General features: G+C 41.6%; 11 protein-coding genes and 1 non-coding gene across 26 annotated transcripts; 5 read left to right on the top strand and 7 right to left on the bottom strand.

The window, feature by feature from the left end:
- The first annotated feature begins 3,395 nt into the window (after nt 1-3,395).
- Nucleotides 3,396-9,188, top strand: LOC115671426 (sucrose-phosphatase 1). Of its 3 annotated transcripts, none has more exons than XM_030592987.2 (9): nt 3,397-3,553; nt 4,714-4,791; nt 4,873-5,172; nt 5,351-5,452; nt 5,566-5,760; nt 5,849-6,139; nt 6,697-6,883; nt 8,439-8,485; nt 8,573-9,188. In XM_030592987.2, the coding sequence occupies exons 2-9, from the start codon at nt 4,732-4,734 to the stop codon at nt 8,666-8,668; spliced, it is 1,278 nt and encodes a 425-aa protein (XP_030448847.1). In that variant the 5' UTR covers nt 3,397-3,553; nt 4,714-4,731; the 3' UTR covers nt 8,669-9,188. The 3 variants fall into 3 exon arrangements, with proteins under 3 accessions (XP_056158895.1, XP_030448847.1, XP_030448846.1); XM_030592986.2 differs by having other exon boundaries at nt 3,399-3,553; nt 4,717-4,791; XM_056302920.1 differs by lacking the exon at nt 8,573-9,188 and having other exon boundaries at nt 3,396-3,553; nt 8,102-8,484.
- Nucleotides 9,189-9,735: 547 nt separating this feature from the next.
- Nucleotides 9,736-9,807, bottom strand: TRNAC-GCA (transfer RNA cysteine (anticodon GCA)). The gene has a single exon. It is a non-coding gene; the product is annotated as a tRNA-Cys (tRNA).
- A 13,796-nt stretch (nt 9,808-23,603) lies between these two features.
- Nucleotides 23,604-24,767, top strand: LOC115671577 (uncharacterized). The gene is made up of 2 exons (XM_030593209.2): nt 23,604-24,144; nt 24,279-24,767. The coding sequence occupies exons 1-2, from the start codon at nt 24,015-24,017 to the stop codon at nt 24,482-24,484; spliced, it is 336 nt and encodes a 111-aa protein (XP_030449069.1). The 5' UTR covers nt 23,604-24,014; the 3' UTR covers nt 24,485-24,767.
- A 4,505-nt stretch (nt 24,768-29,272) lies between these two features.
- Nucleotides 29,273-30,684, top strand: LOC115667274 (uncharacterized). Its single transcript, XM_030588876.2, has one exon. The coding sequence runs from the start codon at nt 29,868-29,870 to the stop codon at nt 30,486-30,488; it is 621 nt and encodes a 206-aa protein (XP_030444736.1). The 5' UTR covers nt 29,273-29,867; the 3' UTR covers nt 30,489-30,684.
- Nucleotides 30,685-38,091: 7,407 nt separating this feature from the next.
- On the top strand, nt 38,092-41,709 carry LOC115671541 (fasciclin-like arabinogalactan protein 17). 2 transcript variants are annotated; one of them, XM_030593160.2, is made up of 3 exons: nt 38,092-39,424; nt 41,183-41,337; nt 41,435-41,709. In XM_030593160.2, the coding sequence occupies exons 1-2, from the start codon at nt 38,107-38,109 to the stop codon at nt 41,254-41,256; spliced, it is 1,392 nt and encodes a 463-aa protein (XP_030449020.2). In that variant the 5' UTR covers nt 38,092-38,106; the 3' UTR covers nt 41,257-41,337; nt 41,435-41,709. The 2 variants fall into 2 exon arrangements, with proteins under 2 accessions (XP_030449020.2, XP_030449019.2); XM_030593159.2 differs by having other exon boundaries at nt 41,441-41,709.
- Nucleotides 41,710-43,957: 2,248 nt separating this feature from the next.
- Nucleotides 43,958-48,175, bottom strand: LOC115671372 (protein WVD2-like 4). 3 transcript variants are annotated; one of them, XM_030592915.2, is made up of 9 exons: nt 47,853-48,175; nt 46,386-46,522; nt 45,964-46,293; nt 45,823-45,881; nt 45,576-45,653; nt 45,385-45,466; nt 45,215-45,286; nt 45,000-45,107; nt 43,958-44,653 (listed from the first exon to the last, which is right to left on the bottom strand). In XM_030592915.2, exons 2-9 carry the CDS (start codon nt 46,509-46,511, stop codon nt 44,234-44,236), a joined length of 1,275 nt encoding a protein of 424 aa, XP_030448775.1. In that variant the 5' UTR covers nt 46,512-46,522; nt 47,853-48,175; the 3' UTR covers nt 43,958-44,233. The 3 variants fall into 3 exon arrangements, with proteins under 3 accessions (XP_030448775.1, XP_030448770.1, XP_056158887.1); XM_030592910.2 differs by having other exon boundaries at nt 45,576-45,659; nt 47,853-48,174; XM_056302912.1 differs by lacking the exon at nt 47,853-48,175 and having other exon boundaries at nt 45,576-45,659; nt 46,386-46,544.
- Nucleotides 48,176-53,802: 5,627 nt separating this feature from the next.
- Nucleotides 53,803-58,966, bottom strand: LOC115671369 (calcium-dependent protein kinase 1-like). The gene is made up of 7 exons (XM_030592908.2): nt 57,418-58,966; nt 56,621-56,764; nt 56,366-56,518; nt 55,507-55,622; nt 55,129-55,296; nt 54,773-54,997; nt 53,803-54,189 (listed from the first exon to the last, which is right to left on the bottom strand). Exons 1-7 carry the CDS (start codon nt 58,313-58,315, stop codon nt 54,064-54,066), a joined length of 1,830 nt encoding a protein of 609 aa, XP_030448768.1. The 5' UTR covers nt 58,316-58,966; the 3' UTR covers nt 53,803-54,063.
- Nucleotides 58,967-62,317: 3,351 nt separating this feature from the next.
- Nucleotides 62,318-64,239, top strand: LOC115671371 (putative pentatricopeptide repeat-containing protein At5g06400, mitochondrial). Its single transcript, XM_030592909.2, has one exon. The coding sequence runs from the start codon at nt 62,619-62,621 to the stop codon at nt 64,224-64,226; it is 1,608 nt and encodes a 535-aa protein (XP_030448769.1). The 5' UTR covers nt 62,318-62,618; the 3' UTR covers nt 64,227-64,239.
- A 273-nt stretch (nt 64,240-64,512) lies between these two features.
- On the bottom strand, nt 64,513-77,364 carry LOC115671631 (calcium-dependent protein kinase 1-like). Its single transcript, XM_030593257.2, has 6 exons — nt 77,232-77,364; nt 74,202-75,106; nt 72,624-72,767; nt 72,371-72,523; nt 65,513-65,538; nt 64,513-65,012 (listed from the first exon to the last, which is right to left on the bottom strand). Exons 2-6 carry the CDS (start codon nt 74,977-74,979, stop codon nt 64,842-64,844), a joined length of 1,272 nt encoding a protein of 423 aa, XP_030449117.2. The 5' UTR covers nt 74,980-75,106; nt 77,232-77,364; the 3' UTR covers nt 64,513-64,841.
- LOC115671373 (iron-sulfur cluster co-chaperone protein HscB homolog) lies at nt 77,108-81,333 on the bottom strand. 7 transcript variants are annotated; one of them, XR_008814470.1, is made up of 7 exons: nt 80,862-81,333; nt 80,198-80,294; nt 80,028-80,117; nt 79,216-79,281; nt 78,761-78,829; nt 78,199-78,341; nt 77,108-77,429 (listed from the first exon to the last, which is right to left on the bottom strand). XR_008814470.1 is itself a non-coding variant. In XM_056303082.1 (7 exons), the coding sequence occupies exons 1-6, from the start codon at nt 81,230-81,232 to the stop codon at nt 78,245-78,247; spliced, it is 831 nt and encodes a 276-aa protein (XP_056159057.1). In that variant the 5' UTR covers nt 81,233-81,333; the 3' UTR covers nt 77,108-77,429; nt 78,199-78,244. The 7 variants fall into 7 exon arrangements, 5 of the variants coding, with proteins under 5 accessions (XP_056159057.1, XP_030448777.1, XP_056159058.1 ...); XR_008814469.1 differs by having other exon boundaries at nt 77,108-77,491; XM_056303082.1 differs by having other exon boundaries at nt 78,199-78,382.
- A 1,869-nt stretch (nt 81,334-83,202) lies between these two features.
- Nucleotides 83,203-89,232, bottom strand: LOC115671385 (uncharacterized). 4 transcript variants are annotated; one of them, XM_030592931.2, is made up of 11 exons: nt 88,728-89,232; nt 87,926-88,159; nt 87,658-87,782; nt 87,020-87,128; nt 86,892-86,931; nt 86,135-86,224; nt 85,945-86,044; nt 85,685-85,824; nt 85,055-85,157; nt 84,154-84,797; nt 83,203-83,777 (listed from the first exon to the last, which is right to left on the bottom strand). In XM_030592931.2, the coding sequence occupies exons 2-11, from the start codon at nt 88,062-88,064 to the stop codon at nt 83,486-83,488; spliced, it is 1,782 nt and encodes a 593-aa protein (XP_030448791.1). In that variant the 5' UTR covers nt 88,065-88,159; nt 88,728-89,232; the 3' UTR covers nt 83,203-83,485. The 4 variants fall into 4 exon arrangements, with proteins under 4 accessions (XP_030448791.1, XP_056158822.1, XP_056158824.1 ...); XM_056302847.1 differs by having other exon boundaries at nt 87,926-88,154; nt 88,709-89,232; XM_056302849.1 differs by lacking the exon at nt 88,728-89,232 and adding an exon at nt 88,565-88,583 and having other exon boundaries at nt 87,926-88,154.
- Nucleotides 89,233-95,084: 5,852 nt separating this feature from the next.
- LOC115671384 (ubiquitin carboxyl-terminal hydrolase 8-like) lies at nt 95,085-109,182 on the bottom strand. Its single transcript, XM_030592928.2, has 13 exons — nt 108,783-109,182; nt 107,439-107,639; nt 105,921-106,059; nt 103,749-103,808; nt 103,565-103,660; nt 100,866-101,216; nt 100,629-100,769; nt 100,298-100,468; nt 99,812-100,069; nt 98,913-99,061; nt 98,141-98,659; nt 97,444-97,717; nt 95,085-95,502 (listed from the first exon to the last, which is right to left on the bottom strand). Exons 1-13 carry the CDS (start codon nt 109,130-109,132, stop codon nt 95,386-95,388), a joined length of 2,826 nt encoding a protein of 941 aa, XP_030448788.2. The 5' UTR covers nt 109,133-109,182; the 3' UTR covers nt 95,085-95,385.
- Between the last annotated feature and the right edge of the window lie 11,308 nt (nt 109,183-120,490).

Genomic DNA, 120,490 nt, shown 5'->3' on the forward strand with positions numbered 1-120,490 from the left:
GTATTTCCCGATTCTGGTGAATTAACTCTTGGTGACAACGAGCGCAAAGTTGCTTGTTATTGTCACCTGTCATATCTCGTATGTTAACCATACTAATCATATTCGGGAAAGGGTCTGTATCCACTTCCATTGGGGCCTTGCCTTTGTCTTCAACAAACTTAATTTTGCCTTGGCGAATTGCTTCTTGAATAGTCTTCCTAAATACAATGCAATTCACCGTATCATGGGTTGTAGAGTGATGCCACTTGCAATACCTCTTATCTGTCATTTCCTCCTTTGGCGGAATTATTTGCCCTTCAGATAACTTGATCACTCCATCCTTCAATAACAGATCAAATATCTCATCCAACTTGTAGATGTCGAAGGAATAGTTATTTGTCTCCTTAGTCTTGAACTTGGATGCATCTCTCATCCTGGTGGCTTTAGTCTTGGGCACACATACGGTTTTTCAAGCACCATAGTTGCTACGGCTATTTCATTCTCCTCTTCGGCTATATCACCTTGTTCGGTATTTTCAGCAAATGCCACTGTATGCCGATTATCCTTGTTCGGCTTCTTATCTTTCTCCTTCAACAAGTATTCGTACTTGGAAACCCGTGCGTTCAACTGAAAGAGATCATCAAATGTTTGTCCTTCAAATCTTTCTTTAAGGTTGAACCTCAAGCCATTAAAAGCCAAATCCGTGAACTCCTTTTCGGTAAGTGACGTTAAACATCGGTTTCTGGATTTCTTGAAACGTGCAATAAACTGATCTACCGTTTCGGTACCATATTGATACATCCTGGCCAAATCGGCTACCGTTACTTCGTGCTTGTTCGGTAAAATTGAGAATGGAACCGCCTTTCCATCTCCGTCCATGTCTCGAATAGAATTCGCATGCAGATTCGTATACCAAGTAAACGCTGTTTTTGACAAAGACAGTGGGAACAATCTTAACCTTAAATACTCATTAGTTCCGGCTTCTCCACATTGTGCTAAGAATCGACCCACATGTTCCACAGTTGACTGATCTTCTTCTCCTGTAAATACAGCAAAATCTGGCATCTTGAAATCCCTCGGATATGGTATATTGTCAACCCAATCGGGATGTGGTTTCCTATACACTGGCCTTGGCATTCCTCTTTCTGCTCCCAATTGTTGCATTACCAATTCTGCAACTCTATCTGGGTTCCATGGCCTTAAATTTTGCTGGCCTACCCAAGGATCTTGACCTCTAGGATCGAACTATTGCGGTCGATTCACCCCTTGCTGTTCTACGTTGAAATTAACAGGCAGTGGTGGTCTATAAAGAGGATTTTCTATCACATGAGGATATGGTTGAGGCGCAGGTGGTCTGATATGGTCAATATTAGGCATATTCACTGGTAGAGGTACATTCGTCCCTGATGGTGCATTAGTGGTCATAGGATTAATCAAATTAACCTCATTTGAGGCATTTTGAGGGAAATTATTAGCACTCACACCATTCACAAGGTTTATAGGGGTAGGATTCTCTGGCCTTGGTATAATTCTAACAGGAGGTTGAGAATTTGATCCCCCACTACCATTATATCCAACATGAAGAGGTCCCGATGTTGGTGGGAATGATGTTGTCGCCGGAGGATTTACATAAAAGGGTGGAATTTGAGAAGATGAAGTGGGACGCGATATTACCTCATTTATAGCATTGATCACCATGGGCTTTATCACATCAGTTACATGTCGCACCATATGATTGGTAAGATCGTTCTGCTGCTCCTCAAACATCCTTCTTATCGTGGCTACCAAGGTGTTATCTGGTGCCAACACACGGGCTTGTTCTTCAGTTAATTGTCGAGGAATGTCGGCATTCTCCTCTACTTGATTTGCTGCAGAATGTTCAGAACGTGCTTCATCAACTGGATTGTTGATGTTGCCGACCGGTATTCCTTCGATTGCCTAGTTCTCACCATTTCTCCAAATCTTACCACGCAGTCCCAGCGTGCCAAAAGATGTTCGCTCGTTTTGCGACGAGGAATATCCTTCACCGAAACTGTGATTTTCGGTTTTTATTAAAGTAGGTTCTGTGGCTTGATTACTAGGAATATCGTGGCGAAAAAACAGAGTGTAGTCTTTGGGTTATGTGGAAGCGGGTAGAAATTGAGTGGATTGAAAATGGATCGGGATCAACGAGTTCCAAGCTACGTTACAATACTCCTACGAAAGCGGTAAAGGGCTTGAAGGTTAACTAAGGCTACAGGAAGCTGTAAACGCAGGAAGTAAAAGTGCAAATGAAACTAAAGTGCATATAAACTTGAGTGTTTTTGCATTCTTGTGTGTGTTTTCTCTTCTTCTTTCCTCTGAGTACGTATATCTCCTCCTACCCTGTAACTGCTTGTCGGTTACTTCTTTATTTTCGAACTTTGAATTTTGGCGCTTTCAATAACTGCCTTATCTACCCACGTTTTCCAATTTCATTGTCCACCAAAACTTGATCTCAACTGCTGGGATAACTTCCAATTTGAATAAATGATCTCCCACGATCTGCTCGTGTTTACTATCTCCACTTCTTGCTCATAACTTCCTGTTGTCACGATTCACGTGGCTGGGTTGTGATCTTGCCGATTTTCGGTAGCTTCAACATTTCCCGAAATGTAAACTTTTCATGTTTCGGTAAAATTACCGATTCTCTCCAGTCACAGAGTTCGGGACATGGTGCCACTCACGCTTACTACATTCCCGAATTTTATCCAAACGTACTACGACTGAGCTCCATTGTCCATCGGATTTTGACATTAAACCGACGTGACATCCATGCCGATTTTGTTGTAAACACAAGGCCAACTTAGAATCAAAGGTTTATATACTCGGATAACCATCCAATGTCTCTAATTCATGTGCGCACGAGCGGCAATGCTGCTTCGATCCCACTTTCAGGTGCCGAGCTGGATTTGCCTCGCGTAGGATTTGAGTGCAGTGTATGGCCGTTGTTGTTGCGCTACCAGGGGGATTGTTGCCCGCCGCGAGGGAGAACAACGTGGGTTGTTCATATGGTCTTCAAAAGGTTGATTTAAGGGATGAGGTAGCTCGATATCGAAACAATAACCGCGTTCAATCAACTTGGTGAAAATAAATACCCGATTTTTGGCTTGTTAATCATGTATAATCGCATTATAAATTTTGAAAAATACACAAAATACGTCTTAATCAATGATTGCGATTAATTCGGTGTACTACTCGTACGCCGCGAAAGTGTTACCCAGGCGGTGGGGGGACCCTCACGCAAGCGCGCGACAACCGCAGTCGAGTTGAACAAGTGTCCAAAAAGAACCCGTTTTGGCCCCATTTGGCCCATATCCGTGCCCGGTCCCGTCGCTTCGCTTCGCTTCGCGAACAAGCGCCAACGAATTTGCATCCGATCCTCCTCCTCCTCTTCCTCCTCCTCCGTCTTCTTCTCCCTTTTATCACTTCGCCCGATCGCTGGTCCACAAATCCCTCTCTCTCTCTCTCGCTCTCTCCCGAGCACGTCCGTCAGCAGCGAGCGCGACTCCATTCCCGAGCTTCCATCGGCTCACTGGCAATCGCATTCCCCCAGGTACTCTCCCTCTCTAGCGCGAGAAAACGTGATCGGATCGTGACGTTTCTGTTTTACGAGCTCGGGTCGAGGAAGAGATCCGTAGGAATTTTGATTTGGAGGATTCCTGAATCCGTTATTTCTGTCGTTCGCTTCGATTTGGTTCCCGGAAGACGACGACCTGATCGGGAAATCTCTTGCAACGTTCCCGATCTTCTTTCCGGGTGAATGTCGCTGGTGCGCGAGCGCACGAGGCTTGTCTGCGCTTGAGAATTGCGCTTCTTCGCCTTTTCCTTTTCGGAACGTCTCTCCCTTTTCCTCTCCCCATCCCGTCGGAGCTGTCTAGCTTCGCTAGGATAAGCAATTAGAGCTGAATAGAATGATGGCGCTCGATGGCAGAAACATGCACTTGTTCGTGATATGTTCGCTCATAAGGATGAGAGAGAGAGAGGGGGGGGAGAATTTCTCGCATAATGGGAGTAACTTAAAGGAGAATGGCTCTATGATGACTTTGGTGAGCTATGACTGCTCATCAGGTTCCTTTACCATTCGTTTCCGCGTTCTTATATGTGAGCTTGGTGCTTATTTTGGCTTGCAGCATCACTTTGCTGAATTAGTAACGAGTTTACCTTATTAGCTTGCTCAAAATGCTGCGACAACTCTTACCGAGATGCCTCCTCCTGGAAAATTGCGCATTTATGTAGACTTTTTTGTTTTGCTCTGCGGTGCATGTCCATGGTTAGGGCCATATAGAACCGGGGTTCTTGATGAGACCAATTGTCATTTAGGGTCCTGAGTTTCACTCTTTTTCTACAAATATCTTCTGGTGAATTGAAGGTTCCTCGTATTCAAAGTATCATTTTGCAAGATTCTGCGCGATCCGGTTTCCCTATTTGTGTGCGATCTGGTCTGTCTTTCTAATTCGCGTCAAGAACTTGTGGTGCTTTTGAAGCAGCAAATGACAACCGAGAAACCTATTAACTTCTCTCCCCTTAAAGAAGGATAGGCCTTGTTACAATCACAACATATAGCGCGTAGTCATGTGATTGATTGTTCTTTATATCCTCACTTCTCTATTTTACAATCTAGAGAAACAAGTCAATGATAAGAACTTGCGCTGAATCTGTACTACTTTTTGTTATTTACTCATTGGATGCTAAAACTTTGCTCTATTTCACTAGAAGGTTGAACCAAGCACTATGGAGCGGCTCACTTCTTCAGCGAAGCTCATGATCGTTTCGGATCTTGATCATACAATGGTAAGTTGTGTAATGGGAACTTTAGATTTACATCAGCCCAGTTACTTTATGTAGTTTATCTCTGAACAAGAGGCCCTGCAGGTTGACCACCATGACCCTGAGAACATCTCCCTGCTCCGATTCAATGCTCTATGGGAATCCAGCTACCGTCGTGATTCCCTCTTAGTTTTCTCAACTGGAAGGTCGCCAACCCTATATAAACAGCTGAGAAAAGAGAAGCCCATGTTAACTCCAGACATCACCATAATGTCTGTTGGGACTGAGATAACCTATGGTAACTTGATGGTTCCAGATGGTGGTTGGGAAGAAGTTTTAAATCAGAAATGGGACCGAAAAATTGTACAAGAGGAAACAAGCAAGTTTCCTGAACTTTCTCTTCAGGTGTGTCTCATGCATAAAAGCTTCTTTCCAAGGAGTCCTCTCTGTTTAGACATGCAAAAAAAATTTATTGCTCCATTTTCTGTTTATGCGCCCCCCAGAAATTTTTTTCTTTTGTGTCATATAGACAATGATACGTGTCACATTAAGAAGACTAACTGACTTTTGCTTGTCAATGTAGTCAGAAACAGAACAAAGACCACACAAGGTTAGCTTCAACGTTGACAAAAGCAAGGCTCAGGATGTGACGAAGAAGCTTTCAGAGCTTTTGACAAATCGAGGGGTAACAATTTATTAATCTCCTAGGAACTTGTTGTTTAGTCAATTTCCTCTCTCTTCCTCCTTAATGTATGCTTATGTCACTGGCAACTTATAGGTCTCTTCTTTCCCTCTCAGTTGGATGTCAAAATTATCTACAGTGGAGGAATGGATTTGGACATATTACCACAAGGTGCTGGGAAAGGACAAGCTCTTGCATACTTGTTAAACAAGTTTAAGGCGGAAGGAAAGCTTCCTAATAATACCCTTGTTTGTGGCGATTCTGGAAATGACGCTGAACTATTCTGCATTCCAGATGTATATGGTGTCATGGTCGGTAGTTTTGTATTGCATTAATTTGTATTGAACTTGTTTTGCCTCTGCTAATCATATTTATTTCATGGACGTTTTGGATGTGTAGGTGAGCAATGCTCAAGAAGAATTGTTGCTGTGGCATGCTGAAAATGCCAAAGACAACCCCAAAGTCATTCATGCCACAGAAAGGTGTGCTTCTGGGATCATTCAGGCCATTGGTCATTTTGGACTGGGTCCAAATACATCTCCGAGGGATGAGGCCGACCTTTTAGGCTCTAAAATGGAAAATCTCAGTCCTGGTGGTGAAGTAGTGAGATTTTACTTACTGCATGAAAAATGGAGACGCGGGGAGATTGAGAACTCTGAGAGTTACATCACAACTCTGGAAGCAGTTTGTGTGCGTCTCATTCCTTTCTACTGTACTTATTTCATTAAGAATAGGTATAACCTTTCAATGTATGCAAAAGAATCCATTTCACATGCTCTGACAAGTACTTGCCAGTTGCTACGTACATTCAGAGCAATCGATCTGTCGGTACCTAATTAAATTGTATCTAGCATGTATTCTGGTTAGGCAGACTAGCGGCTTAGGGATGTCCGAGCCAGAGGCGATGGCCTTTGTCCTGTATTCTTTCTTCTGGTTCTAGGTCTTAGAGGCTAACGGATGTTGAAGACAATTGCATCATCATAATGGGCTCGTTAGAACCCAAGTTGCATTTGTTGACGATGGACTGCTAATATATACTGCAACGGTTTTAGGTGGGCCTTTACTTTTTCCCATCGCTGTGTCCTTGGCATTCTTCTATGTTCTTTCACAAATATGAGAACAGCTATTGTGACCCGGGGAGTATAAAGGGGAGAGATGAGAAGGGTCATATGCACACAAGCATTTTTTCCGAGCACGACATGTGAAATGATTAATAATCATCTTCTCTCTTTGTCGCCTTTGAACAGCAACCACCTGGGATTTTTGTCCATCCATCTGGTGTTGAGCAGTCTTTTCGTGAATGCATAAGTGCATTGAAGGGGAACCATGGAGACCAACAGGGGAAACGATATCGAGTTTGGGTAGATCAAGTATTTCCTACGAAGATTGGTTCGGACACCTGGCTAGTGAAGTTTCAAAAGTGGGAGATGCATGGTGAGACCCTTTTCTTAATTCCATTCCTCTTTGAGTGAGGTGGTACAGATTTTTTTGGGTCCATTATAGTTCCCATCTTTCAAATTTCTTATATATCATTCTCTTTTTCCAGCTCTCCAGTTGTCTTAAACTTTTTATTTTGGTTTTGCATCATTGTTGGTTTCTTGATATTGATGAGAGAACTACTGTATGATGTCCTTCAAAGCTTTCTGCAAGTTTGTATTATATACAAATTCACACCTGCCCATCATAATTTTGCTCTCTCCAGAAATTACTGGCATCGTTTAGTACATCATAAATTGCATTCCTTCAATACTGCAAGATTACAACCTTTGCTGGTTTAACAAGAGATTGGGCATTGGTGTCAGCATAATTCCTGTGATTTATTTGAAGGCATAGAATACCTACTATTGACTGATCAGGGAGATGGAGCTGGTACTCAGTCATTCAAAAATCGTATTTTAAGATGTGTCTGGAGATGGTTTGAAATTGTCATGTCCATGTGATATTTAGGACGAGGTAAATTAAAGAGGATAATATAAGTCTGATAAATGGGTTATGAATGCCCATTTGACTTAGGTCTGGGTTGTTTTCCGCTGCTCATTGCATGGTTCTTGTGGAGAACAAAATCATTGTGAGTTGCAGTCCTGCTGTGTGCAAGAATTCATTTCATAGAGAGAAACATAAAAACTTACATTAGGTTTACTGCCAGTGTAAGAAATAATTTACACACTCATCCATTGGATTGTTGACATGTTGAAGGATTCGGTTATAAGACTAACTCCAAATACATATGTCACCAATGCAATGGTGAATGTGTAAGGAATTCTTTTACACTATCGTGACCTAACAATTATCCTTTTCTTTATTAGTTTTACCGTGAGAACTTAATCAACTCGGATGAAAGCCTTGAAATTTTGTTATTTAGTAGTTCCAGGAAAGACCGTCAATCAATGATAAACCATCTCACATGTTTGATTATCTTATATAAAATAAAGTCCATCTCATTCATGATGATGCAGCAATTTCAGGAGATTAAATGCTTCATTGCTTATATCTGTTTTCTTAGTGATTTTATCTCATGCCTATTTAGCGTGAGGTTCACATTGGGAGATATCTCAAATGTTGCGATGTTTTAATAAGTGTGAAGAACCATCTGAACTGAAAGGTTGAGATCTGGCATGATCCATAATCTACAAGTTTGGTAATTCTGCACAGTTGAAAATTTGACCTGATGATGTAAGGCTGGCAATGCCATTCTGATGGGCAAGTTGGTCGTTTTTGTCTTTCCATTTTGCAAAGTGATTTCTTATGATAATTACCCTTATTTGGCAACCTTAGAAGGAATTTTACTTTGATGGATATAACTTGCTTTCCTTGTTTGAGATCGCTTCTGCATTGAGCTCATTCTCAAAGTTTTCCCATCTATTAGAGCCTAAAAAGATGATGGCATACAATGAAACTAAGTTGGTGACCAATTTGTGGCTTTTCTACATATGTGTTGCTCTAATCTTGACATCTCATTGGCCTTATTTTTGCTTTCTGAATTTTTAAGGTGAGGAGCAGCAGAGTTGCTTGTGCTCTGCTGTATTGGTTACAAAGGTAAGGTTTTGCAACACATCTTGACACGTGAAATTCTTGCTTAAATGCGTTCGAGATCATTCAGGGACGACAATATTTTCATTTCAGGATGCTGACGGTTTGGATGGATGGACATGGCTACATTTGCATCAGACATGGTCATCGGTAGCAGGAGCGAAAGATCATCTGACCTGGCTTCTGTGAAGGCTTCAAATACTTAACAAGTTTATAGTATGACGATCGACTGAAGATATATTACCGTGCTTTAATAATTTATGTATGATACCACAATGAAGATGGCTAAATACATGATTTCATCTGCGAGGAAATCTCATTTAGAGAGGCAAAAATGCTATTGAATAAGAATTGCATGGTATCCATTCAGTCAGGACCACGAGCCTGTGAATGAAGGTGAATAGAGATAAGAGATCTCCTTCAAACAAACAAAACTGTAGGAGCTAGAGCCGAGAGCGAGAAGCTCGTACTGGAGCTTCTGGACCAGTTTGAGGAAGCTGGAAAGAGATTCTAAATACCGGTAACAAATGATGAAAGTATTCGCAGAATTAACTGAACTGACGAAGCTTTAGCAGGCAAAAACCACTCTCTTCCTTGACATTTTGGTTTGTGCCATTGTGCTTTTGAGTTTTGAACGACGACGACATGAGATCAGTGTCGAGATCCCCCTAATAACTTGTATTCTTTTTATATGTTAAGTTCTGTCGAAGCCCCCCGTCTTTGCTTCTCTGGTCCCCAGTGTCCGTCGACTGTCATCAGCTTAGCGACCTTCCCGCTCAAGTTCATCTGTCCATAACATGGCCAACGATAACGATTATCTGCGTTAGGAGCGAGCTCAATCCTCAAGCCGTGAGGTTAGGCATTATCGGAGAGAGAGAGAGTGCGGTAATCCTAAACAAAGAGGAAAGACCAACTAAGTTAAAATGGAGTGAGCGAATAAAGGAGCCGGTGACAGGGAGTGAGGATGAATCGTTAAATTAAAGAGCAAATGGAGCTTCTCCGATCTGCATTGTTTCTTCTTTTTCCCCTTTTCGTGTAAAGAATCGGGTCAAAGGACATTTATTGATCATACTTAATAAGAAAAGAATTATTAATTATCGCAAATCATAAGCAAGAAAATACTCATGGGAAATTTCAAACATTTTTTTGTGCAACTGTCTTAATAAGTGCTTCGAGGAGATTATTTATGTTTAGTTTAAAGTTCCACATCGGTTGAAACAACAAAAGATTTCCCAAAATTATATGAAGGACAGGAGAGGGCCCAACCGGGATCGAACCGGTGACCTCTTGATCTGCAGTCAAATGCTCTACCACTGAGCTATGGACCCTCGCTTTGGCCCTTGTTTTTTCTGTTTTTATTTTTAAATATTTGACATGACCCATGTCTCAGCCTTTCATAACCTAACTTTCCCATGGATTAATCGATGACACGTGCACCTCCAAATTAAAAAAAAAAAAAATAGCTATAAGTTTACTCGACCCAATTCGAGGTAAAATTGAAGCAGTAATTTCGTTTGCAGACATCGATGTCATCTAATTCATGCTTGTGCTCCAAGTTAATCACGAATTATCCATACTAATTATCCAATAATCAACTAACATGGATTACCATGTCGATATGGTGCACTGAGTACTTTGTTTTTTTGGTCATAGGACTGAGTACTTAACACAATACGATCTTCTCCAACTCACAAGCTACTCGATCTCGACTTTGAAATTATTTCTTTTCGAAATTCGTGTCGCTCGAATATCTTTTTTTATAAAGATTAAACTAGAAAACGTTGTCTCGAACGCTTGTAATTGAGTATTTGATGTACGTTTTTGAAACTTCGGGCGCGTTTGTCTAAAAATAATCACTTGTATCGCTCACAAGAATGGATGAACGTAAAATTTTTTTATCATCAACGAAAATGTTTAAACATAAATTGTTGTCGATAAAGAAATATATTTCATTGACTAATTATTTTTTTGTCAGACATTGACTAATTATTTCAAGCGATCATTTTTAGAGAAATATTTTTTGAATCATTTATTTTCTACAAAATAAACGGAGTTTTAAGTTCAAGGTCGATTCAGAATTCGAGCTTGACTTAAGCTTAATTTGAAATTTCTCTTCTTACAATAAAGCCAAATTGGGAGGAGCTTGATCAAGATGAGTTTGGAATTCTAACTCCATAGAGACAGGGGACATCAAGTTGAATTGAGCTCACGCAAGGGACACTCCGCTCCACTAAATTTGATGCCACTAAATCATGATCACACAATTTCTGGAATTGACGTAGCTAGTCAGGACATTAAAGGATTTTCAACCTAGAAACTGAATGTCACCTGTTTAAATATCACCAATTGTGAGCTACTGTTATGAAAGGCTGGTTCATAGATTTTACAATTTATTCTATAGATCTCCAGATAATCGGGCCTTTGCTATTGCGCCCCTCGATTATAAAACGAAGAACAAGAAGAAGATAGCAAGGCCTTATTAATAACATAATCTAAGACAAATTAAAATTCCCTTCAAAAGATAATTTACTACATTTAGAGGACGTCACACCATAGAGAGCGAGATTATTTTTACATGGAGAGGATGTCCATGTCAATGCACACAAAAAAACATACATAAGGATTATGTAGATGAACATTTTGAAGTCACTATTTAACTATAGTAAGAAAGGGGGAGTATATTTTTAGAATATTGACAATGCAGACGTCTCATATTTTCAATTTGAACCCATGAAATTATCATTAAACAGATTACACGATACGATGCAATTAACACGATAAAAATATAACCTCTTATAGAAAGGTATAAAAAATAATTTGTTCAAGCATCTATCAATGTATCTAAACTTAATAACATCTTATTAACATGGGCAACGCGAACCCGCCTTGAGAAATGCATTAGAGGATGTCATTTAAAGATTTAAGGGGTTAATCCACAATTCTGCCTGCTCCATGCCAGGATCTTGACTAGACTTCGTCGAAGCATGTTTAACTATGTGTTGTGTTACCATATCTACGACAGGACGGAGTTCGACGATATAGATAAGAGGCTCTTCTACGGTTCATCTACAAGACTCACCTGTCGAGCAGGGACGAAAGTCGGCCTTAGTAATCCAACGGTGCTGAGAAGGACTGATTCACCTGATCGTAATCGACCGTAATCACTTGTGTTTCGTAGAAACCCTTATACAAAGTAGGGTAAAAGGTTCACGGTCGATGGGTGGCTGAGCAACCGGTCCTCGAGATCTATAGAAACCCGCCAGAGATAAGTAAAGACCGCATGTCACGGTCACTCATCTCTTCTTCAATACGAAAGAATGATGAAAGAAAGAGAGAACATATTGAATAACATATCTCTAGATCTAGATATGCGCTTTGCTTGGTCAAAAAAGCAAGAAGCATGCAGAGTTAACAGCCGAATGGAACTCCCCACACGTGTCGAGCGGAGGCCTCGAGGGGCTGACACGTCCGGCAGGGGGAACCTCATCATCCCATCGACAAATCATAAACACCTTATCCCACTCTCTCTCCGTCACCATCGCCTCGCACTTCTCAGCTTCATCTCTGTCTCTCTGTCTCTCTCAGACGCGCAGAGAAAATCGGAGAGAAAAGCGCGTTAGGGGATGGCTCTGAGGATGCTGTACGGGGTAGTGTTCCTGTCCCTGTCCTGCGCCTGCTTCAAGTTTCTCCACCTCATCCTCCATCCTGTCTTTTACCTCAATTCCTGATGAACGGACCCATCCATGTTCAGGACATGTTCGAGTCCTTCTTCACAGTCCAGACAGCACCCACCTAGAACAAGATGAAGAAGAAGAAGACTCTCCAAATGGGGTGGCTTGGTTTTATCATTTCTTTTACTTTTCCCGCTTCAGTTTGTGAATACATCAACTCATGAAGATGGTGCGAGTGCGCGGAGTCGGGGCTCTCTGGATTTTGATGCGCGGAGTGCGGCTCTCTCTGCATCTCTCTTCCGTTTCTTCTTCCCTTGTTCTTGTGCTTTCTTTTTTTCCCTTCCTTTCTTGGGGAGATGGGGGAGATTGTATGTAGAAAGTTATGATGGATTGAAGATTATGTTGTGTTCGACTTAGACCCTTTGCTTTACTTTCATGCTGATTTGGATCTTGGGTCTCGCGGGTGTCGGTCTAGCCTCCATGATTATTGTTCTTTGATTTAATTTTGCTGCTCTCGAATGTGAAAAGGTTAAAGGTGAAAAACTAGACATGAAGTTAAGCTCAAATGTGGGGAGGGGATGTGCTTAGTAATGATGTTTGAGCAGTAGGAGCAGCATCAATGGCTTCTGATATTTCAGGCAGTCCTACATTCACAATTTTTGGAAACATATAAAAAGTGATTTTCTGAAGTAGTTTTTACACGAACATTGATCTATATATAGAGCGGCAGGACCTGTGGTTTGCGCTTTTTAGAAACCAATTGCTTCAAGCTTCCCTTCAAAATTTAACAAAATTACTTCAATTTAAAAAAGAAATGAAGAAATTGTATAACCTTTCACTTGTCAATCCTAAAGGTTTAAGGCGTTTCGGGCTTAAAAGAAAAGTCGAAGTCCATTCGTTTTAAAATTTAAATTGTGTAAAAAGTAGATCCTAAATTGATATACAAATCTTTTTGTTCTTTTTCTAAATCTAAGCGTTTGTCATTTTCATCCAATAATACTATCTTAGTCTATATCTGCAAAATAATTCGGCCGACCAAATGCCAACATTGGGCCATGAAACTTGCAATTGCTAGCGTAAGCCAAGCCAACTAATATGCACCAATAATGGGTCAAACTGACCCATCTGATTGTCCCTTCTATGTGCATAATATATTTTAACTCAGTAAACTATCGCCAACTTAGCAAAATGGGCTTTAATAATAGGGGGCGATATGATGGGCGGTTTATGAACTTTTGTTTAATGTAGTTTTTTAAACTTTTTTTTTGTTCGATTTAGTTCTTGAACTTTTGAAATTTGGTTCGATGCCATCATTTCGTTAAATGGAGTAACGGGAAATGCTGATATAACACTTGACACAATCAACTTGTGATTAAATGTCCATGTTCGCACCGAATGTGTCCGAATGGATGGTCCAAATGCTTTCGCGTGTCTATGTTCATTCTTTTTCATTCTTCATTGCACAAAAAATTATTTTTTTCGCTTAAAAAAATCATCCAACACGAAGTAAAATGTGCATCTTTTGTGCCCACCATCCATCGCCACCATCGCTTGTCATGGTGGTTAACCCCATTACAAGCCAAGCTCAAAATCATCATACCAGCACGATGGCCGCCGGTCTGAGCGGCGACGATCCCACATCCAAGGCGTCCCGGCCTCTTGTATGGGTCTTTGACATTTTTCATTCTAGGGTACCGTAGCCTCTTGGCTTCGGATTCGAGGTCGGTAGAGAGAGGGTAAGGATGGACAAACAACGAGGTAGTGGTGATGCACGGCGGGTCGCGGTGGTCAATTGGCGGTGTAGGCCATGGAAGTGCAGTAAATAAGATGAGCCGGCGGTGGAGGACATGGAAGCAGAGGAGGCATAAGACCTGACAATCCAGATCATGTTATGGGGGGCCTCTTGACGCAGCGTTCCGCGAATAATTCAAGCAAAACCTTGCTTAAAGAGAAAAATCTCGAAATTCAATATTGATGATAATAATGTTCTGTCTTCAAAACAACCCTAAACACCCTTTTATAGGGGTTAAACCTAATTACAATAGGAAACCTAATCATAATAGGAAAGTTACCTAATCTAAATTGGAAACCTAATCATAATAGGAAAGTTACCTAATCATAATAGGAAAGTTACCTAATCTAAATTGAAAAGCGTAAAACATCAAAATTAGGAAACTGCCTTTTTAAATTAACTCATAAAAAAATCCAATGTCGTTGATCGGGTCCACCGGTTCTAGTCACATCACTGTTTCGCCTTCCGTTTGGACTTCTGCCTGTCCAATCGGTCCAGAAACGCATCACTAATAGATTCCGCATCATTCTCCTCCACTTGAAAAGAACTCGTCCTCGAGTTAAAATCAGGATTTGGATATAACGGCTCTGTGAACTCATGAAACAGTGACAAATCAGCAACATTAAAAGTGTTGGATATGCCCATGTTATGTGGAAGGTCTATAACATAAGCATTATCGTTGATTTTCTTGCTGACAGCGTAAGGTCCATACTTCTTTGGATGTAATTTACTGTAAGATCCAGCTGGTAATCGCTCTTTACGAAGAAAAACCATGACTTGATCACCTACCGTAAACACCTGCTTCCGCCTGTGCTTATCTGTTGCAACTTTATACTTCTGATTAGCTTCCTCCAGCTTCTGTTTGACTTCACGATGCACCTCCACAATTTGTTTAGCCATATGATCCGCTGTTACACTTTTATTCGCTTGCTTAGGCAACTGTACCAAATCCAGAGTATGCTGAGGCGCCTTTGTATAAACAACAGAAAAAGGCGACCTGCCAATAGAACTATGAACTACATTATTATAAGCAAACTCTGCTTGTGATAAAACAACATCCCATTGCTTCGGCTTATATCCACAAATGCTTCGAATCAAGTTTCCCAGAGTTCTATTAACCACCTCTGTTTGCCCATCAGTCTGCGGGTGAGCTGTGCTACTGAAATTCAAAGATGAATCAAACAGTTTCCATAAAGCCCGCCAAAATTGCCCTAGAAATTTACTATCCCTATCTAAGGTAATAGACTTGGGCACACCATGCAAACGAACAACTTCCTTAAAGAATAAATTGGCCACACTTACTGCATTAGAAGTTTTCCTACAAGGAAGTGCGCCATCTTGGAAAATCTGTCAACCACAACGAAAACAGAATCCACGCCTCTTTGTGTTCGTGGTAAACCAAGCACAAAATCCATGGACAGATCTTCCCATATATTGTTAGGAACAGGTAAAGGCATATACAGACCTGTATTCTTAGATTGACCCTTAGCAGTCTGGCAAACATAACACTTTTGTACGTACCTACTGACATCTCTATGCAACTGGGGCCAGTAAAATCGCTCCCGGACTGCAGCAATAGTTTTATCATGACCTAGATGTGCAGCTAATCCACCATCATGTAAATCGCGAATTACCTTCTCTCGTAATGATGTTCGAGGAAGGCAAAGCTAGTTGCTACGCATCAAATAGCCATCCTGCACATAAAATTCTTGTACATGTTGACCAGCAGCACATGACTCCCAAATTTTTCCAAAGTCATCATCATCTGCATAACAGTCTTTCAACTGCTCAAACCCCAAGATGTCTTGGCTTAATGTAATCAACAAGCCAGCTCTCCTACTCAATGCATCTGCTACGATATTATGCACACCTGACTTGTGCTGTAATCTGAAAGGAAATTTTTGCAAGAATTGACACCATCGCGCATGCATATCTTTGCTAATCCTTTTCTGACTATTTAGATACTTCAAAGCTTCATGATCAGAATAAAGGACGAATTCTTTCCCAATTAAATAATGCTCCCAGGTCTTCAAAGCCCTTACGACAGAATAGAATTCTTTATCATAAGTGCTCCACTTCTGCCTTGCGTCACTGAGCTTCTCACTAAAATAGCAAACTGGTCTGCGCTCTTGAGATAAAACAGCTCCTATACCCACTCCACTAGCATCACAGTCCACTTCAAACAGTTTATCAAAATCAGGTAAAGCAAGAACATGTGCAGTACATAACTTCTCCTTTAAAATAGCAAAACTATTCTCAGCTTCCTCTCCCCATAGAAATTTGCCTTTCTTCATACATTCAGTAATTGGGGCTGCGATAGTACTAAAATTCTTAATAAATCGCCGATAAAAAGTAGCCAACCCATGAAAACTCCTAACGTCAGAAACTGTTTTAGGAGTCGGCCACTCTCTTATTGCTCTTACCTTCGCCTCATCTACCTCTATTCCTTCAGCAGTAATAATAAATCCTAAGAATAATAGTTTATTAGTTAAAAAACTGCACTTCTTAAGATTAATATACAGCTTATTAATCTGCAAAGCTGTCAACACCTCCCTTAAGTGCAATAGATGATCCTCCTCGGTCTTACTATAAATCAGGATATCATCAAAATAAACTACAACAAATTTGCCAATAAAAGATTTCAGAACCTGATTCATAAGCCTCATGAAAGTGCTTGGAGCATTGGAAAGTCCGAAAGGCATCACCAACCATTCGTACAACCCCTCCTTTGTTTTGAAAGCTGTCTTCCACTCATCTCCAGGCCGAATTTGAATCTGATGGTATCCATTCTTCAAATCCAGCTTCGAGAACCACTTAGCACCGTGCAACCTATCCAGCATGTCATTCAATCTTGGAATTGGAAACTTGTAACCCACGGTTATTTTATTAATAGCTCTGCTATCTACACACATCCGCCAACTCCCATCTTTCTTAGGAGTCAACAAGGCCGGAACAGCACATGGGCTCATGCTATTCTGAATGTGTCCCTTTCGCAACAACTCCTCCACCTTCTCTTTTAGAATCTCGCTCTCTTTTGGACTCATCCCTGTAGTGCGGTAAATTTGGCAGACTAGCACCAGGAATTAAGTCTATATGGTGCTGAATATCACGCATAGGCGGCAACCCATCTGGAATCTCTTCAGGCATCAGTTCGCTAAATTCCTTCAATAAAGGTTTAACTGATTCGGGCTACTCCTCCACTTGTAATTCAGCCTTAGTCTCAATTGCTTGTTTTACGACCAGCACGTGAATCTGTCGGGTCTCCTTAACCTCAGCTTCAAATTTCCTCGTAAGGGTAAGGAAATTATTTTCAGCAGCTTGTTTTCCTTTGTTCTTTAGTGGCAGCAACGTATACTTCACTCCATCATTCACGAGGTTATACTGATTGCTTCTTCCCGAATTCTGAGCATCTACGTCAAATTGCCAAATAACACATAACATACATCCATGTCTACTACATCACAATACAGCTCATCATGATATTTACCGATGGAAAATGGAATTTTGCATCGTTCAATCACATGAATGCTTTCTGCTCCAGATTTAATCCATCCTAACGTATAGGAATTAGGATGCTTCTCCACGGGTATCCCCAGCTTCTTCACTGCCTCCTTCCCAATGATATTCTCCATACTTCCACTATCAATAACCACAGCAAAGATCTTTCCCAGAATGGTGCACCTGGTTCGGAATAACTGATGGCGCTGCGAATCATCTTCTTGTTTTGGGGCCAACATCATTCTACGCACCACACAGTTTACTTGCTCCTCTTCTTCATCTTCAAAATCATCGTCCTCACCATCTGGCGCACAGCAATATCCATCTTCCTCTTCTTCTCTCGCTTCTACGTTTACGGTCTTTCTCTGAGGGCATTCATTAGAACGGTGCCCAGGCTGATTACACCTGTAACACTTTATCGCGGCTGGTTTAGTATAAGGGTTAGGGTTCGCAGTTTTCTGTGCTTGCGTTCCCTTATCCCTCAGCTCGTTCATAGAGCGTTTTTCTACCGCCTTATCTTCTTGATTTCGCCCTGCGTTAAAGCGATTATTGAAACTGCTCTTTTCTATCGAACAGCTCGAGCTGCTACCTCGATAATTTTCGTAGCCTCTTCTTCCCCTATCTTGCTGCATCAATTCTGCCTTCATCGCCATATTCTTGGCTTCAGTTAAATTTCGCAGAAACTGCACTTCAATTTTATCTCGAATGAAGGGTTTCAAACCATCAAGATATCTGGCCACCTGCTGTCCCTCCGTCTTTGATAAATTATTCCGCTCCGCCAATCTCATAAATTCGGCCGTATACTCATGCATAGTCCGATTGCCCTGCTGGCAACGTTGGTATTGCTGGAACATAATCTGCTCATAGTCGGGTGGAAGGAATTCTTGCTTCAGCAGCCTTCTCATCCTAGTCCAAGTCCGAACTCTCTCTTTCCCTTCTCGTTCCCTTCTATTCTGTAATCTCTCCCACCATGCAGACGCACCGCCCTTTAATCTACAGGCTACTAATCGCACCCTTTTCTCACTAGGGGTCTCCATATAGTCGAAAAATCTATCTATATCAGTAAGCCAATCCAGAAATTCTTCTATGCCCAGACTACCATTAAAATAAGGGATATCGACTTTCAATTTAAAGTCGTTACCTTCACAATCGTCATAGCGTCGTCTTCCATCTCTCCAATCATATCCTCTTTGAAATCCTCCATGACGACGTCTGCCGCCATAATCAGCACGTTCCTCATCAAAATTTTCAGTTTCTTCTTCTTCCAAACTCTCTGAAAACAGAGGGTTATTCTGCCTGTGGACAGGAACAGGCCTATCAACAGGATCACCGCGAGCAAGATCTGCACCCGGCCTTCTGTCATTCCGTCGATTCCGGTTCACATCAACGCCGAGACCTTCGAATCGTTCTGTTAACTCGTCAAATCGTTCTTCGAAACGACAAAGACTTTGATCGAATCGTTGATCCAAGCGCTCCATTAAACGCCGCTCCAAACGTTGCAGCGCGTCGTCCCCAAGGGTTAGGGCTCCAGTCTCCTGAACATCGTCACGAAGACCACCGCCAGTCGCCATAGGCTTTGATACCACCTGACGCAGCGTTCCGCGAATAATTCAAGCAAAACCTCGCTTAGAGAGAAAACATCTTGAAATTCAATATTGATGATAATAATGTTCTGTCTTCAAAACAACCCTAAACACCCTTTTATAGGGGTTAAACCTAATTACAATAGGAAACCTAATCATAATAGGAAAGTTACCTAATCTAAATTGGAAACCTAATCATAATAGAAAAGTTACCTAATCTAAATTGGAAAGCGTAAAACATCAAAATTAGGAAACTGTCTTTTTAAATTAACTCATAAAAAATATCCGATGTCGTTGATCGGGTCCACCGGTTCCAGTCACATCACTGTTTTGCCTTCCGTTTGGACTTCTACCTGTCCAATCGGTCCAGAAACGCACCACTAATAGATTCAGCATCACCTCTAATGCTGATTTGGCAGCCACACCAGCAGAAAAACACATGATTAGCACTGCAATTAAAGAAAAGGAGAATTACCAAACAGTCTTAAAACTATTGTAATTGTGCCAATTCAGTTATAAATATTTGTTTTGTACCAATTGAGTTTTAAATATTTTGCTTTTATGCCAATTCAGTCCATCTGACCAATTTTGGTTAGTCAGAGCTTGCATGAATGTCAGCCGTCCTACGTGGCACGGCCAACGCTGATATGGATAATTTTTTAATAATTTTTCGATTTCTTTTCTTCTCTTTTTCCCATTTTTTCTTTCTTTCCTTTTCTTTTGTTTTTCTTCCCTTCATCTTCAACCTCTAGCCGATTAGGCCGAGGACCGGCGAGGTCGGCCCTACCCACCGCTAGCGAGGGCGAGCCTCGCTAATGGCTAGTGAGTTCAAGCATCGCCTAGTCATGGTGAGGTTGAGGCTAGCCCTCGCCAGCGGCTGGCGGGGCCGACCTCGCCAACCCCCACCTCTGGCCGGTTGCTGGAACTGGCAAGTGGCTAGAGGTTGAAGATGAAAAGAGGAAAGAAAAAGAAATGGAAAATTAAAATAAATAATAAATAATAATTTTAAAATTTTAAAATATTATTAAAAATTGTCCACGTTAGCGACGACCGTGTCACGTAGGACGGCCGACGACCGTGTCACGTAGGACGGCCGACGTCCATGTCAGCGTCGATTGGCCAAAATTGATCGGATGTATTGAATTGGCACAAAATCAATAGGTTTAGAATTCAATTGGCACAAAAAATGTTTATAACTGAATTGACATAATTGCAATAGGTTTATGACTGTTTTGGTAATTTTTCCTCAAAAGTACATGGACGAAATAGAACAAAAACAGAATGTAGGGATGATATTAAGCAAAGATTCAACGACTGCTTATGGCATTATCCCTTAGAAATAACCATTAGAGACCGTCGTCTCAAGGATGGCATCACAAATCAAGTGCACGCGCACACACAAAAGCACATGCAAGACAAATTCGCACATACTATGTAGAAGGAATATTTCACTTTCTACGGTCGCAAATCCTCACTTCTTCTCTTCTATTTTTCACCTTTTGGTTGTGACTTGGCATCCAAGTTTTTCACTGTCCCTTATGAAAAGTATGGATGCATTGAACTTGGATGGGATAGACGAGTCTTTGTTTATCTTCGGGGTCAATTTGCACAGATAGAATTTGCTACGCCACGTTTATGAAGACATTAAAATGTCCAAAACATGTGGTTGTTGGAAGGGTTCCTTCTAGATAATGGCCCGACAAAGTCTTGGTCTATACAAAAGCAAATTACTTGGGCTCTCTGATTGACTCAATTGCCCTTGCTCAATAGCTTGGTCATATCACTCTTTTCGAGGAAAACTGAAAATTCTACTGAGGCCAAACAGGCTCGATCAGATCAATTCCATGATCTCAGGATGCTGACACCTATGTTGCCTGCTCAATATTTGCTTGCTTAGGCTGCCTGAATGGACATAGCTTGAACTGGACTAAAGCACAATGTTGTTTGGCCAGAAAAGGAGGTGCAGTATTAGGTTTCGAAAGGAAATTGGAGTTTTTTTTTGGGTAGAAAAGCTCTTTCGACCGTTTATAGCTTCTGTGGTATGAAGTTTGTCATAGCTTCTTAGGCTGCTATTGATCCAAGGGAAAGATCGGGATTGTGATAGAATAGGATAAAAATGCGAGAGATTTGTTATATTCTATGCATTGTTCGGTATGAATACGTTAAAGGATGAAAAAAACTTATCATATTGTGTGTGCAAAAAGACCACCACCTGTGGTGATTGTTGGGAAAATGTGTTTGTAGAAAATGGAATCGGAAAGTAGTCGGACTTTGAGGCGTGTAATCACTCTCTTTTGGGATTAATTTGCCTCACGAAGTTGCTATAGGTTACTGGCAAATTTTCTTCATGATACAACAAAGTTACAATGAGAATACTAGATAGCAATTTCAGTATTTCTCCTAAAACTCTCTGCGAAACAATTGAGAAAATGGATGTCTCGTTTTTCTCTTAAGGAAGACGAAAATGAAAGGAGTTTTGTTATTTTTTCTATTGAACAGAATTGTCCAATATATATAAGCAAATAGAACACACCTCTTGCTGTCTAACTGCCAATACGGACACATCCATTCATGTTCAAAAAATTACAATTCGGACATAATCCTTCGTGTCTGAAAAATTGCCATTCGGACACAACCGTTCATGTTTGAAAAATTACAATTAAGAAAAATTACAATTCAAACACTACTCTTCAAGCATGAAAACTGTCAATTTTGGACATACCTTTTCGTGTCCTAAAACAGACAATTTTGACTGAACAGTCATTAGAAAAAAATAAAAATAAAAATAGATTGTTGATTAAGGCTTATTTTGGTCCGCGGCGTGCATGCGGGCCAAGTGCGCGTTAAAATCGCACACCTGCACGCAGGTATTGTGGGATCTAGCACATTCACCCATTTTCTCTATTTATAATAAAGGATAATACCTTAACTTATAAATAGACTAAAACTTTCCTTTCTTCCTATGTGGGACAAGGAAATAGCCTTTTTTTGTTTATTTTACAAACAAACACCAACGGTGATAATCGCCATTTTTTGACAACTTCCTCCATAGTGGGAATCACATGACCATGGCGATCGCCAGGGATGTTGCCCCTGTCACGGTGGCCACTTGAATAGATTTGGTTCACTAGAGGACTCGCAAGTGACGATAACATGTGGCGATTGACGTCGACTCAAGGTGCCACCACCGTTGGGCGGTTGCCAAAGCAAGGTGACCAGAACGATGGTTCACAGTGCCCAAATCTGACCATCATGCTTACGATTGTAGTGAGTGAAACTCTCGGGCGACTATCGTCCGATGACATGGACGCCTATTGAGTCCATCTGATCAATTTTGATCGGAAATCGCTGACGTGGACGTCGGCTGTCCTACCATACCAGTGCTGACGTTGACATTTTTGAAACAATATTTTGTTTTTTCATAATTTTTTTCTTTTTTATTTTTCTTTTCTTTTATTTAAATTTTTTCCCTTGACTTAGGCCGGCGAGGACGTCCTGGCCCCTACTAGCACTGGGTGAGGACGTCGCAGCCCTCACTGAGTCTGGGCGAGGGCCATAGCGCGCTTGCTTGGCCAAATCTGGTGAGGGCATTGCAACCCTCCCCAATGCCAAAAGTTAAAAAAAAAAAAAGCAAGAGAAGAAAAGAATAAAAAATTCAAAAAATAGTAAAATATTATTAAAAATGTCTACGTCATTGCCGGCCGTGCCACGTAGGATAACCGGTGTCCACGTCAGCGATTTCTAGCCAAAATTGGTCAGTTGGATTCAATTGACAAAACATGAAAAGATTTAGGACTCAATTGGTATTGTTAAAATGTTTATGACTGAATTGGCACAAGAGCAAAAAATTCATAACTTTTTTTGTAATTCTCCCCAAATAACCCAAGAAATCAGGAGCCATCCACTTGTTAGATTTTCCTTCAATGTACAAAACAAGAGAGAAAATTACAGAAAAAAAAATCCCTAACCTTGGTTATTTTTTCTTGCAATTATGTGGATTAACTCAAGAATACCACCCAAGTGATAGTCGAATGGCAATAACCTTTGCATGTCCGCCCATGAGGTCCGGACAAGTCCCTAAAACGAGACGAACATCTTCACGTAACATACACCTCAAGAGTATCCCTAAAATTAGCAAAAACACAAACAGTAAAAATTTCTCTCATCAAGAGGATCCCTAAAATTCAGAAGATGTGGAGGAGTCATAACTGAAATTGAAGGGACCCAATCAAATCAAAAACCAAACCAAATGAAAGTCAAAAGATATGAGAATCTCAATTTTCCATAAGAATGGTCAAATCACAATTACTGTGGATGGTGTCGACATGGTTTTGGCAGCAGCAGCCTTAGGCCTTTCCATACCATCGATAACAATTGACCAAGTGGAGTTTGTTTCGCATTTGTTATGATTCGTTTCCAAGAAAAAGAATGGTGCTCACTTGTTTTCTAGGGCACGCACGCCTTTGGACATACAAAAATAAAGATGGGTTGCTTACCGATTACATGAAAAACGAAAGGGTCCTTGGATAAAAAAACGATATTTTTCTTGGGAAAAAAATGCAAGAAAAATTAAAAAAATCAAGTCAATTTCAGGGGTCGCCAATCTCTAGGCATCGGTCAATCAAAGTTCTTTCTTTAATCTTAGTTTGTATCTTCTTCTCCTCTCCTCTCACTGGCTGATTGGGTAGATGGTCATGGTTGCTTCTTTGTGTGAACCGCCCATTTTTAAAACCCTTAAATGATCTTCTCCTTCTTCTCCATCTTCTTCGTTTCTCTCCCGGTCCCCACGCACCAACTATTGAAAACCGGAAACTTCTCATCTTCCTCGCATCTTCTCCCCAATATTAGAATGGAGAAAGTCATTCAGACCCCTCCCTTTCTTTTCTGTCTTTCCTTCATGAGTCTCAAGAGACATCTCTGATCCCATAAGTTTTGCTTAGAGATCAGAGAGAGAGAGAGAGAGAGAGAGAGAGACAGAGACAGAGAGAGAGATGGAGAATTCAATGGGAGCGGGGTTGTTGGCGGTCTGTGCAGTCTCAGGAAGCGTAGCCCTCATTGCCCTTCAAGTCCAGAAGCGCTTGCTCTCTGATTTCATGAAGAAGCTTGAGTTTGAACTTCAGGGTATGAATGAATTCTTCATTTTCTTCTCTCTTTTTTTCTCTAGGAAAAAGGGTCATGAACATGATTAGATCCCTTCCATTTCCTTTCCTGTAAGAAGAATTTATTTTGGAATATCGGTTCTTGTCTTGCGTTAGGATTAGGATCATCGGAGAAGTGCGAGACCAGAAAGAAGGTCCGGTTCGCGGAGGATGTGATCGAGCCGTTGTCGGACAACAGAGAGTACAGGCGATCGAAATGCCTAGCCAAGACTGCTCGGAGTTTCGACATGCCGATGAACCGGCAGGTTCTGTATAAAGGGCTCGCCCAGGATAGGATGCACAGGGGCTGCAATGCATTGTAACATACCTAGCTGTTCTTCTGCTTTAGTTTCGAGGATTTGGGGGTCTCTGTTCCTTTTCTCTTTCGGGTGTATAAACTGTAAATAGAATCTCGGGCTTTCTGTGGCCTGAAGCAAAACTGCTTCAGCATCTGTCAAGGAAAGAAAAAGTGTAGATTTCTGTAGTTCCTTGGCGATGGGGGTTTGTGCGTTGACTTGTTATGTCAAGAATGTGTTGCGCCTGATCTACATGGAAATGGAGGCAATTGAAAAAAGAATGCGACAAAAATTAAAAAAAAGAAGAAAGAATTGCAGGATAGTTTACTGCGTTTCTTGCTTGTGGGTCTCTCTCTTATTATTCTAACAATTACACGATGAAGTGTGGGAACAATAGACTTATTTAATTACATTATTCTTTGTATAATTCGTAAACTAACTCCGGCTAATCATATATATATCGCTAATTTTAAGGATTGGGTAACGTGCGAGACAAAATCGAGAGCTACTGGTGTAAAAGGTAGGATTAACTCCGTTTTGTAGTGCGAAACCAATCTTACGCTGTCAGTGTAACCTAGATACGTTTTTGCTCCTCTCTTCCTATGTCAATATTGTGGAAGTATATCTTTAGCTTTACTTAAGAGAAGTTAAGAGATCATCTCCGGTTAGGGATGTCACTCTAAATGATCAAAACGTACAGAAATTCAACCAAAAAGCTCAAACATATTCCCTTCATAGCACGACGCCCACGTCATCGGTCGCCATTGCCTCTGTAGCCGTTGCTCTCTTCTTTGTAGCCATTGCAGGTCGCCAACATTCTCTCTCTCTCTCTCTCTCTCTCTCTCTCTCTCTCTCTCTCTCTCTCTCTCTCTCTCTCTCTCTCTCTCTCTCAATGTCTTAGTGAAGAACAATGGGTTGGATTTGCACAATAGCCATTACAGGCCGCCAAATCCCAGCGAGGGCGACCCTCGCTAGTTGTCGCATGTGGCTGGTCGCTGGCCATCGCCAAGGCTGGTGGAGGAAGAAGGGAAAAAAAATAGAAAGAAATAGAAAAAATTAAATTAAATTAAAAAAAATGATTAAAAATTATAAAGATTGTCTACGCTAGCGCCGACCATGCCACGCTAGCGCTAATCGTGCCACGTAAAACGGCTGACGTTCACATCAGAGAATTCATTTATCTCGAAGATTTCGTTATACCATCTATGCACACATGATAAAATGACACAAATGATTCTTGAATTTTGATCCAATTTGCAATGTCATCCTTGAACTTTTAATTTATTTAATATGGTCCCTAAACTATTGGTAAATGTTCAATTTAGTTCATCTACTATGTGAAAATGACGCCAAACATAATGACTACATCGAATATTAGTTCGGGGACTAGATTGAACATTTATCAATAATTCATTAATTATTCAACAAATTAAAAATCCAGTGACGAGATGTACAATAGGCCGAAGTTCAGGGATCATATTACACAAATTAAAAGTTCATAGATGATATTACTTATTAAACCAAAATTCAAGGACTATTTATGTTATTATCCCTAATTATAACTTACTAAAGACTTCATGCTTTTGGTGGGCAGCTCTCTATGGGTCTACAAGAAAATCTTAGCCCGTGGACATATCTACACATGGGCTTTCGGCCTCTTTCATTTTAAGGATGTTGGTAGCTACGTAGAAGAATTGCATAAGCTAACCCTAGGATTTGTGCCATCGTACTTCCCCAAGAAAGAAACTAGTTGTGCTAGGAAAGATGAGGAGTGAAGAGACAAAACAGTGCCGATCTCGTGTTCGGAACGAGAAAAGCAATTTACATTTCGGGGATAGAGAAGGAAGGAAGATACGTGACGTAACTTGTCCTCATTCGATCAGGAATGAGCACTGGTTTCTGCTGTGGAAGTAACTCATTTCGTGAGGAACCATGTGATTGACCCCCTAGACAATGAGTTGAAAAACATCTCTTTTTTATGGCACCCAATTCGGATCTCTCTCTCTGTCTCTCTCTCGCATTATTATTATTATTTTATTTTGAAATGCAGTTTTTTTTTTATATATAACTCAAAGATACGAGTGCAAAAAACCGATTATATGGAGATGGATGGAAATACCCTATAAACCCCGTGAACCTGTTAAATTAAGACTTTTGGCCCGTTCAAGTAGATCCAATCCATTTGCAACGGTAGCTGGATTGAAGTGCGTGTTAGTGAAATAGATTAAAAGTCCTAAATCTATAGGAGTGCATTGTCCAAAAAGTTCTAAACATATTGTATTTTTGCCAATTCAATACTAAACCTTTTAATTGTGTTAATTAAGTCTTAAACCTTTTCACATTTTACGAATTGAGTCCATCCGATTAATTTTTGGCTAGAAATCGATGACATGTATGCTGGCCCATGGCACTCCTGGTGTCGACGTTGATTTTTATTACTATTTTAATAAATTTTCAATATTTTTATGAATTTTTTTTAGCTTTTCCTTCTTCACTTTTTTCTTTTTTTCTTTCTTTTTCCTTTCTCTTCTTTTTTCCCTACGGCAGCCATCACCTAGCCTCGTCGATGGCCGCCAGAGGAAAAAAAGACAAAAAAAAAGAACGGAAGAGTAAAGTAAAAAAAAGAAAAAAAATAAAGAAGGAAAAGAGAAGAAAACAAAAAAAATGAAAATTTATTAAAATATTCAAAAATTATTAAAATTGTACACGTCAACGCTAGTTGTCCACTGGCTGTGCCACGTAAAACGGCTAACGTTCACGTCAGCATTTTGGCTAGATGAACTCAAAAAGTAAAAAGGCTTATAACTCAATTGGTAAAATTAAAAGTTTATAACTAAATTAGTAAAAGTATAATAGGATTTAAGACTTTTTGGACAATTTTAAGTTTAGTTGGCAAGGGAACACGAAAATGCTTCTAACTAAATATTTCTCACTTTTGTGGTGCAAACCACGTCAATTCAATAAGAGAGGAGAGTAATTGCCAAGGGCAAATCAGTTCAAATAAGGTGTGACTCATATATATTGAAGCTTTTGAGATGGCAAGGAAGTATTAATGAATCAAATTATTTTTCGAGTAGGGATTGTGTTCGAATTATGTATTTGAAGTTGGAATAGACACATGTAATGACATAGTTTGGCACTAGCTTTCTAATGTCAAGCATGCCGAGGATATGGAATTATTAGGGGAAAAGTGCCAAAAAAGTCCTAAACCTTTTGCATTAGTGTCAATTTAGTCCTAAATATTTTTTTGGTGCCAATTCAGTCCTAAACCTTTTGCATTGATGTCGATTTAGTCCTAAACCTTTTTTTTATGCCAATTCAGTCCTAAACCTTTTGTTTTTGTGCCAATTTAGTCCTTCCAACCAATTTTGATCGGAATTTGCCGACGTGGACGCCTGCCAGCCGACGGCCGGTCACCGGCGCCAACGTGGAAAACTTTAGTAATATTTTAATTTTTTTTCCTTTTTTTTCCACTTTTTTTTTTGTCTCTCCTTCCTTCCTTTGGCCAGTCGCTGGTCCGGCGACCGGCCAGAGGCCAGAGGCTGGCGAGCTCGACCTCGCTGGAGGCTGCGGCGAGGGCCAGCCTCGCCATGGTCAGGCGAGGCCCAACCTCGCCGGAGACCGCGGCGAGGGCCAGCCTCGCCATGGTCGGGCGAGGCCCGACCTCGCCGGATCTGGCAAGGTCGAGCCTCGTCCAGCGACCTCGCCAGATTCGGAGAGGTCGGGCCTAGCCCGACCATGGCGAGGCTCGCCTTCGTCGCGGCCTCCGGCGAGGGCTTGAGCCTCGCCTTGGTCGGGCGAGGCTCGACCTCGCCAGATCTAGCGAGGTCGGGCCTCGCCCGACCATGGCGAGGCTCGAACCCTTGTCGGAGGCCGCGGCGAAGGCGAGGCCCGACCTCGCCGGATCTGGCGAGGTCGAGCCTCGCCCGACCAAGGCGAGGCTCGCCCTCGCCGGGCGAGGCCGCCCTTGCTAGTGGCCGGCGAGGTTGAGCTCGCCGGCCTTTGGCCGATCGCCGCACCGGCGACCAGCCAGAGAAAGGAGGGAAGACAAAAAAAAAAGAAGTGGAAAAAAATAGAAAAAAATAAAAATTCAAAAAAATATTAAAATATTACTAAAGTTTTCCACGTCAGCGCCGGTGACCGACCGCCGGCCGGCAGGGGTCCACGTCGGCAAATTCCGGTCAAAATTGACCGGAAGGACTAAATTGGCACAAAAACAAAGATTTAGGACTGAATTGGCACCAATTTAAAAGGTTTATGACTTAATTGGCACCAAAAAAAGGTTTAGGACTAAATTGGCACCAATGCAAAAGGTTTAGGACTGAATTGGCATCAAAAAAATATTTAGGACTAAATTGGCACTAATGCAAAAGATTTAGGACTTTTTTGGCACTTTTCCCGAATTATTAGAATGGCCGACTCATTAAAACCGTGCCTATATACAATAAATGATCAAATCTCGAGACTTGATATAAGATGGATCGAAACGCACAAAGTCTCGAGCAAGGGTCAGATAAATGTGTCAAATCTATCTCCCGTGTATTCTCTTTCGGATATCACTAGTGGAAAAAGTAATATTTTCCATAAATGATGTCATTTGAGTGATACGAATACATATACATACCAATCAGATGAATCATTTAACATTTGATGACCCATTACCAAACTTGGATCATTCACAGCAAGTTTTTGCAAAAAAAAGTTTGGGGGATAGACAATTTCTCTTGTGATAAGTACGAAGATTATAAATGCTAAGCATACTAAAAAAAGGAAATAGAAAGTCCATTCCCATCTCGTTATTTTTGCGAGATTTAAGCCATGTCTCTATCCATCTTTCCCATCCCACGGGGACAGCAAACCATCTCCCCCTATCTTTCTGTCCCTCTGCCCCAAATAAAGCGCGATTATTCAAAACACAACCGAAAAGAGATCAACCACATCACCTTCCTCGTTCACCTGAGTTCTCTTTCTTCTCCTCCTTTTTCTTTTTGGGGGAAGAGGGGTTCGATGGTGTCCACCATTTCGACGAGATAGCCCTTTCCTTCCTTCTCCTCCTGACGTTCCTCTTCGATTCCTTCGTGTTCTTTCGTCTCGCCCCAGCTTCCACCGGTCAAGGGAAGGGATGGAGGAACCCACCCTCGCATCTTGACATTCCATCTCCCCGAACTTTCCCGGGAAGAAACAAGAAGAAGAAGGAAGTATCTTTCTTTTTTTGCGTGAAACGTTTCAAGAATCACAAGGTCATCCGAGCGACTCCCTTGGATTGCCTTCTCAGAATTTACCATTCGGTGATCAGCTGATCTGCACGGATTGGAGAGAGAGAGAGAGAGAGAGAGAGAGAGAGAGAGAGAGAGAGAGAGAGAGAGATCTCGGTCGTCCTTGGTTCTCCCGGGAAAAAAACCAACTCCGAATGACCCGCCAGAAAGTCAAGAATCCATCGCCAACCACGACACGTCAGGTCGTGCGCCGGCCGGCGCCGGTCAACCGCCGGGAGTCGCTCCTGAGCACCCCATCGCCGACCCCCGCCGGTACCCGCCGTGCCCGGCTCGCCGAGGTGGCAGGCGCCTCCGCTGCTGAGTGCGCGGCCATCTGGTGCTGCTGCCCATGCGCCATCGCGGACTTCTTCCTGCTCGCAGTCTACCGGGTGCCGGCAGGGCTGTTCCGCCGTGCCCTGAGGAAGCGCCGCCGCCGGAGGCTGACGAGGCAGGTGGCGTTCGCGCCCAAGAGGGAAGTCAGGAGCAGCAAGAAGTGCACGTCGGGGCACAACAGGGACGGGAATGGCGCCGATGATGGGGAGGGCGCCGGCACGGAGAATGCCTGGCCAGCGGTGATAACACTGGAGGAGTTGCTGGAGATGAGGGGCGGCGTGGCGGCGGCGGCTGCCGGAGGTGTGGAGGAGGAGGAGGAGGCGGCGGAGATGGAGGAGGAGATGTGGAGGAGGTTCTCCAACATGGGGTTCTGGAGGAGCCCTTCTAGGCAGGAGGAGGAAAGATGTAATGCCATGCAAAGCTCGACTCTGCAAAAATTTTAGCTGAAGTCGACGAGAATTCCATCTTTTCCCTTCGCCTCGTTGTATACTATCATTGTTATCAAATACATACGTCTTCGTACATCTGCACTGGTTTGAGGTCGATGGAGGAAGATGAAATACTTACCACGAGTGAGAACTTTGGTCTTAAATAACAATTGTATATGAGGAATTCAATCAAAACCAGTTTTTCTTTTGTGTCTTCTGGTGCGCACGTTCATGGTGGAATGATGCGGCCAAGACTGAATTTTTTTCTCTCTGTTTCTATGTAAATTAAGCACACGATTAAAAATTTGATTATCACCCTGTTGAGTGCAGGCAATTATGCATTTGGATCGTGCACACTTATCAATTTCGACTTGTGTGTGACTTGTGTACAACTGATGTGATCGATGAGATTAATAAGATATTTCGTGGACCTAAATCTTATCTATGCATTTAGGTAGTCCCATAGCTAATAAAACAAAGAGAAAAGAGCTCTCTTTCGGCCACTACGGTTCATACATTCATGACCCGTTTAAAGTATATCTATTTTCTCTGTGGGTTAGTACGCACCCTATCATTTAGGGTTAAATTCGGTCTAGGCTGCACTAGAGTAATTCATTGCAGAGTTTCTTATTTCATTAATCACGGATTGCCTGCCTGCCTTTTATCAGATTCGGGAAGTAGACTTGATCTGGTGCCCGAAATCATTATTATCACTCGAACGTCAAGATTCCATCACTGCCGGTAATATCAAGTTCCTCATAGAAGATATCGAGGCATGTGAAGTTAATCGATGCGAATGAAGGATTAGTGATAGTATGTGGTGAGAACGAACGAACGAGGTTGTCTCCTTGTAAGGAGTGGCAAGAGTGGCTCGGCAGCATGCATTGCCACCCACAGGACTCAAAGGTCACGGACTCATTTGCTTGGCCATTTATTTGATTATATCTCCTTCAAAGTCTTTCTTTTTATTTAATTCGAGCATTGAATTTTTCTCACCGTCCTTTTATTGTGTGGCTTAAGTATTTGTAGCCTTTTCTTTTCCATCGCGATACTTCTATTGGCACTCCAATTGTACTTATAATTACATGGTACGTCGTCGCGATTAAATACAAGAGCGTCGTAACATGTTGCGATCTTATAAAATAATGGAAAAATGACACAAACAGTCCCTGAACTTTGGCCCGATATGCAATTTGATCCTTGAATTTTTAATTTGTTCAATATAGTCCCTGAACTTTAATATAATGTACAATGGAAAGGACTGCATTAAACAATTTCATATAGTTCGGGGACTGAATTGAACATGTACCAAAAGTTCAGGATGACATTGAACAAATTAAAAGTTCAGGGACCACATTGCACATTAGCCTAAAGTTTAGGGACTACATTGAACAAATTAAAAGTTCAGGGATCAAATTATACATTGGGTCAAAATTCAGAGATTGTTTATGTCATTATCCCTAAAATCATTTTACAGTGTGCTATCGTAAATAACGCCGTGGAAATTGTGCCTTAGATTTCCAGATTTTCTTTCCTTTTCGTTTTGCAATACATCGTTGTCGGTCAGAGCATTTCAGCATTTCGTTAGATCCAGATGTTTCTGGTTTGACCCTCCAACTGGGGGAACCCTTTCAACTACCGGATCCAAATTGATTTTTTTGCATTTCCTCCAAAATTTAAAATATCATTCAAATTTCAAAAAAATTACAAAAAATTGTGTACAGTAAATTTTTTTTTTTATAGCAATGTAAGTGTAAGTGTAAGTATAGATCAGACAATAAATATACTACAAAGGCGATCATTTCTTCCTTAACATTTAGAATTGTCATGTACATGGCGTGTATTAGGTTCTTCGAATACGAGGATTTTCACGGTTGACCCAATTCCTAGTTTCTTCTTTTGGATGTGTAAATTTGAAGAAAAACTTTAGTTTTCATTTCAAGCTCTTCTAAGCAAGTCCCAATATTTTTCATTGGAAAAAAGTACCAAAAAAATGCTAAACCTATTGTACGGATACCAAATTCGGTCATAAACTTTTCAATCTGGTTAATTTAGTCATAATTCTTTTAACGATCCATCAATGAAGTTCTTCCAATCAATTTTGGCCGGAAATCGCTGACGTGGATGCTGGCCGTCCCACGTGGCATGGTCGATGCTGACGTGGATAATTTTTGTAATTTTTTAATAATTTTTATGAATTCCTTTTCCTTTTCTTTTATTTTCTTTCCTTTTTCTTTTTTCTTTTTTCCCTTAGGTCTATCCGTTGGTCTGCGGCCTCAACGATGGTTGGCGAGGACTTTGTGTGAGGGCGTTGTGGCCCTCGCCCACAGCCGTCTTTCACATTAATAAAACAAAAAAGAAAGACAAAATAGAAGAGAAAAAATGGAAAAAATTCAGAAAAATTATTTAAAAATCGTAAAAATTGTCCACGTTAGCATCGGTCATATGCCACATAAGACGGCCGGCATCCACGTCAGTGATTTCATATCAAAATTGATCGGAAGGACTATGTTGGCAAATCGTTAAAAGATTCATGACTAAATTAGCCAAATTAAAAGGTTTATGACTGAATTAGCGTCCCGTATAATATATTTACGATTTTTTTGGGTAATTATCCCATTATTCATCTATTTAATTAAAATCCTTACTTTCATAAATTTTCTAATCAAGTTCTTACGACACCAAATCTGATCAAATTTAGCTGACATGGCCGTCGGACGATACCAAAATAGCAATTTGGAATGCAGTCCATAGCTTACGGCAAAGGGGATGGGAACGTTAATTGCTCTAGAAGAAAAACCCAAAAAGTTTATGATCGTTTCGATCCCACCCACCAAGATCTTTTGTTGGATTTCATGTCGACCGTCAATCTATTGACCAGCTAAGCACAGTCATAACCATTTCACGGTACAATTCTTTCTTCTTCTCCCCTTTTGTCTCCACTTCGTCAACACTTACAGTCTGTTTTTCTGTTAACCCGTTTGGTTCGGCTTTTGAAATGCTACTTGGGGGAATGCAAATACCTTTAGGTTAAAACTCCTTGGGGAAATGCAAGTGGCGTTTGATAAAAAATCACTTGTAAAGCTATTTTTGGTTAAGTAGTGTTTAGTAAAAAAAATTTTGCAAAAAGGCTTTGGGAATTATCTTTTTTATTTAAAAAAAAAACCTATTTTACCCTTCGCCGGAGCCGGCCTTCCGGCGAGCTAGATCTGGCGCCGGCGGCCGTTGCCCGAGGTCAGGCGACTGTCGGCGAGCCAGATCTGCCACCAGCGGCCGTCGCGCGAGGCCAGGCGACCCTCGGCGAGGGTTGTGCGACCCAGGTGGCCGTCGCCTGGTTCGTGCGACCTCGCTGGCCTGATCCAGTGCCGGCCGCCCTTGCCGGCCTCCCTTGCCAGCGGTCTCACGAAGAAGATGAATAGTAATAAGAGGGGCAAAACCGGAATAAACCAAAATAAGTGAGGGTAGTTTGGGAACAAAAAATTTGGCTTTAGCATTTGTGGAATGCAGAAAGCGCAAAGCTGATCCGGACCAACTTTGGGCTTTCAGCATTCCAAATGCTAGCATTTGGCCAATGCTAGGCCAAATGCTGAACCAAACGGTTTAGCATTTTGGGAAGGGGCTTTAGATGGCGAGACGGGACCGGAAAGAAGCAGAAAGTGGGTCAATGGTTCACGTCTACTTGTCGAGAGACCAGTAGGTTCAGCTTTGGGAAGGGGCACATCTTGGGCCCCATTTGGTTCAGCTTTGGGAAGGGGCTTTCGACCGAAAGCCCCTTCCCAAAGCTGAACCAAATGGGGCCCAAGATGTGCCCCTTCCCAAAGCTGAACCTACTGGTCTCTCGACAAGTAGACGTGAACCATTGACCCACTTTCTGCTTCTTTCCGGTCCCGTCTCGCCATCTAGGGTTTTTTTCCTTAGGAATGTTCCGTAGGTCGAGGACCAGAGGCATGTGTATATTGGAGATGTGTAGAGTATGAAAGTAATACCTTATAAGAAGATTAGACATACAACATGTGCCCTTCTCTTTGACATTTCTAAGGCGTGCTAACTCTAACTCGAGAAGGGTGGGTGGTGCACCGGCATCGGCATTGGCATTGGCATGAGCCCTTTCTTGCGGAACGACTCGGGAATTGAAACATGGGATGGTGCGAGGTGGTACTTGACCATCAAAGAGATATATTAATATAAAAAGTCTCGTGGATTTTCACGTTCGTTTCTAATTACCTTTCCAATACAGAGAGTAATGCTGTGGTAGGACAAGCACGCCGATACGATTATGCAAGCACGTTTAGGGCCACTGGATATAAAGGATTGTGTGCATACTTGTTGACAACCGGAATATCTCATCCGACCGGATGTTCTCGACCCGATCGTCCAAGCTCTTCTAAGTTCCCGTGCCGAGAAGATGCTCAAATCCATTGCGGAAAAATGAAGATATGTATACCATCGAAGTTCATCCCTCCCTCTTTCGATAAAAAGAAAAAAAAATCCATCCCTACCCTCGCATTCATCCGCTGCGAAACTAGAATTGAGCTTTACATAGTCCATGGGCCTCAGCATTTCGTGTTTGGAAGGTAATCGCAGGGCCCGCACCATCCGTTTACTTCTTCCCCTTCTCTCTCTCTCTCTCTCTCCAGAAAACAAGAATTGCCATCGAGGAAGGCCTATAGTTTATGTCGATATACGAGTTAACTGCATCGTGTTGTGTTACATTTGAGTTTTTCTTTTGCTATAATTCTTGTCCTTTTTCTCGTATAGTGTCGGCGGTGTATAAACGGGTCAGGTCCAACTATACCCGCCATAACCCGAGGAGATTTCAAATATGTGTGCTGCGAGCGTATTGCTTCGGGTACCTTTTAGTTGTGGATGGATGGAATCGGTAGGCATCGAATGTTTCGTTCTCTATACCCGGTGATGGAGATGCAATAGGACCTAGCCTAGCGGCCTGCTAGCCTGGACAATGTTTTGGGCCCGATGCAAGTTCACCCATTGACCACCTCTAATTAGGAGAGCATGTAATTTATTACTCCCTCCGGGGCCTCTTGGGAGGGCTTCCATTGTAACGTTTCTTACTTGAGTCTGGTTAGTTTTGGTGTTCTAGCTATTCGAAATGTGCTTGGTCGCAAGAGAAAAGTATCTTAGAAGTCCTAAATTTTATCTATCGAGTGTTTCAAGACTCCCTGCATGGCAATTTTCGCAATGTTATTAGTTTCATAGATCAAAGGACTCACGCATTTGACAAGAAGTAAAGGACTCGATTGCACGCGTCAAGAAAATTAGAAGACCTAATCAGGAACGAGTTCGAAGAATGTAAAACAAAAATTAGATGACCATTACTTAGCAAAATTAGACGACATCACTTGGGATATCGACCATAAAAGTGTTGACCGTTGATCTCTCGTGTATTTTGCAGATATTAACTTTTCCAAGTTTTAATTAAAAGGACCGGTGCAAGGAATATTAGCCTTGGGGGCGGTCAGGCCAACCGTCCTTTAATAATTTAACTGTACGGTCGAGCTTCTGTCGCTCATATATTACAATCCGCATAGTTTTAAGTGTTATTTCTTTGATCCGTCGAGTTGAAACAGTTCGCAAAGTTTTTGCATCTTGTAACTTCGATTTTCAAGGTTGTCGATCAATACCGCAAAGGAAAGAAAGGAATAATCAATGATTTGGTGGGATTCGATCGATGCTTTAAGAGGCCCGAACACTTGATGCCTTCGCATGGCTGATCCGGCATGTCCTGACATTGTATTTCTGCCCAATATTGCTCATTAATTTCGGTTAAACGCCACAAATGAGCGAGGGGGCCTGCCACGGTGGTGGTTACCGAGGTACCTCACTCCTGTAGGGGAAGCAAGCTTCCGATTGGAACCGTCCGGCCTGTCTAGGTGTATACACCTGACGAGCTGACATGACTGCATTCTTTATTTTAACATGTCGTGCCCACACGCCTAATTTCTTAAATTGATTGTATCTTTATCGAGCCTAACACGTGGCTCTGCTCTTTCTTTGTTTTAAGCACGAGGCCTAAACGAAGCAGTTTAAGGTCTTACTTAGGACCAAAGTCCGCGGATTCATATTTTAAACATCCGAGGAGGAGAGCGAAACGACGGTGCGACGTTTTGAGCGTGCGCCTTGCCTTTGCTCGCGAAAGTCAAGCGCGGGCGAGGGTGACGAGGCAGCTGCCGGCGGACGAGACGTCGCCGTTCTCGAGGATGCAGTAAAGCAACGCCTTCGCTGCATCGTGCGTTCACGCGTCCCCGTCGCGATTGAAGGGCGGGCGGGCGTGACGTCGTCGGCGGTACCTTGGCGTAGAATATTGAGAAGGGGGGGGCAGTTTTCTTTCCTTTTATTATTATTATTATTATTATTATTTTTCGGATTTTTTTTTTTATAAAAGTAAATTTATTTCATTTATAGACACCGACAATTTGCCTTGGAGCCGCAACGCGTGAGTTCCTCAGCCGAGCCTCGGCTCGGCTCGGCTCGGCTCGTCGGTTCTTGTTCCTGTAGCCCCCACGCTCACGTGTCTTAACTCTTTCTCTCTGTCATTTTACTTTTCCTGATTTTTTGCGTGAACCGTATATGGACTCTGAAATATCAATTTCCAGGCGAGCATCGAGTTTTGCCATCCTTTGCCAGCGAGGATCATTCGATATTTCGATTCTCTTTTACTCGTGCCCAAAAAAAAAAAAAATATTCTAGACAAAGAAAAGAATTGCCGGTTTTCCTTTACGTGAAAAAATAAAAAAATATATAATTTAAGCTGATTGTGGTTATGATGCCTGGATTAACGAGATACGATAGTCCGTAAGTGTTGCGAAACGCGAGATGTCTCTAGGGTGCTAAAAAGTTATGCCGATCTTAATTGATTCGACAGGTCCTCGTTAAATGAAGTTTTCGTGGCGTCGTGCACATTATGACGCTTATTACTGCTTTTGAACTTAACGACGCGAAGGACATTTGTTTAGGAGTGATGGACTACCCTTCAATCAACCTCCACGAAATATATCGAGATAGTGTCACGAATAGTCTCTAAATTTTGATTCGATATGTAATACGAATAGTCTCTAAACCGAGAAGGAATGCCAGATCACGTCGTCGTCGCCGCTTTGACCGAGGGGAGCCGCGACGAAGGAGCCGGCGCGCGCGAGCGCGAGAGAGAGAGAGACAGAGAGAGAGAGAGGGAGACAGCGGGAGACAGCGGGAGACAGAGGGAAGAGAGAGAGAGAGAGAGACGCGTGGACCCCACTTCCAGGCTGTCTGATGTCCCAAGCTCCACCTAAAAAAGCGCTGTCTCTCTTCTCTCTCTCTTAATGCAAGAGTGTTGAACAGTCTCTCTCTCTTCTCTTCTCTTCTCTTCTCTTCTCTCTCTGCTGGAGTAGTAGGAGTAGCAGTAGTAATAGCATTTTACTTTTACTCCCTCACAAGTCTCTTCCCACGCGTCCCCATCTCTCCCCTTCTCTACGCAAACCCCTCACCCTCCTCCTCCCCCTCACAAAGACCCGCTGTTGTCCCAAGTCCTCCATTTTTTAGAGAGGAGACGACGACGACGGAGCAGCATCAGCATCAGCATCATCATCAGCACAACACCACCCCCACTCCTCCTCCTCCTCCTCCTCCAATCGCCATGGACCGCCGCGCCCGTGGTGTCTCCGCCCTCCTCCTCCTCCTCCTCCTGCCTCTCTCCTCCGCATTGCCCCACCGCCCCCCCTCCAACTCCACCGCGGGGGGCGGCGGCGGCGGCCAGATCAACTCCAACTCCGTCCTCGTGGCCCTCCTCGACTCCCGCTACACCGAACTCGCCGAGCTCGTCGAGAAGGCCCTCCTCCTCCAGACCCTCGAGGACGCCGTCGGCCGCCACAACCTCACCATCTTCGCCCCCCGCAACGACGCCCTCGAGCGCGGCCTCGACCCCGAGTTCAAGCGCTTCCTCCTCGAGCCCCGCAACCTCAGGTCCCTCCAGTCCCTCCTCCTCTTCCACATTGTCCCCCGCCGCATCGGCTCCCACCAGTGGCCCGCCCCTGATTCCGGCCCCGCCCCTCACCCCACCCTCGGCTCCGACCCCGTCCACCTCGCCGTCGCCAGGGGCTCCGGGCTGAAGGCCGTCGACACGGCGGAGGTCGTGCGCCCCGACGACGTCGTCAGGCCCGACGGCGTCATCCACGGGATCCAGCAGCTGCTGATCCCCCGCGCCGTCCAGGAGGACTTCAACCGCCGGAGGAGCCTCCGTTCGATCGCCGCCGTCCTGCCGGAGGGCGCGCCGGAGGTCGACCCGCGCACCCACCGCCTCAAGAAGCCCGCCCCGCCGGCCCCCGCGGGGTCCCCTCCGGCGCTTCCCATCTACGACGCGATGGCCCCCGGCCCGTCCCTAGCCCCCGCGCCGGCGCCGGGCCCCGGTGGCCCGCGCGGGCACTTCCACGGCGAGGCCCTGGTGAAGGACTTCATCCACACGCTCCTCCACTACGGGGGCTACAACGAGATGGCCGACATCCTCGTCAACCTGACGTCGCTGGCGGTGGAGATGGGGCGGCTAGTGTCGGAGGGGTACGTGCTGACCGTGCTGGCCCCGAACGACGAGGCCATGGCGAAGCTGACCACCGACCAGCTGAGCGAGCCAGGCGCGCCCGAGCAGATCGTGTACTACCACATCATCCCGGAGTACCAGACCGAGGAGAGTATGTACAATGCGGTGCGTCGGTTCGGGAAGGTGCGGTACGACACGCTGCGGCTGCCGCACAAAATGGTGGCCCAGGAGGCCGACGGGTCAGTGAAGTTCGGCCAAGGGGACGGGTCGGCGTACCTGTTCGACCCTGACATTTACACGGACGGGAGGATCTCGGTGCAGGGGATCGATGGGGTTCTGTTCCCACCCGAGGAGACGGCGCCGGCGAGTACGACAGCGGCGGAGAAGAAAGTGGTCAAGGTTGTTGCCAAGCCCAGGAGAGGTATGTGTCAGTCGATTTTCAGTTTAATTGGACTGCGGTTAGTTGTTGCTAATATTGACATAGAAACTACTTCGAAATTGGACCTTATGTAGAGTTGAATTTGGAGCGAAATCTGCTAGAAATTGTCAATTGAGTGGCGTGAAATATCTGTGATATCGTCTTGCGTTCGATTTATTAGAATTCGACTCCATGTTCACTGGGCCAACATGTATGAAATTGTCGAGTGACATGTGATTCAGCGTGGCCACATGACCGAGCATAGAATTGGGAATATGTTGAGCCAGCCTTGGACATTGCTTGGTTCTAAAGCAAATTAGGATGTCCTAACACGCCAAATCCAAGGAAATGAAACCTGAGAGCCTTGCATTGGTCTCCAGTCCTGACTAGTTCTGTCCATATAGATATTAGGTCAGAGAGACGTAGAAAGAGCCTTAGATTGATGATAACTAAGTCGATGGGTGGGTTAAAAAAGTTCATTCCAATGTGTGAGGTGGGTCGGATGCTGCTTTGGTTGTGGGTGCCCATAATTGATGGTGAATGGTAGGGCACATAGGAATCGCACACACAACGCGTATTTTGTTCTTCTTTCTCTTTTGGTGTGTTTTTGATTGATGAGCTGTTGTGTAGAGTAACAAGCAAGATTAGGACACCTTCTCTGGGTTGGCAAGTAGACAGATGCCACACGTTAAAGTGGGCATATTACTTGCTTCCCCCAATCATTGGTCGGACCAAAGTTCGATCGTTTTTAATGATCGTTTCAGTGTCCGGGTTTAACGTGTTCTTTGTTACCAACTTTGAGTAGAATATGTTGTGACATTACCAGAACACAGCTTTCACGAGACAGGTGGATTACACTTTACGATCTTGGGGTTTTGTCGATGAGTTTGGCTTTGCTTTTCTTTCAAGTGTCTTGCGGGATTTGCAGAGAGGAAGACAGTTATTTTTTCTTAATGGTCTAGAGTTTGTGTACTTTTTGAATAATTAATTCAGAAGCAGCTCATTTAGAGTTTGTTGGGGACAGATTGTGATGATCTCACCTTCGCTCTTTTGACTAAAGTTGATTAGGATTCATTTTGAGTATAGCCTAGAGGAAGCGCACACAACTTAGGCGTTAAGGAAAAATCCACCCACCCACATGTGGTAATAAGTGCTTTTAATATGGCAATGCTTGCACCGCCGCATAACACGTCGGATTTAGTATTGCCAAGCCAGTCACATCGCGGGCTTAACTGGCTGACGTGGTGATGCGAATGCTCGATTGGTTAGTGATATTGAGCGAGGATCCGGTAAATTATACGGAGAAATAATTCGTAATTTGCCAATCTCCGCCAAATAAATTGATGGGCTTTTTGTCTTTGATTCAAAGGATACAACTGCCCAGCTGTGAGCCACATTCCCCTAACCCTACCACCAGTCTTGAATATCCACCAACAGCCTGTCTTTACTAATGTTTTGGCCATTATTCTTCTTCTTCTTATTATTATTATTTATTGTGTATGGTGCTTCTATATATAATTCCCAGCTCATCTTCAATGATTTGCATTGTCTCTTTCTCTAAATTTTCTGATGGCTGACTTTCCTTTTGGATACCAGTGACCAGTCAATTCGGGCACGTTCCATTGTTGCCGTGCATTAATTCTTGTCGGTCGATTTTTTTTGTCATTTTGATTTTTTTTTATTTATGCGTATGATTAATGTGACAAACAATAATGAGTTTACCCAAAAGCTAATACGGTTCTGTTCCATTTGACATGACAGGGAAGTTGATGGAAGTAGCATGCAGTATGCTTGGAGCTTTTGGGCAACATTCTCATTTTTCCTCATGTCAATAAAACAATAAAATAAATAAATTTCTTTCTTCCTTCAATTAAACTCTTCACGGAGGCAAGGCAAAAGCATGTATATGGAGCAAGGTGAAAAACCCATTCTTTATTTAAAGGACCAAAAAAAATTCTGATTCCGATGCTTTGTGAGCTGTTTCTGAGAACATCTGTGAATTTGATGCTGCAGGATCAGGATGACTCTGGTACAGTGGGATCCATAGATGAGGCTGGGACATAAATGGGGTTCAGGGATTTTCTCAAAACCATAAAAATAGAAGATGATGATGTTCTCAATCTTTCATTTACTGGAAATTTAATACTGTAATTACCAAAATCGATTTTTTTTTTGTATAATTATTCTTGTGTTGTCACACTGCCGCTGCAAATCCATGGGCACCATTCTTGTAAGACTGCGTGTTGCTTTGTATCTAAGTGGTGGTTCTTTTTTGCCTGTCAATTAAATGTACTAAACTTGTCGGTTTCATGAAAATCATATATAAAAAAAAAAATTTGCTTCCTATGGTTTTGTCTACTTATTGCATTTTTTTAATACTGGAAAAGGGTCTGCTTGATTGTGGTTGGCGGTATATTTAATAAGGAGAAGAATAAGGCTATGATAATGGGAAGGGTATGGAAGGTGTTTGATTAAATTACTAGTGGTGATGATGACAGGTAGGAGTAGCTGGTCCTTGCTTAGGTGTTGCCCTGTCCTCTTCATTGAATAAGCCCAAACGAACCAATGTGGCTGGCTAAGCGACTACAAAAGTTCATGAATGTGAAAGTGGAAGTAAGGGAGCAGAGACAGATTTGACATTGGGAAACAAATAAGTAATTGATATCTTTGGTTGAGATTTCCACTTTGGATGGAGTTGGCAGTTTCTGTACAGGTTATCATATATTTTTCTATTGGGTCATTAGGACATTATGCTAAAATTCTAGAAGCCAAGAAAACATCATGGAGTGGTAGAAATTGAGATGATGTTCTAACCACGGGGAGTTAGTGGGGATTGGCTATTTTTCTAGTAATTCTTCCTCAATTATTTTTAATTAATTATATCTAGGTCTAGCTAACTTTAACAAATGGCTTGAGATACCGGCTTAATAACCATTATTGCGATATTTAGTATATTGATTATCGATAATACGAGAAAAGCAGAGTCTTTGATTTGGGGGCCTTGTTTCTCCATCCTTTCCATAACATCCATAAATGCAATAACACAAAGTGAAAGGTACTTATTATCAAAGCTGTATTTTCGCCAAAGTACCAAAGACATTTAAGCTTCTCTCTTCTTTGTCCCCACTTTTGGTTAGATCTTCATTTTCTTGATTGTGCAGTTGAGATGGTCCAATCTCCTATAAACTAGAGGACAAGCAACTGAGCATTATGAGCCACGGCTCTAATCAAGACTCGCAACAACCCCTGATGTCCTCCTTGAACCTGATAAAGATTCTGAGCAATCGCTAAATGTAGGAAGATCAATCTAGAAATATTAAGTGACGCGACAGATTGGAAATAAGCCTCTAAAAGAATATGCCATATGCTATACATAACATAAGTTCTGCCCCTTCCATTAAACAATTTTGTAAACTTTCTCGGCATTTATGACATTATTAAAAAGATTCGATTGAGTTAAAAGGTTGTATTCTCTCACAGGTGCAGGGGCAATTTTTCTGTAGCATGCATCATCACCTACCTTAAACTGAAGGGCTTAAAACGTGGAAGGAAATATTACTTATAAACATCAAATTGCCAAAAGTCAGTCCCTCGCCATCAAAACTTTTTGCCAAGTGGCGACATCTCCTCTGAAGTGATATTTGACTCCAGGTGAGAGATTGCAAATCACTGGCAACCAAGTCTTGATGGTGAGATTGAGACACCCACCATAGAGGGTCTCGGCTTTTTGGTTTTTGATCACAAAATCTGACTTGCTTCTCAAGTAATCATGGGACTTTTCTGGGGGCTCGTGGGTCCCTGCCAATCGCTTCACAATTTCCTTGCAGTTTGGGTTATTCAGCTTCACGAGCTGACTTTGAAAGCAAGAATGTGAGACATGCCAAATATTGACGACCTGGAAATTATTCCCTTCTCTTTTCAGTAACCTACCATCTTTCAAAGTCAGCTCGTGAAGCTGAATAACCCTTCTCTTTTCAGTAACCTATCATCTTCTTTTGACAGATTGAGATGGAGGACATTTTACGTACTTTCACATCAGGCCCTGTCCTAGAATAGCTTGCTCGGGGTTCGGAGTGGCCCGTCTTTGAGAAGGGTTGGCGTAGCGCAGCGCACCACAGTATCATCTTGGACTTAGGATGAAAGGAGATGGGTTGTGAGGACAGTACTACCCCCTGCTAGCTCGAGCATTAGTTGTAAGAGAGCTCTGTGAGACGGCTAGTGACATGTGGCTGTCCGTGATGGATCGAAAGAGCCAAAGATAGGATGCCACGTGTCGAAAACCGATACCATGCACAGTATGAAAAGGTTAGGGCGACTGGCCCTTTGTATTAAGCTTACTTTGAGCTTACCGAAACAACATTTCCCGTTCCCGTAGTATCTCTTGAAATAGGAATGATCTGGAATCTTGCAACCGATCCCAAATTAATCAAACACTGACTCATACATCATCGAGTTGCGATTGACAAATAGAGGACCAAAATGCGCACATGATTAACGTCGAACTATGTACAGAAAACCTAGCGAGAACAACTTCAGTTAAAGAATATCAAGTATACTTTACGCACACGAACATGGACATACAAGTTTCAAGCTGTGGAATGGACTCTAGCATGTGACAGCAATGGAGTTCTTAGTTGGAGCGGCCTACGGTTTTCCAGGAACCAACACAAATGACAACCAAAAAAGAACACGAATATGTAAACTATAGTTACATATATAACTTTGACACATGACTGGAAACAAAAATATTAACACCACAAAGAATCATAAATTGCACAAGACCTATCATACACAGTTCTAGTGTCTTCATCGTCAGCCTCCGACAGCGACTTCTTGAGGCATTATCTCGGAAGCAGAAACCAAGGTGGCTTCATCCTTTTGTGCTTGATTCGACTGAACCAATGTGTCACCCATAGACCCGTGATCAACAAGATTTGCGTATTGGTCTTGGCATTCTGCGGTTTCTTCAGTGCCGGCATTGCGGCTCTCAACTTCTGTTTCTTTGGCAATGCTCTTCGGTCTCGCGGTCAGCCTAGATTTGGTCTTTTTAAGCGGCATCTTTGTAGCAACATCGTCCTTATTCTGTTTCACCTGAGATCCCTTGAACGATTTGCTTTCTTGGTTTAGACGTGGCATGGAACAAGATCCACCACCTTCAGAAGAGTTATTCATTGTAGTGACCGAGCTCTTCTTCCTCCCGAGTTTCGGAGATCTTGCCCTTGTGGTCGGTATCTATGGAAATATTCCAATTTCAAAGGATGATATCCCATAAGGTTTGTGCCCCAAAAGTTATATGATATCTCACAGTAATATGCATACAGTGAATAACTTACATGCAGCTGATCGAGTAAAAACATCTTAAATGAAAATGGGTTTCAAAACTCCCATGCATTGTTACCAACTGGTTAATCTTGAAGGAGTTTGCATGACATACTAAACATCCAAGTTATGTAAAGAGAAATCAAATTGTAATTATGATATACACTCCTTATTTGTCTATCCACACATGAAATTATAACTACTGCTTTCTTTGTACTGTTACAATATTCCCTCGAAAACAGAAGGAAAGATGACAGACCTTTTTAAGTTCAACTTTCGGAGGAGGTTCTTTGTAGAAGCTTGGCATTGGAGCTGCCTTAAATGTCATGCTCTTCCTCAGTTGCTTGATCTCTGCCTCCTGGTTTTCCTGCATCGAACCAGGAAACATTATTCAAGGACCAAATTGGAGTGGTAAGGAAATTTTGCATGGAAAAAAGAAACAACCAATGGAAATCAAAGTGCCAGTGGTAAGACCTTTGACTTCTCTTGCAAGCTGGTTTTTTCTGCTTCTTTTTCCTGAATCTTCTCTTCTAGTTTAGAAAAGAACTGGTGGGAAAGAGAGCAGTTAAGTCCTGACTAATTAACAATGAACTAGAGAGCTAGATCCAGCGATCGAAAATTTATGCTTAATTAAGTTGGCAAACCTCCTTCCTTTTCTCAGCACGCTCAGTCAACCTGGAGGCAAATCCGGAAATGCCACTCTTGCGACCACGAGGAGTAGCAGTTCTGACAAACAATTACATGGACTATGAAAAACTAGTTCTATGTGATATTGAAGACAATGTTACATGCTCATTAGCAGAAATAGCATGAATATCTAGGGGAAGAACAGTACGAGGTAGTGGAGTGGGTATCATCGATTTCAATGTCCTGGTTTGTTGATCTGTTGATTTTTCGGTCTTGACTGAGCGAGCTGCAACTACATGGAACAGAACGTGTTTACTTAGCAGGACTCCAAATGGGCACTATTTTGGATGTTTGATGCCAAACTCATATTCAATTGCGTCAAATGAAATGTAAACAAGGCCTAGTTTTACAAAAGACTTGGCAAGAGCTGTTATGGAATCTCTGACATGACTTACAGGGAAACCTCGGTTGGAGGAGCATTGGCCACTCCCTCTGCAGAGCCAGGTTTCTGAGCCTAACACAATCACATTCGGAGGGGACTTTAAGAAAAGGCAAGAACGATACAAAGAAAACAGCAAATCCCTACAAAGCCTTACCAATAAGCGTCGATTGCCCAAGTTAGACGCTTTCGAGCTCACTCCATTGGCCATGAGCCGGTCGCGTTGACCCGTGATGGCAACTGAACTGACAGATCCATTAGAAAGGCCAGACATGTTTGCTTTGGAATGCTTGGCATCGGCTTTTGTTGGGACCGCATCAACGCTCTTCCTCATGCCATTAGCACGGATTCCCTTTGCCGGGAATGACAAACTCTGGGACAGAACCGGCTTCCGGTTTTGAGCAGACGGAGCGGTCCCTTTCACATTCAATTTGTCCTTGGAGAGCTTCTTGAGTTTGGGTGGTCCAACACCTGCGCTCGATGTATCCTGAAGAGAAAAAGGAAATGTGCAAAATGAATCCCATTCCAAGTATGTACATGACACAGGAACAGAGTTTAGTTCGTCTAATTTCTCTATACCTGTTTAGAGCAGTCAATCTCAGGGGTCGCTTCCTCAGGCTTTGAAACCGGTATGATTGCTTCCGCAGAAGTTTCCTCTTTAACACCTTTCCTGTCCTCAGAAGCTATCCCGTCTTCAGGGTCCATTTATCAAATGCCTGGAGCACCAAAATAAGCATTTGAGAATTGCCAAAATCACTTCCAGTCGAATAACTGCCAGAGACCCTTAGAAATCAAGACCAAACGAATGCAAATGGGAGGTCCTAAGAGGAAGGATAAAAAATAAACAAAAGAAGATTAGCAGAAAATACGATCCTTGTGGAACTGACGTGATGCTCCCAGGTCCAGGTGAGAAAATGCATCTTAGACAACCTAAATGCCTGCCTTCATTACATAATAAAAAGTTGCGACTAATTATTTTCTGCACTAACTAAATGAAAACAGACCCTTTATGTGGGACATGATTCTGAATGTTTTATCTTTCAATATTCTGCATGCCACAATTTTACCATCCCAAGGATGCCAGCAGAAGTACCCCATTTCTGATGCCAAAACAATCTAAGCTCTACTGGTGAGTCAAGTCGTATAAAGTCAACAAAAAAAGTCGCAACGTAGATGGGAGAACATGGACACAAAACACCATAATCCTTAAACAATCGATAAGACAGTGAGCATCAATGCATGTATTAGTCATTCTTTTTTGCATAAAGTACGAATATGAAACCGCCCCTAGATCTTTTGAGAATGCAACACTATGAAACTGAGACAGAGTCCTCTGAAAGTGATCCATAAATTACATTATCCCTTACTTCCCATCACTTCAAACTCAGTAGGCTGAAAAATGAGGATCTCCCCTGAGGAGTATGTCATTAAGCCTACATTCTCTTTAGGACCTTTAGTCGAGTGTCGTCACGAATGCTAGTCCATCTTAATTGCCGCCGATAAAACAGCATCTCAAACAGAGAATAAATTAAAGTTTAACATGGAGAGAAAGAACAAATTTGAGAAGAAAATCTACCGGCAATTTCTCCAATTTTCACTCAAGACTCATAAATGAAGTAGAATACAACATTAAGACATTCATCAAACATATCAGAAACTCCTCAACATGCCGAACAACGGAGCAAGTTCCCCAAACTCCTTCGGCTGTCCACATTGCCCTCACTTAATATTACTTCTCACTTCAGATAGCAACTATCCACAGAACCAGAGAGATCATCTTAAAATTCTTAATACCATACATATTAGGAGTCAACCAGATAGCAGAATTGCCACCATCTCTCAAAGTCAATGTCACCCAGAGGCCAAAACACCATAAGGCTAACTGACGAAGAGAACCAAAGCACCAACAACTAGCGACAATCAACTGCAATTCCTAGATTTCACACACACTTGACACCCACTCACCCACAAAAGGAATGATTTTCAAGACGGGATCAGCATGAATTAAAGAAGAAAGATAAAGGGTAGTTCTGTGAGTACACGCACCTGGTGATTCTGGCTCTGGGTCTTTCTGATATGAACTTGAGATACTTATAGACTGGACCCAAGGAGGCAGAGAGTCCAAGGGAAACTCAGATATGGAGTTGAAGAGGTGTAAAATTCCAAAGTCGAGTTATGGAAGAAGAAGAAGAAGAAGAAGAAGAAGACCGATGGAATCGATGGTGGTAATGATGATAACTCTGGCTGCTTGCTGACTGCTTCTGCGTCTGTGATGGATAAGTGGAATTATGAGAAGGGAAGGAAGGATGTTGGTGATGCGAGAACACTCAGAGGAGAGAGAGAGAGAGAGAGACGGGTGGGCAGACAAAGCTAAAAAAAGTCGGACAAGTTTTTTCAATCGTTTCAATGGAGTGAAGTGGAACGGACTCATGAAAGCCGTCGCAATGACCAAAAACGCCCCCGCACGCATCGTCTCTGACTGTTCGACAGCAAAGCGAGTTTCCTGTTCTGGATTTTTTTAGCATATCCTCGGCGGCGTCAAAAAACACAGTTCAACCGAATTGCCCAACATGACATCCATCCAATGATCCAAAAATCTAACTCGAACTTCTCCCTCAGCAAACCACCCACAGCGCACGTACATTGATCTCGAGATCTCGTGCAAATGCCAAAGTCCCATTGCAAATATGTAGTACGGAAGTCATTTTTCGTCGTACCGAGAAGGGATTAGTCGAGGCTCTTCATGCACTCGTCGGACAATCCCGAACTCCATCCCAAACTTACCCGAACGCTTGCCAGAGCATAACACTCGGATGCATTTTTTTTAGTAGCGACATGTACAGAACTGGTAACGTGCATCTAGCCTTTTAGACGAACGAGAGAGGCGCACACGCTTCTCGTACGGGTAAAAAATTCACGGTAAAAAAGTCAGGGGTGGGGCTACCGGGGGAATTTAACCGAGGGGCAAAGAGGTAAAATCGGGAGAGGAATGATTGAGGGAAGAGATGAGGGTGGGGTGGGGGGCAACTGTTTGGAGAACGTGGGCGGGGGGCAAAACCGTAAAAAGGACCTCGAGCCGGAGCCGGAGTCGTCGGAGGCGCGGGCGGAGCGGCGAAGCGAGGGGACAGCTCCTCCGCAGCGCAGGCGGGCGGTTCCCGTCCCTCATCCCCGCTGACGTGGCGCGACCGCGGAACGTGATTGGCCTCACGTTCCGCCGGCCGTGCTGGCACGTAACCGCCGCCACCAACCGCGCGTGAGCTGTCACGACGTGGCGGCTTGTGCCCCCCGCGGCCCCCCCCGCGTCAACTTAGGGCCCAAAAAATCCGTCGATTTGAGAGAAAAAAAAAAGAAAACGAAAAAGAAAAAGAAAAAGGAGGAAAAAAGGGAACGGAAAATCCCCATAGCCCAATTTCACATGATTCAAATGTTACCGAGTTGACCCGTTCATCGGATCCTTCCACGGTCGTGATAATTCAGTTAAAAAAAAAAATACATTAATAAATTTTTTTATTTTGTTAATATCTTTAGAATATATATTCCCAATTTCCCGAATACGTCGAGAGACAAGAGTGATTTAAGACGGTTGGCCCACGTTTTGTGCCGACCCCTTTTGATTTTTGTTCGCGGCTTTGGGATTTTGCGGGTGATACGTTGCACTCAGCGTCATGGCTGGATCGAAGTGTCCCCCATTTTCGAGAAGGGTGGTGATGAATGATGTGATTTTGTCCCCATTTCCCATGATCGTCTTTCGGGACACTTTGTTTTGGGGAAGCTATTTTTTCCCCCTCGTCGTCGTCGTCTCGGGAGTAACTCAGTAAAATTCTCGCCGGACGTGTAAAAAAACAGGGGGAACGGCTCTCTCGAAAGATTATTTTCGATATGTTCTTTTTCGATTCTCAAAATGCTTAAACGTGTGCTTTTTATTGCTTTTAGCGATCTTTACCTAGTGCCTTTAGGGCAATTGTTATTGGAATGCCATGGCATGGAAGTCCACTGCGCGTCAAGTGGATTGAAGCCTCCGTTGCCCCCTTGTAAAAAACATACCATCTCAACGGGTTTCATAAATGCGTTTCTTATTTTACCGTGCCGGTGCCCGCACGTCATGTCCCCTTGATTCCCCTTAAAATTTTTTTTTCCATGGGAGGTGAGGATACCCTTTCTTCGCTTTACATCCTAAGGATCCCGATGTCTGGACGAGATCTAGGATGAAGCAGTTTTAGAATAAGCTAAAGTGTCCCCCATTTTAAGAAGGCGATGAATAATGTGATTTGTCCATTTCTATGACCATCTTTCGACACTCCGTGAAGCTTTTTTTCCTTTGACATTTCGGGACTTGTATAGTCTTATTGGATGTTGTAAGTTCTGATTGAACAAAAGAAGAAACGGGTCTTTCGAAAGAGTGCTTTGATACGTTCTTCTTCGATTTCAAAATGATTTTATACGTGTTTTTATCGCTTTTAGTGGTCTTAATCAGTGGTTTTAGGGTAATTGTTATTAAGCTTTTCAAGAATAAAATATTCACATAACTCCTAAATTTGCGCTTACCGTTAATTAAGGTTGATTAGAAACTGAACTATAATGAGCTAGAGTGTTTGATTTTCCATAGTAAAATACATACTTCTATGTTGAGGAACTTTTGGCCGGAAACACCACTATAGAGGGAAAAGTATCAAAAAAGTTAGAAACCTTTAGTATTGGTGCCAATTTAGTCATAAACTTTTTTTTGTGCCAATTCAGTCCTAAACCTATTGTCTTTGTGCCAATTCAATTCTTTTAGACAATTTTGACCGGATTTTACTGACGGAGAAGGTAGCCGGCCGATAGCCGGTCACCAGCGCTGACGTGGACAACTTTTAATAATTTTTAAATAATTTTTAAAAATTTAATTTTCTTTTCTTTTTCCCCTCCCTTCCCTCCTTCCTCCACTTGGTTTCCGGATTGGCGACCGGCCAGAGGCCAAAGGCCGGCGAGGCACTGGCGAGGCTCGAGCCCCCGCCAGAGGCCTTTGACCTCGCGGCCTTCAGCGAGGGCTCGAGCCTCCTAGCCGCAGGCGAGGCCTGACCTTGCCGGAGGCCGTGAGGTTGAAGGCCTTTGGTGGGGCCTTGAGCCTCGCCAGCAGCTGGGTGAGGCCCGACCTCACCAGATTCGGGTAGGTCGAGCCTCACCCAGCCATAATGAGGCTCGCTCTCGCCAGATCTGGTGAGGTCGGGCCTCGCCCGCCCAACGCGAGGCCGCCCTCGCGGCCATCCGGCGAGGTCACCTTATCGTCCTTTGGCCTCTGGTCGGTCGCCGGTTCGGCGACCAGCTGGAAGAAGGAGGGAGGGGAGGAAAAAAGAAAAGAAAAAGAAAAAGAAAATAAATAAAAATTCAAAAAAATATTAAAATATTATTAAAAGTTGTCCATGTCAGCGTCGATGGCCGGCCGATGTCCACATCAGCAAAATCAAGCTAAAATTAGCCGGAAGGATTGAATTGGCACAAAGACAAAAGGTTTAGGATTGAATTGATACCAATGCAAAAGGTTTAGCACTGAATTGGCATAAAAAAAGGTTTAAAACTAAATTGGCACCAATGCAAAAGGTTTATGATTGAATTGGCACCTAGGATTTTTTGACACTTTTCCCCCACTATAGAAGGCTAATAGTAAGTTCAATTGGAAATGGAGGTAAGGTTGGCTGGTGCTCCAAGAGAATTATCTTGCGGTTGCAAAATATATTCTTCAAACAACCTTCTTACGAAAAATAATTTGCAAGATGACAATTATCATATAGTTGGCATATATGAACGGGAACAAGGAGATATCACTTAGGACCGACACGAGAGGTGACTTAAGATCGATTGACAGTGGCCTAAGACCGGTGCGAGGCCACTGGGATTATCTGGTGAGGTTGAGGATTGGCCGATGTAAAACGTAGGTCTACTTGATCAAAATCGACGGCAACCCACGATCGATCATTGGCAACCCACGATCGCGACCCGAAGGTTGTCGCGAGACACGGGCTTGATGAGTAGCAATCGGAACCTCTCATCAATGACCAAGGATTGGCTTGCAGCGACCTAAGAAGACCGATAATTGATGAACATGGTACGGCCGGCTTGATAATTCACAAACCCAATGAAATTGACATCTCTCTATAAGGTGTCTCGTCACATGAATTTGATAATTCAGCAGCTCGAATGCTCAATTTTCGACCTTCTTGATTAGAAAAGAACGAGAAAAAAGGGAAAAAGAAAGCGTTCTTTGAGTGGAGTAGTGCTTATCCTCAATTAGTAAGAGAGACCTAACCAAAGCTTCAGTGCTTGGATGAATAAGTAGGAATGGGGTGTAGCCATCAGCCAGCAGAACACTAAGTTTCTCCAAGCGAAAGACAATCTTCAATCATTGACGACTTGAATAACATCTGTGAAATGAAGTGCGGGTCATTACAAACACAATCGATTGATCGATTAGTAAATACATCTAGATATCCATCATGATCACAAAACCGCTCCTCGGGGTCAATTCATTGAAGACTTGAGTATGACCGAGTCACATAGTTTATGTGCTTGGAGAGAATTGCTGTGACCATGTCACTTCGGCGTTACTTCTGCGTGACAGAGGGGAAAAGAAGAGTAACGCATCGCTTCGAGTTCTGTTTCCTACACTACATTTTTTTTCCCTATTTGGATCAGTTAGGAAGAATGCAATGTGCTCGTGACCTGAAATTACGAAGTTCCTATCCAATACTCTTGTCTTGATTGATGTTTGTTGATCCGACGAAAAAGAAATAGACCCTCGAGTTGATTCAGGATGTATGCGAGGCTGAACGAAGTCTCGTGTCAAGGACATGTGTGAGTTGTGTGTTAAATTTCCATCATGGTAATTTCGCGATCCTTAAGATCGGCCCATGTCGAAGCTAGTGTGCCCCGTCCCTACAAGGCCACCCATCATGTTGTTGCCCCACACCGGGATCGCTATCGTGTATTGGAAAACAAGATGCATTTTTCTCGGAGTGCTCGTGCTAAGGATGTATGCAAGCTCTATGTTGAATTTCAATCACGATAATTTCGCGATTAGTGTGCCCCGTCTCTACAAGGCCATGACCCCATCATGTTGTTGCCCCCACACCGGGATCGCTATCGCGTATTAGAAAACAGGACAGCATTTTTCTGGATGTGCTCATAGGATTCCATGGCATTAACTGAGTAAGACAGTGCACATGAAGCTGATTGCTATTGCCAAGTCATCCGAAGGCTCTTTCAAACCCCTTCCTCAGTTGGCATCGGGCATTCTATGCCCGTGTCACATGCGGCCGGAAGAGAGAAAATCTAATTTCTAAAAGGACTAGAAACCAAATGTCATTTTCAAAAGCAAAAAAAGAATCGACTCGTCCATAATTCAGGAGGTGGAGGTGCACCAATCCCAAATTCCAAATGAGACATACATTGAATTTTTCACAAATGACTCTTATGTTCTAGATCACATTATTACACACTTTTTCCTTTCGACTACGGCAATATTTTCTAGAGTACCAGGGACGAAATGCAAGATGTTAGAGGTTCGTGCGAATGACCATCGGATGCTTACCATGTCGTGTTAATAAAGTCCTACTGAAACTTCTTAGCACATCCCACGTGAATCATTGGTGAAGTTGAGTTTATAATTGATCAGAAAATTGATCGTGCACTGGTTAAGTTAAAGCAATGGTTTTACAAGTGCATTCTGTTGTTTCTTCTTTTGCGAATCATTCACGCACGTTGAAAATTTGGTTTTTCTACATGTTTCTGGGTAGAAAATTTGTCAAGGTCTGTGTCGAAACTTCAGTACAGAAACTGTGTATGTACTATGAATTCCACATGCAACGGTCGTAGCATGGGCCCCGTTACTCAAATGGGCAGTGTCTCATCTGTCTTTTTTACCTTCCTGCACATGTTACATACTATGATTTCGTGCGGTCTGCCAAAAAGGGCCTCGTTTCGACTATGTATCAGGAGATCAGCTAAGAACATCACCAAGGAAAAATCAAGGATTTTTTCTACTATTTACCGGCGCGTGCTGGCGTTGAACTTTCTTGCCACTTCTATACAAGTAACCTTCTCTGTGGGAAAATAAACTATAAAGCGGGAGAAGAAACTGGGTAGCCTCGCTCGTGTGTCAACGTGAAGTACTTGTTCGCACCAGGACCACCGTGGACCGGATGAATCGCAACTGTTGATGGCAATGGACCCCGGTCCATCTGCCTGATGGACACAGTTCGTGCAGGGGACTTTCCCCGTGTTAACAGACGGGCAGTGCTTCTCTATAACCGATTCCGAAACTCCTGCTCTTTAGACCCTTTGTCCCAAGATCGGCGTCTCCCTTTTGCATCATCGCCACGAACTCGTTGTAGTCAATACGACCGTCCTGTGGCAAAGGATTGTAACATAATCAGATGCCTTCAACTGTAAACAACATCTTGATTTAAGCACATGTTCACTGCATGAACCGTGTTCAAACTGAAAAGAAAATTCCAATTTTCTGAAAGGAGGAGTAGTCAGACAACTGCTGATTAGGACATCGACGCCTCTGGCCAATCCTTGTGATCGTGTTGTTTTAACTTTTAAGTCGCAAAATGGTATACTCATGCAGTTAGAAAGTGATACAAATTACTTTTGTTTCATCAATTAAAGTTCCATCTTACGTTGCAGGGTTCTGATTGGGTCTGTGAAATCAGATGACATTAGAAGGCAGTGGCAAACACAAACTTCTTAAATAGTCATCACACAGTCAGAGATTTCATATCTTCTTAAATATACCCGTTTTCTCTACGCAAAACATGTTTATTCATGGGTAATGGGTGATTAACTTATGTTCTTAACCTGGTCTCTGTCTTGAAATTTTTAGTTTCAATTTCATGTCCGTGCATTGATACTGGAGACTTTCATGTCTATGCACTGTTAGAAGAGACTAGAGTAATTTCTTTTGAAAGAAAAAAGACCAGGCTTACATTGTCCTGATCAACTTCTTGGATCATCTCCTCCAAGCGGACATCCTCTATGCCGAATTCCTCACAGGCTTGTTGAAGCTCATCTTGAGTGATATAGCCACTTCCGTCTCTATCGAAGTATGAGAATGCAGCAAATAGATGGTCTTCCTTCTGCACTTTGTTCAGATGCAAAGTAGCAGCAACAAATTCCCCGTAGTCAATGGTGCCGCTATTGTCGATATCGGCCTGTGGGCGAGAAATCAATCAATCCCATGAATGAAATACAGAAACAAAAGTCAAAATGAATAAAAAAAAGACGTGATTTAGCTTTGACAATGTGTCTAAACGCCAGTATGCCTGCGTTACGTGATACTTACAGCCTTCATGAGATTTAGCATCTCGGACTCATTAAGGTTTGCGCCGAATTTTTTAAGTCCAGCTTTAAGTTCTTCAAAAGTAATTTGACCACTGTTGTCCGTGTCAATCATCTTGAACATTTCTTTCAACCCGGCAATTTCTTCTTCAGAAAGGCTCTCTGCTATGATCTACACGTACGAGTTTACAGTTAGAAAGGAAGAAACAAAGATTACCTGCGAAATTAAAGTATCAGTTCTTTTCCACATTAAAGTCGATGAGATGTAAGTATGAATGATGAAGATCTACCAAAAACTCTTATATGGACTACATGAGTTTATAATGAGCATAAGGTCGACACTGATATGCTTCGCCAGAATGCCAAAGCTGCATAAACTTACTCTAAGGGCCATCTTCTTGAATTTGTTCATGGCGGAGAACTGTTTCAAGCGAGTTAAGACTGCAGAATCAAGAGGCTTGTCTGGAGCTACCCCATCAACTTGAACCCAAGGGTGACCTGCATAAATACAGAAGTGCATTTAGACTTCCGATACTATTCCAGAATTTCATATACTTCCAAGCAAAACAAATATTCGAGTCCCACCAGCTCCTCTTCAAACTTCTCGATACTGGCACTAAGCCTCCATAAATTTGGATTAGTTTTCATCTCGACTTATTTCCAGGAGAAAACACACTCCTTCAGGTTTTCTGAAAACTACTCAAGACACTGCTAGTCATCCTATGAGCTAGTGAACTTCTAATGGTTTTGCAAAAAAATTACCGGCCTTGCAGCAGCGTATTTTAAAACTAATGCTCATCCAGACTGTTTGTATGGTTCTCTCTTGACCATATTGGACATCTTGAACTAATATATAATAATAATTTTCAGAAAGACACCAGTTTCAGGTAGTTCCAAGGTAGAATGCAAGCTCAACTCAACTCACCGGCCATTTATGAGCTTAAGGTTACCTTAGATCAATATCCTCTCAACCTCCAGCTCAAATTTCTCCTACTAAGAGGTTACAAATGGCCTATGCAACCCCACAATAACTGCTATAAAAGAAGCAAAAAACGAAAAAAAAAATAACACCTTTTATGACAGGAGAGAAGAGGCTTTTGTCTACACTACAGGTAGAAATCTAAAAAGGCCCCGGCTTATCTTGTTTGACCATTTTCTACTTTTCTCATAAGTTACAAAATGACTGTAGCGTTCCCGAGTATGTACATTATGGAATCTGCAAATTGGGTTATCATACTTACAAAGGACTTGATGAGCAGTTATCCGCTTTTTAGGATTCCTGACAAGCATTCTTCTGACTAGATCTTTAGCACTTTCAGATATGTTAGGCCAAGGATCTGATGAGAAGTCAAGATCACCATGCAAAACCTCTTCAAATATCTCCTGCTCAGTTTCTGGACCAAATTGGAAAGAAAGAACAGCGGCCAAAATGAATTCTCAGTATCGATCTCCTCTAGAAAGTCTATACATAAAAATGCACAAGACAAACTCCTTACCGCCCCAAAATGGAGGAACACCACTTAGGAGAATGTAGAGGATCACACCGGCGCTCCATACATCTGCTTCTGGACCATAATTCTTCCGCAGAACTTCAGGTGCAACATAATATGGGCTTCCTACTACATCGGTAAAAGTCTCCCCTGCAGTGTCGAGAAGAATTAATCACTGAGAGTTTACTCATAATGATGCAAGAGACTAGATAAGACACATCACTTTATTAGTGCTAACACAAGTTGTTGGGCAGGAAAATTAATTTCAAAGAGTCTACCAATTATGATTAGCCTTCCATGTAAGGACAAGTACACGGAGAAAATCAGAATCGAACTTCAAAGATTTTATGCATGATGATAAGACTTCCATGTGACAAAAGAAGTAAGATGAAAAAATTGAAAATGTTCTGCCTGCAACTTTTGTGCATGTGAAAACAGATAAATCAAAAAACATCAAGTCTGCAGTTTTTTGCACGACCATGCTGTCTAGTCGTCAGATCATTCACCTGATGTGGCAACGTTCAGATTCAGAAGATTCAAGGAACTAATTTTTTCACCAAGGACTTGCAATCATATTATATTTGCTCAAATATCTGATCGTGATGACTTGAATGAGCTAATGCAAAAAACACTGAGGCCGTTTTGTTTGTTTGCAGTAAAAGGGAGCAAATCTTGTCCAAAACTAAAATCAGATTATTAAACGGAATCATATATTAGAAGGAGATGGAAAGTGACGTCAGAAGGCTGAACTCAAAATTATCAAAACACATCATGAGAAGTCCATCAATTTTTGTGCAGCATACCTGGCTTGAAGAAGATTGACAATCCGAAGTCTATCGTCTTGAGGGGCGAATCCTCCTGTTCATTAACGAATAGAAAATTCTCGGGCTTAAGATCTCGATGCATGACCCCAAGGGAATGGCAAGCTTCCACAACACCGACTATAGTCCTGGCAAGTTGAGCTGCTTTCCTTTCAGTGTAATGCCCCCTCTTTACTATCCTGTCGAAGAGCTCACCTCCTGCACACAATTCCATGACCACATGAACTGCCACGGAATCTTCATATGCCCCTTTGATGGATATCACATTAGGATGCCCCGCCAAGTGATGCATTATCTGTATTTCCCGTCTCACGTCCTCGACATCGTCCTTTGTCAACAATTTCCTCTTCGCGATGGATTTGCAAGCGTACTCTTGACCAGTTGCCTTCTCCCTGCAAAGGAATGTAGTGCCAAACTGACCGTGTCCAAGCTTCCGCCCCAAACTGTAGTACTCCTTCAAGCGACCGGTTTTTGTTCGTAACACAGAATTTGCCATGAGCCCCGTGCTCGAAGGCCTCTTCACATGGAGAGATTTCTTGGGTCGTGCCGGCGCTGCTGGTTTGACATCCTCCTTTTGTCTCGAGGGCTGCGGCACTTTGATCTCTACAACGCATGTCGCTTGTCCCGTTGCTTTAGTATCTTCCTTTTGCTTCGCGACCTGCTCCACTTTCGGCTCCTCCTTCACTATTACAACGCGCATCGGGGGCTTATCCTGAACAGACAGAGGAGCTTCTCTGTCCTTACTGACGGACGTCGATCGATCGGTAGTCCCTCCATGACCATCCATATTATCGCTCGATCGATACCAAAACACCGAGTTCGAGATGGACTGAAAGAAACCATCTCTAGAAACTCTCGAACCGACGCAATTATTTCCCATCTATAACAACAGCTGATAAGTATCAATGACTAACCGCAATATACTCCCGACTTTGCGCTGCAAAATTGTCTGCACACCACCTCAGGCCCATTCCCCTATCAAACGGTCATTGAACCGGCAACGCATATATAAGAACTCCCGCAACAGGTGGCTTTCATCGACCAGACCAGAGGACCAGCTCGACCGAAGCCAATGCGGGTACCCAGTAACAACCTCGGCTTGCAGCCACAACAAGCAATGCGCATAGTACAGCGAGCTACCTCGGAAACGACGCGGCAATTTCAACTCTCGCAGATCCCAGTTGTGACGGAAAACGACATGCTCTATTCGTAGACGAAACTCGAACGGAGAAAGAAAAAGGGCGGTCCAAATCTTCAAAAATAACGATTCCTCCAGGATAAGTACATCCCGCAGCGATCAACCGGGGCAGTCCCTTTATACAACACAGCCGATCAGCAAATCCTACAGAAGAAAGGAACGTGGTCTCTGCCGCCACCAAGAAATTCCAAAAAAGGCACCGCGAAGAATTCCACGAGCTGCGAAGCTTCGAGGAAACCCGCCGAGCTACTGAGATTGACGGGTTCAGAGAGACTCTAAACAAGTGGAGAAGGGGAGAGAGAGAGAGAGATAGACACGAAATGTTCAGCAGATGGGGTCGAGCTCGAGGGATTAAAGAAATGGACGACTGAAGAAGGGAGGGTGGGACTCGGCCTCGGCTTTATAGCTCCATCGATGATGGGTCGATGATGATGATGATGATGATGAGGAGGAGGAAGGGTGGTAGGGTTTTGGGGGAGGGCTGGACGTTCCCGCGTGGGGCGTTGATTTTCCTGCTCGCTTCCCTTCGTCGCCATTTCACACGCGAAAGGTGGGAACTTGAGGAAATCCCAAGGAAAGTGCCAAGAGAGAGAGAGAGAGAGGTTACAGGTTTTTCCGTTGGAATGCTTCAAAAGGGCGAAGACGCGTTCGACGTCGTTGTCATATTTGTTTTTTCCCTTTAACGTTGATCGCATCGCTGCCGTGGAAATTCCGGAATCGCGGATTCAGTGGGCCCCCGCCGGGACGTTGGACGGCTGAGATTTCCCCGGCCGGGGCATTTGGATGGGTCTCTGCGTTCGTTCGCATTGTACCGTGTTTGCCTTGGACCGGCGAGACGCCGAGAAGTTGGCGCGCTTTGGATACCGCCGGCCCGTGCCGGCGGATTTCAGATTCACTCCGAATTTATTCCTTTAATTGGAGTTTTTCTTCTTTTTTTTTGTTGCAATTTCGTCCCTCGGGAGATTTCTCCCCTCTTTGATTTCGCGGACGATATAATATCTTTATATATTCATGTGGTATCTCTTTACATATCGAGAATCTATCTTTCGAGTGCGAATCCACTCCATCAGTCAAATTTCGCCTGCCCTTTGTACGCATAAGAGCGGTGTTGAGACTCATAATCTGATAAGTGAAGGGAGACTATAAGAATATAAAAGAGTATGTAAATCTCAATTACCAAGCGATGTGCGATATTTCGATACTCTTTTAGGTGCATGTTGGACTTTTCAAATACTCACGTATATCCAATGTAATATGTACATACATACATTTTTCTTTTCTTTTTGGTCAGATACATACATTATTTAGAAAGTTGTCTTCATCTGCGTTAATATTCTTAATTCGAAGGAAACTTCTGATGATGGCAGACCAATGAATTTGATTCCGAACTTCTGAATGACATCGATCTCCTGACTTGGAAGTTCCTATCCTCTTGATTCCTTGCACCGAGCCCCTACAGACCCTTGAAGGGTTGTTAGACAGACCAGCCACTCGCCGCGGTCCAAGTCCAACACATCGTAAAAGACGGATTCCTCGCGAGTTGGTTCGGAACCGGTCTCTCAAGCTCCGTTTGTTTCGACCGAACTGTCTTTTCCAATCGCCAAGCGCCACGTGTCTCTGTATAAGTCATCATGAGACGGTCCTTGGAATACAGAGACAGACTCGATGGTGGTTGGCCGGACGGATGGGGCAAGGGTCCAAAGCGAGGCTCTCAATTTGACGTCGTCGCTCGCCCCTGACCCTCAGCCATCAGCCACCGGGTCAAAGTCAAAGAGATCTCCCAAGTTGCTGCCGCTACTGTGCGGACGCTCCCACCGTCCTTACAGTGGGAACGACCCCCTCCTAGCCGTCAGAATAGATTACCGCCGCCCGCCACCTCATCCTTACTTTTCCTCCTTGACCTTATCTCATGGCTGCATTCTTCTCGTGAAATCTCCCAACTCCAATCCACATAAAACGACTCGTTTGACTTTCGTAGAACGCGATAGCGAGTCAACTCCTCCCAACTCCAATCCACATAAAACGACTCGTTTGACTTTCGTAGAACGCGATAGCGAGTCAACTCCCGAGACCCGTCATCGCAATTTCGCCGGAGACGAACCGGGGCTGCCCGGAAGAAAATTTCCGGGGGGAGCATCCGTAAAAGAAGATCACGTGGCCCGTGTGCGAAACGCCGATCTTTTTGTCGACCCGACTTTAGGGCGAATTTTGTCCCGAAATGCAAATCGAGGACTGTTTCTATCAACCATTTTTGGGCCCGAACGTGATTTGGTCAAAGGAAGGCAAAAGTGGAGAAGCAGCACTCGGTAAACGACATCGTGGGAATTCTTTAAAATAACAAGAAAAGACATCATGGGACACCACCACTCGCTAAACGCTCGCCAAGCAAGAACGTGCGACCAACGAGGCTTAATCCCCGAGGTTTACTGCACTAATCTCGATTGGCCAGATGTGTCGGGCTGATGTTATGTTTCACCATCCGGAGGCGAGTGCCTTTTAATCCAATAATGGTCCTAATCACACCCACTAAAGGCGCCGTCGACGCGACAGGGACAGTGGAAGGTGGGGGCGAAACCGGCTCCGTCGCCGAAAGTAAACAGATTTCACATCACATCATCTCGAAGACGACGGAGGGGAGAAGGAAAGGTTGTGTGTGGGGGAGGAGGACCAATTGAAGAATGTTCGTTGAAGTTTTAAAAGGTGTTGGAAAGTCATGGGAAGATAAGGGGGGGAGGGTGGGGGGTGGGATTAGAAAATAGAAATGCAAATTGACAACAGACCTCGCTTAAGTTAGTTCTAGCGTGCAATTGAATTTGACAAATGAACATTGGAAACTGTAGTGAACTCAATTGCATTCCATATGTGTGCCCGGAAGATTACACGCTCGGTCTGCTAGAGAACCGGTCGGTCGAAAATTGGTTTAACTTACGAATTCAAATTTTGGGCAATTTATAGCTTTTCTCTTTCCTTTTTTCAGTGGCTATTATCAAGGACACACCTGCCGATAAGATAAGGAAAAGTCAAGTCCACTCCATTAAAGTGAACCATTTATATCGAAATGAAATGAACTCGTGATCTAATGATATATTATCGTACGTGTTGATTAAATTAGAGATAGATATATGCATTTTCGATTCGGACTGTCGAAAAATTTTCGTGCCTAAAATTAGTTCTCTGAATAGAAGACTTCTAAGGATTCATCGGAGCACAATATTATTTATAAAAGAAGGAAGGAATTCAAATTGTTTGGTCGAATCGCACAATCATTTGACATAAGAAATGCAATCAATAATTCAATCATTAAATCATATGAAAATGTTCAATATCGTTTTTTCATTAATTCAAGATCAGGGATAGCATTAAACATTTTTATATAATTCAAGGATTACATTGAACTAATTAAAAATTCAAGAATCACATTGTATATTGGATTAAAGTTCATGGATCATAATGAACAAATTCAAAGTTCAAGGATCGCATTACACATTGAGTTACAATTCAAAGATCATTCGTGTCATTTTTCCAAATTCTTTCAATCTTGTCACTCAATCACCATTTGCCGAAGGGCTAATGGATCTCTTAATAAAAGTTAAATTCGGTACTTCATCACTTAATTAGGGAAGCGACTTGATAGGGAAGTAAAAAGTGACTTAAACGTTGAATTTTACCGCTAAAGTGACGGTCGGTCACTCAACTGAGCGGCTGGGATTCTGGGAAGACTGAACAGAAGAACCCTAGAATCCCCAAATCCCCCAATTCGATGGCGGGTCGTGCATCCACGGCCGAAGCTTTCTTCTCCGAGCTCGCGACCTCAACAGCAAGCTCTTCTTCGCTCACTTCCATGGATTCCGAAGCTGTCCCGAATCGAAAAGGGCCTCCTTGTCTCCTCACATTGGCCTCGTAGCTTCAGCCCTTCACGCCGTCGTCGCGATTCCGCTGAGGTTAGGAATTCCAATTTGGGGGAATCTCGTGGGAACTTTCGGGTATGATTGCTGTTCGTAGGCAGTGCTCTAGGTGCGTTTCCTCTGATTTGGGCGTTCCTACTTGTCTGGCTCGCGTCGGTGGTTCGCTCGGGTGTTCTTTGAGTTCGGACCACGACAATGTAAGCCCTGGTCGGAGATGTTGTTCGAACGGCTTGTGCGGTGGTTCTATTCGTGGAGCCCGAACCCCAACAACATCCTTAGGATGCAGAGCTAGTTTAATGAAAACCCGGGGTTTTGCCACATCCGACAGAGAGGGTCTCGATCTCGCGTCGATGTCTAATGTTCGCCGGCCGGACCAAGAAGTGGGGATTGCTGATCCGTTGGAGTCGACTTCCCCGGTTTACAGCGAAGCAGATGTTGAGGAAGTTTGTGTGTTACTGTTACGGCCCGAAGATTGGGATTCGACTCGAGAAGCTTTGGAGAAGTGCAATGTGAGCTTCACTAGTGAACTTGTGGTTGAGGTCATTCGCAGATGCAAGTGCCGCAGCGGCGCAGCTTTGCGCTTCTTTGACTGGGTGGGGAAGCGAGATGGTTACGGTCATAGCTTGGAGACGTACAACATGGCCATGAAGATCGCCGGAGGCGCTAAAGACTTCGAGCGCATGAGGAGCCTCTTTTACGAAATGAGAAGGAAGGGTTGCTCGATAACACCGCACACATGGACCATCATGATCATGCAGTATGGAAGGACAGGCCTGACAGATATCGCTCTGGGGATCTTTGAGGAGATGAAGGCGAGTGGTTGTGAGCCGAGCGGAAGTACTTACAAGTACTTGATCATCTCTCTCTGCGGGAGAAAAGGTAGAAAGGTGGATGAGGCCGTGAAGTTGTTCAGGCAGATGATGAAATCCAAGTACGTCCCGGATAAGGAATTCGTTGAAATCTATCTAGGTTGCTTATGTGAAAGCGACAAGTTGTCGGACGCTAGGAAATGTGTGAATTTCCTGCGCGAAGTTGGTTTTTCGACAGCACTGAGTTACTCTCTGTACATTAGAGCGCTTTGCCGAGCGGGTAACTTGGAAGAAGCACAGAAATTGCTGAACAATGCCGGAGCAGAGCGGGAGATGCTGAATAAGTATGTCTATGGGAGCATCGTCCACGGGCTACTCAGAAAGGGGAATTTGGAGGCGGCATTGTCTAAAGTGGACGAAATGAAGCAGGCGGGAGTGTCTCCTAGTGTTCATGTTTATACATCGTTGGCAGTGCATTATCTCAAGGAGAAGGAGATCGAAAAGGCCGAGGAAGTCCTCGAGACGATGAAACGCGAGGGCTGCGAACCGACCATTGTTACTTATTCTGCGCTCATCCGGGGTTACGTGGGCGCGGGAAAGGTTGGCGATGCTTGGAGTGTTTTCAACCAAATGAAATCAGAAGGGCCTTCGCCTGATTTTAGGACTTACTCGATGTTCATGAATTGTCTGTGTAGAATTGGTAGGTCTGAAGAAGCATTGGGGCTCATATCAGAGATGTTGGGTGATAAGATTGTCCCGAGTAGCGTCAACTTCCGAACTGTTTTTTATGGGTTAAACAGGGAAGGAAAGCATGATTTAGCCCGCTTGGTCTGGCAACAGAAGTTAGATTTAGCTAAACAAAGAAAATCAATGACATGATTAGTCCTATTCATCTTTGGTGTACATAAAGAGTTCACACAAAAGTTGGGGTTGGAGATTTGAGCAAGTTTTGAGTCCATTTCAAGAGTTTAAAACGCGGCTCGGATGCCTCCTGTTCCGTCACTTCTGTCTCTCATTCCTGACGGCAGGAAGTCTCAAAACCCAGCCATTAAGGTAAAGTCTCCATTACCCCATGTGAAACTGCACTTAAAAGCGATCGTGAGCAGGGCAAGAAATAAAGACGACAACAAAGGAGGGAATAGAACAACTGCAAAGTTTATGCAGGTTTATTATCTTCACATATCAATCTAAAAGTTGTGCCGGCCTGAAGCTGCAGTATGTAATTCCAACGGCTAAAATCATAAGCTGGACGGACAAATGCATAAGCTGAAGCAGATGGAATACTCCCAAATGCGCAGTATCCTTCTTAGTTCATTCTTCTAAAATGAGTGGAATACTAACCGCCGGGGTATGCCATAAACACTGTTAATGAATGGAATACTAATCACGAAATGATCTGCTCACACATTCAAGGTTTACAATGAATGGAAAAATGTCATTTTTTTCCAAAAAGCCTTCTCTTTTCTCTTCCTTTTCCCTTTTTCATAGACGCTGTTAAATCGATTCTTCACTACCTGTTCCTATCCACTTCCTCCCCTTCCAACCAGGGGAAGGAATACCATTGTCTTCTCGACCTCCATTTTCTACTCCTACTCTGCAGACCCTTTGATCAGCGTTTCCCTTTTGCATCATCGCCACGAGCTCATTGCAGTCAATGCGACCGTCCTGTAGCGAAGGATCAGAACCTAATTAGATGCCTTCAACTGTAAACAACATTTTAATTTAAGCACATGTTCACCGCATCAACGGTATAAAAACTTAGGAAATTTCCAGTTTCCCAAAATAGCAGAGTAGTCAGACAACTGCTGATTAGGACATCGCCACTTCTGATTAGCAAGCGATACAAATTACTTGTGTTTCATCAATTATAATTCCAGCTAACTTTCTATTGTTCTGTTCGAGTCTCTGAAAATCTGATAACATTAAATAGGCAGTCGGCAACACAAACTTTCTCAAATAGTGATCACACAGCAAGAGATTCCATTTCTTCTGAGATATGCCCGTTTTCTCTACGCATAACGTGTTAATTCATGAGTAAGTGGTGATTTATAATGACATTAAGTTCTTAACCCGGTCTCTGTCTTGTGATTTTTAGTTCCAATTTCATGTCTGTGCACTGATAGTAGTGACTAAGTAACTTAGAATTTAAAAAAAAACACGCTTACCCTATCAACTTGAAGCCAAGGGTGACCTGCATGAATACAGAACCGGATTTAGACTTTCGATTGTATCCAGAAATTCATATACTTCCAGGCAAAACGAATATTTGGGTCCCACTAACTCCTCTTCTAACCTGTCGATACTGGCACTAAGCCTCCATGAATTTGGATTAATTTTCATCTCGGCTTATTTCCAGGAGAAAACACACTCCTTCAGGTTTTCTCAAAATTATTCAGACATTGCAAGCCATCCTATGAGCGAGTTAACTCCTCATGGTTTTGTAGAAAATTGACGGCCTACAGCTCATTTTACTGCTAACACAACGAAATTTTGGAGTCTGATAGTGGAAAAGTAATGTTAAAGGAGAGATGCTTTTTACTGTTAGTGGCATACATGTAATTTTTATGTTAAAGTAGAGAAAAAAGTATTGTTGCTAATGGCATTTATATATTTCCGTTATAATTTTGTATGCCCTAAACTCTTGCTAAGTATTGGGACGATATCTTTGGTAGTTGTGACTTATAACTCTGAAACTTGATACCGATACTAATAATGAACAGATTATCTAGTGTGGCACCATGGCTTTTCCCTTCTTGATTTTGAACAGTTTTTTACGTTAAATTCACGCGTCTTCTTCTGTATTTTTTCTCTTCAATGTTTAGCATTCCTAACAACTGTTATCAAAACTGGCTCGGTAGAGTAGTGGGAGCAACAAAGATGGATGAAGGGAAGATGGAGATCGATTAGTTTGACAACAAGGACTTTGGTTTCTAGAAGATGCAGATCGAGGATCTGTTGTATAAAAAGAAACTTGCATCAGCCTCTGTTGGGAGAGAAATGGGATTCGATCAAGCAAGAAGACTAGGAATTGTCAGATCGGCAAGCCCTAGGTGTGAATCGTCTTACTTGGCGTGGAACATTGCCTTCAACATTGCCAATGAGAAGACAATGGCAGACTTGATGAGAGCATAGTCCAATATGTATGAGAAGCCTTCTGCGTCAAGTAAGATATATTTAATGCATCGTCTCTTCATTCCGAAGTTGGACAAAGGTGGTTCTATGACAAATCTTATCAACGAATTCAACATGATCAAGCCTAAGTTGAGTTTGGTGAAAATCAAGTTCGATGATGAGGTAAAAGCTTTGATTTTGTTATCTTCTCTACCTGAAAGTTGGAGTGCAACTATGATTGTAGTGAGCAGTTCGTTATGTCAAAAAAGGTTGAAGCTTCAAGAGATTTGAGATTTGATTCTTAGCTATGATATTCACCAAAGAGAGTCAAGTGCATCTTCGGGCACTGCCTTGACCAAGGGTAGAGGAAGAGACCGTTGTAGGTGAAATAGTTTGCTGGATGAGAGATTTGGTGAAGGCGTGGTGGGAAGCGATGAAGGCGTGGTTTAATATTTAATTATTCTAACTCTTCTCCTCACGCTTAGTCTGGTCTTTTTGCCTAGTACTAAGTGTGGACATATTTAATTGGTAAGGCAAATGAGATCTGAAAAGATTTGAACTTAAGACCTCCAGCTCTAGAGCCATGAGAGATTTTGGTGGGATCACAGTCAACTGTTCTAAAAACTTTAGCTGTTAGATTAAGACGTGGTTTAATATTTAATTATTCTAACACTAGAATTGCAAAAAGAAAGGCCATTTGAGATGAGATTGTAGAGCCCAAAGAAGAAAATTCAATACCGTGATTGATATCAAGAGGAGAAATTTGTGAATGCAACCCTTGAAGAGACGCTTGACAATGATGCCTTAATTTTGAGCGTAAACGGCCCGATTGAGTCTTGGATTCTAGACTCAGGTGTGTCATTTGACTCTACTTCATGCAGAAAAGCAATGTACAATTTTGTTGCTGGAAGGTTTTGAAAGTTTATCTTGCTAGTGATGAACCTTGAATATTATGAGGAAGAGTGATGTTCACATAAAAACTACTAACGGGTATTAATGGAAGTTGTATGGTGTCGGATTTGTTCCTGGCCTTGAGAGAAACATGATCTCTATAGGCAAATTAAATATCTAAGGATACAAAATTAATTTTGAGGACAGCTGGTGGAAATTGTTAAAGATATTATGGCTGTAGCACAGGGAACAAAATCAAAAGCATAGTGCATGACCGAAAGCAGTAGAGAAACAACAACGGTTTCTAAGTCGGAAGCTAATATCAAATTGCTTGGACACTTGAGTGAATAGGGGATGAAAGTATTAACGTCAAAGGGAAAATTACCTGATCTGAAATCCATAGATATTGGTCTATGTGAGAATTGTGTTATGTGCAAGTGGAACTATGTTAGTTTTTCGAAGATTGGGAGAGATCCAAATAAAGGAAAGTGCATACAGATATCTGGGGCCAGCCCCTGTGCATTCCGTTGGAGGTTCGAGCTACTACATTGCGTTTATTAACTACACACCAGAATGACATGGCTTTATTTTTTGAAAAACAAATACGATGTATTTGCTACTTTTAAAAGATCAAAAGCTGATTAGAGAATGAGATTGTCCTGAAGATTAAATGTCTAAGGTCTGACAATGGTGGTGAGTACGATAACAAGGAGTTCAACAGTTTTGTGTAGAGAATGGAATCAACATGACAAATACGGAGTTGTTGAAAAGATGAACATAATTTTGAATGAGCATGCAAGAACCATGGGGATGCATGCAGGATTACTGAAAACGTTTTGGGCAAATGCAGTTCACACAATAGTATATCTGATCAACAGACTATCTTCGATTAAACTTGATTTTAAGCCAACAGAAGAAGAATGTGTTGGAAATAACGAATTCCTCACATCTGAAAGTTTTTGGTTATGTTTCAAAAGTGCATATAGATTTTGAAAATAGACACAAAGCTTAGCACAAAGGCTAGAAAATGTTTTTCCATTGGATATGGTTCTGATTATTTTGGCTATCGATTATGGGATGAACAAAATAGAAAAATAATGAGAACAAACGATGTTGCATTCAATGAAAATATGTTGTACATCTAGAGTGAGAAAACAAATTGAGAAGACAAGAGAAATTGAATTTGAGGGGTTTTTAAGAGTGTTCTAGTTAGAAATCCTAAAACTGTTGTTGTATACTCTGATAAAAAATCAGAACAAGAATCACATACATCTAAAACCACTTTAAGAAGATCTTGTAGAACATCTAAACTTGTACAGAGGTATTCTCCAGCATTGCATTATTTGCTTCAAACTGATGCTGGCAAACAAGAATATTTTTCACAAGTATTACAAATTAAAGATTCTGTTAAGTAGGAGATGGCAATGTGAGATGAGATGAATTCACTTGAGAAAATAGAATTTGGGAATTTAACTCGGTTACCATATGGGAAGAAGACATTGCGGACCAAGTGGGTATACTAGGTCAAAAAAACCCTAATGGCAGCAATTGATACAAACTAAGGTAAGTAGTAAAAGGTTTTCAACAAAATAAAGGAATTGACTACGCAGATTCACTTTAGTTGTGAAGTTGACTACTATCAAGCTAGTGTTGAGTACTGTTCTTGTTGAGAACTTACATCTACATTCCTTCATGGTGACTTGAAGGAGGACATATACATGGTACAACCAGAAGGTTTTCAGGTGCTTAACAAACAAAATTATGTCTGCAAATTAAAGAATAGTCTATATGATTTAAAACAGGCTCCTAGACAGTGGTACAAGAAATTTGATACTTTTATGTGCGGTAACGGGTTTACTAGATGTGAAATAGATCATTGTTGTTACTTAAAAAAATTTGATGACTGCTTTATTATTTTAGTGTTGCATGTAGATGATATGCAAATTGCAGGATCTAGCACGAGGGAGATCAATATAGTGAAGTGGTAATTGTTATAATAGTTTGAAATGAAAGAATTGGGAGCAGCAAATCAAATTTTTGGAATGAGGCACATGAGATAGATCTGAGGAATTCTAAAGTTATCTCAAGAAAATTACATTGAGAAGGTGCTGGACAGATTTGGAGTTTAATATACAAAGTCCAAAAGTACTCCCTTAGGAAGTCACTTCAAGCTCACGAAGAGGCAGTGGCGAAAGACAGATGAAGAGCAGGAGTACATGGCTAAGGTGCTTTATGCATCAGCTGTTGGTAGTTTGATGTATACTATAGTGTATACCAGACTAGACATAATTCATACAATGAGAATTTTGAGCAGATATATAGCTAATCTAGTGATAAAGTATTGGGAAGCTGTAAAGTGGCTATTAAGATACCTGATAGGAATTTCAGGTATGTCACTATGTTTTATGAAAAACAGTGTAACTTTATCAAGCTTTGTCGATGCAAATCCTGGTGGTGACTTGGACAATATGAAGAGCACCTCAAGTTATGTTTTTACCTTAGGTGGCACTACAATTAATTGTATGTTTAGACTTCACAAGTGTGTGTCCCTCTCAACCACTGAAGCAAAGTATGTTGCTATATCTGAAGCTGGCAATGAGATGATTTGGTTGAAGAATTTTCAGATTGAGATAGACAAGGAGCAGGATAGCAGTGTTCTTTTCAATGACCATCAAAGTGCTCTTTATCTCGCAAAAAATATGGATTTTCAGTCGAGGACAAAAAACATTGAGTTGAACGTATCATCATATTCATCAGCTGATAGATGATGGGACATAGTCATGGTGCAGAAGATCCAACAAAGATGTTAACCAAGGTTGTCACCAGTGAGAAATTGAAGCAGTACATTGCTTCAGTTAGCCTCCATGGTCAATGATGAGAAGACCATCGCACTAGAACAATTTGGGTTACAAAGATGAGTGAAGACTATGAAAAACTATTATTGTTTTTAAGATCAGCCTCCAAGTAGGAGATTGATGGAGTTGTGGAGTCTAATAAAAGAAGGTATATTAAAGCAAAGAGGCTTTTCGCTGTTAATGAGATACTTGTAATTTTCATGTTAAAGTAAAGAAGAAAGTACTACTTTTAATGGCATTCATGTAATTTCCATCATAATTTTGTATGTCCTAAATTCCTGCTATATATTTGCGACGATATTTTATGTAGTTATAACTTGTAACTTTGAAACTTGATACTGATTCTGATAGTGAAGAGATGGCCTAGTACAACATCGTGGTTTTTCTCTTTCTAATTTTGAAAAGGTTCTTCACGTAAAACTTTGTGTTTCTTCTCTATTTTTCTCTTCAACGTTTCACGTTTTTACCGTATTCATGCATAATAAACATACTGACAAAGATCCCTGTTTCCGATAGTTCCAAAGTAGAATGCAAGCTCAGGTCTCTCTTCAGCGTTTCGCTTTCCTAACGTAATGCTCTTCCCAGCTGTTAGCACAAGTCTCTCTCGACCGTATACATTCTGACAAAGACCCCTGTTTTAGATAGTTCCAAAGTAGAATGCAAGCTCAGTTTAACCCGTCAACTGTATACGTTAAATATGAGTGTAAGGTAACCTAGGGTGCGCATGGAATGCGTTCCGGAATAAAAATTCTGTTCCGGAATGTTTCGGAATGCATTCCGGAACAGGATGGCGTTTGTTAAAAAATTTCCGAAATGCATTCTAGAGCGATTTTTGCATTCTGGAATAAAAATGCGTTTGTTAAAAATACTTGATTCCAGAATGCATTCTTGATTCCAGAATGCATTTTTTATTCCGGAATGAGTTTTTGGCCAGAAAAAGAGAAGCTACTTTTTGTAGCTTCTTGATTCCGGAATTCATTCTCCCTATTTTCTCACAATTTTTTTTTTCAGAAAATGCATAAAAATTGAAAAATTCTAGAAAAATTCATAAAAATTTCCAGAAAATAAAAAAAAGTCAGATTTGGGGAAAATATGAAATTTGGTGAATTTTTTTTTAAAAATAAAATAAAAATAAAAAATTTCAAAACTTCACAGAATAGCTTAAAACACATGTGGCCACCCACTTTGAGTGAAATTTAAATTTTTTTAGGTGCAAAAAAAAAATCAAAAATTTCAAAACTTTACAAAATGGCTTAAAATACCTGTGGCCACTTACTTTGAGTGAAATTTAAATTTTTTGAGGTGCCCAAAAGAAGAAAAATAATAAAAAAATAAAAATTTTCAAAACTTCACAAAATGACTTAAAATACATGTGGTCACCCACTTTGAGTGAAATTTAAATTTTTTGAGATGCCTAAAAAAATAAAAAAAAAATAAAAAAATTTCAAAACTTCACAGAATGGCTTAGAATATCTGTAGCCACCCACTTTGAGTAAAATTTAAATTTTTTGAGGTGCCCAAAAAAATTCAAAACTTCACAAAATGGTTTAGAATACCTGTGGCCACCCACTTTGAGTGAAATTTAAATTTTTTTAGGTGCCCAAAAAAAATTAAAAAAATCAAAAATTTCAAAACTTTACAGAATGGCTTATAATACATGTAGCCACCCATTTTGAGTAAAATTTAAATTTTTTTAGGTGCAAAAAAAATCAACAAATCAAAATAGATTTCTGTTCCAGAAATCAATTTCCGGAGCAGAATTAGTCATGTTTTACCAAACAGATTTCTTCTCCAGAAATCAATTTCTGGCAAGAATTCCAGAAATCAATTTCTGGCAAGAATTTGATTTCTGGAGCAGAATGGTTACCATTCGCACCCCTAGTATCTACATCCTCTCAACCTTCAGTTCAATTTTCTACTCCTAACAGGTTAAGATGGCCTTGCAACCCCACAATAGCAGCTATAAAAGAAGCAAAAAAGAAGGAAAAAAAAACATCTCCTTTATGACAGTAGAGAAGAGGCTTTTGTCTACACTACAGGTAGAAATCTAGAAGGACCCCGGCCTATCTTGTTCGAACGTTTCCTACTTTCCTTGCAAGTTACGAAATGACTAGCGTTCCCGAGTATGTACATTATGGAATCAGCAAATTGGGTTATCATACTTACAAAGGACTTCATGAGCAGTTATCCGCTTTTTAGGGTTCCTGACAAGCATTCTCCTGACCAGATCTTTAGCACTTTCAGATATGTTAGGCCAAGGATATGGTGAGAAGTCAAGATCGCCGTGCAAAACCTCTCCAAATATCTCCTCCTTAGTTTCTGCGCCAAATTGGAAAGAAGAACATCCGCCAAAATGAATGTTCAGTATCGATCTCCTCTAGAGAGTCTATCCATGAAAATGCACAAGACAAATCCTTACTGCCCCAAAATGGAGGAACACCACTTAGGAGTATGTAGATAATCACACCGGCACTCCACACATCTGCTTCTGGACCATAACTATTCCGCAGAACTTCCGGCGCAATATAATTTGGGCTTCCTACCACATCGGTAAAAGTCTCCCCTGCAATATATTTTGTAGGCATCATAAATCTAGCATCATTACACATGTATCAAATAAGACTTGATCTGAAAATTTCCTGACATTTCCATGCCTAAAGGCAGAATGAAAAAGGAACAGAAGCTTACAATGTTAAGAAGAATCGATTGCTTATTAGTGACAAAAGTAGAAAGATGAAAAAATTGAAAATGTTCTCCCTGCAACTTTTTTGCATGTGAACACAAATAAATCAATAAACATCAAGGCTCCGTTCGTTTGGCGGAAAATATTGTGTTTTTGGAAAATGTTTTCCCGGAAATCATTTTCCTAGAAAATGTTTTTCCGGAACACAATTTTCCGGTGTTCGGCAACGATCACCGCCGGCTGTGTTCTTTTTCCTTCTTCTTCTCCGGCAGGTCGCCGGCCATGGCCACGGCCGACGTCCGGCGACCGGCCAGAGGCGAGCTCGAGCATTGCCACAGGCCGGCGAGGCCCCAGTTCGCCCGGCCGGCGACCTGGGCGAGGTCGAGCCTCGCCCGAGGTCGCCAGATCCGTTGAGCCTTGCCCGAGGTCGCTAGATCCGGCGACCTGGGCGACGTCGAGCCGAGCCCGAGGTCGCCGGACGTCGGCGAACCTCGCCCAAGTCGCCGGACGTCGGCGAACCTCGCCCAAGATCATTGGCGAGGCTCTGGCGAGGCTGAGCTCGCCGGCTGCCGACTGCTGAGGTAGAAGAAGCAGAAGCAAAAAAAAAAAAAAAATAGGAAGAAGTCTGAAGCAAAGAGCTTCAGACTTCCGGAAAATGACTTCCGCTTCTCAGAAGCGGAAGTCATTTTCCTCAAAACAATGAAGGATTTGGGGGTGGGGAAGGAATGGAAAACATTTTCCGCCCCCGAACACCGGAAAACGCGGAAAATGTTTTTCGGAAAAATATTTTTCCGGAAACGAGCACAGCCCAAAAGTCCAGTTTACGCAACCAGTGCTGTTGCTAAAGCGTGGTCAGATCAATCCCCTGATGCCAAAGTTCAGATTCAAAAGATTCAAGGAGCTAATTTTTTTATTAAAGAGTGCAATTATATGATATTGCTGAAATTTCCGATCGCCAAAGACCTGAACTGAGCTAATGCAGAAATGTTAAATTGCATGTGTGAGTTGTATTAAAGAAGTCTCACATCAGAAAATTAGTGTGGTAAGGAGCAGTTCATATATCCTAGTTGGCCCACAACTCATTGGCTTAAGCTTTTGAGCGAAGGTGGGTCTAACGGAATATGTTAACGGGCTCGAACTTGACTCCCTCTTGGCAATCTCTCCAATGAAGGTATCAGGATCGGCGTTCTTAACTAAAATCAGACTATTAAACAGAATCGTAGATCACGTGGAGATGGAAAGTAATATCAGAAATCTGAACGCAAAATCATCAGAATACATCCTGAGAAGTCCATCAATTTTTGTGCAGCATACCTGGCTTGAAGAAGGTTGATAATCCGAAATCTATCATCTTGAGAGGTGAATCCTCGTGTTCATTAACAAATAGAAAATTCTCGGGCTTAAGATCTCGATGCATCACCCTCAGGGAATGGCAAGCTTCCACAACACCGACTATAGTCCTGGCAAGTTGAGCTGCTTTCCGCTCAGCGTAATGCCCCCTCTTTTTAATCCTGTCGAAGAGATCGCCTCCGGCACACAGTTCCATAACCAGATGAACTGCCACGGAGTCTTCATGCGCCCCTTTGATGGATATCACATTAGGATGCCCCGCCAAGTGATGCATTATCTCTATTTCCCGTCTCACATCCTCAACATCGTGCATTGTCAACATTTTCCTCTTCGCAATGGATTTGCAAGCGTACTCTGTGCCAGTCGCCTTCTCCACGCATAGGAATGTAGAACCAAACTGACCACTTCCAAGATTCCGCCCCAAATTGTAGTATTCCTTCAAGAGACTGGTTTTTGTACGTAATACCGAATCTACTGTGAGCCCTGCGCTCGAAGGCTTCTTCACATGGAAAGATTTCATGGGTCTTGTTGGCCCCGCTGGTTTGACATCCTCCTTTTGTCTCGATGGTGGCACTTTGTTCTGTACACCGTGTGTCGCTTCTTCCATTGCTTTAGTATCTCCCTTTTGCTTCGCGACCTTACTGACGGACATCAATTGACCGGCAATCCCAGTATGACCATCCATTTTATTGCTCGATCGATGCCAAAACACCAAATTCGAACGAACGCAAATATTTCCCATCTATTACAACCGCTGATAAGTATCAACGCCAAACAACTATATATTCCTGACGTTTGCACAGCACATCGTCTGCACACCTCCTCCGTCCAATTTCTCCTATGAAACGGTGGTTGAACTTACAGAGTTCCTGCAACAAGAGGATTTTATTGACCAAGAGAACTAGCTCGACCAAAGCCGGTATATACCGTACCCAGTAACAACCTTAGCTTGCAGCTAAGAAACAGGCAGTGCACATAGTACAGCCAGGTAACTGGGGAACTTCGACCAGAAAAGAAACAAAACTGTGGTCCAAATCATCATATAATAATCCTCGACAGGTTTTACAGTTGGACGGATGGATTGATGATGAACAAGGAATATGGAGGAGGACGTGATTATCCCACGTGGGGCGTTGACTTTCCTGCTCGCTTTCCTTCGTTGGAGTTCACGCGCGAAAGTCCAAAGAGGAAATCCCAAGGAAAATGAGAGGGAGAAGAGAGAGATATTACAGGTTTTTCCATTGGAATGCTTGAAACTCAGGATTAAAACGAAGGCGTTTACATTATATTTTGATTTGTCGTTATCACATCGCTCCATGAAAATTCCGACGTTTTGGACATGGGGGTCGCACAGGGACGTGGACGTTTAGATTTCTGTTGCTTCCAACCGGCGAATGCCAAAAAGTTAGGCGCGCTTTGGATTTAACGGAGATGAATTTAAACATGTAACATTGATACTGTAGTTCAGTGAACAGTCATGTACATCCGGTCTAATACATACTAACATCATTTAGCAAGTTGTCTTCATCAGCGTTAGGCTTTTCGTTCAGAGAAAAGTTCTAAGAATGCAAAGTTATGAACAATTCTGAGTCACATCAATCTTTTGGGTTGAAGTTTTTACCCTCGTGATTTAATGCACCTAACCACTGCACACCTCAAAGGCTGTAGATGGACTGGCGTATCACTATCGAAGTCCAAAACAATGTAGTGACAGATTCCTATTGAGCCGGTTCTGAATGAGATTTTCGGGCTCCATCTGTTTCAACAAAACTAATTTCCGATTGTCAAATGCGAACAATTTCTAGGTTGCTTATGTGAAAGCGACTGGTTGTCAGACACTGGGAAATGTGCAAATTTCCCGCGCAAAGTCGGTTTTTCGACCGCACTAAATTACTCTGTGTATATTAGAGCAATTTGTCGAGCGGGTAACTTGGAAGAAGCATTGAAATTGATGGACGATGCCGGAGCAGAGCGAGAGACGCTGAATAAATGTGTATGGGAGCATCGTCCATAGGCTACTCAGAAAGGGAACTTGGAGGCGGCATTGTCTAATGTGGACGAAATGAAGCAGGCGGGAGTCTCTCCTGGTGTTCACTGTTCAGGTATATACATCATTGCTAGTGCATTATCTTAAGGAGAAGGAGATCGAAAAAGGCCGAGGAAGTTCTCCAGATGATGAAATGCGAGAGCTGTGAACCGACCATTGTTACTTATTCTGCGGTCATCCAGGGTTACATGGGCGTGGTAAAGGTTATTGATGCTTGGAGTGCTTTCAACCAAATGAAATCGGAAGGGCATTCGCCTGATTTCAGGACTCACTCAATGTTCACGAATTGTCTGTGTAAAATTGGTAGGTCTGAAGAAGCACTGAGGCTCATATCAGAGATGTTAGGTGATAAGATTGTTAGGAGCAGTGTCAACTTCCGAACTATTTTTTTATGGGTTAAACAGGGAAGGTTAGCATGATATACCCCGCTTGGTCTGGCAACAGAAGTTAAATTTAGCTACACAGAGAAAATCGACGACATGATCATTCCTACCCTTTTCTGGTGTACATAAAGAGTTCACTCAGATTTTAGCAACTTTTTGAGTCCATATCACGAGTGAAATATTTTGGTCAAGTACTCCAGGACCTGAGAATCAAATTTAAATGCAGGTAGTAGGTAGTGGTGATACTTGCATCAGAAATGAGATTGATATTTATGAGTGCCCCTGCAATAACGAATAAAAGTTTTATTTAAGGAGGAACTAAATCATTTTCTTGAGATTTCTCCTTTATCCACTCCCATATCTTGTTTTCACTAATCCTTTATCTAGCGCTCTGTACAGTTTGGGCTATCCACTTGGAAGATGGTAGAAAACAGAAACAATTGTTGAAGCAATGAACTCATTTAGAGAATCTCTTAGAAAAGGCATTAAGATGGAAAACAAAAGGACACGAATAAGTTACTGTAATGCTCTACAATCTACATTAACTTGTATGCTTACAGGTACCTGAATGTGTAATTGTTCAAAAACCCATTCCTGCAATTTGTCAGTCCTTGAATCTGGCTTTAATGGATGAAGATTCGAGCGGCTCAGTGTCAAAGATCCGATATGACCAAGGTGATGGGGAACCCAAAGCTTCTTATGTTGGTCAAAAGTTTAAAATGTGGCTCTCATGCCTCCTGTTTCTTCGCTGCTCTCTCATTCCTGAGAGCAGGAAGTCTTAAGACCCACTCACTAAGATTGAGTCTCCAACAGTGCATGCGAAACTGCACATAAAAGCAATCGTGAGCAGGGCATGCCATAAAGAAAAACAGAGAGGGAAAAGAATGACTGCAAAGTTTATGCAGGTTTGTTATCCTCACATATCATCTAAAAGTTGAGCCAGTCTGAAGCTGCAGTATGATATTCCAATGGCTAAAATCATAAACTGGACGGACAAATACATAAACCAAAGCAGATGGAATGCTGCTAAATGCACATTCTTAGTTCATTTTTCTAATATGGGTGGAATACTAAGCACCGTAGTATGCCATGCAGAAATTTCTTTAACCACCAATTCGTGGCATGAAAGTGGAATGAGTGCTGAATTTCCAATCACTAGACTTGTCTTATGGCGTTCACCTAGAAGCAAAAATGTCATTGTTGTCAAATTTCTTTCCTCTTCCTTTTCCATTCTTCATAGACACTGTATAAACAATTCTTCACATTTTATTCATATCCACCTCATCCCCTTCCAATCAAGGGGAAAAAGAATCATTTATCTTCTCCACCTCCATTTTCTACTCTATTTTCTTCACCTTTTCATTTTTCTTACAAGCAAATGTCATAGAATAGGAAAACCACTAGATGGTTATAACTAAAGTTAGTTCATTTAGAGAGAAGAGAACCAGCAATAAAAAAGAAAGAATCAAACTAGCAGGCAAGCACCTCTTCATGTGAAAAGTAGGATCCATATTGTGGTGAAGAATCTTACATGTACTCTCGCGAGAAGGTTCTGGCCTTCTGGCCAAGTACCTATATCAAAGCTTCTTTGTGATCTCTTCATTTACACGACTGTAATACTTCATTCTCCTAACACATGTCAGAGCATCTTCAAATTTCCGGGAACATAATGAACTGGCAAAAGAATTAGACCAGTGTCTCAATTTGTCTTCCATCTAACAAGAGAAACAAAGGAACAGCGCTAAGTCATTGTACAGGCTGAGAATCTATTACTCTCTTTGCAACAGCAAAATAAACAATGAGACCATCGTTTCTTTTATAGAGGATGTGAAGTCAAAGTTCAAAGGGGTTGCAGTGCGGGAAACCTAACATGTCTATAAAGTTCTAAGGCAAACATATGGAAATATAATTTTTCAAAAGATGCCAAGTATACCTTGACGGTCCAATCCTATTCAAATGCACAACACTAACAAAATGATGGAACTATATGACTCATTCACGTAGAAGCTGCCTACCATATAAACCAGTCTCCACAACTCTATACTGAAGAAAATGGTCTGACTAGCTATCAATATATGTTAGGCCTGCCGTACCTGAGACTGAATCTGTTTCAAAGCCTGAGAGTCAGCCGCCTCATCTACAGCTTCTCTTATTTCCAGTATCTGCATTAGCATTCAACAAAAGAGAGAATTAATCCAGAAAATCTTCAACTTGAAAAAGAAACCAGATAAAGGGAGCAACTGTTCAAATTACTGAGAAGCTTTGCCTTCATCCCTCTCTCCCTCCCTCTCTCTAATCAAAATGATAAAACGCTGGCGACAGAGAACGACCATATTTACATGTTGCTCATATAAAAGACCTCTTTCTAACTCATACTTTTCACCATACCAGCATATTCCTTCGAAATCCCACTCTATAAACTGAAGATAGCGAAAAGGCTTTTTCGCAGTATTTTTATATAAGGGCAGAAAGGAGCTAAAATAATATAAGTAATTAATTTCTCATTCATAACCTTGGAATATATATGTTTTGGAAGCCCCAAATTTACCTCAGTTAACAACTCTGGCTCTGAAACGGTTTCCTCTTCATCAACGTTAACCCCTTCAAGCTTTAGCTGCAAAAGAAATAACAGATTCAACTTGACAAGTCATGTTAGCACTAGATTATTTAACAAGTAAAAGATGAACTAGATGAACACTGTCTCTTTCAAACTGAGTTCATAGCCTTTTTTCTTAATAAGGAATTTCATATAAAAAATATTTTGATACACCATAAGCCAATCATGGACACTGAAAAGCTGTAGCTTGAGGCAAAATACAAAGAATAAAAAGAAGTGTAATTTTCAGAAGATCATGCATCATAAAGGTTAACATTTTGAGCTTTTCGAGACATTGGCAGGTAGCAAGCAAAGATTCTGGCAAGTCAAGAAGAATATCACTTGCCACACCTTTAGTCCTCACAATGAATTTATAACCCTCTGCAGACCCTTTAGTGTACAATGCAAAAGAATATGAGACAGCAATAGGCTCCGTTTGCTTTGGCGAAAATGAATGATTTGAAAAACATTTTCCTAAAAATAAATGCTTGTATCATTTGAAATAATTAGTTAATGAAAAATATTTTCATAATCGACAAACAATTTATGTCCAAACATTTTCGTGGACGATGAAAATAACTTTCTTTCATTCATTTTTGTAGTCAATATAAGCGATCATTTTTTGGAAAATTGTTTGCAAATCATTCATTTTCTGCGAAACAGACACACCCTAAGTAAGTGAGTTGTTGCATGCAGAAACTCAACGAGGAAGACGAATTATCCTGGGAGAATACCCATAGATGACAATACGAAGTAACACTTACCACATATATCGCCCTCGTCAAAGGCTTGCTAAGAGTGCGGTATGCATCAATTACTCGAGCAGACTGGCCTGCAGCATATTCTTTTTCTTGCTGAACAAGATGTAAAGAGCATTTAGAAGCTATAGACATATACAATTAGAAGTCCCCCAGTCAACGAAACCAAAACAAACCTCTGATTTTGAATGGACTAGATCAGGATGCAACTTCTTCTGCCAAGCCTTATACTTGCCCTCCAGATTTGTAACATCCATTTCATACTTCTTTTCCCTGGTAAAATGGCACTACTCTTAAATGCGTGTGGCCAATACATATCGGCTAAATCATTTTCATTGTTTTCTCATGCCCGCTGAACACCGAGGCATATGACAAGAAACAAAATGAAGCCACAAAAGCACATGTTTACTGTCACAACGACAAAACCACACGACTACGCTCAAGGCAAATGCCTCGACTTTTTCTCCCACAAATTTTCATCTTTCAAAAGCCCATTAATCATACACTACTAAAAAAATTCACCAGCTGCTCATAAGATTCAAAGTTGAGTACTCGATGTGTGATGTTTGGAATGAGATCCTTTCCTCTACGACGTCTCCGCAAGGAAACAGATGATGAACACAAAACTCAGACTTTGAACACGACTGGATTGAAAAGACTCTCAACTCAACATCCAACAACTGTCAGGTTATTTTCTGATAATCTCTTCTTCAGAAGATTGAGAAGCAAATTCATAACAAATCGTAAGGAATTCAGACACCCAAGGAAAAGAAAAAAAGGAAAGATACCAATCAATGTCATCAAGTAAAGCATCACGCGTGATCCAGTCCAGATACTCACAGCTCGAAAATTCGGAAATAGTCCACCGACTCGTCCACGGGCTGCACGCTCCGGCAAGACTCGCACACCAGGAACGGCGCCGTCGCGGTCTCCCGAGCTCCGGCGCCGCAGTTCCAGCACTCGGGAGCTGCGCCGCCGGGAGCGCCTCCCGAGCAGCAGCTCCTCCCGGAACGCCGGAGGAAATCGCGGCGGTCGAGAGGGGGAAAGCCCGCGGTTCCCGCGTCGGAGGAGGGCGGAACCGCGCGCCGCTCGGCGAGGCGCCGGAGCCCCTGCGAAGCGGAATGGGTCGGGACGACAGCGCGGCCGGCTGCGGCGAGCGTCCGGCGAAGGGCGGCGGCGGAGAGAGGAGCGCCGAGCCTTCTCTTCCACATTCTGGGAGCCTCAGGAGCGCCCGCAGAAGCAGGGGAGGAGAGACAAGAAGCAATGGCGTGAGAACGTGAGAAGGGCAATTCCGGAAGTTCGCCGATTCAATTGTTCTTCCGCCACGTACTCAAGTTCTTTGTTCCCGGCAGCTGTTAGGATTCTGCTTGCGCTTCGCCCACGAACTTTGAGGGAGAAAATGACGTAAATGGCCATTGAATCTTGGTCCGATATGTAACGTGATCTCTGAACTTTTAATTTATTAGGTTAATATCACGAAAAACCCTAAACTGGTACACTCGTGACAATTTTACCTCAAACTATATTTTTGACCATAAAAAACCCCAAACTGGTACACTTGTGACAAATCTACTTTGAACTATTTTTTTTACCACAAAAAACTCCAAATTGGTATACATGTGACAATTTTACCCCGAACTAATTTTTTAATATCATTTTTTATTTTTCGAATTTTTTATTAATTTTTTTTATTTTTTCTTTACCTTTTTTTTCCTTTCTCTTCAACTTCTGGCCGGTCGCCGGACCGGCGACCGGCCAGAGGCGGAAGCCGGTGAGGTCGGCCCCACTGGCCACTAGCGAGGCTCGACCTCGCCGGCGTTGGGCAAGGTCGGCCTCGCCTTACAACGGCGAGGTCGAGCCTCGCCGGCGCACGGGACCGAGCCCTCGCCGGATCCGGCGAGGCTCGACCTCGCCCGTGTGCGGGCGAGGTTAGCCTCGCCGGCGTTGGGCGAGGTCGGCCTCGCCACGCAACGGCGAGGTCGAGCCTCGCCGATCTCGGCGCAGGGCTCGGCCCCGCCGTTGCAAGGCGAGGTCAGCCTCGCCGGCGTTGGGCGAGGTCGGCCTCGCCCTGCAACGGAGAGGTCGACCTCGCCGTTGCAAGGCGAGGCCGACCTCGCCCAACGCTAGCGAGGTCGAGCCTCGCCAGCAGCCGGCGGGGCCGACCTCGCCGGCTTCCGCCTATGGCCGATCGCCGGACCGGCCAGAGGTTGAAGAGAAAGGAAAAATAAAAAATAAAAAAATTCGAAAAATAAAAAATAATATTAAAAAATTAGTTCGGGATAAAATTGTCACATGTATACCAGTTTGGGGTTTTTGGTGGTCAAAAAAATAGTTCGGGGTAGATTTGTCACAAGTGTACCAGTTTGGGGTTTTTTATGGTCAAAAAAATAGTTTTGGGTAAAATTGTCAAAAATGTACCAGCTTAGGATTTTTCGTGATATTAACCCTAATTTATTTAATGTGGTCCATGAACTTTAGCGCAATATGCAACCTAAATTGCAAATTTGTTCGATATTGTCCTTTCATTAATTCAATTTCAGGAACAACATTGAATATTTTTATATAGTTTGGTGACTAGATAAAACATAAAAAAAAAAATTCAATAACGATATTGCACATTAGAATAAATTTCATGGATTATATTGAACAAATTAAAAGCTCAAGGATCACATTGCGCATCAAATCAAAGTTCAAGGATTATTTGTGTCGAGCAATTAAATTTCGTCAAAATGCTTACTTTATTCACACAATCATTGAATATAAGGATTAATTCGAAACAAGATTTTTTATTTTATTTTCATATCACTTTTAAATTCTTTTTTGTTATCTTACAGCAATTCAAATTCATGTCTTTAAATAGGTACATTCTTTCTCGCAACACTTCTAATGTGTTTCCACTCCTTAGAGTCGAAAAACCTCTTTAAGGCCTTGTTACTGTTTTTTGGTCCGAGTCTTAAGGCCTTGTTGAAGAAGTGAGAAACGCTGAATCGGTGAGACTGTGACCATTTTGTAGGATGATCACAACTTCGCAGAGTTCAAGGAAGGTGGTGATTCAGGATTCATCCCATTATTCTGGGATGACCCAAAAAGAAGAAAAATCTCCTGCCACGACAAAGAAGGTGGTGACCATAAGCTGCTGAATCCAGAAATCCCATTACTCAGACCGCCAGACCAGAAACTCTTAGACAATGAATGCTCGTGTTGTGTCTCATATATCATAAAAATAGCATTGAAAACCGAAATTGTTGAACATATAGTTCCCTGAGGTTTCTCGTCATAATACATGATTGTGATTGGCCACAAGAAGACCCGGAAAGTTTGCCGCTCTGTCTTCCTTAAAAAAGAGAGGGGAAAGCGAAAGGAAAGGCGAACACATGTAGAAAGAAAGTAACTCTGCTCGCATGTGAACTTCTGACGGAGAAGGGTGTCAAGCGGAACCAAACATTCTATCCTGTGAATCCCCATCAATGTCCATGAAGTGGGTGGAAACAACATAACCTGTATCTTCTCCATCGTCTGGACGAATTCTCTGCATCTATGCCATTTTTGTCTGCCCTCTCTGGCCCTATGGTCATCTCTTTGGTGTCGCTCGTGGTTGAGTTCGAAAATGGTGCCTCCATCTTCCCACTCTCGAGAGAATATGAAGCAACGACCTGGTCAATCTGATGAGGAGCCAAGAGTCTCTCTTCCGGGGAAGCTGGTACTACCTTGCTGTGACTTACTTCCCTTGTGGCACTAGAATTTGATTTCCTATCCCTGCAATTACCACGCTCTTGGAACTCAGACTAGAAGAGAGGGGGGGACCTAGCACGCACAGCAAACACCACCCGATGACAATATACTTTTACTTACAAGAATTCTATCTTTTAAGTTTATTAGAAGTCGCCAAAAACACTCAACATCAGCAACCTATCTCGGGAGAAAATCATGAGCTGGCACCGATACACAACTAAATAGTTTTATGTATCTGTCTATCTTCATTAATGCAGGGCAAACCACAAATTAATGCCTTCATGGTGAAAAAGTTGTCGAAGTTTCATTGCGGCCCATGACTATCACACCCGCGAAAGTGTAGATTAAGAAAACAGGAAACCATAAGCAAGGCGTGACACTGCCTGATCATTGTAATTACCTCAAACTGTGAGTGCCAGAGCTTAGTCTCTGTTCTTCTGTAGACTTCTTTATGGTTTCTCTGTTTAATTCTTCAGCACCAATGTCATCCTTTGAAATGAATCCAACTTTTTCTGAGATTGAAACCCCAACTGCATTTATTTCAAGATCTTGCGACGGTGAACAGTTATGTGCATTCAATCCATGTTGTCGAACTATAGATATCACTTTTTCCAACGTCCCAAGAGCTTCTTCCACCTCAGGACGGATATAAACTTTTTTTTTGCGATCTAGGCAAGACATCTCCCCCACATCTCCATTTGAAGGGTTAATGATAAGATCATTACCTCCCTCAATGCCTTCCTCACTCTTCACCTCCTCGATTTCACCATAATTGCTGCTATATTGAGGCAGTTCATCATTTGGCTGAAATTCTCCTGCACTCTGATCGATTGGAATATCTTGATTTACATCCTTTATGTCATCTTCCGCAATATCTACAATATCTTCGTGGATGAGAACTTTTGCCTTGTCCTCCAGCTTATTGTATTCCAGACCTCCATTTTGTTGATTCATACTATAAAAAGCTTTACGTATTCGATCATACAGAGGGTCGTTCAAAGCCTGCTTAAAATCTTCATCCGACTTGAATACAGAAGCAACTGCCTGTATACAACAGATTGAAATATGTAGCAAAGGTGAATCTACTGACTATGGAATATGCAGGAATTGTCAAAAGCTTTGCTGATGGACATTATCAATAGCACCTGTCACTTCATTAATTCATTATCCATTTCTACGTGTGTTATTATTTTTCTTTAATCATCAAGTCCTTTTAGCTGAGGTTTGCCATTCCATTTTTTGCTCCACAAAAGAAAATAATGAATGTCAAACTAGCCAAAGAAAGGGGCTCCCTGACACACCTTCTGATAGAGTCTAAACCCACTGCCAATGAGCTGCCTCGCTATAAAGTTTATGAGGGATGGAGGAACAAAATCCAGCTTTAAGTCCACGTTTGCAATCGTACTGCAAAAGTTGAAGTCAGAACAATTAGAGGTCGTAAATTCAAGGAGAGAATTAGCAATAGAAGTGAGCCTAATCACTGTTCTACAGGAACAGAGAGGCAGAAGAGCTACTCTTTTGATCTTATATCTTTATTGCACCTAATCATCTTTCTTCCCACCTCTAAACATGGTATTGTTGGAGAGTAATCTTTTATCTCCAATTTCCCCTCTTTTTTGCTGAAATTTCCCACTGTCAATGTAGGCTATATTTGTAGTTCAAATCTACAACTCATGTAGAGTCTCTTAATTACATACAAAAAAAGTCACTAGCAGAAATTTCTGAATTGCGCTTTTTACGGTGTCTCACACCAGCAAATCAACTTCGGTTCTATGTGTTCTTGACTGCATCATTCACCTTTTATCTTTCACCAACAGAACTCCAATGTAGCTACTCTTTAGATTCTCTTTTTGGCCAAATCAATATAGCTACTTAGTCATCCACGGGATAATTTGAGTACTGTATGCAGTATGCTCTTTATCAATGCTTACCGAAAATAACTTCTTTCAGGAGTCACCTTTTGTAAAGCAAATCCTCCAATCACACCAATCCTTGTCACATCTTTTGCCTCGGGTATCATGTCTCCAGTGTACCCATGAGTACTTTTGTCGATTTTCTCTGTTTCGGATATCTAACGGAAATTGTAAACATGATAAGAATCGTGAAAAATGCCAAAATTCAAGGTAACTGACTTCTACAAGAAAGGAATAATCTCATTGAACTTGACCGTTGAGTTTAGAATAATCATTACCGAGTTCAAGATTACGATGATTAGGTCATCTTGGAAGTACTCGAACTCAAAGAAGTGCACAATAGCCTCCCTAGCTGACAGTGGCCATGACACCTTCACCCTTTCTTACAAAAACAACCATGGAAGATATCAAAACTATGAAGGAGAGAAGAATTATAGTATGTCCTTCAATAGCAAGATCTAGAAATACCTCACTGATGATATCTGTTCTCCAATACGGATCTTCTGGAGACATTTACTAGAAGTAATTTTGAAGGCTGGCATAGTATACTGGGGCCACCTGGGAAAGCCATAAATCAAACCGAGACTGTCATCTATGTAGCTCAAATAGCTTATTCCATGTTTTGGTCTAATGGTTATAGTGTTCAACTTAATGCAATCAATGAAATCTCATTTGCTTCAACCTCCAAGCATCCATCTATACATTGCAAAGTTAGGTATTCTGAAACAGAAACTACAAGCATTCACTATAAGTGATTCATCTGTTAGTTTATGAAGCTACTCCTGATTAAGGTTCCAGTTCTAGATCATTCGTTAAAATGGTGCAGATTTGTATTACAAACCTAGGCAAATTCATAATCTCCCTCTCTTAAACAGTAGGATTGCAAGCCTACGCATGCTTTTGGCAAATACAAAGAAAAGACGCACATATTACTGGTTCCTATTGCATGTGAACACATGTTACCCAGTACATGAGCAACCCCCATGCCCCAATAATTTCTCTTCCTTGTTCTTCAATATATTTACATTGTATACTCTTTTTGTTGCTAAAGCATAAAAATTGTTCTCTAAAAAGCATTAGGTTGTTAAGCCAGATGTCAATGTGTAAGAATCTCCTAAGCAGAAGCAAGATAGTAAAACAAAATAGATAACTGGATAATCATTACTAAAAATAATGCGTTAAAAATGAATCAACACGAGACAGTGATGATGCGGAAAACTCTTACCACTTCTTATACAGGGCGGACTCCCATGAAAGACATAAACCTGCAAAACTATCGAGTATGCTCAGCTTCTTCTTTGTATGTAATTATGTGGTCAAAGCATGAGTCTCTGGGAATTATGTCGAACTTACAAGTATCCATGGGGCCATCCACATAGCCTTCTACAAGTAATGTATGGTATGGAGTTCCTTCGGGTCCTTCTCGATACATAACTCGGAACTCCTCATTATCTTGTTTTAACTGTCAAATGGAGAGAACTCACATCAACATCATATCGATCAGAAGTTCATAGCTTCCAAAAGGTGGATTATTCCAAAGAATAAATATGAAAAATGAAAATCAACTAAATGTTGAATAAGAGATCTTTTTATCATGGGAGGAGTTAAAACATTAAAGCAACAGAACAGTACACGTTGGCTCAAATGTTGTCCGAAAAATGCCTCCAAGTTTTGTAAAGACATATAAACATGAAGAATTTTGGATCAAAAGAAAGCCAAAGCAACAATAGTAACATGCTATCTTGCAACTACGAGACAAGCCTACAATTTGCACAAGCTATGCAAAGGTAAAGCTTATTGCCCAAAGATTGAGAGACGTAGAAATGATGATCAGATTATTCTGGAACAAAGGTCACTCAACTGAACAAGTTTTCTACAAAGACAGACGAATTGAGAGAAAAGATGTTTGAGATAGAATTTCACAATCAAGTAAATTGGACTAAGGAAAAACTTTAGATTGCTCACAAACCGAAAGATTACATTTTACATACTTTCCATTCAGCACGTGACGTTTGAGAAGCTTTTGATCCGTCACTGCCAACAGAAGCACTTCTCAACATATCCAGAAAATGAGAGACTTCCTTAGTCCTCCTCTCCAGTAGAATCTCAGTACATACTTCAAAAATCAAATTGCCTCAGTGTCAGAAATTGTAAAATCCAGATCAACCTTCTCAAACAGCATCCTTCACGAAAAAGGCCAAGTAATAGCACACAAGACAAATCACTAACGTCATCAAGAACCCGCCATAGAGTTTCTACCTTCATTTTCTTCCAGTGAAGAACGTTGGAGATGATCTTTCACCAGGTTTTTAAGCGTGTCTGCATTTGTCAAATCAGGAGATGCCAGAGTCCTATCGAGCCTATCCCTGTACTTGGTGATTCTTTCACTTGTGCCCATCTTTGCATCTCCAGAAAAACTAGATCCGGAATCAGAACTTTCAAGCCTTCTTGTGCACCATGAACCTCAAACAGAATTCACAATCACCTCCTGCACTCGAAACCATCCCAAATTATCTCGACTTCAGCACCACAATGAACGTTTCTGATAAAAAGCTATCATAATTGTGCGAGAGTTCTCACAACTTGCATCACAGCCAACATGGAGACAGAAACATGACTGGATCAACAATATTATTCTAGAATAGTAAATGATGTAGAATTGCAATAATTGTTGACTTTGAAAACTTTCAAAGTCCCCAACTTGCGGTCCTACGAACACGCCTTTGTTGAAAAACACTGAAACCTTCTAGTTGCTCCGTTGGACCAGTATTAACCTACCATTCCAAATCCAAATCGTATAATTTCATCCAGCTCCCATTAGCAAAAATATAACAACCAGCTAAATCGCAAAAACTCTCATCCCAAAAAATAAATTCAAGTACCCCATTAGTAGACCACCTGAAGCGAGCCAGATGAGAGCACCAAGAATTCAAACAGAGCCTGATCACACAAGCAAAGCACAAAGCCAACCGACCCAAAAGAGAAAAAGAAGAGAAAGCCAAGCATCAAGCAACCACTCTCAGTAGCCCAAAAGTTACTCACGCAGAAACTGGGGAATCACCACCCACCCACCAACTACCCAGCTCCAAAAATGGCTTTCCCCGATCTCGACAGCTATGGATCACTCGATTACTCGTGTCAAGAAAGGGAGGGACAAGAGCCACCGGCTGCTCGAACGCCCAGACGGCTATGGAACATGTGCCGGTATCGAAGTTAACGAACACCAGACAGAGGGCAGAATTACCGATGAATTCGAATGGAACCCACCAATCCTTCCTCAATGGAAAGAGAGAGAGAGAGAGAATATAGATACGGTCAAATCACGGAATAAACAAAAAGCAAGCAAGGTAGCTGAGTCACTTGGCTTCAGCACAAGGGTAAGGTACAGCTGGTGCTATAACAACTCCAAGTGGGACCCCACAGAGAAAGAACAAGAAACCAACGACGCGGGTAAGAGAGAGAGATTCCGCAAATTACAGAAGTGGGAATTTAACGTGGGGTGACCCAGAAGAACGGTTGGGACAAATTCATTAACTTTGAGGAAGTGGAAGGCGGGCGTGCGGGCGTGCGTGTGTGTACTCGTTTCTTGCACGCACGATCGCTCGTTCGCTCGCTCTGGGACGGAGAGATCGGGACTCGCATTGAAGAGGGGAGACAGGAACACGTGGAGGTGCGAAGGGTGGCAGTGATGGGGGTCGACGCCTCGTTGTCATGGCGATCCACACGGCAGAAGAAGAAGAAGCTACGCCTCTGCTTTGACCCCACACAGTTATTGCGTACGCCTTCCGCGGTCCGCACATCGATCATGCTAAGTAAGAACATATTCGGATTTTAAGGTGTAATTGTGCTGTGTTACCAAGAATAGTACCTGCTTTCCCGACTTGCAATCTTTTTTTTTTTATGATTTAATAAATCTCTCGAGGTCACTTTTTAACAAAATGACAACACACGAATAGTTCCTGAATTTTAGTCTAATATTTAACGTGTGTTTAACTTTTAATTTGTTCAATATAATATTTAAACTTTAGCTTAATGTGCAATGTCGTCTATTAACTTTTACTTTATTCAATATGATCTCTAATGGACTATATGAAAATATTAAATGTAATCCTTCATTAATTCAAACTAACGGAATTTGTTGATTTGGCTTCCAATACGGTGAGTTTGAACGGTGGACAAAAAACACGTTACACTTGAATTGTTTGCATATAATCCTTTTAATTTGTTTAATTTGTTCAATTTGAAAAAATAATTATCAATGGTTTTTGATGACGTGAATTATTATATCCTGATTTGAGTTGAACATCATATGTGGATGATCCATGTGTAACGTTATTTTTTTTTTTTGCACGATTCAAACGTACCAGGTTGGAAGCCATATTAGCAAATTCTGTTAACTCGAATTAATAGAATGATACATTGGATATTTTCAAAAATTATATGGACTAGATCAAATATTTACCAAAAGTTCAGTGCCACATGAACAAATTAAAAGCTCAGGGATGACATTACACATTTGGCCAAAATTTAGGGACAGCCACATTGAAGAAATTAAAAATTCGAAGACGACATTGCACATCTAGCCAAAGTTTAGGGAACATTTGTGTAATTTTCCCTTCTTATCAAACAAAGAGTAGGAGTAGTTGGGAAAGGTGTAGAGAAGGAGAACATTAGTTGAGTTTGATACTTAGACTTTGTTTCGCAGAAAACATTTTCCTCATTTTCTGACGTTTAGTTTACTTAAAGAAGATGAGTCAACTAAAAATACTTAGTCAACGAAAACCTGTCATTAAATTCAAGAAAATGACTTCTTCTTTAAAAATCGAAAATCATTTTTCAAAATAGACTCAAAACTCTATGCTTGGGCAAGAAAATCCCAACGTTGGTTCCCGAGTCCTCGGCATCCAGGACCAGGTCTCCGATGCCCTGGTCCGGTCTATCGAGGCCAACCTGCGACCTTGGTGCCTATGTCCGAGTCCCTAGCCCCGCGCTTGGGTCCATTGAGGTCAAAATCGGGACACCCGTGTCCGTGCCTGGGACTCCGGTGTCCGCACTTGGGCCCCCGATGCCCACTTGGGTCCATCAAGGCTAGGCCTAAAGCCTCGATGCCTTACCCGATGTCACGACACCAGGGCTCAAGTCCATAAAAGGCCAAGAGCGGGATCATGATACCTAAGCTTAAATCCCAACACCCTGGCCCAGGCCCACAGAGGTTGTGTCTGGGTCCCCGATACTCAAGCTCTAGTTCCCAGTACTCAAGCACAAGTCCTCGATGCTTGGGCTTGGGTCCCTATTGCTAAGCTGGGATTTATCAAGGCCAAGGCTCGGGACCACGGCGCTTGTGCCTGGGTCTATTAAGGCCGGGCTCAGAACCACGATGCCCTTGCTCATTTATATAGAGGCTAAGCCTAGTACTCGGTGCTCGCACCTTGGTCCATCAAGGCCGAGCCCAGGACCTAGGTGCCTGTGTCACGATCCTCAGAGCCCGGGTCAGGGTCCATCAAGGCCAGATCTAGGACCCTAGTGCCTGTACCCGGTTCTCAATTTGTCCATCCGTAAGTTATTAGCACCCAAATAATGCATGTCTGTTGAGAAAAATCAAATCAGATTTTTCATACTAAATTATGAAAAATATTTTTCATTTTATTTTTAGGCTTCAGCTAAATATCAGACATTTACCGTCATTTTCTCGGATGACTTTCCGAAGAACATTTCTAAAAAATGTAACATTTCCTAAAAACAAAGAATGCCTTGGGCATTGCGAAAGCATTAACTTGATTGTCCTCATCTCCGATTCTCTCCGTCATAAATACTTTTCGTATGGTAAGATCCTTCCCCCCACTTTATGACAAGCCAAAGTCCCACAGAAACTCTAAAGATGTGCATTTCCAAATTAAGCAAGAAACGTCATTCTTGAGTCAACTATCATTCGAGGTACAGAAGAGAGCAGTAGAGAAGGGAGTAATGACTATGCAATGGTACTTGGTGCTCGAATAATTAATGCCATTGATTTCGATAGATGAACCCCCTTTCACGTGGACTTCAGTGCGGAGGTTGGGATTCTAGCCAATTTTGTGACAGAGTTGACGGGCTCGCATAGTTGTCCACATCATATCATTCTCTATTCGTACGGATTCGTGACCTTAGCGGTACGCACCCGTTAGGCGATTCATTAATTTTCTGAAATTACAAGTGAGTCGATGCAAATCTGTGATCTAATATGTATTCATCAACTTAAGCAATGCTAAAGATTGTATTTTGATAGTCACTGCATAATTAAATGTGAACTTTACACTTTATAAGGCAATGATAATGACATATAAATATTTGTGATTTTTAATTTGAACGTAATCTTTTGTTTTAGCAAAATAAACGAAAAATTAGATGTTCTCATGCATAGGTAACATCACATGCGCTCGAAAATTAAGATTTCATTTTCCATGATCATAACGCTTACATGAAAACATCATGTCTTATAATAGATAAACACGAAATACTACTTTTAGGTAATTTGTCGAATCCTACTGTCAGATTCGATTTTCAATACACAGATTCAGAAACTGAGAAAACAACTTAAATTCACGCTAAACATCTTGATGTAACAACAATGAGGACTCATGTTTTGCCTGAAAAAAGGACCCAAAAAAAAAAAGGAAAGGAAGGCATTGAATCCCTTTCTTTTTTATTTAGGATGCATTTGTTTCATGAAAAATGAATGATTTGAAAATATTTTCTTAAAACAATTAATTGTATCACTTACAAAATTGAATAGACGAAAATAATTTCCATCATTCACGAAAATATTTAGATGTAAATCGTTGTCGATAATGAAACATTTCTATTGACTAATTATTTCAAGAGATACAGACGATCATTTTAAAAATATATATTTTTTAAATTATTTATTTTTTTACGAAATAAGCAAATAATCCATTATGACATGTTCGATGGGAGATGATACAGGAGCCTTGGAAGGGTTTCTTGCTGACCTTCTTCAGAACAGGACTAGTAAAATACCAAATTAAACATCGGTATGTTGAGTCTATGACTACGACGGTGATGCAATTTTTTCCTTTTCTGGTCAAAGACGGTGATGCAATTCAAAAGTAGAGAAAATCAATAGAACATAACTTCTTACACTGTCCAAGTTTGACCTGTGCATGATAGTTGGTCAACAAATTCTATTGATTATGGCGAAAAATGAATGATAATTTTCTTTAAAATAATCGCTTGGATGATTAAAATAATCAGTTAATATAAATGTTCCATTATTATTCACAATTTAAGTCTAAAATATATTCACGGATTATGGGATTTTTTTTTGTTCGTTCATTTTTTGTAAATGGTTATTTTTAGGAAAATATTTTCCAAATCATTCATTTTTCGCAAAACAAACGCACCCCTGAGGAGGAAAGGAAGTACTTGGAAGGAGAATACAACTAATTCTTATTCTTGATCAGAGTAAGAATTAGGTCGATAGAACAGACCTTTCATCCGCTCCCATCCTCAATCAGTTGTAGGTACTCTTTTGCTTTTCCGGGATAAAGGCTGGTGTTCCAATAGGCAAGGGCATTCGCCTTTTTAATTGTTGTCTGTTTCCCGTTGTTTCGATCGAAATTTTGAAGAAGCATAAGATCACTCGATGACTTCCTAAAATTCTCTCCTGAGCTCAACCAATCCCCAAGACTAATAGATGCTAGTTGGTTCGATCATAGTGTCCACTTAGATTGAAAAACTCGTGGAATTTTGCATCGAGGAACTCGATGTATTCCCGGAACACAATCAATCGATTCACTCGTGAGTCGGTTTTTGTTAGAAAGTCCAACCCAAAAGCTTAAGCTATTAGGTAGATGGAGACCACATGCATATAAAGAGCATTTAGGACACGTTGTGGGATAATACTTCAACACCCCCACTCACGTGTAAGCCGGATTACGAGCAACACGTGAAATTTTGACAACACGTGAAATTTTGACATCGCACGTTCACATGGAATTTTTACCATGCACATTCGCGAAAGGGATAGTATTGACTCTGATACCATGTTAGAAAGTCCAACCCAAAAGCTTAAGCTATTAGGTGGATGGAGACCACATGAATATAAAGAGCATTTAGGACCCGTTGTGGGATAATACTTCAATAGTTTTCAAAACAAGGATGGTGAATACAGTTTCTGGAGATGAAAGCCATCGGTTTTGTGGCTCTCTTTCTTGCCTGAAAGACACGGCATTATCATCGTTCCAATGGAGGCTTTGGTAGTTTAGTTTGGTCGTGGCTTCTTCCTGAGGTTTGATCAAAGTCGAAAGGGACACTTTGGAGGCTCGGTGGACCTGAATGAATGGGACTTTGATCTTTCTATGTCCCCAACCTGCATTTCTAGAAGTAACCCGCCCTTATAATTAAGGATAATGACATCAGTGGTACCTAAATTTTGGATCAATGTACAATGTGATCCATAAACTTTTAATTTATTCAATAAGGTCCATAGACTTTGGTATATGTTCAACTTAGTCCCCGAACAATACGAAAATGTTTAATATTATCCTTTCATTAATTCAAGTTCAAGGACGACATTGAACATTTTCATATAGTTCGGAGACTCAATTGGAAATGTACCAAAAGTCCGGAGACCACATTGAACAAATCGAAAGTTCAGGGACCACATTGCGCATTTGACTACAGTGTAGGGACCACATTGAACAAATTAAAGGTTCAAGAACCACATTACATATTGAACCAAAATTCAGAGACTATTTGTGTTATTTTTCCTCATAATTGCTACCGAAAAAGCATACGAGACTAGGTGACAAAGAGAAAGAGACCCGAGAATGAAAGTATGCCCGATGAAAGTTGGGAGAGCCCCACCAATGTGGCCGTCTGGAAAGATGAAGAAAAAGAGCTCTTGGAAAGAGTCCATGAGACCGCGGCTAGGTACCGTCAACCCTTTGCCGTATGATGCACTTTTGTTTTGAGGGAAGAAGAGATCTAGTTCTTTGACTTTGACATGAGGAGCATCTTACCTTTCTTCAACACCAAAAGAGGCTGAGTTTGAATCCTTGAACCCTAGGAGGTGTTGGAAAAAGAGGTGATTACAGTAAGAACACAAGACCATTATGGTCTTACGTTGTATACGCTAGTCCTTCGTTAGATTCAAAAGCAAGATGGGACAACAGAATGAAACGGGGAAAAAAGACCATCCCCAAAAAACTAACTTAACCATCTGCAATAGCTACTCGTGCATAATATAGTCCAGAATGTAACCTCCTGGTCCTAGCCAACCCGGTTCTTTTACTCGCGTCTTATGGTAACCAGAACCGAGCAAGCAGGACATGCCACTCCGGTTCTTCACAGTAACAATTAGATAGCTCATGGACGCAAACTAAAACAGCATCGATTTTCTATTTGGCCTTCTTCCAACTTGGAAAGGTTAAATGATGTTTCAGCTTTATTTTTTCTGTCAATCAAATGTATTTACACTACCCCAATCGAATAAATCAGAACACTTGCAGTTTTCAGGGGCTGTACAGTGTCGAATCTTCTATGCTTCCACTCTTCCTTTGAATTCTCTTGTATTCCAAGCTGTACTGTAAAAATAGTAATGTATGCCGTCCAAAGCTCTTCAAAAGTAGAGGATATGGCAGAGTATAGGCGGCTCTTCATTGCACCTGCCTGATGTTATCACTTATGAACAACTGTACATCTGCAACAATATCCACCAGTCATGCTGCTGGGACCCTCCTGTAGAAAAGGACGTAAGCAGCAGATGTCTTTATCCCTTCTTCATTAATAGGGAAGACCCTCTCATCATCGAACTCATACCATCGATTGTGCCCATGCTGCAGATTATTGGAGTTTCCACGAATTAAACAATGTAGGCCAGAGAAAAGAGCTTGTCAATCGAGGTTCTCACAATTATTATAACTCTACAATCTGGTGCCAGTATGAACACAACTGAGCTTGCAGAAAAATTAAAAACACGGAGGATGGTGATAAGCTTACATGAGTCCCAAACAAAACCAAGCTCAAGCATGCGGAAAATGCATATAGAACTGAGATGAAACGATCATATTGGAATGAGTTTTTGACACAGAATCACGAGTCTCAAGCAACTGTGGGTATAGAGAAGACAGATTTGCAAGCTGAAAAATTGCACAAGAACTAGAGAGAGAGAGGAGAGAAGACCCGTTTAATTGCTATGACTATAGGTATCAAAACAACCCCTTCTCTAGCAATAAATCTCCCCCAAAGAACTGACCAGGAATGACTAAGGTGGATTAAAATCAGTTTAGTTGATAATTACCAAAAATTACTGAACTATCGGCCAGTATTTGTGAATACTAAGGAAGGATCTAAGTTGAATTCAAGGTAAGGCAGCGACCATTATACAACTGGATAAAAAAGTCCATCATCAATGTCAATTAGAGACAAGATTTGACACAACAGAAAAGAACAAGACTACAAATATAATGCTGATGCAGGATCATAATCATATTGTAGTAGTATTAAATGTTTCTCTCCTTTATCTAGTCTTTCCTTACGCAAAATTACATGTCCGTCATTCATGAAAGCCTTACGGTTGCAACAGCTATCAGAAGAAAAAACAAGGAAGCACGAGAGCATTGATATTGCATGTTTCTTTTGTGAAGAATTGGTTCATTTAGCTCATGACTGTCCAGCTAGGATTTATGCTACAAAGAAAGAGGAACAAGCATATGGAATGGTGAAGAAGATAAAAGAGAAATCAAGGACAAAATAAAGAAGCAATCTGTCGTGAAAAATGATATTGTGATACCAAATATTTAGAAAATTTATTAAATTAGTTTGTTCTGCAAGTTCTCACTAGATTTCAAGAGCGACTAGAAGGATTAAGATCGTGTAGATACGTATGATGATTCCACATCTCAGAACTCGAGGTCAAGTTTTTCCCAATCAGGAAAAACAAAAGGCGACATTGACTTAAAAGAATGATATTTATAGAAAGTTCATGGTGAAACGGTTGGATGAATTTGCTGCAGAAAGTCCATGGTTTCTGAAAAGGGGATGAAGGAGATTGATCACGAGATATATGCTGAATCTGTCAAAGGTTATTATCACCGCGCCCGAGTGTTTCCAACCTTGGGAGAAGGATACAAGAGCATTAATCATTTTTAGAATTTAAAGGTTCTCTTCTTATTTAAGTCTCTGCTTATGTTATTAGGTTAATAAGTGCTCATGCCATCATTGACTTTTAATGAGGTTGGGTGCAAGAAATCAGAAGTGGTCGTGTTAAATTAAGGCTTGATATCATCTTATGTATGTAATTATAGTGTCAATAGATCTTTTAATCACTTTTTCGTCAGTTTTTTCTTTTTTCAATAAACATTGTTGACTTCGCTAAACCCTACAGTGTCTATTCTCTGTTCCGGCTTCAATTTCTCAATTCTTGCCTTGTATTTGGCTGCTTCCACTGTCTTTACTTCCCTAACTACATTAAACACACTAGTAGAAACTTCTGCGCTGCACAAAAAGGCCACGGACATTTTGTAAATGGTGGAAGTCCAAACAAAAAATTAAATGAACAAGTAGACATTAAAATGTTGTGGTCCAAACATACGATTCCTTAGGTTGCACTAAAGCCTTCTGAATAACTAGCTTCAACATACTTTTTCTAACGTATACATTAAGATTCATCCGGACTCTGCTTTTGCAACAAATTCTACAAAGAATCTAGGAGAAATTCCTCGATGCAAAGGAAACAGAAAATCATGAATTTACCTAGAGGAGAAAAAGACACTTACATAAACAAATGCTGTATAATGACCACCTCCCAATCCTCCATAGTGATTGCTAATAGCATACAACACGTAGCGACAGGAGGAAGGAGAACTTCTGTTAGCAATGTAACTTGAAAGGTCAAGATCCTCGATGAGGAAGTCGACAAATGTTTCGAGTTTGTTCTTGAGGAACTGGCTGTATGAAAACCTTTTCAAATGAACAACCAGAATCTCAGGCAATCTCCAAAGGTCCAGCTTTTTGCTGGCTTGCTGATGTTGTTTGCAGCTTGGACAGTACCTAATTCACATAGAACTTCAACATTTAACACCTCAAAACATATCTATGTTAATCGTCATTTGAATAAACGTAAATATAAGATATATCATTTGCCAGCACATCTGTTCTTTCAAGTAGACAAATGAAGATGTGACAATGGGGAAGGCCAAAAGTAACTGCAAATAAGCTGCAGAGCATCAACCCAAATGATGCAGCTTTCGAGTCAAAGGGTTGGCCCAGCTGGTGAGGCCACCCAATTCCCAGGTATAAGATGTGGGTTCAAGTCAGATTCCCCCACTTTCTCCTCGCCTCGTGTTAACCAAAAACAAAACTCCATATGCTTTAACAGTGTGCTACCGTCTTCGAGATGTACAATCGGTAAAAAGGTTTAGATGATGCAACAGCAGAAGCTATTACAAAAAAAAAAAAAAGACACAGACTAACCACATGTCCTCTGGCCCTAGAGGCTCCTCCTTCAAGAAGGCTTCAAGGCATTTGTACAGGGAAACAGACTCTGGAGGCCTCCTGTTAAACAACTGGGGCTTATAAATCTCTGGCAAAGAACCAAGGAAGCACAGATCATATTTTTCAAGCATTTGCTCTGGCCAAAAAGCACGAATTCTTAAGCTCCTCCTAGCCCTTGAGACAACTATTGGCTCAGACATCCTTAACTTGGAGGAGCCTTCTAAGAAAAGCTCAAACTCATTTGGACCATCCACCATTTCAGCATCTGATTCTGTGTCACAGGGGCTCTGAGTATCCTCCATCTCGGAATCTTCACAAGCAGAAACAGAATGCTCAGCATCATCATGATCATATGATGAATCTTCTGTGGGCTTAAGGAATGGGTTGATCAACTTGAGAAATGCTTGCCGAACATCATATCCACATGAAATATCAGTAAGCCTTGCCACGAGAGGAAAGCCAAACATCCGAGGCTCTGCCCTCCCAGAATAATTATCCCTGGCAATCAAATAATTGCAGAACATAAATAAAACAATCAGACAATGAATCCTGGAAACAAGATACTAGATCATCCCTTCAATGAAAACATCACAAGAAATTCTACAGAAAATCTTACCATAAACTTCAAATTACCAGAAATAAATAATAGAGGCTCAGAGAGTAGCTGGATGGTACTTGTGGCATAATCAGATGTTCGATTGGCCAGAAGAAATAACAGGACTTCAAATGGGCAAACATGTTTTAAGCATACCTTTCAGCCTTCTCGTGCATGAACTCAACAAGAACTGATGTCTCTGAACCCTTTGGTAAGCGATAAGCAACAATTTGATCATCATCTCTGATCAAGTCTATTGAATCAGATGGTTCCTCCAAGTACCGAAGAATGCGGTAATTATATACCTAGAAATCAACAGGATTCAGTAGTTACAATGAAGTTTGACAGAAAGTCCAACCCAAAAGTTGAAGCTATTAGGTGGAGGAAGACCACATGAATATAAAGAGCATTTAGAACCCGTTGTCAATCGATGTGAGATAATACTTCAACACCCCCACTCACGTGCAAGCCGGATCACGAGCAGCACGTGAAATTTTGACGACGCACATTCGCGAAAGGAATAGCATTGGCTCTGATACCATATTAGAAAGTCCAACCCAAAAGCTTAAGCTATTTAGTGGAGGGAGACCACGTGAATATAAAGAGCATTTAAGACCCGTTGTCAATCGATGTGGGATAATACTTCAAAAAAGTTATTCTTTCTGACATCTTCTCTCTCCCTTTACAGAACTATATGAAAGAATCCAAGCATGTATGAGACCAAGTAAGAAGCAACACACTTCCGTGGACACAAAAGAAAGACAGACACAAACATATGTGCCATATTTATACTAGATTCAACATCATCTGACTATCGTCTAGGTCATGTAAGTAGAACTTAGAATGTAGAGGAGTAATCCGATTCGACCAGATCAAAAATCATGTATAGCCTTTAAGATAGGCCTGCTTGCGAATCAAATTTTCCCAGGACAAGGATCACGCAGAGCACTTCTATGCCCCACACGAAACTGCTTAAGCGGAAGAAAGATAGGGATTATTAAATTAAATGCCTCGACATATTATCCCACTTAAATATGCAAGATACAACTACATACCTCAGCCACCAGCAGGGTTTCATCATCCCTTAGGAAACATACGACACTCAAAGCCTGTGTAAGGTCCTTCAAACTTCCACAATTGGGAACTGATACTGCTAAAGGAGATGGTAATGCAACCCCATCAGTACTTACTACAGTTACAGTCATCGAGCGCATTGTTGTTGAAGGCAATGGCAGTGATAGGTACATAAATGGATCGAAGGTAATGGACACCTTTTTGCACATAGGGCAAACCAACTTTGACCGAAACTGACCCTATAACAGCATAAGTCAATTAGTTAAGAATAATTGAAGATTAGCCATTTTCAGCTGAAGAAGCATAAATTGCAACGTTCTTATTCAGTCTAAAAGCTACCAACAGCGTCATTGAGTTATGCCATAATCTAACCATTTCATGGAAAATTCTCTTTGGAGCACCAAGGAGATAAGCAATAGGATGATGTTTTGAATTTTAGGAAACCCTGAAGCCATGAAAAAACTTACTTGACACGCATCTACAATGATGGAATCATTTCGTGCCAGATGACTCTGCCAATATTCTTCTGCAACTTCCTCATCAGGACGGTCTGCCGCATCTTTCATCTCTATGTATGGTTTCTGCTTTACACGGTTTAAGTCTTCATGGAGGCCATCCAACAAGAAAGCAAGAAATTCCTAGATAAAAAACTTGAGATTCAGACAAATCTTTTGATTACCCTACATATTTCAAAAACTTGAACATTGAATACAAGTTTGTCAATGTTCCATCAATTTACAAGTTCATGAAAATTTCATGCAAACACCCACATCTGAAGAGCAAGAAGATGCAACTAACTTGAGAATCATGTTGGTTATAGCCACTGAATTGAGGAGCAAACTTCGCTAGTTTTGATTTGAAAGCTCTGGGGGCAACAGGGTTAATTCCTGGAGACCATAGCTTTCTTAAAAGTTCTCCAAAAGCCAAAGCAAGCTCTCCCTGGAGAAGAAGCTATTACTACAGATGGGAGAGTAAAAAGATTGCATTATTACCAAGTAGTACTTTCTTCTACTGTAAATTGTCAAGTAGGCCAACCTGCATTCCTAGAGGGTTTGTGGAATTTATTTCTCTCCTGTAATCTCCAAGGAAATAGTCAACAACCTTTGGCGTATGAACAAGGCACTGGATAGCACTATTCATGAAGCAAGTATTACCAAGATTTTGGAGTCCTTTTAGGCCCAGAAGGCCAGTCTCTCTGTGATAACCATCAGATTCTGATAAGCCATATGTTCTACCATACGGTTGTAAGATGTCAATGCTCCCATTCAACCTTAATATGCCGCTAGAAAAGGTACCCCCCATTCTAGAGTCGGCAAATGTTGTATCATCCTCCCTCCTTTGCATGCCATTCTTGGACAAACCATGGACTTGTAATTCCAGCAAAATCTAGAATAATGAGCAAAAATATATGTAAAGAGGGTTTCCTATGCAAAGATCAGCAAACTTGTATACAATAAACGGCTAAGAACTAAAAGCAGTATCCTCAATATGTGCAAATGTCACACGAGAATGAACAGTTTTCTTGTTAGAAATTGTTGAAAGATAAAACCAAATATAGCATCTAGAATTCTTCACTTTATCAACATATGGGAGCTTGAAGTAGGGACCTCCGCATGATTACTCTTTGTAAGGAGCAAACTTATTCGGAGATCATGTGCTTTACTCAAAGTTCTGGTTACCGTTAATCCGAATTATACACGCTAGCCCTTGGAACTCAGAGATAACTTTTTTCTCACTTACCAGAAAAAAAGAAGAAGAAGAAGAAGAAGGCAGGATTTGACTTAGAGATCAGAATATCCATGCATATCAGATCACTCTATCCCATGCCATAAAAATATGTAATCTAACATTTTACCAATGTATACCAGATCAGATAATTAAACTGGCAGCCCATCTGGTCTCCAGTCGGTTAATTAATACTGCTTGTGGTGAAGACCAGTCAAAAACAGAAGTTGACCAACTTCAATGAGTACAATGTGGCTATTTAAAGCTTACAATTGACAGTTATCAACGAAGGTTGCAAAGGAGGTTAATAATAGTCACTAAAAAAGAAATAACTTACTAATGGTTACGAGATGTTACAAAAAGAGGTTACAAAGAGAAGTTACAAATGGATATTACAAACAGAGGTTATGAACATTTACCAAACGGTAACATGGATGCTACTACGTTGACGGTTTCTTCGACTCCACTATGTTGACAATTGTTTTATTCCAATACGTTAATGGTTACTTTTTTAACAGTTGCATCTGAGATTGTCGACTCTACTTTTGTCGAAACCGTCATGATGTCAATTCTTCAAGTTATCACATGTCGATAATAACTAAAACTTGGACATTTTCAGGTGCAAGCAAATGCCACCGATATGCTAGCTAAGCCAATTGACCAAACCTAGGTATTTTAAACAAAACAAGACATCATTGGTGTAGGGATTCTCACCCACAACCCCATTTGAAATGTGTGCACTCTTGCCAACTGCGTTGCAGCTATCTCTAATATTTTTAGGGCAAAGAAACTACACCAATTTCAAGAAAACCAAGGCTGCGCATGGAAGAAGATGGAAATGTGTGTCTTCTTGCTGATTGAGTTGCAGTTATCTTTAATATTAATAGGGCAAAGAAACTTAATTCACCCATTACAAGGAAACCAAGACAGTGCATGGGAGAAAAGTCGAACCAATCTTAAATAAGCAATACATCCAGGCAAGCCTTCACTCCAACTTGACTAGGTGGCATTACTTTATATTTTTGTTTTCTTTTTATCTTCTTGTGGCTCTCGCGATTTGACGTTTGCCTACCACCTTTCAAAATGTACATATATCAACATGCAAACCAGTACAAAATTTCTTCTAAACTTTTTATAAATCAAAATGCTTTTCTTTTTTAAATAAAAAAAGAAAAAAAACAAAGATTTTCCTTTATCAGTACAGCCAAACAAACATTAGTATTACTAGACAACCTCACTTAAGTTGAAGTGGCCAGCAGGTCCAACCAATTAAACCCGATACTAGTCAGCAAAGAGGTTTACCTCCAGCATGGTTTTAAGATGTTGCATTCGAGTGTAGAATCCATATCATTCAACTCATCTCTTCATGACACCAAAGAATTACCTTTTAATGACATATTTGAACAACTGAAGCTATTAAGAACTCTTCTTCACCTTCTATTTAAGAGGTCAAAGAAAATGCCAGCGACACCACTTCTTCCATTCCATCACCAATTTAAACTTGGGACTGTTTTACAAAGATTAATCACATAAGATTGGCTGATGTAAAGTTGCATTGCTGAAAGTATGATATTCAAAGTCATTACCATCACAGGCTAATCATTCAAAATGTTAAGTCTCTTATAGTGGCGAGTCAATCCTTCAGACATTGTACATCTCTAACTTGCAATTGGACTTTACTTTAAGTTTCGAGTGGCTGTAGCCTATCTGGTCAGCACCCCCTTGTCCCCTATTTCACCATCAAAAATGGGGAGAACTCTCAAGCAAGATAATTCTCATTTTATCAATAGACAACTATTAAATGACGTAGAACTCTTAAATGGAATTTCACTAAACCTACTCATGGCTCAGACACAAAATGCTATTTGGTGTATTAATCAAGACAACATAATTCAGCAATCAAAATAGTGCAACCGGCACAGAAGCTTATCCTGCTGTTTTGCTTTCAGAAGCTACCGCAATTACCATAACAGGAAACTAAGTAAACATAAACAAATTGAAAAATGTACCTCTTGTCCTGAATGCCTAGGAGAGTCAGCAGCAAAGTCATTTCCATCATCCACGAAAAATAAGGTGGTCTGCCCTGAGAAGTCCCATAAGCGCAACTGTTCAAAGGTGATTATAAGTTAGTCATCAAAGAACCAATCTAGGACCACTTCACCTGCAAAACCAGAAGAATGTTGAATAACTTACCAGCTCAGTTCCGGGTCGAAAAATACTGCAGGCCTTCCTATAATACTCAATAGGATTATCCTGGAAAAAGTACATTCATTTTCATTAACAGATGGTATAGACGAGCAAAAACTGGGAATTTTCGGATTTTTAAATGGTGCAAACAAGAAAAAAGACACTTTTTTACTCCTCAATCGGGATGGGATGTGAAGTCAACCGACAGGACTAAGTTGGGTCTTGCTTACATGATGATGCCACAACCCACAAATTTTACATGGTTGTTACTCTTATACGGACCATAATTTGTAACTGAAAGACACTCGTGATATCAAGCAAAACAGGCAAACATTCGTGTTGTGAAAGGCAAAGAACCATGGGCTAGATGCTATGCACCTTCTGCGCCGCTAACTGCAATCACAATCACCTATACAAGTTCATCTTGTTGTAGTCCTTCATTAACTGAAACTTGTCGTAGTATTTTTCTTTTCCAGCCACTGAATCTTGTCCTAGTACTTAATGGAGCCTATCATATACACTTTCTTTCTTTCATACTATCCATGATGCATCTTTCAACAACACAACTTCTATGAAGGCAAATGGAACGAAGTTGATGGGCTATTTAAGGAAGAAAGCAGGAGTAAGTGAGGGAGACATAGGCAGCTTAAGGATACTTCTAAGCAAGGGGGTGGTCACTATGCATCGGAATACAAAACATGCTCAGTGAGTCACATGTGCCTTGTACTCCATCTTCTCCTTTAATAAATTCTGGAAGATGCAAAGTTCCTGCGCTAACATCTAGCTTTAATTCATTGGTTAAAGAGGCAAGCAAGCCAATTCTCAAACAAGAGCAGAATATAAAATTCCATCAGGAACTCATCATTTTCAAAGCTAGTTTAACATGTTAAAAAGCTTCTAAAAAATGATGAAACAACATAAGACCCTAGAGATCCATGACCATTAGAAGTAAATTGAAAGCAAATAATAGGTATGACATTGGGAGCACATGCTCTTTCCAGCAGATGGTGCTTGTAGGAGCTGTCAACCATGAGCAAGTAAAAGGATTACAATTATAAACAACCAAACAAGACAGAGGATTTCAGGAAAAACAAGATTCATTAATGGAAAGTAAGAGATGGCCGCAAAATCAGGACACCAGGTTCAAAGAAGGCTTCAGTACTTCCTTAAGTAACAGAGAGGAAATGAAAAGACATGCTTGTTGTTAACATTAGCATTCCTTTAATCAAATGGCAATTGGTCATTGATTGGTAGATTCAGTTCATCATTGAACCACTACAAGATTTTGAAATTATCCATCAAGCACTGGACATACTTCAAATCAACTTTTATGTTTGAAAAAAACTTGGTAAGTCATGTATAAGTTTACTCTTGTGTATAAGTTTACTCTTGTGTTTACTCCTATTATCATGTATAAGTTTACTCTTGTGACAAAGCATGTCCTCAATTTAACCAGTCCCAAAAGTATCCCTTTTCTGTCACAAATTTCCGGGTTGCATATGCAGAGATTAGGATTCTACAAAAATGCTTTCAAAAACACCCACTTTGAAAATCAAAAACTTAGACAAGGTGCTTTTCATGATTGCTTACTGGATTGAAGTATTAAGCTTTTCAAGTCACTAAATACATTGAAAGAAAACAGAATTTATATACTTCACCAAAAACATACTCTCAACTGTGAAAGCAACTAGTGATTATTCTGTCTGCTATGCTTCTCCCTCATCTGAAGTTCATGCACAGTCTAAATACCATTTAGCTTAATCAAGCTAATCCGTTCCTGATTCATTGGCTAGTGATGCAAACATATCAATATCTTTTTTTTTTTGGTTGGAATATCATTATCCTTTGCTAACTCAATTAGTCTATTTAAATCCACAAGCCCTTACCAACCCCGTAACTACCAGAAGACTAACTGCATCTTAAATTAAATTTTTCATATCTGCAGGGAATGAGTCAAAGCAACAATTTATTATATCAAAGGAATGAGATCATGTAACAGATGCTCAGAAAACATGAAAATAAGTACCGTTACTGTCAATACTGTCAATAACAATGATATAGCTAATCCATAAACTGTCATAAATTTGCAGCATATTGCATAATTATTCCCAACTAAAGAGCATACTCAGTAATTAGAGCACCATTAGCACAAGGAGTAGCTAGGAAGAGGTAACCCACCATTAGGCTTATACGTGCTCTCAATGATTTTGTTCCCTGTGAAACAGAAAGCCTGATCTGCAAAGGAAACACGTCGTGCATCTGGCTCTTTGCAGCTACAATTGTGCCGATATCATTCACTCCAATAGAGTCGCTGTGCCTGTAGAAAAGCTACACACATCACTTCTCACTTTTACACTTTGCTGCTGTAGGAAAGCTAGGCACATAACCTATTTATTTAGATTATAGACTCTTTTTTGGATATTAATTTAGTATATATATTCATATCCCAATTAAAGAAACAGTTCCTTTATTCACACCATCAGCTTCCAAAGGATAAATTACATGCTTGATCACCATGCCAGATGGTTGGCCATGCAAATGCAAGAGTGTCAAATCCATTATTTATGCATACGTGTCATCACAATGCCATAAATTTGCAAGTATAACCACAAAACTACAAGAAAAAGGTATGAGCATAGGATGACATGATCAATGCAGAAATTCTCTTGGAGAACACATTCATTTTGTAGCAGTTATCCAATTATGTACAGTTCTTGTTGTAAGAGGGTTTAACTAGATGCGTCTCATCATGCATTTCAGCAAATGTCACTTGTCAAAAGTTAGATTTAATGGCCTCCAAAAGAGTCGTATATTTCTGTTCCTCCTCTTCCTTCGTCTTCTTGATCCATCTTATCCTCCGCATCTCACAGCTGGGTCACACTGCTTACGAGATGGCATTTGTTTACTGATGGAAAAGCGTGTGCAATTCACTTTGGCTTCCCTGTGCTCAGCAAGTTGTGTTTCCATTTTGAAAGCTATGAGCTATCCCTTTGAAAATATGTTAACTTGAGATTGCCCAGGATATTCTTCTTGAATGCCTTGAGGTTAGAAGTTGCTAACATTGAGTTTGAGCATGTCTGGATATCTTTTTTGCTTTTCTATTTTATTGATGCAAGCGCTTTAACTTTTTTATAACCCCAAATGCATGAACCTTTTACAACACATAAATTTTGACATATAGAACTGCATATAATTTTTTCTCAATTTTTTGAAATTTGGATGACAGGTAAGGTTCTTTTGGCGATAAAGCAAAAAAGTGCTTTTGCTTATGCTTAATCCTAAACAACCAAGCTTAACTTTGTGAATAGTGCTATTAATCCAAGGTTAAGTGCTTTAATTACCATATATCCCTTATTAAAGCCGACACACGGTGTGACCTCCACATTATATAAAAAGTATATGCCTCCAACATAGAGCGTGAATTCCACGTTACATCAAAAGTAACTGCCTCAGCTAACTAGGTGAAATCTCAGCAATGCAACCGATGTAAAAGTATTAACCAAACAAAAAAATACTAATGTGAAGTTTATTTTAAAAACTGAAAACAATAAACAAACCGTATTTTATACTGAAAACATTTCGCGGTGACATAAGTTTTAGCGAGACTAAGTAGCCATAGTTCACCATGTTTTACAAAGAACGCCTTTTTCAGTAGCACACATTTAAGGAAACCATATTAAAAATATGTCAACTCACGATTTAAGAGTCTGCAACCATGTTGCTTCAGGAACTAAAGCAAACTCGCCGCCTGAAAACCCTTCTTCCTCATTATCACTCTGATGGTAGTTTTCCCTACTCATTTCCAGCAAGATCTGCTTGGCAGAATCTTCTTTTGAGGTAGTGGTGTACAAGGTACCCACTACTTCCTTCACATTGTTCCTTGTCTCTATCCACCACCTGAAATTTAGGGGCAAAAAGATGAGAATGCGGAAAGCAAAGATCCATCCTTCAGTGAACTGAGCTCAATACAACCTCTTTCCATGCCTATAAAAGGCATAAAATTTCTTGGGCAGCATTACGCAAAAACTGAAGCAAAACAGTGGAATCATCACTTGGAAAACTAAGAAGCTCTGCTGGTGAGGAGAGATTCATCGATTATACATAGATAACCATGTCGCCGATACTTCTTTATATGAACCCGATTGCTGACGAGACCGGACTAATTTTCAGAAGCAATGTCATCTCCAAAGCAACTTAAGTATGAAAAGCATTGTCTTTGAAAGACATTTATCAATTTCCATAGCTTCGCGTGTAGTGTGCCATTTATATGAGTAGGCCAGCTTTTGGCATACGCCATATAATGATATAAGGAACTCCTTCAGACAATTTGGAGCAGCTCCAACATTTTTGCCATGCAAAATCTCACGAAAGAACAGACCTTGCAAATCTAACTTCGATGATGAGGATTCTGTAAACAGTGAAACTTTCAGAAAAAAATACTAGAATTCCTTTGCCGCGATTATTCTTTTCCTCTGTTGAACTACATCATGCCACGCCTTTCGATTAATTCCCTTCTGAAAGACCCCAGTGACTAAATTGAAAGACAATGGGCATGCAAGTAACTTATCACTGATATCAGTATGGAAATTCATCCCACTAGAAGAACGCCGAAGATTCATCTCTGTGGCTCATTCTCATCAGAGCTTGCAAAGGAAGGGGCAAAAACACAATCTTTGGTCGCTTTCCAACACTTCTAAGGCCAAAAACAAAGGGAACACGACCACTAGACCCACTTTGGCCGTCGAATTGCGATAAAACGAAAAAAAAAAAAAAAAAAGACTCCACCACTTCACTTCCCCAGTGATTCCTTTTCAGCAGTCCAACAGGAATTGGCGGCACCACTGACATTGACACGGTCAAACCGAACGCGACAACACACGCCAATCAACTCACAAGACCACTCACCGATCACACTCGAACGCGACGAAAGCCACAAGGAACCGCGCAAGAGAAGGAGAACACGCCTCGCCGCGGCGTTCGAAACAAAAAGCAGAAAAGAGAGCGACGAGGAGGGAACGAAAACAAACACAAACTCGTCACCTGTAAGGCACGAGGTAGACCGACTCGCCGCGATCATCCTCGAAGCCGCCGCCGCTGCCGCCGTCGTCGGCGTCCCCGTAGAGGAGGAGGGAGCCGGAGCCGGAGCCGGAGCCGGAGCCGGGGTCGAGGTCGAAGAGGCGGTCGTCGGGGGCGAGGAGGTCGTCCATCCGGAGGGCGAAGAGGGAGGAGAGGAGGGACCGGAGGGGGCGGAGGAGGAGGCGGCGGAGGGAGGCGCGGGCGAGGCGGAGGGAGAGATCGCAGGCCGATCTGACGGCGGAAGACGATTGCAGCTTCGCCGCGAGATTGTGGAAACTGGTCATAGGCTCATGGCCCACGCAGCTACAAATCATCCATCACCGTGATGATTGTCATGGGAGTGTGCTCTCGCGTCGCCACAGGGCGAAAATTATATTAGACCACCTTCAATAATTAGGTCCTTCTCGTTGGGATTTATAAACATATATATTCACTAGAAGTCCTAAAATTTATTACGAAAATATAATTAAGTCCTAAAATTTATAAAAAATGCAATCGAATCTTAAAGCTTGTCGAATTGATTCAATCGAATCATAAAGTTAACTCCATCCAATTTGAATAACGAAAAATGCTGACGTGGCTTTTTTTATTATTTTTTTTATCATATGCGACGATGACGTAACTTTTTTATTATTATTTTAATATAATTAAATTTTAAAAATAAGTTAAATATTTATAATAAAAAAAGGAGGAGGAAAAAGCCCTCGCCTTCGCCCCGCCATCGCCGAGAGGGGCTAGCGAGGGTGGGAGTCCTTGAGCCCCAGGAAAAAACGACGTCATTTTAATTTTATGATTTATAACATCATCACGTAGAAAAGAAAAAATATTAAAATACGTTACATTAGCATTTTGTGTTAGTAAGTAAGACGGTATTAACTTTAGGACTCGATTGAATCAATTTGACAAGTTTTAGGGCTTGATTGTAATTTTTGCAAAATTTAAGACTCAATTGCACTTTAGTAACAAGTTTTAGGACTTCTAATGAATATATTCGTATAAATAAATAAGTTTGACACATTATTTACAACCTAATTCTCTAAAAAAACCCTCACCTTCAGATTTGATTCAAACTCTGCCCCATGTCCAAAAAATTGTCACTTATTTTCTCAAAACTATCAATAGTGGGAGGTTGCTGTTGTTCCATAAAAGGTGAAAATGTTAATGAAGACATAGGTTTTGTTAATGAACCTTTAGCTGACATTTATGTGAATAATTTTAAAGAAATTAGTGGTGATTTTTGAACGCAGAAACATATGTGGGATTATAGTGAAAATTTGTGATTTATTTTAAATAAAAAGAAAGTTTGAGACCCAAAATTAGGATTTCACCTAAAGTTGCGAGTTTTTTAGAGAGTAAAGCCCATTATTTATATAATAAATGATCATTTATAAAGAGAAGGACGGAAGTCAAAATGAATCTATTTGGAGAAAGTTTCGTACATATCAAAAAGATAAAAAGTGTGTAATCTCATGTCTTTATAGAATATTTCATTTAGTTGGAAATTTATCTAAGATCTTGCAATTTAGTAGAATTTGGAGTGAAGTCAATTTAATTCCAATCACTTAATCAAGATCTACGCAGCATACAAACTTTTTTCTAGAGAATACCGCTGTTAAGGCATAGACAATGAGATGTTGTGTCCTTTTCGTAATGAACTTTCACATCAATGGGTACGTGGGGAACTCAAAGTCACTAATGTTTTGTGTTATCGCACTTTGTAATTGAGACTTCGACTGGAATCCAGGTCATTTCTCGACGAATTACTAACCACTCTTTCAATCAAAGTACATTAGTTAAAGAAAATTCAAATTAGCGAATTTCGATGATTATGATTAATCTAACTTGGGAATTAATGATTAAATTTTGGTGGCAGTTGTTAAAACCCTAAACTAAGGCTCCGTTCGTTTGGCGGAAAATATTCTCTCGGAAAATATTTTTCGGGTTTTCCGGTGTTCGGGGGGCGGAAAACGTTTTCCGTGGGAAAATATTTTCCTTCCCCCCCTCACAAAATAGCCTAAGTCTACGGAAAATGACTTCCGCTTCTTCAAAAGCGGAAATCATTTTCCGGAGCTTCTTCTTCTTTTTCTTCACTAAGGTCGCCGGCCGCCGCCGGCCGCCGCCGCCGCCGCCGCCGCCGCTGGTCGCCACTAGCCGCCGCCGCTGGGTCGCCTGGCTGCTGCCGCCGGCCGCCGCCGCCGGACGTTGGCCGTCGTTTGCCCAGCCGGGCTGCCGCCGGACGCCGGACGTTGACCGTTGGTCGCCGGCCGCCGCTGCCTGCCGCCGGCCGGCCTGCTGGCCGCCGCCGCCATCGCCGCCGCCGCCGCCGGACGTTGGCCGTCGGTCGCCGGCCGCCCGCCGGACGTCGACGCGTTGACCGCTTGCCGCCGACCGCCGCCGCACGCCGCCACCCCGCCGGTTGCCGGCCGCCGGACGCGCCGCCGGCGAAAAATATTTTCCGAAACTTTTTCATATTGGTCGCTGAACACCGGAAAATTATGTTCCGGAAAAATATTTTCCAGGAAAATGACTTCCGGGAAAATATTTTCCAAAAGGAGAATATTTTCCGCCAAACGAACGGAGCCTAAAGTACGATGACCACAAATTGGACTGATATTTAAATAATAGTTTATCTCAAACTCGGACTCGCCGGAGAGAGAGAGAGAGATGAGTAGAGAAGACTGGTTTGGTCACGAGCGCGTCACGTGCTGGGGAAGTTCTACAGGGTTCGCGTCAAGTGGGACCGGGGGGCTCCAGCGCAGCGCTTTGGCGCTGCGGGTGGCTCCCTAACCGACACGTGGCGAACACGTGGGAGGGGGCGCGTTACGTGGGCCCTTCCTCTTTTGGGCTTGATTGGGCCTGGGATTTGAATGGGCCGGGCCAAGTCCCGATGGCGTCCGGCGTTTGAAGGCCGATCGAGATGCACGATGGTTGATGTACTTTCGAATCGAAATCGACAAAGATGTGCCCTTTAAGCACCAATTATGGCTCGCTAATTATGCGTTTAGATTGCGAAATTAATCCGTTTGAGCTAAGTAGCTTTCTTGCTATACGGTTTCTCAGGAGAGAAATCTACGGTTTTGTAAAACATTTTTTTTTACCTTCGGGATCGGATCTAGAACTTGTTTCTCGGTGAGGGCAAACTTAGGCTCTAATCTTAAGTTCTTAAGTTTTGCCAATTCGTGTAGATATTATAAGGTTTTTTTTTAACCTTGGAAAGTAAAGTTGATAAGTATAATGTTGAATATAACTTTGCTTGGGTAGCAACAAGCTCATTGTTTTCCTAATTATTCGGTCATTTGATGTGATTCTTGATGGTGGGGCAAATTGGTGCGGCCAAAATCGAAAGAATTTTTGAAAATCAATAAAATTTTAGTATTTTATGAAGGAGTTAGTGAGGTGGATCCAACCCTTCTCATTCCCATGTAATCTAAGAGTGCTTTTTAATGACAAAAAATCTAATTTTGAAAATTGAAAGAAGTGGAAATAAAAGAGTTGAAAAGTGGGGCCATGATTACTTCAAGCAGCATGTTAACCAATAATGGGACATCTAAAGGGTTTGAACGGGCTTGGGACACTCCTCATTGGCCGTTTGAAGGTTCGGTTTCAGGTATCAACGATATGTTAACTGTCCATTGAGTAAGCCCATCACTGTAGTCCCATCAGGTGCGAGTGAAGTTTGCTAAAACCGGCATTGTTCTTAAGCTTGGGTATGCCTTTCACAAATCATGTCCAGGAGTCGGACGACTCGCTCAATGTCGAGGTATTTTCCACTTGTCTTTGCACGAGCAAGCCTGCTCTCGATAAATCCTCGCTAACAAAAAAGACAAGGAAGATCGCATGGACTTTCTCTGCGTTGCCTTTGGTACCATTTTTTGTCAAGCAAATTGTTCGATTTCGGGACAAATCAACGTTTACAAAACAAGAAAGATCAACAACAACTTTGGATTCTTGTATAATAATGTTGTACCGTAGAAAAATCTCGAATCGATGCCATAGACTTGGCATAAGCCAACGCAAAGCCGCACGTTCCATTCGTGCCAGTAGCTGGCATGGACCTGCTCGTTGCTTCAGTCGACATCACATTTAAGTGATTTCTTTTGTTTTGTGGCTGCTCTTCAATCTTGTCCTTTTGCTATATAGCCTATGAATTTTCTTAGCTTTCACATCTCCCCTCAGAGCGCCATCCCATCACCATCACTGCCTCCAAACTTTGGCTCCAAGGGCGGGAGGCCGTGCAATTAAGGGGATAGACAGAATACTACTGTGGTTATATGCGAAAAATTTTAAAAAAAATTTCGTGCTAGTAAATTTCAGTAGGTGTTGAGTTGATAAGTATCTAAAAGTAGATCGTTAAAAAAAAGTCAGATGACCCTTTTTTTCGCTTAGGCTCCGTTCGTTTGGCGGAAAATATTTTCCTTTTGAAAAATATTTTTTCGAAAGTCATTTTCCCGGAACATAATTTTCCGGTGTTCGGCGATCAATATGAAAAAGTTTCGGAAAATATTTTTCGCCGGCGGCGACGGCGGCTAGCGGCGGCAACGCCAGTGGCGCCGGTGGCGGCGGCGGCGGCGGCGGCCGACGACCTTAGTGAAGAAGAAGAAGCAGCTCGGAAAATGATTTCCGCTTTTGAAGAAGCGGAAGTCATTTTCCATAAATAAGCTATTTTGTGAGGGGGGAAAGAAAATATTTTCCCACGGAAAATGTTTTCCGCCCCCGAACACCGGAAAATCCGGAAAATATTTTCCGGAAGAATATTTTCCGCCAAACGAACAGAGCCTTAAGGTATTGGTAACTCACCGATACTTTTACGAAACTTCCAACTCTTTGATAATAATTTGCAAATCAGCAATTTTTGTACTAACTTACCAAATTTTATTTTTAAGCCAAGCAAAGAATTTTATTAAGTTTTATTGCAATAACTTACATTCGATTTTACTAACTCTTGTAGGAAATTATCGACTTGAATTAGAATAAAATTTCAATATCGTTAAATTAAATTAACGAGTTGATTTTGAATTATCAACTCTCATTTGGGTTACTTATCGGCATTTACTCGTTCTTTCAATATTTACCAACTTTTCGATTGAGTTATCAATGTTTATTTGCCTTGATTAGCAACTCCTTACCGAAAAGATTGTTCTTATAAACCTAACTAAACGGCCCCTTAATGATCAGAAAATGGTTTCACTGGGCCTTGGAAAAGGCTTAATTGGGCTCAACAGAGTAACTGTAACTCTAATTCCCCTATCAAAGGAGCGCTTCTAAAATCTGCATTGCAATGGCATCTATGCATCGGTTTGCTTCAAGGTGGATGTGCTTCATCTTCTTCCGTGGGATAAATTGTTCCGTGAGTGTCCTGCAATCAAGAATAAGGGGCATCGGTCTGAAAATTTGTGCAATTCCTCATGATTGGACCACCACACTAGGAGATTAGCCCAGCCGAGACGAGAAAACGTTTAATCCCACGGCCACTGTAAATTCTAAATTAACCCTTCACCGCCTGCTATAACTGGATTAGCCAACACCCATCCAACGGTTCGGTGTTGAGTTTAATCGAGGTATACTCCGGTGGAGTCCAATGAATTGAGAATACCCAACTAACGGTGGACTCATCAGTTTTCTCGAAGATGCAGGCAAATGCTGATACTACGGAGCAATGAAATCATCGATGACGAGGGGGTTTAGGAGGAGTGCTATCAAAACACCAGATCATTTCGAGACAATCAAAGTGTCTAGTTTATATCTCCGTTATTGTCAAACGAAGACGTTGCTTGTATTATCTCGATAATTTAAGCTATCATAACGGTTTAGTCAAATACTACGAATACATCGTCGACGTGCTCCTTGAAAAGATAAGCTAATTAAAGCTTGCAAGAAAAACGGCGGGTCCAACGATAACGGCGGTGTAAATGGGCGTCGCGCAACGCAAAAAATGGTCAACGGGGTTTCGTATCTCTGCATCGAATGCGATAAAAACGAAAGAACGGCGTCACTTGTGCACGCATATCGTGACCCGAACGAGTTCTTTAGACGTACTCAACTTATGCATGAGACCATTCCACACTCGTATCTTGCAAGGCTTTGAACGGATAATTCCATCCGTCGTACATGCGGCGCGAGTCACGGCCAGCTGTTTCCTTCTCCATCAAAATCCTTACGGTGCTTAACGTCGAAGCGAGCGGTCGTCCCAACGAAAAAACAACGTTGTCCGTCGTGGATAACAACGAAGAGCGACAGCCGACGCAGCGCCACCCCGACGAAGGAGATTCGAACGTGGACGCATGGCCGGACGTTTGCTTCTTCTTGATGAGATTTATCGAGCGTGCTGCTGCTGTAATGACTTGCAGTTGCAGACAACACTCGATAGTTTCGAAAATCGTTTCTTGACGTGGGAAATGTCGAAGGGGAAGGCAAAATGGCGAGCTCTCCCAAAACCCTCGCCACGAGGCCATTTGTGGGAAAAGTGTCAAAAAAATTCTAAACGTTTTATATTTGTGCCAATTTAGTCATAAACCTTTTTTTGGTGCTAATTCAGTTCTAAACATTTTGCATTGGTGCCAATTCAGTCATAAACCCTTTTGTCTTTGTGCCAATTCAGTCCTTCAGGTCAATTTTGGCCGGATTTTGCTAACGTAACCGGCGCTGACGTGGACAACTTTTAATAATATTTTAATAAATTTTTAAAATTTTATTTATTTATTTCTTTTTTTTTCCCTCCCCTCCCTTCTTTCTCCAGCCGGTCGCCGGTCCTCGAAGGCCTCTGGCAAGGGCTTGAGTCTCGCCGGCGGCTGGGTGAGGCCCGACCTCGCCGGATCTGGCAAGGTGGAGCCCCGCCGGCGGCTGGGCGAGGCACGACCTCGCCCGATCTGGCGAGGTCCAGCCTCGCCAGCCTCTGGCCTCTGGCCGGTCGCCGGTTCGGAGACCGGCTGGAGGAAGGAGGGAGGGGGGGGAAAAAAAAAGAAAAAAAAAGAGAAAATTTTAAAAAATTATTAAAAGTTGTCCACGTCAGCACCGGTGACCGGCTGTCGGCCAGCTGGCCGACGTTCACATTAGCAAAATCCTGCCAAAATTGGCGGGAAGGATTGAATTGGTATAAAGACAAAAGGTTTAGGACTGAATTGGCACAAAAAAAAGGTTTAGGACTAAATTGGCACAAATGCCACGGGTTTAGGACTTTTTTGACACTTTTCCTCGCTATTTGCATTTGCTTTTAGTGCTCGAAGAGATCGCGGTACTCAAAGAACGCTCGATTAAAACAAGGGTCTTGTTAAGAAATACTCTGGGAGCACTCGCGTAGAAGTTACGAGGGCATTTGTTAAATATAGTTATCGAGAAAACATGGTTCGAAGCACCGGCTTTGCATATCACGAGAATTATCGGTGCACTGAAAATTGGAGTATTTCTTTATTCGGTTGCTTGTCGGCGGTTTTTAACAGAATCCTTAAAACAAAAATTGCTCTCTCTCTTTTTTTTTTTTTGGACGAACCATTAGAAACCCGAAATTCACCTGAACGTTGGAAACCCACGATGTGTAGACTACGCAGAGCCAAAGAGCCGGGTAAATGAGGAATTAGCGAGGCCAAGATTGAATTGCGGCCCAATTCATATCTGACTTCATCAAACTTAGGCATGAAATTTACATCCAGAAATCTCCCTAACCACGTACCAACAAAAGGAAACGTACTCGAGAAATGGTTTGAGAATATCTAGCGACGAGCGGACACATGCGACGACGACATCGCATGCATGGTCATGATCAATTCAAAAGGTCTTAAAATAAAATTAAGCATGGATTCTGAAGGTCCTTAGTGGACGCTTTTGCTTTAAATAGCAGGGCATTACGTGTGGTGGTATGCTGAGAAAGTTCGTCGGTTCTTCGCAAAGTTAAATATAATTTCTCAAGTTCGACCAAAATAATATATATCTAATTATTCGAGATTAGGTAGGAGATCATCACATAATTAGTAACCAAATAAAGCCCAACGCCTAATCCGACGCACTACGCAATTCTTTTTGCAAACCCGAAAACCGACCTTCATATTATTCAAGCGGGCAAATAATGAAAGGTGTCGATCGGGTCATCACGGATATATGGATGTGGAATAATTATTGAATTATTTTTTGTTATGTTATTGCATCATTCTAGTTGAAATTGCCATGAAATTTAATGAACATGTTTTGTCCACGAAACATAAAAAAAGTAAATTATTAAATTTAGGAGACTCTATTTGTTTTTGTGAAAATAACAATTAAAAGGTTAGACAGCAGTTTTATTCACTGTTTTTGTGGCCTTTTCCTTTTCAATCTTCATTCTCAATTTTTTTTTCTTCTTTTTTTCCATGGTCTATTTTCATTATCAATAAAAATTCCATTTATTTTTTTCCAAGTGATTAAAGATTATTCAAAATGCTAATATTAACTTGCAGAAATTAAGTTCATCTGAAGCATTGATTTATTATTGTGTCATTCTAGTTGAAATTGCAATGAAATCTAATAAACGTGTTTTGTCAATGAAACATAAAAAAAATTAGCAGACAGTATTTAATTTTGTGAAAACCCATGCCTTTATTTAAAGTGTTTTTTTTATAAATATGACACAATCGGTACAGTCTTAATTTAAATAGTCTGAGTGATTGCCAACTAATCCTCCAATTACCTCATTTCGAAACTGAATTTAGATTTTTTTCAAAATATTATAATCGTTTAAAATATCTTCCTAAACTAATTCAAATCCCTAAATCTGTTCCGTCACGCCACAAGTTTAATATCTCCTTTTTGTAGATTGCATAATTGTGTGCTCTTTTGTTGTAGACAGAAAAGAAAAGAAAAGTATGCCCTCTTTTTTAAAAATTACTTTTTATGATATATCATTTGTCAAACCTATTTGTGTTCGGAGTTTTTGTGTTTGACTACTCTCTTTGTAAATTGTGTTGAAAAGTTATAATACTCCTTATCTTACCAAAAAAAAAAAAACCTATTTATCTAACACCGGCCTCGTGAGGCAATCTCTTTCTCATCCACTAAGGATTCATTCGTCCAGGGCAAGACGTTAAATTATGCCCGTTTGGGCTTTTTGCGCAATCGGTATCCTCGGATGTCAAGCCCATAAAGAGTAGAGACAGCTCTCACGCCTCGAAAAAGATAGTGGCCGGAGGTTCTCCTTCATAAGATTGGATCGAAGTATGTCCTTAAAATACTTCATCTTAAGCCTCATCCAAACTATGGATTCCCAAAATGTGAAGCACATAGATGGTAGTCCCACTCTCCAAAGAAGATAAAGACGTAGAGGGAATTAGGGACGACCGGCACATTAAAATAAAAAAAAAATGGATATGTGGAGCCCACCGAATGGGCAAGTTGTGGAAACCCTATGAGAGTTTCGACTCCTCTTTTGTGGTGAGGTCACTCTCTAACATCGGCGATCCATATGGTACCTCTAGTTACTGAAATTGTGGGCTATGTTGCTATTGACCGAAAAAGAGAAGAAGTTAAGTACCGTGCTCTTTTGTTAATCCTTTAAAAATTACTTTTTTTATGGTATCATCATCTGTCAAACCTATTTATCTAACGCCGCCCTCGTGAGGCGATCCCTTCTCTCCTCCAATAGGGGATCCGTCATCTCCGCACCGGCGGCACCGCCCCATTTGCTCACCCGCGGCCGTGGGGGCGGTGGACAGAGGAGGACAGGAGGGGAAAAAAAGCGGGAAACCATCCTTTTCCCCGATTTTTCTAAACGTGTGATTGTCACCGCCGATCTCTTTTCCACACCCCGAGGAGTAGGCCCCGCCCACCACTTTCTCCCTGCTCTTGTGGTCAAGTTTTTCCACATCTCCTCTTTCTCTGATGTTCCTGTCAATCTAGATGGGACGTGACCCCGTATTGTTGTGCTCGCTTCTGTTTCTCAGTCGGAAGTGTTGGTTTCATGTGGAGTGGTCCAATTTTCCTCTTAGATCCTCGTCTTCTTGTGCCCCCTCCCTCGATGGTGCGGCCTTGTGTTGTCATGGCGGTGGTGCTATTACCGAGACTAATTCTCATCACGAGCGCCACTCGAGTCGAGTGAAACGCCCACCCACCCCGCATTTTGCTAAAAATGGGAAGGGAAGGCTTAAGAGGATGGAGCGCACAATGGGCAACAAAAGTATGTGGTGATCCCGTTTCTTGCGAGTCCGCATCAAGACGTCGAGGGGGAAATCGGGGCACTGTAGGTTGCGCGGGTGTCACGGGATGTAGCGTGTGGGGAGGTCGCCTCTTATCCTCCGCACCGAGCACAATCCGAAACGGGGCGAGAGTGTGGGGAGTCGAATCTCGAGTCTTTACGGTCTAGAAAGTCGTCTCTCTGTGCCTTGAGATCCGGCAGTCGTTATGCTTGTCCACGAATGGAGTGACCCCATTTTGCATTTACAATGTTGTTGGTTCGAGGACGGCGTAGAACAAAGGTCGTTTTAGCCAATCATTGAATAGATCGATACGATCGATTAATTACACCTCCAAGCAAACAGAAAGCGAGTCGCTTTTCTCTCTAGTCATCTCGCGTCCGACGAAGGGAATGACCGAGTATTTATATTAATTTATTAGAATCGGTAATTGTAATTAGGCAGTTAAATAAATGGACTCCGGCAGGGAAATGTCTGTAATTTATGGGGCGGAAAATTGGACTTTTTGATTTGGCTCTTCCTCCTCTCTGCATCAGGCAAGAATACAAGCACGTAGCAATGAGAAAGCAAGCATTGTTGTCATCAGGGGTTAGGGTTTCGGCCATATCGAAGTAACTTGCCTAGGCATGGAGACGAAAGTGACAAGAGCTTCGTACGAGCTTCTTTGAGTTCGACTTTATGGTAGCTATTCAGCTTCGACGTAATTTACCAAACTTTGGTAATAAAAAATGATGATTCGTGGTAGTAGATTTGAAAATTAACTATGTTTTTCCGCTATACTTAATAGTTGAGTACTTTCTATCTAAATAAGTACCCATTTTATTTATTCACAACTCGTACAAAGAGTCGATTTATCTGTCAAAATAATTAATAAGTTTGAGTTATTAGAGGATAGAGCCTCCATGCGCATTAGATAAAATCTTCATTGATAGGGCGATGGAACCGATCCTCGGAATTATTTTGAGCGGAAAATATCGTGATTAAAGAAAAGACACGAAAGCTATGAGCTGTATGAAACGGGTTTCGTTCTGAAAACATATTATTGGAGTTTTCTATGGGGAGGACCGACTGCGATTTATCGGAGTTTAGTCTGGATGATGAGCTCATCATGTTAGGTTTTTCTCTAATTTATCAAGAACCACTATATAATATTAACATGGTGCATGCCTATATTTTGCATATCTGACTAAGCTCAACGTGGCCAGCCGATCACTGTCTTTCCGAATTCAGAATACAACACAAACTCCTCAAGAAAAAAAAAACCATTGGCCAAATAACAAAGAAAATAGATTAGAAAAAGAAAAATACTCAATGATACATACTCATATGCCAATGTTTTTATTTTAGGAATAAGTGTACTGGAAGTCGTAAAACTTTTAAAGAAAGTGCAGTTGAATCCTAAAACTTTCAAAAAATATAATTAAGTCTAAGAATTTATCAAATTGGTATAATCAAGTTCTTCCGTTCACTTTGTCCAACTTGGCCAATGAAAAATGCTGACGTGTCTTTTTTTAAGTT

The sequence above is a fragment of the Syzygium oleosum genome, unplaced genomic scaffold (assembly GCF_021117445.2).
Source record: "Syzygium oleosum isolate NSW1041296 unplaced genomic scaffold, Sole_v2.1 Sole_v2.25, whole genome shotgun sequence".
Lineage (NCBI taxonomy): Eukaryota > Viridiplantae > Streptophyta > Magnoliopsida > Myrtales > Myrtaceae > Syzygium > Syzygium oleosum.

What these genes read in the sequence shown, in the direction of transcription:
- LOC115671384 (XM_030592928.2), bottom strand. Translation starts at nt 109,132, where the DNA reads ATGATTTGTAGCTGCGTGGGCCATGAGCCTATGACCAGTTTCCACAAT. An exon ending in TGGTTGCAGACTCTTAAATC is followed by an intron (nt 106,060 to 107,438) that starts GTGAGTTGACAT and finishes GCTTTTCTACAG; the next exon opens with GCACAGCGACTCTATTGGAG. An exon ending in TCATTGTAGATGCGTGTCAA is followed by an intron (nt 100,070 to 100,297) that starts GTAAGTTTTTTC and finishes ATGCTGTTATAG; the next exon opens with GGTCAGTTTCGGTCAAAGTT.
- LOC115671631 (XM_030593257.2), bottom strand. Translation starts at nt 74,979, where the DNA reads ATGGGAAATATTTGCGTTCGTTCGAATTTGGTGTTTTGGCATCGATCG. An exon ending in AACTGCTCATGAAGTCCTTT is followed by an intron (nt 65,539 to 72,370) that starts GTAAGTATGATA and finishes GTATTCATGCAG; the next exon opens with GTCACCCTTGGCTTCAAGTT. An exon ending in CTTGGCTTCAAGTTGATAGG is followed by an intron (nt 65,013 to 65,512) that starts GTAAGCGTGTTT and finishes CCTTCGCTACAG; the next exon opens with GACGGTCGCATTGACTGCAA.
- LOC115671373 (XM_056303082.1), bottom strand. Translation starts at nt 81,232, where the DNA reads ATGTGGAAGAGAAGGCTCGGCGCTCCTCTCTCCGCCGCCGCCCTTCGC. An exon ending in TAGTCCATTCAAAATCAGAG is followed by an intron (nt 80,118 to 80,197) that starts GTTTGTTTTGGT and finishes CATCTTGTTCAG; the next exon opens with CAAGAAAAAGAATATGCTGC. An exon ending in TGAAACAGATTCAGTCTCAG is followed by an intron (nt 78,383 to 78,760) that starts GTACGGCAGGCC and finishes TTCTCTTGTTAG; the next exon opens with ATGGAAGACAAATTGAGACA.
- LOC115671369 (XM_030592908.2), bottom strand. Translation starts at nt 58,315, where the DNA reads ATGGGAAATAATTGCGTCGGTTCGAGAGTTTCTAGAGATGGTTTCTTT. An exon ending in GTCAATCTTCTTCAAGCCAG is followed by an intron (nt 56,765 to 57,417) that starts GTATGCTGCACA and finishes TCGACACTGCAG; the next exon opens with GGGAGACTTTTACCGATGTA. An exon ending in AAGAAGTTGATCAGGACAAT is followed by an intron (nt 54,190 to 54,772) that starts GTAAGCCTGGTC and finishes CCTTTGCCACAG; the next exon opens with GACGGTCGTATTGACTACAA.
- LOC115667274 (XM_030588876.2), top strand. Translation starts at nt 29,868, where the DNA reads ATGACCCGCCAGAAAGTCAAGAATCCATCGCCAACCACGACACGTCAG.
- LOC115671371 (XM_030592909.2), top strand. Translation starts at nt 62,619, where the DNA reads ATGATTGCTGTTCGTAGGCAGTGCTCTAGGTGCGTTTCCTCTGATTTG.
- LOC115671426 (XM_030592987.2), top strand. Translation starts at nt 4,732, where the DNA reads ATGGAGCGGCTCACTTCTTCAGCGAAGCTCATGATCGTTTCGGATCTT. An exon ending in TTCCTGAACTTTCTCTTCAG is followed by an intron (nt 5,173 to 5,350) that starts GTGTGTCTCATG and finishes TTGTCAATGTAG; the next exon opens with TCAGAAACAGAACAAAGACC. An exon ending in AGCTTTTGACAAATCGAGGG is followed by an intron (nt 5,453 to 5,565) that starts GTAACAATTTAT and finishes TTTCCCTCTCAG; the next exon opens with TTGGATGTCAAAATTATCTA.
- LOC115671372 (XM_030592910.2), bottom strand. Translation starts at nt 46,511, where the DNA reads ATGGACCCTGAAGACGGGATAGCTTCTGAGGACAGGAAAGGTGTTAAA. An exon ending in TGGGCAATCGACGCTTATTG is followed by an intron (nt 45,882 to 45,963) that starts GTAAGGCTTTGT and finishes TGATTGTGTTAG; the next exon opens with GCTCAGAAACCTGGCTCTGC. An exon ending in GTGCTGAGAAAAGGAAGGAG is followed by an intron (nt 45,287 to 45,384) that starts GTTTGCCAACTT and finishes CTTTCCCACCAG; the next exon opens with TTCTTTTCTAAACTAGAAGA.
- LOC115671541 (XM_030593160.2), top strand. Translation starts at nt 38,107, where the DNA reads ATGGACCGCCGCGCCCGTGGTGTCTCCGCCCTCCTCCTCCTCCTCCTC. An exon ending in TGTTGCCAAGCCCAGGAGAG is followed by an intron (nt 39,425 to 41,182) that starts GTATGTGTCAGT and finishes TTGACATGACAG; the next exon opens with GGAAGTTGATGGAAGTAGCA.
- LOC115671577 (XM_030593209.2), top strand. Translation starts at nt 24,015, where the DNA reads ATGGAGAATTCAATGGGAGCGGGGTTGTTGGCGGTCTGTGCAGTCTCA. An exon ending in GCTTGAGTTTGAACTTCAGG is followed by an intron (nt 24,145 to 24,278) that starts GTATGAATGAAT and finishes GTCTTGCGTTAG; the next exon opens with GATTAGGATCATCGGAGAAG.
- LOC115671385 (XM_030592931.2), bottom strand. Translation starts at nt 88,064, where the DNA reads ATGGGCACAAGTGAAAGAATCACCAAGTACAGGGATAGGCTCGATAGG. An exon ending in TCCGCCCTGTATAAGAAGTG is followed by an intron (nt 86,225 to 86,891) that starts GTAAGAGTTTTC and finishes TGGCTTTCCCAG; the next exon opens with GTGGCCCCAGTATACTATGC. An exon ending in CCTGAAAGAAGTTATTTTCG is followed by an intron (nt 85,158 to 85,684) that starts GTAAGCATTGAT and finishes CAACTTTTGCAG; the next exon opens with TACGATTGCAAACGTGGACT.